At 46.3% G+C, this 141,879-nt stretch overlaps 4 protein-coding genes, 2 long non-coding RNA genes and 1 pseudogene across 13 annotated transcripts; 4 read left to right on the top strand and 3 right to left on the bottom strand.

The window, feature by feature from the left end:
* Positions 1 to 7,438: 7,438 nt before the first annotated feature.
* On the bottom strand, positions 7,439 to 16,425 carry LOC128584882 (uncharacterized). Its single transcript, XR_008379757.1, has 4 exons — positions 16,302 to 16,425; positions 14,902 to 14,977; positions 9,075 to 13,913; positions 7,439 to 8,832 (listed from the first exon to the last, which is right to left on the bottom strand). It is a non-coding gene; the product is annotated as an uncharacterized LOC128584882 (long non-coding RNA).
* On the top strand, positions 15,015 to 26,148 carry NEFH (neurofilament heavy chain). The gene is made up of 4 exons (XM_053590156.1): positions 15,015 to 17,195; positions 19,721 to 19,920; positions 20,888 to 21,012; positions 23,799 to 26,148. The coding sequence occupies exons 1-4, from the start codon at positions 16,313 to 16,315 to the stop codon at positions 25,558 to 25,560; spliced, it is 2,970 nt and encodes a 989-aa protein (XP_053446131.1). The 5' UTR covers positions 15,015 to 16,312; the 3' UTR covers positions 25,561 to 26,148.
* A 9,261-nt stretch (positions 26,149 to 35,409) lies between these two features.
* THOC5 (THO complex subunit 5) lies at positions 35,410 to 108,923 on the bottom strand. 8 transcript variants are annotated; one of them, XR_008379753.1, is made up of 22 exons: positions 108,722 to 108,815; positions 96,514 to 96,645; positions 93,488 to 93,631; positions 91,837 to 91,950; positions 91,598 to 91,695; positions 88,689 to 88,835; positions 77,354 to 77,468; positions 70,673 to 70,805; positions 70,009 to 70,041; positions 69,334 to 69,411; positions 67,695 to 67,735; positions 67,342 to 67,441; positions 65,781 to 65,889; positions 60,554 to 60,655; positions 59,894 to 59,990; positions 59,195 to 59,312; positions 57,790 to 57,893; positions 57,530 to 57,617; positions 51,929 to 52,044; positions 51,064 to 51,254; positions 47,609 to 47,788; positions 35,410 to 35,424 (listed from the first exon to the last, which is right to left on the bottom strand). XR_008379753.1 is itself a non-coding variant. In XM_053590149.1 (22 exons), the coding sequence occupies exons 3-22, from the start codon at positions 96,607 to 96,609 to the stop codon at positions 47,725 to 47,727; spliced, it is 2,088 nt and encodes a 695-aa protein (XP_053446124.1). In that variant the 5' UTR covers positions 96,610 to 96,645; positions 107,598 to 107,782; positions 108,722 to 108,810; the 3' UTR covers positions 47,245 to 47,724. The 8 variants fall into 8 exon arrangements, 6 of the variants coding, with proteins under 6 accessions (XP_053446124.1, XP_053446126.1, XP_053446127.1 ...); XM_053590149.1 differs by lacking the exon at positions 35,410 to 35,424 and adding an exon at positions 107,598 to 107,782 and having other exon boundaries at positions 47,245 to 47,788; positions 108,722 to 108,810; XM_053590151.1 differs by lacking the exon at positions 35,410 to 35,424 and adding an exon at positions 100,385 to 100,493 and having other exon boundaries at positions 47,245 to 47,788; positions 108,722 to 108,775.
* LOC128584879 (60S ribosomal protein L23a-like) lies at positions 80,308 to 80,813 on the top strand. Its single transcript, XM_053590155.1, has one exon. It carries the CDS (start codon positions 80,308 to 80,310, stop codon positions 80,779 to 80,781), a length of 474 nt encoding a protein of 157 aa, XP_053446130.1. The 3' UTR covers positions 80,782 to 80,813.
* LOC128583459 (transmembrane protein 126A-like) lies at positions 82,395 to 83,420 on the top strand (annotated as a pseudogene).
* An 82-nt stretch (positions 108,924 to 109,005) lies between the features above and the next one.
* Positions 109,006 to 120,876, top strand: LOC128584880 (uncharacterized). Its single transcript, XR_008379756.1, has 3 exons — positions 109,006 to 109,144; positions 116,576 to 116,803; positions 118,639 to 120,876. It is a non-coding gene; the product is annotated as an uncharacterized LOC128584880 (long non-coding RNA).
* NIPSNAP1 (nipsnap homolog 1) lies at positions 111,002 to 135,272 on the bottom strand. Its single transcript, XM_053590154.1, has 10 exons — positions 135,146 to 135,272; positions 124,129 to 124,256; positions 123,892 to 123,937; positions 123,554 to 123,648; positions 117,663 to 117,733; positions 117,379 to 117,519; positions 117,039 to 117,070; positions 116,623 to 116,717; positions 114,667 to 114,750; positions 111,002 to 112,160 (listed from the first exon to the last, which is right to left on the bottom strand). The coding sequence occupies exons 1-10, from the start codon at positions 135,235 to 135,237 to the stop codon at positions 112,096 to 112,098; spliced, it is 849 nt and encodes a 282-aa protein (XP_053446129.1). The 5' UTR covers positions 135,238 to 135,272; the 3' UTR covers positions 111,002 to 112,095.
* Positions 135,273 to 141,879: the final 6,607 nt, after the last annotated feature.

Below are 141,879 nucleotides of genomic sequence, written 5' to 3'. Positions count from 1 at the left end.
AAATGAGAAAACTGAGGGTCAGAGAGGTTATGTAATTTGGTTGGGGTCCCTAGCCAGTTAGTGGCAGCTCAGGCCCCTTTCCTACCTCTAGGGAATGGCAGGGATTGGCTGTCAAGAAATAACACCAGTGATAGCTAACATTTAGGGAGCACATAACGTCTCATCAGATTCCCTCAACAGCTTTTCATGTGTTTTGTTTTTGAGATAAGGTCTTGCTCTGTTGTTTGGATAAGAGTGCAGTGGCATCATCATAGCTAACTGCCACCTCCAACTCCTGGGCTCAAGCGATCCTCCTGCCTCAGCCTCTCAAGTAGCTGGGACTATAGGCACTACCACACCCAGCTAATTTTTGGATTTTTTTTATACAGATGTGGTCTCGCTCTGTTGTTCAAGCTGGTCTCAAACTCCTGGCCTCAAGCAATCCTTCCTCAGCCTCCCAAAGGGCTAGGTTTCCAGGCATGAGCCATTGTGCCTGGCCACTTTTTTTTTTTTGTTAACAGCTTTCCTAAGATGTAGTTCACATATAATTCAACGACACAGAGGTGTCCAACTTTTTGGCTTCTCTGCACCACATTGGCAAAAAAGTTGTCTTGGGCTACGTATTAAATACACAAACACTAATGAAAGCTGATGAGCAAAGAAAAGAAGTCCGTGTATAACTTTCATGATATCCACCAACACAGATAAGCAAAATAGTCTTCACGTAATAGTCTTCACCCACAGACTGTGGGTTGGCCACGCCTGAAAGTGTACAATTCCATGTTCATGGAGTTGTGTGATCCTTGCCCCTATCAATTTTGGAACATCTCATCACCCCAGACAGCAACATTGTAACATTGTACCCTTCAGCTATCATTCTTCAATCCCCTCATCCCTTCAGCTCTAGGTAACCACTCATTTATTTTCTGTCTGTATAGATTTGCCTATTCTGGATACTTCATATAAATGGAGTCATATAATATCCAACAAGTTTTTGAATAAGATGTGATTACCATCACCTTTTCCAAGATGGAAGTAATGAGGTTTGGACAGGTGAACCCGTACCTTGGGCTCCTCAATGAAACAATGATTCAAATGGATTTAAACCTAAGCTTTCTGACCCCAGGGGCCCTGCTCTTTGTCATTAACTCCACCCTTTAAGAGCTTGGAACAAAGGGGCAGTTTCCCCCACTCCACTCTTCCCCTCCCTCCTACCTGAGCCCAGGCAGCCCCCTAATTCCTCCGTCATACTCAGAGGTTCTCCTGGAACATTCCAGGCCCAGGGAGCCTGCCATTTCTCTCACGGCACCTGTTCTTAAGTCTTTGGGCCTCAATTACACCACCTTCTTTGGGAAGCTCTCCCTGGTGGCTCACCCTTCTTAGCAGCACCACTGCTCATAGGCTTGTGTCCACAGATCAAGCGGCCCAGCCCCCTCTCTGTGTTGGTGGGAAACTAAGGCCCTCAAAAGGTGTCTGGGGTCTCCTGGCAATGCCAGGAAGAGCCTTGGGGACCAGATAGATCCCTGACTTCCACACCAGGGAAGGCTCTTCCCCTTGGCCTGTTTCAAATGGGAGCCCCTCTGGCTCCAAGGAAGGGGAAGGAGCACTGTGCTGTGGGCCTGGATGGAGTTCTGGACTGAGAGGATCCACAGCTAGCACTCCCTGGGCCAGGTTCCAACAGGCTGTCATCTCCACCCTGAGAAGTGGTGCCATCAGGACCACAGGAATGGGGGGGAGGAGACTGAGGCTTGCTGAGGTTAGTGGTCTGCCTGAGGCCACATGCACTGAGCCAGGACCCTACTGCTGACTCCCAGCTCGCCTGCCACCACATGCTGGGTCAGGTGCCCCAGCACAAGGGACTGAAGAAATATAAAGTTAGAAATGACAGAAAGAAGAGACAAGACACACAGAATTAGAATTTTCAAAAGTGAGAACCCAGGGGACCACCACCCACTTGTAGGGTTCTGATGGGGCAGTTCCTGTCAGCCTTTATTGAAGGCTATTTGCTCATCAGCCCAAAGGGTAAGCTGAGGAAGGGAACAAAGATGCCAGCAGTTTCTCTGAGCAAGGATATCAGCTCCTGTTGTTTCTATAATCATTAACTTTAAGGATCTAAGCAGTCTTGAGAAATCAGAACCTGAGCCTTGTGTGGGGGAAGCCTCCTGTCTGAGGTCACAGACACATGCAGATTCCTAAGGAGGTGTTAAGCTCCACCAGTTCACTGTGGAGTAAAATGCCACTGGCGTCAATCTCCTCTGAAGAATCGGAGGGAGAGAGGAATTTTCCTCTCACCACCACCACAGAGGGTCTTCCTCTGCCATAAGGGATATAAGCCCTTCTACCCCTATTTCAGGGTTTGAGCTGTTCCCCTGATCTCTGCCCCAGGCAAATACAAATCTCCACAATGGGTATTTGCTTTAACTGTTAACTGGGCAGAAAACGGCCTAGTTAATGAAGCTTTCCAAGCCTTGGCACAAGCATCTTCTGTGGCCATTATTTACTTCAGGGTGTCTACAGACCCAGCAGGGATGTTTGTAAGCTATAACCCCAATAGGCCAGAGCTCTAGAAAAAGCAGGAAATTTGCTTAGATAAGAAATTTAGCAGCAGCTGATAAACTAGCTGACTTTCCTTTGTTCCAACAACTTACTCTGCTTTTTTTTTTTTTTTTTTTTTTGTAGAGACAGAGTCTCACTGTACCACCCTCGGGTAGAGTGCCGTGGCGTCACACGGCTCACAGCAACCTCTAACTCTCGGGCTTACGCGATTCTCTTGCCTCAGCCTCCCGAGCAGCTGGGACTACAGGCGCCCGCCACAACGCCCGGCTATTTTTTTGTTGCAGTTTGGCCGGGGCTGGGTCCGAACCCGCCACCCTTGGCATATGGGGCCGGTGCCCTACTCACTGAGCCACAGGCACCGCCCTGCTTTTTAATTTTTCCTCTTTTCTGGGGTTGTTTTCCCTTGCCATGAATGGGGTCTTTGGTCCCCATTCTGCCTGCACCACACCTGTACTTTCTCCTCTGTCAGTTCTTATAAAATTGGCCCCAATCTTGTTGAAGTTCTGGATAAGCAGAGCTGGAAGCTGCTCTTCTTCATGGCTGCATATTCCCAGCACAGAATGGGGCCTGAGTGTTAACTGAGGACAGGAGGGAAGGGCGAGGTGGGGGTGGGGGGGAATGGGGCCTGGATGCCTGTTCTTCTAACTCCTAAATCAAGAACTCTTTTGATATTTTGGGGTCTGTGCCTCTTGAGAATCAGTCACACAATCTTGCACATAGTTTGGGGGTTCCTGAAGGCCCTTTGCCTTCAGGCGTTGCTAAAAACCTATACCACACCATGTTGCAGGGACACAACTGATGTGAATGCACTTGAGAAAAGCCTGAAGCACAGCACACGCTTATCTCACCTCACAGCACAAGGATACGCTGAGCTGTGGTCCATGGCACAAAATGCAGCAGCCCTGACACCATTACACCATTCCTCACCTCCCTTGTCCTCACATGGCCGTTGCCCTTCCCCAGGAGCTGCCACCAGCCAGGGACATGCTAGAATGACTGTTAACATTACCTCAGGCCTGGCAGCCAGCACCAGCAGCCTCAGGAATGGAGGCCGCCTGAGTCTCAAATCTGAATCCTCCACTGACTCAGCAGGACCCTGCCTTTCCTCCCTGCCCCCTAAAATCATCTTGGTCCCAGGGTGCAGAGAGTGAGCAGAGTCCAAGGCTTAGGAACCCTCCCAGAGACCAGAAATGTGCGGACACAAGCTGTTAAGCTGTTTATTGAGGGTTTTCTAGGTCAGAAATGGTGTAAGGGTTCTTGGTTGTGTATGTTTTCTCACTGAATCCCAAAGGAAACTGGTACTATTAGCACCTCATGTTTTTTGCCAGGTTACTTACTTATTTTTTTACAGTTTGGGCTGGGGCTGGGTTTGCACCCGCCACCCCCAATATATGGGGCGGCACCCTACTCCTTGAGCCACAGGCGCTGCCAGCACCTTATTTTTTTTGAGGCAGAGTGCCGTGGTGTCAAAGCTCACAGCAACCTCCAATTCTTGGGCTTAAGTGATTCTCTTGCCTCAGCCTCCCATGCAGCTGGGACTACAGGCGCCCGCCACAACGCCTGGCTATTTTTTTGTTGGCAGTTGTCATAGTTGATTTACCTGGCCTGGGCCAGGTTCAAACCCGCCAGCCTTGGTTTTTGTGGCTGGCACTGTAACCACTGTGCTATGGGTGCCGAGCCAACCACCTCATTTTATACAGACAGAAACTGAGGCACAACAAAGAAAGGTCACTTGCCTGAGGTGCCTCACAGTAAAGGGGGGAGCTGCATCTAACCTTAGGTCCATCTGACCTCACAGGTGGACTCCAAACCCTTTAGGGGAGTGCATCCCCAAGCAGTTACTTCTGACTGCTTGGAGGTAATTGCTCCCCACTTCACCCATGTGGGCTAGGGGGCCAGTGGCTATCCTTGGAAGCCTCATGCAGGGATGTTCTGAGTATGGTAGCTGAGTTCGAGTTCGTTAGAAATTCCCAGAGGAGACAAAGCTTGCTGAAGCTCAGGTTACCTCTCCATCTGCAGTCATAAAATATTCAAGTCACAAAGCACCCTGGTGATTGGGGTTGTCTAGCTTCTACATTTTACTAACAAGAAAAATGAAGCCCAGTCAAGTGCAGTGGCTCACGCCTGTAATCCCAACACTCTGAGAGGCCAAGATGGGTGGATCACTTGAGCTCACTGAATTCCAGACCAGCCTAAGCAAGAATAAGCTATTCAGGAGGCTGAGGCAAGAGAATCTCTTGAGCCCAAAAGTTTGAGTTTACTATGAGATAAAATGCCATGGCACTCTACCCAGAATGACAAGTGAGACTCTGTCTCAGTCCCAGCTACTTGGGAGGCTGAGGCAAGAGAATCGCCTAAGTCCAGGAGTTGGAGGTTGCTGTCAGCTGTGATGCTACAGCACTCTACCGAGGGCAATAAAATGAGACTGTCTCTAAAAAAACCCAAAAAACCCTGGGCTGGGCATGGTGGCTCACACCTGTAATCCTAGCACTCTGGGAGACTGAGGCGGGTGAATTGCTTGAGCTCACAAGTTCGAGACCACTCTGAGTGAGATCCCATCTCTACTAAAAATAGAAAACTGAGGCACTTGAGCCCAAGAGTTGGAGGTTGTGAGCTATCACATCACGGCACTCAACCCAGGGTCACAGCTTAAAAGTCTGTCTCAAAAAAAATAAAATAATCCTGAAGCCCAGAGATGCAGGGGACTTGGCTAAGACATGCCCAAGTCACAGATAACTAGGAATAAATGTAAACTTCAAACCCCAGGTCTCCCAACATTATGTCAATACTCCCTAAAAATCAAAGAGCATCAGCTCAGGAAAGAATATCCAGGGTCTTCTAGTTCAAGCCTCTCATTTCACAGGAGGAGAAACTGGGGCTCAGAAAAGAGTGGGGTATTAAGAGCAACACACAGGCAGACAGAATGCACCTTCGATGAACCCAAAGTTCCTGTGCTTTACTGTGTGTTCTGAGGTGTATGAAGTGGCCTCTCTGAGCTTTGTCTTTGAAATTAAAATAACAAAATATACAGCATAGGGTCACTTTCAGGAGAATAAAGGATGTGTGAAATGCCCTTAGGCCAGCACCCAGCATGTAGTGGGGCCCCAATTCATGTTATATAGTATTAATACTGTGAGGACCTTGTCATATTTCCCCTTCAGCCATTCTGCCTTTTGGATTTTTACATCCTCAGTACAGTCTAGTGGGTAAGACTGGGACTACTGTTTTGGCCACTGGTTAGCAGGGCGACCTTACACTGGTTACTACCCAGCAACTCTGGGCCTCAGCAGTAAACTGAGGACAGCAATAACAGTACCTACCAGAGAGAGCTGTGGTGATATCAAAATAATGCATGTGACTGCCTTCAAGGGCTCAATAAATGCAAATTACTACTGTTACCAGTTACTTTCACAGCCATGTCTCATGTCTGTCACGACGCCACCTAGTTCACCAGGAAGTGTCTGTTCCCCAACTTCTAAGACCTTCCATCTCAGGAGTGCTAACGTGGCAAAGGAAGGTGCTCCCAGCACTTCGACACCAGCTCACTAAATCCAGCTCCAATTTCTTGGGTGTCTGCCTAGAGTGAGGAATTCTGAAAATGCTAGAAAAAAATCCCATTTTCGCATTCATATAAGTATCTTGGAAGAGAACCCACTTTATAGGTGCAAAACCTCAGGTCTGGGTGAGAAGCAGGTTGCTGCCCAGGAACACAGATGCCAGAACACAAGCAATATCCTTGCTACTAGCTTACAGCAAGGTGTCCCAAGGAAGAGCCCCTTCCCTGGCAGCCCACAGGGAGGAAGCACGTTGGCCACATCCTTTCCCAAGCCCACATCCTTCTATAAAAACAAACCCCACCCTCTGAACACCTGCTGTCCAGGCAATCAAGGTCACTGCCACCTTTCAGCAGGCCCCAGGATGCTACTGACTGGATGCTATAGTGACCAAGGCGGCCTGGGAGATTGAGTCCAGGCTGAAGGAGGCATGCCCAGTTTTTCTAACCCTGGGAGTACATTTGGTAATTTTCAGCGGCCAGAGGAAGCCTTCCAGTGTTTCCGCAGTGGAAGGGTGTGCCTGCTGCTGCCAGTGCGATTCTGCCAAGCTGAGAGCCGGCCTAGTACTCAAAAACAGAGGAACGGATTCTACAGTCCCAGCACCTCAGTTTCAAACATCATTTGTTTGATGACAAATCTTTTTTTTTTTTTTTTTTTTTGTAGAGACAGAGTCTCACTGTACCGCCCTCAGGTAGAGTGCCGTGGCGTCACACGGCTCACAGCAACCTCCAACTCCTGGGCCTACGCGATTCTCCTGCCTCAGCCTCCCGAGGATGACAAATCTTTTGAAGTTCCAGTCTAGACAAGTTCGTGACAAAAACCAGAAGATACTAATAAACCAAGTTCCTTAACCTCTCCAAACTTCAGTCTCTTCATTTGTAAATGAGGATAATTGCACCTTCCTTCCCTGTGGATATGCAAATGTGTGGACAAAATGATATAGAGGACCTGGCACCTATAAGCCCCTTATAAAGGGTACTGATTGTGATAATGGGCAATGCGCCCTGCCAAGCCAAAAAATTACGTCTGTCTTGGTTCCTGCCCTTGTGGACCTCCCATCGCATAATCAAGGCAGGGCAAGTCAGACTTGCTGCTGACCTGCTTGGGCTTCAGTTTGATCATCTGTACAACTCATGCTCTCTAAAGCTCTCTGAACCAGGCTTTCTTCAACTCTGCCATGCAGCCCAAGGTGGCTTACAATAAGATGAAAAGGCGGGGCACAGTGACTCCCACCTATAATCCTAGAACTTTGGGAGGCAAGGTGGGAGGATTTCCTGAGCTCAGGAGTTTGAGACCAGCCTGAGCAAGAGAGAGACCCGTCTCTACTAAAAACAGAAAAAAAAAAAAAAAATTAGTATGTTGTTGTGGCAAGTACCTGTAGTTTTAGCTACTCTGGAGGCTGAGGCAAGAGGATTGCTTAAGCCCAAGAGTTTGAGGCTGCTGTGAGCTATGATGCCATGGCACTCTACCCAGGGCACAGAGTGAGACTCTGTCTCTAAAGACAAAAAAAAAAAAAGATGAATAACGTGGAATACGCCATTGAAATTTAGACATTTATTCATTCAACAAACTTTACCAATACTCTGGTACCAAGCCCAGGATACAATACTGCATAAGAGATAGCTCTGGCCCCATGATCATATCAATGTACACAGCTATGATTTAATAAAAAAAAAAAGAGATGGCTCTTGCCCTTAGGGAGCTCACAGTCCAATGAGGACACAAATAAGTAGCCCTTTAGAAGTGTTAGGATTAGAAAGAGGGAAAGGCAGGAGCTACTGGGGGCCCAGAGGAAGCCGTTATCACCACTCTGGGGTTGGAAAAAGATCCCTGAAGGACATGGAATACCTGAAGGATTAGGAGCAGTTACCCAAAGGGTGGACACAATAAATACTGAAATGGAGAAAGGACTTCAGACAGGAAGTTCAGGGTGTAAAAATATGGCAGTAGCTGGACATAGTGGCTCACGCCTGTAATCCTAGCACTCTGGGAGGCTGAGAGAGGTAGACTGCTTGAGCTCACAAGTTTGAGGCCAGCCTGAGCAAGAGTGAGACCCCCATCTCAAAAAAAAAAAAAAAAAGAAAGAAAAAATAGCCAGGCACTGTGGTGGGTGCCTGTAGTCCCAGCTACTTGGAAGGCTAAGGCAAGAGGACCACTTGAACCCAAGAGTTTGAGGTTGCTATGAGCTATGACATCACGGCACTCTACCCAGGGTGACAAAGTGAGACTCTATCTCAAAAAAAAAAAAAAAAAAAAAGAATATGGCAGAATCAAGAACTTCTTGGTGGGCCTACAAGGTAGAAGAGATTCAGGGTGTGGAGGGCACACCAGCCCCATCCTGCCATCAGGGAACATTCTTGTGTGCAGTCCTCAAGTGTTTATGTCCTCAGCATTTGTTTACCCATTGCACACATCATGATCTCTGGGTGCAGCCCGTCCCCATCTCTCATGGTCTAGGACGTGTCAGGAGGCATGGGCACCAGGGACTCCAGCACATGTCAGCACCTAGATTCCAGGACGAGCACTTACATAACGGTCAGGGAACTCAGCATCATGGAGCAAAGGACCTGGAGGATGAGGGAGGAAGGCATTCCCGGGAGAGGGCCAGTCCTGAGGTGGGACAGGGTGGCATTCTAGAGCCAGACTGCAGTTGTGAATCCTGGTTCTGTGCTTGGACAAGTGGCTTAGCCTCTTCAGGCCTCAGTTTGCTCACCAAAGCTTCTTAGAGTGGGTTGTTGTGGAGCTGAAATGAGATTGTAAATGTAAAAGACTTAACAGCAGGAACCTGATCAGTGAGCCTGGGAAGCCTGGTCAAGACTAGATTCAGGTAATTCTCTAGGGAGGGACACTGGCTGAGAATGCACATCCCCAGGCTTCTGTACCAGAGATTATGACTTGGATGATCTAGACAATTCACACTGGTAACCACACTGGAGCAGAATTTTAAAAAATTAAAAATAACAACAATAAAAAGCAGTCACATACCTGTAATCCCAGCACTTTGGGAGGCCAAGGCATTAGCACCACTTGAAGCCAGAAGTTCCAGACCAGCTTGAGCAACATAGGGAGACTCCATCTCTATAGAAAAAGACATTTTTTTTTTTTATTAAAAAGTTCATTATCTCAGCTCAGCGCCTGTAGCTCAGCGGCTAGGGTGCCAGCCACATGCACCAGGGCTGGCACGTTCAAACCCAGCCTGGACCTTCCAAACAACAATGACAACTACAAAAAAAAAAACAGCTGGGTGTTGTTGCAGGCACCTGTAGTCCCAGCTACATGGGAGGCTGAGGCAAGAGAATCACTGAGCCCAAGAGTTTGAGGTTGCTGTGAGCTGTGACGCCTCTCTATCATCTGCCTCCAAAGACACCAAAGAGGCTCAGTGCCCATAGCTCAGTGGTTAGAGTGCCAGCCACATACATCGGGGCTGGCAGGTTCGAACCCAGCCTGCTAAACAACAACAACAACAAAAAATGGTGACAAAGATAGCAAAGACCTCAAGATCCACTTTTCCTCTTCCTTCCTTTACCATTAACCTCCCCAGATGCCAACAGGCAGTTCAGTGGCACCTTCACTGGTATATGGTCCAGGTCCGCTCCTGGCTCCTGCAGTCTTCCGTCCATATCAGGTGTCTAGCTTGGGGCTGAGGCAGAGGTTTCAGAAACTCTCTTGGCACATCTCTCCCAGGTTGGTATCTGCTACCTCGCAGTAACATCAGGCAACCCCTCCCCACCATGTCCTGTAGGTCCCCACACAGCTTGGCTACAGACGGACAGGCCAGGGTGTGGCTGCCTCTGGAGCAGGGCAAGCTTCTCGTTCACCAAGCTTGAGGCAGTGCCCACTTGCAGGGACTTCTGTTAAGGCCCAGTAATACCTTATTTACCAGTCGACACTGATCATCAGGAATGAACTCTCTTATCCAGCTCTTAATTCTCAGGTCCCAACATCTCAATTTAAACACGCTGGCATAGAATCTTTCAAAAATGTACCATGGATCTCTTTCTCCTCCAGAACAAAGAAATGAACCATCACTGAAACCTTTTTTTTTTCTTTTTTTTTATGGACATTGGGAAACACAGCCCCTCCACCATCTTACCCTGTGAGCTCATCTGGTCACTTTCTTTCTCTGACCTCTGTGTCCTACTCTGTGGAGGATGATGACCCTGCACACCTGGCAGAAGTGTCGCAGACACCAGGTACATAGGTAGCTAGAACACAGCAGGCAGGTGCTCACCACATGGAGGATGCTAAAACCACTTTCTTTATTATTCAAGATTTATACCAGGAATATCAATCATTGTTCCAAGACTGCTTTGTATTTCATCTGTCTCCTTAGCTGTAGTCATCCAGAAAGCTGAGCTGGCCATAATTTTAACTTCCTGACTATACTGCTTAGGAAGTCTCCTCCTCCCAAAACAACCCAAGAGAATGTAAGAACCTGGGGGAAAATAAACAAACCAAAGCCAAAGCCAATTCTCAATCCCTTTTGCTCCCACTAAGGTGCCAAAAAGAACCCCTAGAGCAAAGCCCCTGGTCAGCCATGACAGAACCAGGAAAGTGCTGGGTCCAGTTGGGCCATCCTCTGAATGTGTGACTTGATGACAAAGTTCTGTATACCTGCTGTACAGTCTATCAGACCTTGGTTCAAATCCCAGATCCACCATTTATTAACTGTGTAATCTGAGGTCGGTTATCTAACATTTCTGAGCCTTCATTTCCCAAACCACGAAGTGGGGATAAATAATGGTATCTACTTCACAGGGCTGCAGAGATAAGAAGGGCCAGACATAAAAGCATCTTCTCCCTTCCTCAGATGACAGCCTTCATTCCTACCAACACTTAGCCTCTTACTCTAGGTAACAACAGCAGTGACAGCCCCAAAGCACTTACAACTTAGCAAGTCCCACTCAGTTGCCATCAGCAAAGATCAAAGAACAGTCTCATTCTCAGTCTCAGGAACCACCAGCAAAGAATCATTCATTCATAATCACTCACAACAGGAACCAGAACAGGAGAGACAGTGAATCCATGCACCAGCTTCGGGCCTTTGGGGCTGAATTCAGGCTCTCATTCAGTGCAGTACCAGGGTGGCAGATGGCTTGGCTAGTAGGCCTGCTGCAGGGCTTCCTCTGTGGTTAAGACTGGGGCTGGAACTTAGGCAGAAGAGGCTTATGCAAAACCAAACTAGTTCAATTTCACTATTTGCTTCCTAAAGGGAGTAAGAGTGCGGAGGCTGCCTCCCCTTTACTAGAAATCAGATTCAAGCCTGGCAAAAAGAAGACACCTCTAAGGAGGGAGAAGAGGGAGAGTGGAAGAGGAAAAGGGATAAGGAGGACAGAAAGTTGGAGGAAAAAGGAAACAGAAAGTGGAGAAAGGAGGGGCCAAGAGGAAAGACAGAAAATGTGGGACATGATGAACACTCAGGGGGAAGAGGCAAGAAGAAAGAAATGCTTAGCTCTTCACAGATACATAAGAAGAATCGCTGAATTCAAAAAGGAAAAAGTAATACTAGGAGAGGCGTGAGTTTGCAGGTCATGGAGTAGGCAAGGTCTGAGCTTTAGCAAATGTGACAGCTCAGGCTGGGAGGCTTCAGGCCTAAGAGCAGGGGCCCCTTTCAAGCCTTTGTCCTCGGTCATGCTGTAGGTGGCCCCCTTCTGAGAGCAGAGCAGGCTAGGGACTGTCTGGATGTGCCTCGCGCTGAAATGTCCAGGTGGTCAACGGCCTCTCAGACAGAGCCTCACAGTCATTCTACAATTATGTGTTAAGCACCTACTGTGCCAATACACCAAACACTGGGAAAATCAGCAAACAGACAAAAATCCCTGACCTTACGAAGCTTCCATTTTGGTGGGAGGAGACAAGGTAACTAAGACCCATAGTAGCATGTCAGAAAAAGCCAAGTGCAATGGAAAAGCAGCAAGCAGGAAAAGAGAACAAGGAGTTTAGTGAAGTACCCCAGATAGTCACATGATGTTTCCATAGAGGTGCAGGGTATCCAGGCCAGTAAGTGGCCTCTTACAGAAAGGATGTGCTGATGTTGGAACATGGGTCATAGGGACTCTCAGCTGGGTGACCTGTCAGAGGCCAGACCCTAATCAACCCCAGCCCCAGAAAGCTGCGATTCCCTCTGTGGGGACCTCTTATTTCCCTACCATCAGACCATGCGGGCCTCTCTGCACAAAAGAGATAGGTCTTGGGCCTGATGCAGTGGCTCACGCCTGTAATCCTAGCACTGTGGGAGACCGAGGTGGCTGGATTGCCTGAGCTTACAGGTTTGAGACCAGCCTGAGCCAGAGCAAGATTTCATCTCCAAAAACAGCCGGACATTGTGGCAGGTGCATGTTTTCCCAGCTACTTGGGAGGCTGAGGCAAGAGAATCGCTTAAGCCCAAGAGTCTGAGATTGCTGTGAGCTGTGATGCTACAGCACTCTACCGAGGGCAACAAAGTGAGACTCTGTCTTAAAAAAAAAGAGAAAGAGGTCTCCACTCTGTGTGTCCAGTGCCAGTGCAGGCCTTGATGATTTGAGACACTGGGCTCTGCCCTGGCACTGAGTCAACATAGGTATCCCACTTCCTCACTCCTTTTTTACTCTCAGTTTACTTGACTATGAAATAGGGTCAGCAATCCTTGTCTAGTGACTAAGGTTTGAGGAGTTATCAAGGAGAAAGTGGTGGCTGAATTCTCTTGGCTGCATACATGGGGAGGGGTGTTCTCTCTCTTTTTCACTAGGGTCTCATTGTCCTGAATCCCCAGTACTTACCACAGAGTCTAATCCCATAGATGCTACATGAATAGAGTAAGTAATGCTTTGTGGATGTTCACAGACTGAGGTCTAAGGACAGCAGAGGCTGAAGCCCAATTCCAACTGGGTCCTTCCATGTGAACCACTGGAGCCTTGCTCTGGAGATACTTGGGGACAAGAAGGACCTGAGGGCAAGGAATTTTGGACAACTTAGTACACTATACTTCCTTCTGGGAGATTCCCAATGTTCATCACCAACTTTAGGCTCCAGGAAAATATGCTTCAAGAACACTCTTTAACTCCTTTAGCCATGAAACTCCCTCTCTTCCTCTCCTTTTTGGAGAACACCTAACATTATCAATACCTTTCCCAAGCCCATCACCCTTGGGAAATGCTGAGCTCAGATTTGAGAAGGACTTGAGAATCCTTGTCCAGGGAGACAATTTTGGAGGTTTATGGGGTTCTGTACCCTCAGCATTTAGCGTGTGCCTGTGACATAACAAGATACTCATAATCATATGATGGACAGAAGAATGAAGATGTTGTTCTACTCTCTTCCACACTTGATCTTAGCCAAAAGGCTGAGAAGCGATTCTACTCTTTTCCAAATGTTAAGAATCATAAGGAAGAAGGTGAAAGTTATTTGAACCCCAAGGACTCAGGACAGAATCATTCTTAATGACCTCTAGACCCCACGTTGGCTGCAGAACTGATGGAATTTAGTCATCTATTGGTTCATTCACACAGAGTGCTAAGTGCAATGCTAGGTATGAACATGATGGGACACCCAGGAGGGGATGATTTACTAAATTGGGAGTGTAGGAAGCCAGGGATGGCTTCCTGTAGGTGAGCCTGAAGGGCTCTTTGGGGGACTGACCTTGGGGCTCCAGCCCTCATACCATTTTTCCAGCCACAAGAGTCCTACTTGGGGCTTCTTGGAATCCATAGGCAGCTGCATTCTGATGGTTGTGGCCTCTTGGCTTTAATAGATCCATCTTGGGCTCTCCTTTCACCTGAATCCTCTATCATTCCTCCTTGCTTGTGAGCCTTCTTACATCCAGAAAATGCATCAGCGTTCTGTAGACTGAAAAGCCCCACAGGAACAAGGCTCTAATGGCAAAGTTCCAAGCAGAATGACAAATAAATAGGGAGGCATGTGAGAGCAAGGGGGCCTTTCTCAGCAGCCCCCACTCCTGAATGCCTTTCTCAGATGCCTCAGACCAGCCACTCACCTCCATCCTCACAGTACCACCTGCAAACCAGCCCCCCTGTCCTCTGCAAACTGGAGCACAACTGGATCTTTAAATGGGGGAAAAATGCTTCATCATGTTCTGCTGCTTCATGCAAAACCAGAAACTCTCTCCCCTCCTCCCTAGCACACTCTCCTTACAGTAAAATGTGGTTAAAGAGACAGCACCATTACTTTCCCAGCCCTAAGGATCTACTTAGAACCAGGGGGCTGAAAACGAAGCTAAAGGCAGAGAGAGGAACTGTCAGAGGTCTTTACTGGGGGGACTGTCTGTCCCTGTCTTGGAGATTCCACAGAAGGAAAATAAAGGTAAACTGGAAGTACAGTGGGGGGTAATAACTGCCTGAGGTTCTGAGATGGAAAGGGGTCTAAATGACTCCCAAGAGGTCTCAAGGCTCCCAGCATCCCCAAGAGTTCTTTCAGTTCCCAATGGAGGAGGGGACAGCCCAGGGGTGTGTGTGTGTGTGTGGCGGGGGACTTCACAGAAAACAGGGGACTGCACCCCTAGTACAAAGTCCAGGGGGTGGGTCCCTGGCTCACCAGGCAACCCTGCAGTATCATTTGCCCACTCCTCCTGAGTTCCCATCTGCATAGCACAAGGGCCAGGCAAGGGAGAACTGGCATGCCTCCCTCCTCCCACTAAGGTAAAGGCACAAGGTAACCTCTTCCTCTCGGAAAAAGGAGCAGGTCCTGTCCCTGGTGCTGAAGTACCAGCTGCAGCACCACCCCCACTCCCAAAGCATTCAACAAAAGCTCAAACCAAGAAAGAGCCAAGTAACACAGCTGTTGCAGAGCACCCCAAATCCCACAACCCCTATTTTACCTGATCTCCTATAGGGAAGTCTTTGGGGATGAGGAGATAAGGAACTTTGGTGCCCAGAATGCATCCCATCACTTCCCTGGGAGAAAGAAGAGGTGCTGTCTGGGTTGGGGAGGGAGAAGGAGGAAGGTGGATTTCCTAGTTGTAGGAAAGTAGCTGACATACATAGGCAATTTGGGGGTTCCCCTCTCCCAATTCAGCCAGAGACCAACCAAAGTGAAACTTCCTGGGGCAGTTGGGAGTTTGGAAATGCAGTCTGTCCCTGGGACAAGAACTCCTCTTCATACAAATAGGAAAACCAAGGGTGGGAGGACACAGCTTGCCCAAGGTCATTCAGCCAGCAAACTGCAGAGCTGACCCCACTGTGCAAGAACGCAGCTTGGGTGACTTCTAGCACACCCATTAAGTCCTCCCAACCCACACAGGGGTCAGCTCTCCAGCTTCATGCCCAGTCCCTCGCTGCACACACCTGGGTTCTCTACACTTAACCCTCAGCCCAAATTCCTCCTGCCTATACAAGAGACCCTCTGCCTCCTTCAGTGAGGCCCCCGTGGCTGGGTCTGGCAGCAGGATCTCCTGTTTCCTATCCTGGGGGCCACTATACACATTTTGGAGAACAATGTCTCCCAACCCCCATCCAGGGTTCCCTCTCTCCAATCTCTGCTGTAGCTCCCATATCCCCAATTTAGGGTAGTCCCACCGTCCTCCCCAACTCCATGTCCCCCGCTCCTATTTCGCCGCAGGCCGCAGAGTTTCTTGAGCCCTCTCCTGGTGTCTCCTCTAGCGCTATTAGAACACTGTACAGTCAGGAGCCTCCTTATATCCTCTGTTGCATCTATGACCCTATTCAGGTTGCCTGGCTCCCTCCCCTATTCCGGGAGGCTGCGGAGTCTCTGAACCCCCTATCCTGAAAGTCTCTCTAAATACTAGGAAAACGTGTGTCCTCTGTCATGCAGGAATCCCCTTATCCTAACAACAGCAGAGTCTTTCACTACTTCATCCCTAGAGCACCCTTCCCCCATTCCTATTAGTTTTCCTTCTCCTCTCCCTATTCTGGGCCCCTCTCTTATTACATACACACTAGCAGGGGCTTCAGACCCTCACCGGAAGTACCCCCGGTCCACTCCGGTAGTCCTCTACATGCTGCCCCCACCTCGGGGGTCGCTTCTGATGCTGCGGGGGTTCCCCTTCACTCCTTGGTCCCCTGCCCCGCCCCTCTCACTGCGGCGGAGCCGGTCTGCCCCCGGCCGCAGGGGAGGAGGCTGAGAGGGCGGGGCCGTCCTCCCCACCCCCTCACTGCCAAGGGGCTGGACCGGGCCGCAGCAACTATAAAAGGGCCAGCGTCCCGGTGCTGCCGCAGTGTCACCCGCCCCGTCCCAGCCCCGCGCTTCGGCGGCCCGCACCTGCTCCGGCCATGATGAGCTTCGGCGGCGCGGACGCGCTGCTGGGCACCCCGTTCGCGCTGCTTCACGGAGGCGGTGGTCTCCACTATGCGCTGGCCCGCAAGGGCGGCGCGGGCGGGACGCGCTCGGCAGCCGGCTCCTCCAGCGGCTTCCACTCCTGGACGCGGACGTCCGTGAGCTCCGTGTCTGCCTCGCCCAGCCGCTTCCGCGGCGCAGCCGCCACCTCGAGCACCGACTCTCTAGATACGCTGAGCAATGGGCCAGAGGGCTGCGTGGTGGCGGCGGCCGCGGCGCGCAGCGAGAAGGAGCAGCTGCAGGCACTAAACGACCGCTTCGCGGGCTACATCGACAAGGTGCGGCAGCTGGAGGCGCACAACCGCAGCCTGGAGGGCGAGGCAGCGGCGCTGCGGCAGCAGCAGGCGGGCCGCGCCGCCATGAGCGAGCTGTACGAGCGCGAGGTGCGCGAGATGCGCGGGGCAGTGCTGCGCCTGGGCGCCGCGCGCGGCCAGTTGCGCCTGGAGCAGGAGCACCTGCTGGAGGATATCGCGCACGTGCGCCAGCGCCTCGACGACGAGGCCCGGCAGCGGGAGGAGGCTGAGGCCGCAGCGCGCGCACTAGCTCGCTTCGCGCAGGAGGCCGAAGCGGCGCGCGTCGAACTGCAGAAGAAGGCGCAGGCGCTGCAAGAAGAGTGCGGCTACCTGCGGCGCCACCACCAGGAGGAGGTGGGCGAGCTCCTCGGCCAGATCCAGGGCTGCGGTGCCGCGCAGGCGCAAGCGCAGGTCGAAGCGCGTGACGCCCTCAAATGCGATGTGACGTCGGCGCTGCGTGAGATCCGCGCGCAGCTAGAAGGCCACACGGTGCAGAGCACTCTGCAGTCTGAGGAGTGGTTCCGAGGTGCGCAGGCGCGCGGGAAAGGGTGGAGGGGCGCCCCCGGGTAACCCCGCAGTCCGTGTAGGTATGGCGTCACGGGGCGGGCGGGTGGGAATGCAGGATGACTTGGTGTGAAGTGGCTTGGACCCGAGGGCGCGCTGTTCAGTTTCCCTATGTAAAGTGCATGTCCCTAATAGTGTATTTACCCTGGGTCTCCTGTGCAACACCCTCAACCAGGGGCTGTCCTCCAGATTCTTTTTGAGACAGAGTCTCACTATGTCACCCTCATTAGGGTGCTACGGCGTCACAGCTCACAGCAACCTCCAACTCTTGGGCTTAGGTGATTCTCTTATCTCAGCCTCCCAAGTAGCTGGGACTACAGACACCCTCCACACTCCTGGCTATTTTTTGTTGCAGTTGTCATTACTGTTTTAGCTGGCCCGCCAGCCTCCGTGTATGTGGCTGGCGCCGTAACCATTGTGCTATGGGCGCCGAGCCTGTCCTCCAGATTCTTTATGTCTGTATTGCTTCCCTGCTCTCCACCCCAAACTTAGGCGACCCCACTCTGAGGTCGCTCTTCCATCAAGTAGAACAGAGCAAGGCCGGATGCAGTGGCTCATGCCTGTAATCCTGGGAGGATTAGCACTCTGGGAGGCCGAGACGGGTGGATTGCTTGACCTCGGGAGTTCAAGACCAGACCGAGCAAGAGCAAGACCCTGTTTCTACTAAAAATAGAAAAATTAACCAGCAATTGTGGCGGGCGCCTATAGTCCTAGTTGCTTGGGAGGCAGAGGCAAGAAGATCACTTGAGCCCAAGAGCTTGAGGTTGCTGTGAGCTATGATGCCACAGCAGTGTACCCAGGGCTACAAAGAAAGAAAGAAAAAGAAGAGCAGAACAGGTTGGCTATACAGCTCCAGAGTGGTGCCAGCTTCTGGGCCCATGGGGTTGGGAATTCTTCAACATAGTAGTGCCTTTCCTGCCAATACTGCCCATCACCTTTTCCTGCACCCTGCAGGGTATCACCATTCTCTTGACCCCTACCAGGCTCATTTCGCATCCTTTCTTCCCCAGGGGACCGTCACCACAGCCAATTGCTGTCCTTGGCTGATGGGCCCTTTAATGTCTTAAATGTCCCCTTATTCAGGGAAGCTGGGAGCCTCCCAAGTCTGCCCCTGCCCCCAATTCTATGCAGCACTGAGTCAGCTGGACTGCAGCTGCCCTGAAGCTGTGCCCAATACCTGCAGGGTGACCTTGTCCAACATGTGCCCTCTGGCTTTCATTTCTTTTGGTCAACCAGCTGGGCTTTTAGCAGGGAGTTTTGGGATCTCTCCTAAAACTGTAAAACTCTGAATTGTTCTTGGGTGAGAGTACAGAGTCTTCAATGATTTTTCAAATGGGTCTGCAATCCACAGTAGGCGAGAGTCCTCACCCACCACCATGGTTCTTGTGTCTTTGCTGGTACTAGCTAGGAAAGCTAGGATTTGTATGCGTGGCTTTTCCTGTTCCTTTGCTGCCCCTCTGTAATGGCCACAAGGGGGTTCCTTTGCTACCCTTCTGCAGTGGCCTCCCTTATCTCTGCCACAAGGCCCCTCCCAGAGCAGACCTTTCTTGGGTTTGCCCTTCACACAGGCAGACCACACCAGGACTTGATAGCCCTACTCAACTTGGGTGCCACTATCTGGGGATGCAGGATGTTCACTTTCAGGAAAAGTAGACCAAGGCCCCAGGAGGTCTTTTGGGAACTAGGAGCTGGTTGCTGTCAGGGGGCCAGGGTACGGCCACCATTGGCTCAGGAACTCCTGACTCCAAGGAAAAGACAGAGGAGCTGGTGCCCAGGCCTTAGGCTCTGCAGTGACCTTGGACTCTGCACAGAAACCTGCAAGGAAGGGACTTTGGCTACATAGTGACCTGACTATTCACAGCATCCTCATGCTTCCACAGGTCACAGGCTCATTAACTTGTTCAACTACAGGCTTCTAGCCTCTAGTTGAGCTAAACCCATGGGTTTAGCTTCTCACATGTGAAGCGCTAGCACTGTCAGGTCCTTGCTGGGGGGTTGGACCAGGTATTAGGACCAAAAATGAGGCTTCCTCTGCCCTGCAGGATTTACGGGAACCAGGCTGGGGGAGACAGAATCTGATTTTTGGAGCCAGAAATATGAGTTTGGACAATTAAGTTTGTTAACTCATCCTAGAAACAGTGCTATATACCTCACTGCTGAACATCACTACAATCACCTTCAAAGTACTGCCCTTGGCCATCCAGTGACCATAGTGATATTCAGTAGTGAGGTATGTAGGATTTTTTTCTAGGACAAATTCATAAACTTAATTGTCCAACCTTGTATACTAGACTTGAATCCCAGCTCTGCCATTCACTAACTGGGTGGCCCAGGGAAGTAGTCACTTGCCTATCTCTCAGGATAGGTCAAGTTAGGACCAGGATGATGCCTGGCACCCTGTAGGTCATCAACCCATATGTGTCACCTTCTGGATCTAGGCATTGGAACCTAAATCTAGGTATGCTAATCTTGTCCCCTTCTCCTCAGTGAGGCTGGACCGTCTGTCAGAGGCGGCCAAGGTGAACTCAGATGCTATGCGCTCAGCCCAGGAGGAGATAACTGAGTACCGGCACCAGCTGCAGGCCAGGACCACAGAGCTGGAAACGCTGAAAAGCACCAAGGACTCACTGGAGAGGCAGCGCTCTGATATGGAGGACCGTCATCAGGCTGACATTGCATCCTACCAGGTGGGGATGGACAGTGCAGAAAACCAAGCTGCCTCTACTGGGTGGAAGATCCTGGATGAGTTACTGCCCCTCTCTGAGCAGGGTTGTAGAGGTTAATTACATGGGCCTTGGAGTCAGATGAATCAGCTGTGTGACCCTAGGGAAGTTAATCTGCCTCTCTGAATCTGAGTTCCTTCTCTGCAATGAAAAACAAATATACAAAGAGTTTCTGCTTTGCAGAGCTGTAAAGGTTAAAGACATGGACTTTGAGTGAGATGAGTGGGAAAATGCTCAGCCAGGTCTTGGACACAGTGGGCCTTTGGTAAGTAGTATCTAGTCTCTGTGGATAGCCTGGGAGAGGCATTGGCAGAGTCCTCCTATTAAATTAAAGACAACTATGAGAGAAAATATCATTTTCAAAGAACTTAGTGCCCAAAGAATACATGGTAATTGTAGGGAAATTAGAAATAAGAGAAAACAAAAAGGAGAAAATAAAAATTAGCCATAGTATGCATAGTTCAGTTTAAGCAATAGGTATAATGGGCCTGAAGTCACCTTTTATTTAACATGCTTCTGTGTACTGTCTCAGTTGTTAACAACAGAGACTTATCAAGATCTGTTATGAGGCAGGAACTTTGGGACACGGGGGAGCAAAAGCAGACCAGGCCCTGCTGCCCTTGAGCAGGGCTTAAGAGATCTGTAAAAATTCTGTCATCATCCTACCAACCAGACTGGCAGTAACTGCTGTTGACATCTGATGTGTTTCATTCCAGACCTTTTCCCAGGCTGAGATCATATATTTTTTGCTCCAGATTTTCCCATGTTTCCATGTTTAGCTGAGGACCCTACAGCTCTGACAGGGTGGGAGTTGGCCCTAACCAGAATGGCTGGACAGGGCTGCTCTGGGTTTGCATGGCCAGGCCCAGCTTCCCTGGCACTAAGGGCCAGGCACAGCAGGCATGTGATGTATGTGATCTTTCATTCCCAGGAAGCCATTCAGCAGCTAGACGCTGAGCTGAGGAACACTAAGTGGGAGATGGCAGCTCAGCTGCGAGAGTACCAGGACCTGCTCAATGTCAAGATGGCTCTGGATATTGAGATAGCTGCTTACAGGTAAGGTGGGCCAGGGGCCTGGGTAAGGTGGGGAGCCCTTTCTGTTCTTATGAGGTGCTAAACCTCAGGCTTTAGCCCTCTAGTAGGCAGCCTGCATAGGCATCTGGAGGACAGAAGTCTTTTTCTTAAATTGTGGTAAAATATACGTAACATGAAATTTATCCTTTAACAATTTAAAGCATATAGTTCAGAAGTTTAAGTACATTTACACTGTTGTATAGCCACCACTACCATCCATCTCCAGAACTATTTTTTGGGGTTTTTTTTTTTTTTTTTTGGAGACAGAGCCTCAAGCTATAGCCCTGGGTAAAGTGCCATGGCATCACATCTCACAGCAACCTCCAACTCTTGGGCTCAAGCAATTCTCCTGCCTTTGCCTCCCAAGTAGCTGGGACTACAAGCGCCCGCCACAACGCCCGGCTATTTTTTGGTTGCAGCCATCTTTGTTTGGTGGATCAAGGCTGGATTCAAACCCACCAGCTTAGGTGTATGTGGCTGGTGCCTTAGCTGTTTGAGCCATAGGCACTGAGCCACTCCAGAACTGTTTTCATCATCCCAAACTGAAACTCCATACCCATTAAAAAATAATTCCCCATTCTTCCCTTCCTTCAGCCCCTGGCAACCGCCATTCTCTTTTTCTAAGAGAGAAAAATCTTGAGAGTGACTTATTTTCATTTTGACATTGACTTAAGCAGGAGTCCTCAAACTACGGCCCACGGGCCACATGAGGTGGTGTGATTGTATTTGTTCCCGTTTTGTTTTTTTACTTCAAAATAAGACATGTGCAGTGTGCATAGGAATTTGTTCAAAGTTTTTTTTTTTTTTAAAACTATAGTCCGGCCCTCCAACAGTCTGAGGGACAGTGAACTGGCCCCCTGTTTAAAAAGTTTGAGGACCCCTGAAGAGAGTTAAAGCTCCATCCCCTCCCCAAATCCAGCCAGCCAGATGCCTGTTTTGGAGGGGAAAAAAAAGAGTACTTGAGTTATCGGGGGCCTTTACAACTCTGTCCTTTAGAGTTTCTTAGCTCTCTGAGCATTTGTGTTCTGGGGGTGGGGACAGAATGAGATGCTAATAAGAATACCCAGGTCATTAGAGTTGTTAGGAGGATGAGCTAATGCAGGGAGCAGGGCTAAGGAATGAGACTACCCTCATGAAGAGCTGTCCCAGTTGCTGACTAGTGACCCATGGCTTCCCACCTCTTGGCTCTAGCCCGTAATCTTGCTATTCAAAATATGGCACATGAGGGCAGTGCCTGTGGCAGGGTCATATCCAGTCCTGGTCAAAAAAAACAAAACTACAAAGTATGGCACATGAGCCAGCAGAATTAGCATTATCTAAGAGCTTGCAAGAAAAGCAGACTTTCAGACCCTGCCCCAGACCTGCAGGATCAGAATCCGTGTTTTAACAAGATCCCGAGATGATTTGTGTGCTGTTAAATTTGGGAAGCACTCATCTGCAGGGATAACCTCTAACCTCTACCCTGGACAGGTACTCTGCCAAGTTCTTTTTATTCATTATTCCGTTGAAACAACCCTCTGAGGTAGGGACTCTTGTGATCCCTTTTTGCCATCAAGGAAACTGAGGCTTAAAGAACGTTGAGTGGCTTGGCCAGTGTTGCCCATCTAGTGGGTATTAAAGCTAAGAGGTGAAACTGCTGCCACTGCCCTAATCCCAAAACTCAAAGGATGATAATATAACAGGGAACCCATGAAATTCAAATGAGAATGCTGTAAGATCTCTTAAACTCCAATGTATAATTGTGGGAATTTTTTTTTTTTTTGGAGACAGAGTCTCACTATGTCACCCTTAGTAGAGTGCCATGGCATCACAGCTCACAACCTCTAATTCTTGGGCTTGAGCGATTCTTTTGCCTCAGCCTCCCAAGTAGCTGGAACTACAGGCACTCACCACAAAGCCTGGCTATTTTTTTGTTGCAGTTGTCATTATTTATTTTTTTTTTTGTAGAGACAGAGTCTTACTTTATCGCCCTCGGTAGAGTACTGTGGCGTCACAGCTCACAGCAACCTCCAACTCCTGGGCTTAGGTGATTCTCTTGCCTCAGCCTCTTACGTAGCTGGGACTACAGGTGCCTGCCACAATGCCTGGCTACTTTTTTGTTGCAGTTTGGCCGGGGCTGGGTTTGAACTCGCCACCCTTGGTATATGCGGCTGGCGCTCTACCCACTGAGCCACAGGTGCTGCCCACAGTTGTCATTATTATTGTTTAGCAGGCCTGAGTTCAAACCCACCTGCCTTGGTGTATGTAGCTGGCGCCCTAGCCACTGAACTACAGGTGCTGAGCCTAAGGGATCATTTGTTAGGCTTTCTTCTGAATATCATCTTAGTTGAGGGATGACAAATGTGACTTTCGTTAATATAGGAGATCTCTCTTGAAGGCTAGTTTTTGGGGCAGCGCCTGTGGCTCAAGGAGTAGGGCGCTGGTCCCATATGCCGGAGGTGGCGGGTTCAAACCCAGCCCTGGCCAAAAGAAAAAAGAAAAAAAAAAACTATTGAAGGCTGGTTTTCAAGGGGGAAAAGTTGTTTTATTTCAGAAGTTGTAGCCTTAGCTACATTAAACACCAACCCTATTGGGGTGTACATTCTGAGTGGTCACTGGAATGACTTGCTGAATGACTTTCTCCAATCTCATAATACCCACCATTCTCATTCCTTCCTCCAAAATCCAAATCTTTGGATGTCATTGACCTTCAGGATAATCTAGGAAGACACCACACCTACAAATCTGCTCTGAGTAAATAGTAACGTGTTCCATTATCCATTCTGCAGAAAACTTCTGGAGGGTGAAGAATGTCGGATTGGCTTTGGCCCCAGTCCTTTCTCCCTTCCTGAAGGACTGCCCAAAATCCCCTCCACACCCACTCACATAAAGGTCAAAAGCGAAGAGAAGATCAAGGTGGTAGAAAAGTCAGAGAAGGAAACTGTGATTGTGGAGGAACAGACAGAAGAGATCCAGGTGACAGAAGTGACTGAAGATGAAGAGAAAGAGGCCAAAGAGGAGGAGGGCAAGGAGGGAGAAGAGGAGAAAGCAGAAGAGGGAGAAGAAGAAGCAAAATCTCCCCCAGCAGAAGAAGCTGCATCCCCAGAGAAGGAAGCCAAGACCCCTGTGAAGGATGAGGCTAAGTCTCCCGAGAAGGCCAAGTCCCCAGTGAAGGAAGAGGCAAAGTCTCCAGCTGAGGTCAAATCCCCTGAGAAGGCCAAATCACCAGTGAAGGAGGAAGCAAAATCTCCACCTGAGGTCAAGTCCCCCGAGAAGGCCAAGTCTCCAGCTAAGGTCAAGTCCCCTGAGAAGGTCAAGTCCCCAGTAAAAGAAGAGGCCAAGTCCCCTGAGAAGGCCAAATCACCAATAAAGGAGGAAGCAAAATCTCCAGCTGAGGTCAAGTCCCCTGAGAAAGCCAAGTCTCCAGTGAAGGAAGAAGCAAAATCTCCAGCTGAGGTCAAGTCCCCTGAGAAAGCCAAGTCTCCAGTGAAGGAAGAAGCAAAATCTCCAGCTGAGGTCAAGACCCCTGAGAAGGCCAAGTCCCCAGTGAAGGAAGAAGCAAAATCTCCAGCTGAGGTCAAAACCCCTGAGAAGGCCAAGTCCCCAGTGAAGGAAGAAGCCAAATCTGCAGCTGAGATCAAGTCCCCTGAGAAGGCCAAGTCCCCAGTGAAGGAAGAGGCCAAATCTCCAGCTGACGTCAAATTCCCTGAGAAGGCCAAGACTCTTGATGTAAAGTCTGCAGAAGAAGCCAAGACCCCAGTGAAGGAGGAAGCAAGATCCCCAGCAGATGTCAAATCCCCTGAGAAGGCCAAAAGCCCTGCCAAAGAGGAAGTCAAGTCCCCAGAGAAGGTCAAATCTCCTGTGAAGGAGGATGCCAAGGCCCCTGAGAAGGAGATCCCAAAGAAGGAAGAGGTGAAGTCTCCCAGGAAGGAGGAGGAGAAGCCCCAGGAGGCAAAAGCCAAAGAGCCCCCAAAGAAAGTGGAGGAAGAAAAAGCTCCAGTCACGCCCAAGGCTGAGAAGAAGGACAGCAAGAAAGATGAGGGGCCCAAGGCTGAGGAGAAGGAACCTGCTATAGAAAAGCCCAAAGAATCCAAAGGTGAAGCCAAGAAGGAAGAGGCTGAAGATAAGAAAAAAACAATAACCCCAGAGAAGGAGGCTCCTGCCAAGGTAGAAGTAAAGGAAGACGCTAAACCCAAAGAGAAGACTGAGGTGGCCAAGAAGGAACCAGATGATGCCAAGGCCAAAGAACCCAGCAAACCAGCAGAGAAGGAGCCAGAAAAGCCAAAGAAGGAAGAGACAACAGCAGTGCCAGAGAAAAAGGACACCAAGGAGGAGAAGGCTGCAGAGGCCAAGAAGCCTGAGGAGAAACCCAAAATGGAAGCCAAAGCCAAGGAAGAGGACAAGGCCCCCTCCAAAGAGCCCAGCAAGGAGGCTCCCACACCCAGCAAACCCAAGACTGAAAAGGCTGAAAAATCCTCTAGCACAGACCAAAAAGACGGCAGGTCCTCAGAGAAGGCTACAGAAGACAAGGCTGCCAAGGTTGAGAAGTAAGTTCTGGGAGGAAGGAATGTCCAGAACAGCCAAAGAAACTCAGGAAGGTCCTGGAGACTCGTGGGTTGGTGTAACAAATATTCATTTTTTTTCTCTTTACTTTATGTAAGAAGAAACTCTGCTGAGATGATGGGCCCTCCTTCACCAAGCAGGAATTTCCGTTAGCAATATGTTAGCAAGAGACGGCACTCCCAGCCCCCCGCCCCGACATCCCAAACTCTCCCCAGTGATGGACAATTATGATAGCTTCCGTAGCTGAATATGATACATGCAGAATGCTACACGTAAACACTTGACTATAAAAACTGCCCCCCTTCTTTCCAAATAAGTGCATTTATATCCTCTATGTGCAATTGACAGATGATCACAATAATGAATGAGCAGTTAGAAATACATTATGCTTGAGATGTCTTAACCTATTTCCAAATGCCTTGTTTTCAAAAGGAGTGGTCAAGCCCTTGACTGGAGCTCTCAGTTCTGGAAGAGCTAAGTGGATAGGACTGGGCACTGGCCACTGAATCATGCCAGGGCATACAGGGAGTCCACTTTCAATTGCTTCTGTGCAATAAAACCAAGTGCTTATAAAATTAGAATGTTGCTGCTGTTATTTTATTCTCTTACCTTAGGATGATTGGGGCAGGGGCAGGTGCAGGGGAGGTCATGCCCAAGACTACATGGGACTGAGCGAGCATCAGAGTTCTCTTGCAGGTCTGGGGCCAGTTGCGTGGCCTCTCTGGTGCTATTTCCTGGGCACAAACCATGTGCTAGGTAATGTGCTAGAAGCTTTATTTTTATGATCTGTAGACAGCCTGATGTGTGGTTTCGCAGTGTGGTCCACATAGACTTTCACAAGCATCAACTGGGAGCCTTATAAAAATGCAGATTTCTTGATTCTGCCCTAGGCTATTGAGTTGTAATCCAAGAGGCAGGCCTAGGAAAGTGCATGCTTCACCATCTCCTGCTTGATTCTAATGAACACCATTAGAGTCCAGAAAGTTTCAGAATCGGTGAAAGCAGGAGAAGTCTATTTACAGGGCTCTGTATATGTCCTCTTTTGCAAGGACAGGGTGAGCTTCCTGAGTAACGAGCCAGATTAGCTAATTCACCTGTAGTAAAGACTGCAGTCACCACTTTATTGGAGACTTAATGGGCCTCTAAGGGCTTCTCTGGTCATGATTTTTAAAGCTTTGTTCCTGCCCTAGATTTACATAGGGTCTTTACTGTAAAATCCTTATGCAGTTTCTAATTTAGGGTTGTCACAGTGCCTTATTCTGTTTACTTAGCAGCTCTCCTGGAACTACATCTCATGTCCCCACAAGATGGTACTTAGGGGGGCCACCATATTTTCTAATTGCCCTATACCCCTGGTCAGTGATGATTGGTCCAAGGATAGCCACCTGACCCAGTGAGCACCCCTTTCTGGGATTTTAAACTTGGGTGGCAGTGCTCTGGTAGTGGAAGGTGGGAGGATGTGAGAGTCAGGAGCTGTGGACCACTATGTTTGCAGCTCTGTGGAAGAGAAAGTCTGAGAAAGAGTGAGATAGAAGAACAGAGAAGATACCTAGGGAACAAGAGCAGATGTCAGGTCCCTGATTCTGATGTTCCTTTCCATAGCTTGTCTGGCCATTTCTTGAGCCAATAAATACCCCTCTTTGCCGAAGCTCATTTGGGTATGATTCGTCACAGCTCATAGCAACCTCAAACTTTTGGGCTTCAGTGGCCAGTGCCCAGTCCTATCCACTTAGCTCTTCCAGAACTGAGAGCTATACCCATTTACACAGTAACTGAAAGGGATGCTTGTTAGGCTAGAAATCAAATAGCACTCTCTCAGGGAATGAGCCGTCAAAGTTCTCCTAAAAGTCAACTCTTTGCTCCAGGATCCAAATCTCACCTTTGGTAACCATTGTCCACCTTATCACAGGTCTGAATTTTTAAAAGAAAGAGTGCCAAGACAGTTTAAAGTCACATTTAAACAAAATCATGTTTTGTTTTATTTAGATAAGAGTCTTACTTTCAGGGCGGCGCCTGTGGCTCAGTGAGCAGGGCGCCGGCCCCATATGCCGAGGGTGGCGGGTTCAAACCCAGCCCCGGCCAAACTGCAACAAAAAAATAGCTGGGTGTTGTGGCGTGCGCCTGTAGTCCCACCTACTCGGGAGGCTGAGGCAAGAGAATCGCCTAGGCCCAGGAGTTGGAGGTTGCTGTGAGCTGTGTGATGCCACAGCACTCTACCAAGGGCAATAAAGTGAAACTCTTGTCTCTACAAAAAAAAAAAAAGAGTCTTACTTTCATCCTGGGTAGAGTGCTGTGGCGTCACAGCTCACAGCAACCTCAAACTTTTGGGCTCAAGAGATCCTCTTGGGGCGGCGCCTGTGGCTCAAGGAGTAGGGCGCCGGTCCCATATGCTGGAGGTGGTGGGTTCAAACCCAGCCCCGGCCAAAAAAAAAAAAAAAAAAAAGAGATCCTCTTGGTTCCTCCCAAATACTTGGGACTACAGGCACTACCACAATGCCTGGCTAGTTTTTCTATTTATAGTAGAGACAGGGTCTCTCTCTTGCTCAAACTAGTATTGAACTTCTGAGATCAAGCAATCCACCCACCTTGGCCTCCCAGAGTGCTAGGATTACAGGTGTGAGTCACCATACCTCATCCCCAAATGATCTTTAAATATCATTTTAGAAATGGTTTTGAATGGCTCTTCAGCCAAGATATCAAACATGCCCAAGACTCTGCAGAAACCTAAACATTGACTCGGTGCAGTGGCTCATGCTTGTAATCCTAACACTCTGGGAGGCTGAGGCAGAAGGATTGCTTGAGGCCAGGAGTTTGAGGTTGCTGTGAGCTATTATGACACTACTGTACTCTAGGGCAACATAGGAAGACCCTATCAAAAGTAAGAAAGAGGGAGGGAAGAAAGGAAAGGAAAACCTAAGCATTCATTTTTGAGCACCTTAATCCTAGGTTAATTCACAGGTCCTGGTATGTAGCTACAGCATCTGTATATCAAGCTGAAGTCTGAGACCTAGGAAATCCCCATGTGTTTCGTTTGGAAAAGTTACAGTTGGCTAAGAAACCCAAATTATTTATGATAAGTCCCATTTGAAGAGATAACCATATTTTTATGCAAATTCTCTCTAATCCACATGGGTACTGTTCAAGGTAGATATTCTGATGCCTATATATATATATATTTTTTGTAGAGACAGAGTCTCACTGTACCACCCTCGGGTAGAGTGCTGTGGCATCACATGGCTCACAGCAACCTCTAACTCTTGGGCTTACGTGATTCTCTTGCCTCAGCCTCCCGAGCAGCTGGGACTACAGGCGCCCGCCACAACGCCCGGCTATTTTTTTGTTGCAGTTTGGCTGGGGCTGAGTTTGAACCTGCCACCCTCGGCATATGGGGCCGGTGCCCTACTCACTGAGCCACAGGTGTCTGATGCCTATTTTAATGGTGAGAAAACAGGTAAGGTGAGTTGCCCAGATGCACACAACTAGTAAGTGGCACAGCCAGGATTTGAACCCATAATTAAACTCCAGAGTTAGTATGTTTTCTATAGTAGAAACAGAGGCAGAATGCTGAGCAGGATGCTTTGTTGTTTCATTGGTTTAATTTTGGTCGTCAGAATAACTGCTATGTAAGGTGACAATTGTCCCCATATGTCTGGGAGAGAGGAGTTTCCCAGGACATAGGACTTTAGTGCTAAAACCAGGAAATCCCTAGGCAAATGGGGATGAATTGCTCCTCCTAATGTTTTGTCAGCTGCTTTAGCACATTTCGGAATAAAACTTACTGGCTGGATTGAAGGACTGAAATGAAGTAGTCAGTGGGATTTGATCATGTCTTGGCTCTCAGCTCTTTGTTGATGTTAGCTTCTGTGATCAATTTCCTCTAAAGTAGTTCCCCACGACCTCGCCTCCTTATGTTCATCTGAGCCACAGGCACCGCCCCATTCATCAGCTTTTTTTTTTTTTTAGAGAGACAGAATTTCACTTTATCGCTGATGGTAGAGTGCCCCGTAGAGTGCCATGGCATCACACAGCTCACGGCAACCTCCAACTCCTGGGTCTAAGTGATTCCCCTGCCTCAACCTCCCAAGTAGCTGGGACCACAGGTGCCTGCTGCAACACCTGGCTATTTCTTTGCTGCAGTTTGTCCTGGGCCTGGCTCGAACCTGCCATCCTCGGTATATGGGGCCGGCACCCCGCCCACTGAGCCACAGGCATCACCCCATTCATCTGCTTTTGTAATCCCCTCCACTTGAATGTGGGCTTAACCTAGTGACTCACTTCTAATGACTAGAAAATTGCAAAGTGATGGGAGTAGGTTATAAAAGATACTGGCTTCTGGGCGGTGCCTGTGGCTCAAAGGAATAGGGTGCCGGCCCCATATCCCAGAGGTGGCCGGTTCAAACCCGGCCCTGGCCAAAACAAAAAACTGCAAAAAAAAAGATACTGGCTTCTAGGCCAGGTGTGGTGGCTCATTTCTGTAATCCTAGTACTCTGGGAGTCCAAGGCGGGTGGATTGCCTACCAGGGGTCCTCAAACTGCGGCCCGTGGGCCGCATGAGGCGGTGTGATTGTATTTGTTCCCGTTTTGTTTTTTTACTTCAAAATAAGATATGTGCAATGTGCATAGGAATTTGTTCATAGTTTTTGTTTTTTTTAAACTATAGTCCGGCCCTTCAACTGTCTGAGGGACAGTGAATTGGCCCCCTGTTTAAAATGTTTGAGGACGCCTGGAAGCTCATAGGTTCAAGACCAGCCTGAGGGCTAGGCACCTATAGCACAGTGGTTACGATGCCAGCCACATACACCAAGGGTGGTGGGTTCGAACCCAACCTGGCCAACTAAACAACTGTAACAACAACAAAAAAAAAATAGCCGGACATTGTGGTGGGTGCCTATAGTCCCAGCAACTTGGGAGGCTGAGGCAAGAGAATTGTTTAAGCCCGTGAGTTTGAGGTTGCTGTGAGCTGTAACACCACAGCACTCTACCAAGGGCAACATAGGGAAACTGTCTCAAAAAAAAAAAGGGCGGTGCCTGTGGCTCAAGGAGTAGGGCATCAGCCCCATATACCAGAGGTGGCGGGTTCAAACCCAGCCCCAGCCAAAAACTGCAAAAAAAAAATCAAAGGGCAGGTCGCAGTGGCTCACTCTTATCTCAGCACTCTGGGAGGCCAAGGCAGGTGGATTGCTTGAGTTCATGAGTTTGAGACCAGCCTGTGCAAAAGCAAGATCCTGTCTCTACTAAAAATAGAAAAAACTGAAGTAAGAGGATTTGCTTGAGCCCAAGAGTTGGAGGTTGCTGTGAGCTATGATGCCACAGCACTCTATTCAAGGTGACAGCTTGAGACTCTGTCTCAAAAAAAATAAAAAATAAAAAGATAAAGGCTCCGCACCTGTAGTTCAGTGGCTAGGGCACCAGCCACATACATGGAACTGGTGGGCTTGAATCCAGCCCAGGCCTGCCAAACAACAATGACAACTCCAACAAAAAAAACAATAAATAGCTGGGCACTGTGGCAGGCGCCTGTAGTCCCACCCACTTGGGAGGCTGAGGCAAAAGAATTGCCTAAGTCCAAGAGCTTGAGGTTGCTGTGAGCTATGACGCCACAGCACTCTACCCAGGGTGACGTAGTGAGACTCCGTCTCAAGAAAAACATAATAGGGCAGTGCCTGTGGCTCAGTGAGTAGGGTGCTGGCCCCACATATTGAGGGTGGCGAGCCCCGGCCAAACTGCAACAAAAAAATAGCTGGGTGTTGTGCTAGGCGCCTGTAGTCCCAGCTACTCAGGAGGCTGAGGCAAGAGAATTGCCTAAGCCCAAGAGCTGGAGGTTGCTGTGAGCTGTGACGCCACACTCTACTGAGGGCGACAAAGTAAGACCCTGTCTCTAAAAAAACAAAGAACATAATAATAAAAAATAAAAAGATAAAAGGAAAACAAAATGTACATTTAATTAATTTTAAAATCACAGGGAAGACATGATAAATGTCAGAGCTACTAGAACTCTTTTTTTTGGCTGGGGCTGGGTTTGAACCCACCACCTCTGGCATACGGGACCAGCACCCTACTCCTTGAGCCACAGGCGCCACCGCTACTAGAACTCTTATAAAGCATTAACTCGGAGGTGGCGCCTGTGGCTCAGTCTGTAGGGCGCTGACACCACATACCGAGGGTGGTGGGTTCAAACCCGGTCACGGCCAAACTGAAACAAAAAAAAATAGATGAGCATTGTGTTGGGTGCCTGTAGTCCCAGCTATTCGGGAGACTGACGCAAGGGATCACCTAAGCCCAAGAGTTGGAGGTTGCTGTGAGCTGTGACGTCACAGCACTCTACCGAGGGAGACAAAGGGAGACTGTGTCTCAAAAATAAATGAATAAATAAATAAATAAATAAATAAAGCATTAACTCATCTAAAGTCCATAAGAGATGAGAAGGGATTTGTCTGAACTAGAATGTATCAGATCCCTTCGTGGTCGCCACTTGTCAGGTCCCATCTGAGGTGCCACTTGTTAGGCCTGGGACTGGCTGGGTCTCTTGCCTGGCTTATCTGTGGTCCCAATGTGGATAGCTTTGCTATTATCTCACTGGGGAACAATTACCCTTAGATGTCTATTTGCTTTAGCAGAAGGAGGAGAGAGAGAAACAATCTTTGAGGGAGAAAAGCAGTCGGGGGTGACAAAGTGAGACTCTGTCTCAAAAAAGAGAGAGAGAATGAATCTTAACAGTCTTTCCTAGAGAAATGCTGGGCAGACGCCCTGTGGGTAAGTGGGCTGTGAAAGAATGCGCGCTCCCTGACTGCCTTCTCCTGCAACTTGTTATAAATGTGATCTTAGCACCACAGGTGTAGAGACTGCTAATCCCTGATCTTATCTAGAGGGATAAGATCCCCAAACCCTTCCCCATGCTCTTATCACCAAGGTGTTATATTACTAACATGTTACAGATATTTCTTATGACTACTAGTTATAACTATAAGTCTTAAAACTACTAGTGTTCAAGCTTAAGTCTCGCTTCTCCTTTCCATATGATGTATGGTCTACTACAAGAATCCAAGTCATTGGCTTTGGCACTACCACAGTCACTGCTTACTGATCACTTACCAAGCATTTTAAGTCCACAATCTAACAAAAACAAGTGAGGTAAGCACTGTGGAAGCAGCATATCTCAATTAAGAGGACTGAGGCTCAGAGGAGTGGATTTTTCCCAAGATCCCATAGACAGGAAGAAATGAAGCCTGGGGCTTGGCACCCATAGCACAGTGGTTATGGCGCCGGCCACATGCACCAAGAGTACTGAGTTCGAACTGGGCCTGGGCCAGCTAAATAACAATGACAACTGCAACAAAAAAAATAGCTGGATGTTGTGGCAGGCGCCTGTAGTCCCAGCTACTTGGGAGGCTAAGGCAAGAGAATTGCTTAAGCCCAAGAGTTTGAAGTTGCTTTGAGCTGTGACGCCACAGCACTCTACCGAGGACGACATAGTGAGACTCTGTCTCAAAGAAAAAAAAAGTAAATGAAACCTGGATTTAAACTCAGACCTGTCTGACCACTGAGCCCAGGCTCTTCCTTATCCTGCCTTCCTGCCTGTCTTCTCCAGAAACATCTGGCATGCCCAGCCCCAAACCCGATGCTGAAGGTATTTAGAATGCCAGGAACCCCAGGCCCCTTGAGTGAAATCACTGCCATCGGGGCCCCAAGTGGCACAGGCAGGGCAGAAGAGTCTGATCTTCTTTTCTGCCCTAAGTGAACATTATCCAAATGCTGTAGGCAGCATTAGCTGGTCAGGCCAATCAGAACTAACTTTAGCAATCTGTTAAAGCAAACCATCCGCCCTCTGGGAGGATAACAAACCTAAGGAGAAAATCAATAGAGTAAATTTGTTAAGGAATTGCTTGCCAGAAGTCAGAGGCCTGGGGGACACAGATGACATGTGGAAGGGCACTGACTGCTTTAGGAATGCGCCCTCCCTGCTGGCTAGCTGTTGGCTCACAGATCTATCTGGGTTGATGAAAAACATCCTTCATTTCTCTCTCAGGGGAATAGTTTCAGAAAGAACAGGTTAGGATGTTTCTGCAATAATCAATAACTACATCTCAATGGCCTGTATCTTACTCTGTTCATTGTGATCACTCAAGGATCAAGCTAATGGGGGATCCATCTAGACCCAGGCTTCCAAGTTCACTGAGGCAGGGTAGAGGGAAAGTGGCAAACTGGACACAAGTTCTTTTGTTTTGTTTTGTCTCTGAGACAAGAGTCTCACTCTGTCACTCTGGGTAGAGTGCCGTAGTATCATAGCTCACAGCAATCTCAAACTCTTGGGTTTGAGTGATCCTCTTGCCTCAGCCTCCCAAGTAGCTGGGACTAGAGGCCTGAGTCGCAATGCCTGGATAGTTTTTCTATTTTTGTTGAGACGGTGTCTTGCTTTTGCATAGGATGGTCTTAAGAACTCATGAGCTCAAGCAATTCACCTACCTTGGCCTCCCAGAGTGCTAGGATTACGGGCGTGAGCCACTGTGCCCAGCCTTTGGCCACAAGTGTTTTTTTTTTTTTTTTTGAGACAGAGTCTCACTTTGTCACCTTCCATAGACACAATGCCTGACTATTTTTTGTGACAGTTTGGCTGGGGCTGGGTTTGAACCCCCCACCTTTGGTATATGGGGCCCGTGCCCTACTCACTGAGCCACAGGCGCCACCCTGGTCACAGAAGCAAGTGCACTCTGCAATATTTCATGGCCAAAGCAATTCACAGAGTCACACCTAATAGCACAGGGGATGAGCAAAGTAGTCCTGCCAACTGCCTAGAGGGAGGACAGTGAGAACTATTTTAGGGCAGCACTGATAACTCTATAGCATGCCAGAGCATTCTGACCCTGGAACTCCTGGGAGGATGCTATGGAGATTTCCACATTCGTCAGCATTATTTCTTTTTTTTTGGCCGGGGCTGGGTTTGAACCCATCACCTCCGGCATATGGGACCAGCGCCCTACTCCTTGAGCCACAAGCACCGCCTGCATTATTTCTTTTCTTTTTTTTTTTTTTATTATTAAATCATAGCTGTGTACATTAATGCGATCATGGGCACCATACAGTCAGCATTATTTCTATGGCAAGTGATCAAAACAGAATCACAGTAGTGTTTTTTTTTTGTTGAGACAGAGTCTCATTATGTCACCCTCAGTAGAATGCTATAGCGTCACAGCTCACAGCAACCTCAAACTCTTGGGCTTAAGGGATTCTTTGCCTTAGCCTCACAAGTAGCTGGGACTACAGTCGCCCACCACAATGCCCAGCAATTTTTTTGTTGTCTTTGTAGTTGTCATTGTTGTTTAGCAGGCCCAGGCCAGGTTCAAACCCACCAGCCCCGGTGTGTGTGGTCGGCGCCCTAACCACTGAGTGACAGGCACTGAGTCAGAATCAAACTAGTTTAAGCAAAATACTGCAAATGATGATGATATATTAGTTTACATAACCAAGGAGTTCAAGAAGGTTGATTTTTTTATATGTATGGCTTGATCCAGGAGAACTTTCAAATGATGTTGCCCAGTATATTGTCACTCATTTCTCCATCTCTCAGCTGCCTCTTTTTATGTAGGCTTTATTCTCAAGCAGGACATCTCTATGTGGTCTCAGAAGCTTTGGGTTTACATCCCACTAGTTTAACAAACTCAAGGGGAGAAAAAGAACCGTTGTTTAATATTCTGGAAAAATCTAGGACTTGGTTCTCATTGGGTTGGTAGGGTCATATGATCCTGCCTGAACCTGTGGCTGGGCATGCATGTGATACTGATAAGCTAGGCAGGGGTGTCTTGCTCATACCTGGCTGTGCATGCCTGGAGCGAGGAATATGTCAGATCCTTCAACCTGAAATTGAGAGGTAAGCAAGATGAAAATAAGGTTGATGGAAAATAAACATTAGTTTCTGAAAAAAAGAAGAAAAGAAAAAGGAGTGGCTGCCGAGCATCAGCAATGATACATGTCCACCATGGTGTGAGCCCTTGTAGCAGAAGATCCTACAAGGAATGATCATACCTAGTGTTAGTGGGCGTGCAGAGAAACCTGGAATTTTCTGGAACCAATGGTTAGAATGAATACTGACAAAAACATCCAGGAAAGCAATCTAATGAGATCTTAGCTCTTTCTTTCTTTTTCTTTCCCTTCCCTTCCCTCCCCTCCCCTCCCGTGCCCTTCCCTCCCTTCCCCTACCCTCCCCTTCATTATTTTTTGAGACACCTTCGCACTTTGTCGCCCTCAGTAGAGTGCTATGGTGTTATAGCTCATAGCAACCTCAGACTTTTGGGCTCAAGTGGTGGCTCATGCAAGTAATCCTAGCACTGTGGGAGGCTGAGGTGGGTGGATTGCTTGAGCTCAAGAGTTCAAGACCAGGGTGGCGCCTGTGGCTCAAGGAGTAGGGCGCCAGTCCCATATGCAGGAGGTGGCGGGTTCAAACCCAGCCCTGGCCAAAAAACCACAAAAAAAAAAAAAAAAAAAAAGAGTTCAAGACCAGCCTGAGCAAGATCAAAACCATGTCTTTACTAAAAAATAGGAAAAATTAGTGAGAGTGAGGGGGTTGTGGCTGGTGCCTATAATCCCAACTACTTGGGAGTCTGAGGCAACAGGATCTCTCTTTTTTTGTCTTTTGAGACAGAGGCTTACTATGTCACCCTCAGCAGAGTACTATGGCATCACGGCTCACAGCAACCTCAAACTCTTGTGCTTAAGAGATTCTCTTGGGCGGTGCCTGTGGCTCAGTGAGTAGGGCGCTGGCCCCATATGCTGAGGGTGGTGGGTTCAAGCCCAGCCCTGGCCAAACTGCAACAAAAAAAAAAAAGAGATTCTCTTACCTCAGCTTCCCAAGTAGCTATAGGCGCCTGCCACAACACCCTGCTATTATTTTGTTGCAGTTGTCGTTGTTTTAGCTGGCCTGGGTCAGGTTCAAACCTGCCAGCCTTGGTGTATGTGGCCAGCGCCCTACCCACTGAGCTATGGGTGCCACCCATGGAAAAGGATCTCTTAAGCCCAAGAGTTTAAGATTGCTATGAGTTGTGATGCCGTGGCATTCTACCTAGGGTGACAGAGTAACTCTACAAATAATAATAATAATAATTAAGAGAATAAATTTGGGGCAGCGCCTGTGGCTCAAGGAGTAGGGCGCCGGTCCCATATGCAAGAGGTGGCGGTTTCAAACCTAGCCCTGGCCAAAAACCAAAAAAAAAAAAAAAAAAAAGAGAATAAATTTGTGTTGGTTTAAGTTTGCGGTAATTTCTTACAGCACTCATAGGAACTTAATACAGGTCACGTGCAGGCAAGGAGGGACCAGGCCAGGGAGAGCTGGGTTCCCAGTGCCTGAGAACTCTCCAAAAGGGGAATTAAGCAGGAAAGGCCTTTTTCACCACAGAGGCCACTTCTTCAGGCTACAAGCTGGAGGGCAGGGATAAGAATCTCTTCCCTTTGCTGAGCAATATTTGATGCAGACTGAGAAAGTTGATACCTAATTGCCACAACTACCCTGTGAAGGTCTGTTATCTCCAGTTGTGAATTTAGACCCCCACCCACTTTAGGTTTAGGGATCAAGCAACCTGCTCAAGGTCACACAGCTGCTCTGGGTGGAATGAGGACCCAGATGGATCAGTCTGATGCCAAACTGTAACTCTTCTTTTCTTTTAAAGGGATGAGGGTATTGGCTTGGCGCTCATAGCACAGTGGTTATAGCGCCAGCCTGGGTCAGCTAAACAACAATGACAACTGTAACAAAAAATAGCCGGGCATTGTGGTGGTCGCCTGTAGTCCCAGCTACTGAGGCTGAGGCAAGAGAATCACTTCAGTCCAATAGTTTGAGGTTGCTGTGAGCTGTGATGCCATGGCACTCTACCAAGGGTGACAAAGTGAGACTCTGTCTCAAAAATTAGAAAAAAAAAAAGGATGAGGGTCTTTCTATATTACCCAGGTGGACTCAAACTCCTGGGCACAAGTGATCCTGCTGCCACAACGTCTCCAGTCACTGGGAATACAGGTGCACCGCCAGGCCTGGTTTCAAGCTATAACTCTTTTTTTTGGTTGTAGTTGTCATTGTTGTTTGGCAGGCCCAGCCTGGATTTGAACTTGCCAGCTCTGGTGTATGTAGCTGGTGCCTTAACTGCTTGAGCTACAGGCGCCGAGCCCATCAAGCTCTAACTCTTGATCAACATGCTACTCTGGGTGTTCTTGTGTTGCTCAAATGAATAAATGGCCCAGGAATTGTGCCAGCCTGAATCTAAAGCAGCTGGGTAAAGGAAAGCCCTGGAAAAAAGGCAATCTGACCATCACTGAGACATGGGGAGAATCACAGAGTGATACCTGCAGAAGGTACTTAGAAATAAACATTTCTCTTATTAATCTGCCCTAAAACAAAACAAAACAAAAGAAAGACCCCCCCGAAAGAAAAACAGAAGGCCCTGGAGGCAGATAGACCTGTGCCAGGCTGCCCACGTGTGAGCACAGAAAAGTCATTTAGTCCTTAGACCCTCAGTTTCCTCATCTGTAAAAATCAATGTGTTCACTTGGTGGTCTGTTGTAATTAAATAAGACAGGGAATGTAAAATTGTGATTAGCACCAAGGCCTGGCCCAAAATAGGTGCTTAATACCTATACTTATCAGAGACGTTGCTGAACACCATACGGAGTCAAGCTGCACAGACAGGGACAAAGTTCCTTTGGCAATCTGGCAGCTCTGCTCTTTTCCAGCAAAGGGGTTTTTCTTAGCTTTGTTTCACTAAAGTTATCAACAAGAATACTTTTATTTATTTATTTATTTTTTTGTAGAGACAGAATCTCACTTTACCGCCCTCAGTAGAGTGCCATGATGTCACAGGACTCACAGCAACCTCTAGCTCTTGGGCTTCCGTGATTCTCCTGCCTCAGCCTCCCGAGCAGCTGGGACTACAGGCGCCCACCACAACGCGCAGCTATTTTTTTTTTGCAGTTCAGCTGGGGCTGGGTTTGAACCTGCCACCCTCGGTATATGGGGCCAGCGCCCCACTCACTGAGCCATAGGCGCCACCCAGAATACTTTTATTTTTTGAGTCTCACTTGTCATCCTCAGTGGAGTGCTGTATCATCATAGCTCACAGCAACTTCAAACTCCTGGTCTTAAGCAATTCTCTTGCCTTAGTCTCCCAAGTAGCTGGGACTACAGGCACCTGCCACAGTGCCTGACTATGTTTAGGAGCAGAGTCTCGCTTTTGCTCAGGCTGGTCTCGAACCTGTGAGCTCAGGCAATCCACCCACTTTGGCCTCCCAGAGTGCTAGGACTACAGGCCTGAGCCACCACGCCCAGCCTAACAAGAATACTTTTAATTAACCTGGCTTATTGTACCCTCAAAGAATCCCCAACAATAAAAAAAAAGAAAAGAAAAGAAAAGCAGAAATGCAGTATTTGGGTCATAATCTTGTCTAAAGTGGCTACACACGGCCACTTTAGACTGCCAAACTGGTGACCCCTCTGGGCCCCCATTTTCTAATCTATAAAACAGAGGGCATCAAGTTGCAAAGAATATGTGTCATTTCCCATTACTATAAAATAAATGTATAATATGAAAGGGGAAGTTTAAAAAAGGTTAACAAATTATATGTGAAATGTAATTATTCATATATATTAACATATTTATAATATGTCTTCTGTGTTAGTATTTTCGAGGGGAAATTCTAGAAGAATATGTAACAGTGGTTGTCTCTATAGATGGATTGAAGATACTCTTACTTTCTTAATCATAAATTTGCTCATTTGCAATGTGAGTGCTTTTTTTTGATAATCAAGTTAAAATTTTCTAAAAACCAGAAAAAGGGAAACCCACTGTGTCGACCAGAAAGCATTATGAACAGAAAACAAAACTATTAAAATATGGGGAAAAAAAAAAAAAAGAACATCACAAGCACTCCACCCACCTTACAGGTTCTACAAAGAAGAATCATACCCCTGTCCGTCAAGTTTATGTACAATTCCCCAGCCCCCAGAAGTTGTTCCATACAGAGAGAGAAGGAGGGAGGGGGTGAGGAAAAGGAAAGGAAAAAAAAAAGAAAAGCAAATAGTGACTAAGTCTCACATAAATTGGATTTAATTTTGACCAAAGTATATTACTTGAACATTAATTTTTAATTCAACTTGATAATTTGTTGTTTAGGATATTGCATCCTCATTTGTAAGTGAAATATGTTTATAATTTCCCTTTATAATAATGTATATTTTCCAATTTAAATATCAGGTATATCCAGATGAAGTAGAATGATTTTTAAGTATTTCTTCTTTTTCTATTTTCTATAAGACTTGGCATGATGTTTTTTGAAATTATCTTTTATTTTTATTTATAAATATTAGTTGTCTATTTTCTTGAGACTTTGGAGAAAAAATAAGAAGTTAACTGATGACTCCATACTGAACCTCAGAGTCAAAGCATTCTATGATAGACATACTCTTATCTGACAATGTGAATGTTACTTTTTTGCATCATTATTATTATTATTATTGCTCAATATTTCATTGCAGCAATTCTCTGATTTCTTTTCTGAATGTATTTATCTTCATTTGTTCTTTACGAGGTTTTTGTTTCTAGTCCTTGTCTTAAGCATTGTCAGTTATTAAATTTTAAGCCTTTTTAATTTTGTGAAGGCAAAAAGTGGAAACCAAATAAACACATGTATATGTATAGAGAAAATTAAAAAGAAAAATGAATACTTTTATTTATTTTTATTTTTTAGAGATAGAGTCTCATTTTGTCACCCTCGGTAGAGTGCCATGGCATCACAACTCACAGCAACCTCCACCTCTTGGGCTTAGATGAGTCTCTTGCCTCAGCCTCCCGAGTAGCTGGAACCACAGGTGCCCGCCACAACGCCCGGCTATTTTTCTATTGCAATTTGGCCGGGGCTGGGGTTGAACCGGCCACCCTGGGTATGTGGAGCCGGCACCCTATCCACTGAACCACAGGTGTTGCCCACAAGAATACTTTAAGGGCGGCGCCTGTGGCTCAAGGAGTAGGGCGCTGGTCCCATATGCCGGAGGTGGTGGGTTCAAACCCAGCCCTGGCCCAAAAAAAAAAAAAAAGAATAAAAAGGCCAGGAGCGGTGGCTCATGCCTCCCAAAATCCTAGCACTTAGGGAGGCCGAGGTGGGTAGATCACTTGAGCTCAGGAGTCTTAAACCAGCATCAAAAAAAAAAAAGAATACTTTTTGTTGTTGTTGTTAATCAGGGCTGGCATGCTAACTACTATGCTATAGCATCCAGCTAAGAATATATATATATATATATATATATATTTTTTTTTTTGTAGAGACAGAGTCTCACTTTACCACCCTTGGTAGAGTGCCATGATGTCACAGGACTCACAGCAACCTCCAGCTCTTGGGCTTTCGTGATTCTCCTGCCTCAGCCTCCCGAGCAGCTGGGACCACAGGCGCCCGCCACAATGCCCAGCTGTTTTTTGGTTGCAGTTCAGCCGGGGCCGGGTTTGAACCCGCCACCCTCGGTATATGGGGCCGGCGCCCTACTCACTGAGCCACAGGCGCCAACCCCAGCTAAGAATATTTTAAAAAATAAAAAAAGGTCTTGGGATTTATTTGCAGAGAAAACAGTTGGGAAAGGTCAAGCTAGGAAGAAAATAAGGGAGAGACTAGAAGATATCAAGAAAGCAAGAATGTAGATGGCAGCTCTAAAAAGGCAAGGAACACACACACACACACACAAAAGGCAAGGAACATAGGCTGAGTTTCAGGTGCAGGAAGATGACAAAGGGCATGCAGATAGGAATAGGCCCCAAAGTAAATCATGCAGAAAGGCCATAGTCAATTCCAGCTCAGGAGGAAGCTTCTAGGTCCTTCCAACCCAGGCTCTTTCTACCTGATCTGCCCACCCTTGGCAGGAACGGCTCATGTATGTAGCTCAAAGGGTACAGATTGTTCTGGCCTTCTCTCTCCTTTTATTTATTTATTTCTTTTTTTGTAGTTTTTGGCCGGGGTTGGGTTTGAACCCACCACCTCCGGCATATGGAGCCAGCACCCTACTCCGTTGAGCCACAGGCGCTGCCCATGTCCTTCTCTTGTTTCTTTCTTTTTTTTTTAGAGACAGAGTCTCACTTTATCACCCTCAGTAAAGTGCCGTAGCGTCACAGCTCTCAGCAACCTCCAACTCCTGGGCTTAGGCGATTCTCTTGCCTCAGCCTCCTATGTAGCTGGGAATACAGGCGCCTGCTACAACGCCTGGCTATTTTTTTTGTTGCAGTTTGGCCGGAGCTGGGTTCAAACCCACCCTCAGTATATGGGGCCAGCGCCCTACCCACTGAGCCACAGGCACCACCCACCTTCTTTCTTGTTTTAAATCCCTTTTCCTTGGGCGGCGATTGTGATTCAAAGGAGTAGGGTGCCAGCCCCATATGCTGGAGGTGGCGGGTTCAAACCCAGCCCCAGCCAAAAGCTGCAAAAAAATCCCTTTTCCTTGGCTGGACATGGTCACTCATGATTGTTATCCCAGCACTTTGGGATGCTGAGAATCACTTGAGCCCAGGAGTTTGAAACTAGCCTGGGCAATGCAGTGAGACCTTGTTTCTACCAAAAAGAAAAAACATTAGCTAGGCATGGTGCCCTGTGCCTATAGTCACAGCTACTTGGGAAGCTGAACTGGAAGGATCACTTGAGCCTGGGAGTTGGGGATTGCAGTGAGCTATGATGGCACCACTGTATTCCCTTCTGGGCAACAGAGAAACAGTCTGTCTCTGAAACTCAAAGCAAACCCTTCTCCTTAAAGCCAAGGGATTCTTTTGTTCTGCCTGTTCCTTTCAAACAGAAAAATCTCTTCTGGAGGGTGACAAGCTCTGACATCCACTGCCTAGGAGGCAGAGCCTCCTCCTAGCCTTTATAAGCCCTCTTTACAATCTTAGTTCAGCTTCTAGAGGTGAGCTTTAGTCCTAAGTCAATTTGGCCACCTCCCAGCCAAGAAAAGAAGTGAAAGCTGCAATGCAGGGGCCGTTAAAAGAATTATTTTTAGGTCCTATTTCAAACTTATTCAGCACAGGTAGTGAGACACAAAGCCTGAAGGTGGCCAGACCGAGGGGATGCCGGCTTGGACGAAGTCCCAGTTAAGTAGGTCAGGGAAAAGACAAGGAGATCTCACTATGTGGAGATAAAGCAGCACTCAGAAGCTTGTGCCACAGCCCAAGGTGCTTCTGCAAGGCAAAGAGGGGAAGCTGTTCCCAAGAAATCTGGCCTTTTTATACTATTTGAAGAGTCATCAAGAAAAATGAGGCAGCCGGATGCGGTGGCTCACGCTTGTAATCCTAGCACTCTAGGAGGCTGAGGTTGGGTGGATAGCTTGAGCTCTCGGGTTCAAGACCAGCCTGAACAAAAAGTGACCCCCATCTCTACTCAAAATAGAAACAGAGGCAAGAGAATCGCTTGAGCCCAACAGTTGGAGGTTGCTGTGAGCTATGGCACAGGGCACTCTATCCAGGGCCACAGCTTGAGACTCTGTCTAAAAGAAAAAAGAAAAGAAAAAAATAAAAAGAAAAATGAGGCAAGGTAAGGAAAGAAAGTACAGTGCCTTCCATAAAGAGACTAGGGCAACTTGCACCTGGGGAGCGTGTTAAAAATACACTTCCTTGGCCCATCTCAGGTCAACTGAGTCAGGATATTTGCAGTGGGGTTTGGGAATCTGCATTTTAAATAAGATCCTTGGATGGGTAATCTCATACATGTTAAAGTTCTAGGACCTCTGGGCTGGAGAGTACATACCTCTGGAATTCAAGGGAATGATGGAGGCTGAGGGTAGTGGCAGTCATTTAATAGTCACCAGAGGCACCATTCTTTTCTTCTTTCCTAACTAGGTAAAACAAAGGGCTGTGGCAGGGCTAGGAGACTCTTAGCTCTCCCTTAGAAAATTCTTATCTCTGGGCTGCTAAGTGATCAGCTGAGAGGTTTGGAGGAATAACTTTTATATCAGAAGTCTGCCTGGTATCCTAGCACTTTGGGAGGCCGAGGTGGGCAGATCACTTGAGCTCATGAGTTCAAGACCAGCCTGAGATAGAGCAAGACCCCCATCTCTAAAAATACCTGGGCGTTGTGGCAGGTGCCTGTTGTCCCAGCTACTTGGGAGGCTGAGGCAAGAGAATCACTTGAGGCCAAGAGTTTGAGGTTGCTGTGAGTTATGAGGCCAGGGTACTCTACCAGGGGTGACAAAGTGAGACTCTGTCTCAAAAATAAATAAATAAATAATATGTATATATATGTGTACATATATATATATGTAAATCTCAGAAATCTGTGTTCTCAAAGGATAATAAGGAAAAGTCCACTTGGAGTAAATATGCTTACAAGGGGGACTGACATCAGAGAATACTATGGAGGGAAAAAAACATTTTAGGACAATCGTACAAAATAAATTAATCTCAAGGGACTCTAACAAATTCAAATATTGGGACCTGGTTGTTTGTACCTTCACAATACCTGAAATTTAAAAAAAAAATTAATTTTAGGGTGGCGCCTGTGGCTCAGTGAGTAGGGTGCTGGCCCCATATACACAGGGTGGCGGGTTCGAACCCGGCCCCAGCCAAACTGCAACCAAAAAAAAAAAGAAAAAAGAAAAAAATTAATTTCATCCTGGAGTTAGCAAGCTTTAGATTTTATTTGCAACTATGTAATAATTCTTAAATATTATTAAATAATTCTTAAAAATTCTTAAGTATGTTACTTTTTTTAAGACAAAGTCTTATTCTGTCATCCTGGGTAGTGCTGTGGCATTGTAGCTCACAGCACCCTCAAACCCTTGGGCTCCAGTGATCCTCCTGTTTCAGCCTCTAACTGGGAGTACAGGCTCCTACCATAGTGTCCAGCAAGTTTTTTCTATTTTTAGTAGAGACGGGGTCTCACTATTGTTCTCAAATGCCTGAGCTCAAGCAATCTACCCTTCTTGGCCTCCCAGAGTGCTAGGATTACAGGCATGAGCCACCATGCCTGGCTATATCTTTAGATATCTTATTTCTTGAAATGAGGAAAGAATGAGTTGAATACTGATAGTGGGGACCAGATACACTTTTTTTTTGGACAAAATTGTCCAAGAACGCTATCTATGCCATTCTCTTGACTTTTTTTTTTTTTTTGAGACGGTCATATTATGTCACCCTCAGTAAAGTGTCATGACATCACAACTCACAGCAACCTCAAACTCTTGGGCTTAAGTGATTCTCTTGCCTCAACCTCCCAAGTAGCTGGGACTACAGGTGTCTGCCACAACTCCTGGCTATTTTTTTCTTGCAGTTGTTTAGCTGGCCTGGGATGAGTTTGAACCTGTTACCTTTGGTGTATGTGGCTGGTGCAGTAACCCACTGTGCTATGGGGACCAAGCCATCCTCTTGACTTTTTCAGGATTACAAAGAAAGTAATTTTGCAAACATTGTAAAGCATTATCTATTTTCATAGGACTTTTTTTTTTTTTTGAGACGGAGTCTTACTATGTCAACCTTGGTAGAGTGCTGTGGAGTCACAGCAACCTCACTCTTGGGCTTAAGCAATTCTCTTGCCTCAGACTCCCAAGTAGCTGAGACTGCAGGTGCCTGCCACATGCCTGGCTATTTTTTTGTTGCAGTTATCATTGTTGGTTAGTTGGCTTGGGCCGGGCTCAAACCTATGGCTGTGCTATAGGCATCAAGCCGACACAGGACTTTTTTTAATCCATATTTTTTATTTTTATTTATTTATTTTTCCTAGTCTTCAATGTGATTTTTTTTTGAGACAGTTTCACTATGTCACCCTCAGTACAGTGCCATGGTATCATAGCTCACAGCAACCTCAAACTCTTGGGCTTAAGTGATTCTCTTGCCTCAATCTCCCAAGTAGCTGGGACTACAGGCGCCCATCACAACACCTGGCTATTTTCTGCTTTTAGTTGTCACCGTTGTTTGGCAGGCCCAGGCTGAACTTGAAACCCACCAGCTCTGGTGTATGTGGCTGGCACCCTAGCCACTGAGCTATAGGTGCCGAGCCAATTTTTTTTTTTTTTTTTGAGACAGAGTCTATGTTGCCCTCTATAGAGTACTGTAGCGTCATAGCTCACAGCAACCTCAAACTCCTAGGCTTAAGTGATTCTTTCGCCTGAGCGTCCCAAGTAGCTGGGACTATAGGCACCCACCACAACACCTGGCTATTTTTTGTTGCAGTTGTCAATGTTGTTTAGCAGACCTGGGCTGGTTTGAATCTGCCAGCTTCGGTGTATGTGTCTGGCACCAAAACCACTGTGCTATGGGCTCCAAGCTTTAATCCATATTTTTTGAGATACTTTTTCTCCTCAAGTGTCACTTGTTCTCACTCTGCCACCATAGCTCTGGTATGATTATTTGCCTATAGCTCTGGTGTGATTCTCCAACATTACTCTTAGAGACCTCACAAAATCCTGCTGGACTTAGATTACTCTGTGTGATGTACAGTTGACCTTTGGACAACATGGGTTTGAACTGCACAGGTCTATTTATACATGGACTTTCTTCAATATAAGTCACACTGAGTGTGCCTGTCTTTTCCTCTCTCCCTCATCCACCTCTGCCATTTCTGAAACAGCAAGACCAATCCCTTCTCTTCCTCCTCAGCCTACTCAATGTGAAGATGACATGGATCTTCATTTAATAAACATATCTGGTTTATGAAACTAGTGTATGGTGCCCCATGATCACATTAATGTACACAGCTATGATTTAATAAAAAAATAAAATAAAAAAATAAACCTATCATATTTGAAAATAAAAATTAATAAATAAATAAACATATCTTTCTTCCTTATGATTTTTTTTTGAGATAGAGTCTCACTTTTGTTGTCCTCCATAGAGTGTCATGGCATCAAAGCTCACAGCAACCTCAAACTCTTAGGCTTAAGCAATTCTGTTGCCTCAGCCCCCCAAGTAGCTGGGACTACAGGTGCCTGCCACAATGCCCAGCTATTTTTTTGTTGCAGTTGTCTTTGTTGTTTAGTTGGCCTGGGCCAGGTTCAAACCTGCTAGCCTCGGTGCATGTGGCCAGTGCTATGGGCACTGAGCACCTTATGATTTTCTTAATTATGTTTTTCCTCCAGTTTACTATGTTGTAAAAATACAATATATAATACATGTAGCATAGAAAATCTAAGTATAAAATATATACAAAATATGTAATTAACTGTGTTTCTGGTAAAGCTTCTGGTCAACAGTAAGCTCTTAGTAGGTAAGTTTTGGGGGACTTGAAAGTTATAGGTCGGGGCGGCGCCTTTGGCTCAGTCGGTGGGGCGCCAGCCCCATGTACCGTGGGTGGCGGGTTCAAACCCAGCCCTGGCCAAACTGCAACCAAAAAATAGCCAGGCATTGTGGCGGGCGCCTGTAGTCCCAGCTGCTCGGGAGGCTGAGGCAGGAGAATCGCTTAAGCCCAGGAGTTGGAGGTTGCTGTGAGCTGTGTGATGCCACGGCACTCTACCGAGGGCCATAAAGTGAGACTCTGTCTCTACAAAAAAAAAAAAAAAAAGAAAGTTATAGGTCAATGGTACATCACAGAGGTGCATGAGGTGCAGAGGTGCATTTTCGACTGCACATGAGGTTGATTACCTCTAGAACTTGAATCATTCAGAGTTCAACTGTAGGGCGGCGCCTGTGGCTCAAAGGAGTAGGGCACTGGCCCTATTTACCGGAGGTGGTAGGTTAAAAAAAAACAAAGTTTAACTGTATTTATCTTTTATTCACATTGCTCTCCAATGATCAGAGACAATTTGGTTATAAGGGACACTGACAAGACTAGTGAAAATGTCAGTGGAAGGGAGGAAGAAGAACTTTTGTTTTTTGAGCTCTGCTGACTTTTGGCTTCTCCTATGACCTCCCAACAGCAGGGACCTAGGATAATAAACATCATGATAATGAAGATTCCCCCACCATCAAGCAGAAATAACTAAAGGTGTATGTGAACAGGGTAGTATCTCTCTGCAGAATCAGAATCCTTTTGCACTCTGCTTTTCCTGACCACCTAGAAAAAGCCTATCCAAAAATGGTCTTTCATACCTTACTGTGGCTCCTACCTGCTCTTTCACTGCAAAGCCACCCCCAAGAAGCCACAGACAATTAGTCAGGTGACACTTTAATCAGCTGGTATCTTTGGAGAACATAGCAAGCCATATGTGGGCAGGGTAGGCAATTAACGATGGCTGAAGAATCCCTGAGGATGGTTATATTTAAATGGCTTCATCCGGCTGGGACCCCTAGAGAAATAGGAGGAGAGAGAATAGTTAATACCATGCCCTCCAGACGGAGAAAATAAATTATGTTCATTCACACAAGGGAATACTATGTAGCTGTTAGGAACAAAAAAAAAAAAAAAAGAAGTTAGAGTTACATAATGCAGAAGGCTGTGAGAAAAGCATAACAGTATGTAAGGTGTGATACCATTTTTGTAAAAATGTCTTTATGTGCTTGCAAATGTGTGAAAACAAAATTGGAAGGGCCTCACTGACAATGACACTTTTGGGGACACGGCTTGGGAATCCTTACTTTTGAGAGTGTTTCTTATTTATATGTTTAACAACAAACATGTTTTATTTCTGTAATTAAAGAAGAAATAAGCTGGCTGAGATGGCTCATGCCTATAATCCCAGAATTCTGGGAGGCCGAGGCGGGTAGACTGCCTGAGCTCATGAGTTCAAGACCAACCTGAGCCAGAGCAAGACCTCATCTCTAAATATAGCTGGGGGTTGTGGCATGTGCCTATAGTCCCAGCTACTTGGGAGGCTAAGAGAAGAGAATCGCTTAAGGCTCAGCACTTGTAGCTCAGCGGCTAGAGTGCCAGCCACATACACTGGAGCTGGCGGTTCGAATCCAGCCTGGGCCTGCCAAACAACAATGACAACTACAACCAAAAAATAGCTGAGAGTTGTTTCAGGCACTTGTAGTTCCAGCTACTTGGGAGGCTGAGACAAGAGAATCGCTTAAGCCCAAGTGTTTGAGCTTGCTATGAGCTGTGATGCCACGGCACTACCCAGGGAGACATAGTGAGACTCTGTCCTCCCCCCCCAAAAAAACAAAACAGAGAATCGCTTAAGCCCAAGAGTTTGAAGTTGCTGTGAGCTATGATGCCACAGCGCCCTACCAAGGGCAATAAAGTGAGATTCTGTCTCTGAATGAATGAATGAATGAATGAATTAAAAGTCAATGAATGAATGAATAAAGAAACTTAAATGTCCTTCCTGTAGGAAAATTCTCATGTAGGTAGGAATCTGGGAGTGAAAAGAAACTGCTCTGGGAGTGAAAAAGCACAAGAGCCCTGTGTTCTACCCTTACTACCTCTTAGATGCTATTTCTATCATTTTACAGATGAAGACAGAGGCTCAGGGAAGTAAAATGCCTAATACTATATGACCAGCAAGTAGCAGAGTCAAAATTCAAAAATAGATTTGACACCAAAGCCTGTTTGCCATGCAAAAGTTGAGAGTATGACTGGGGTAGGTCAAGACCTTTAGCCTTGCCCACAAACCTGACCTACTTTAGTTGTAATTCTGGGTCCCTCAGCAAAACTTCACAGAGAGGGCTTCTTCCACATAACTCCACAATCAATGCGTGTTACTAACAGGGGCTCCTTCCCTATTTTTGTCTGTTTATGATTGATGTGCAATGGTAACCAGAAGGTAGCTGTGGGTCTGAGGGCTTACTTGGCCTGCAGTATGCTTGGCACTTTCCATGCTCTCTCTCATTTAATGTCATCCTGCCAGCAACACCTGAGGTGGATATGCTATTTTACATATGAGGACACTGAAACTCAGAGGGGCTAAGTACAGAACCTTGTCACATGAGTAGGATCTGGAATTTGAACTTACATTTGGCCCCAAAGCTGTTGCTTCTAACTATGGTGTCAGATGCCTCCCAACACCATAAGGGCACACAGTCATCTGGAAAGTCTAGGCATACTGTTACTGGAGAACCCTGGCCAGTGGCCAGGCCATGCCTCAAGTCTCTTGCTATTCCTGTCAGTACTCTGCATTCCTGCCCAAGAGCACCTTCACAGATTGCTGACAAAGGAGCTCAACCTAGGGGACAAAGTACTTCAGGAAATGGGTCCTCAGGACCATTAGAGAAGAGGAAATAAACATTGGCTGTGTGAGAGCCCCTACCCTGGAAATGTAATACAGCGGCCGGGTAGGTGGGAAAAACTGAAGTCTCATACAGCCCCATTAGGGAATCTTACTGCAGCATTTTGCTGCCAGCTCCTCCTCCCAGTTGCCACTGGGAAACTGGAGCTAGTTATTATGAGACCCACAATGAACCAGACCAGGGGAGGTGCCAGACAAGGCAGGAAAATGCTGGGACTACTTCTAGGGACTGGAACTGGCTGTCTGAGAACAAGTGTGAGGAAGGTAAGGTCATCATTTAGACTAACGGAACATGAGGGAACATCCCAATTAGAAACAGATTATAGCCCTTCATCCTTCCCAACTTGCTCCTCCCCAACCTTGCCCAGAAAGGAAGGGATGCCTGGACAGTGGACTTTGGGGTTGTAAAAGTGATTTTTAAAGAACTAGAACATGAGTTAGGGGACAAACAAGAAAGAAAGGACACAAAATCAAAGAGAAAGGAAAAGTAGCTAGAAATGCCATTAAGTCCAGATACTCTAAGTACCAACCTTTTCTGAGCCCCAGTGTCGTGCCAGGAAGTTTTAAGATGAATTATCTCTGATTCATTATGAGCTAGCAGGTATTACTTCACCACTTGAGCCTTGAGGTAACGTACTCAGAGCTGAGTGAAAGTAGCTCTTCCAGGTGGCACCTGTGGCTCAGTGAGTAGGGCACCGGCCCCATATGCCAAGGGTGGCGGGTTCAAACCCAGCCCCGGCCAAAACTGCAACAAAAAAATATCCGGGCGTTGTGGCGGGCGCCTGTAGTCCCAGCTGCTCGGGAGGCTGAGGCAAGAGAATCGCGTAAGCCCAAGAGTTAGAGGTTGCTGTGAGCCGTGTGACACCATGGCACTCTACCCGAGGGTGGTACAGTGAGACTATGTCTCTACAAAAAAAAAAAAAAAAAAAAAGAAAGTAGCTCTTCCAAGATCTCTAAGCTGGTAAACAGCAGAGACCTGTACTCCTGTCTGTCTTTAGAGACCTGTATTCCATTTCATTCTGTGACATCTGACTGCCTAAAGCTTTGGTTCTCACTGACAGGGCAGCACCCAGAAAGACTACAGCAGACTCCCAGGGAATGGTGAGGATGCACACAGTTTAAAAAGCTTATTTGAACAATAAAAAGCAAACAAACCCAATTGTTTTCCATAGAGAGTGTAGAAAATAACGTTCAACCAAATCCTCTTGGTTCATGGCTTGGTGTTTTTATTTGGTGGCACAGCTTCAGGGCATGTTCATGAAGAACAGATAAATCAGGGTGATGAGAGGTGGGCTGCAGATTAAGCTGCAGAAAGGAGACCAAACTCTCTCTAGGAAATTATCTCTGCCCCTAGTCCCTGTGAGAGATCACCAGAGCTCCAGACCTCCCCTCACCTGAAAAGCCGCAGACACATCTTCTCCTGGGGAAACTCCTTGGGCCCTTCCACACTGTCATCATGGCTCTCAGTCTCCAAGTAGACGTCCAACAACACGCATAGCCGCTGAAGCTGGTTGGTTAAGAGCTGGTGGCTGGGCCGGGGGCCACAAAGCTCCTTGTAGCACACATTCACCTCACTTTCCATGGCCTGTGTAGGTGAGAAGCCAGCAGCTCAGCACCACCTTCCTGTGTGGGGGTGACCACATTGCCCAGGCTTCCATCCCCAGCTGGGACTGAGGGCTGATGGCTCTGCAGAAGCCAGGCCACCAGATCAACGCACACTGGCTTGTCCTGAGGCCTCCTCTCCTTAAGACATTGGGCTCTTCCTAATTCTGACCCTTAATGTTCCCTGTCTCATATACTCACAGTCAGGAGGCGGAGGTGTGTAGAGACCGACTCTCAAGATAAGATCCAAATCAGAATGTGTTGGTTAAATATGTGTTCATGGCCCTAAGGCTGCTACTGAATCAAATTACCATGTATAATGGTATCCAAAAGCTACAATGATCTCATCACTTCCTTCCAGCACTTCTAGAATACTTCTGAGCTTATTTACATATTCACAGGAGCTCAAGACAATACATTTTCAAGGCAAATATTTCTCCACTTTTTATAAATGGGAAAATCTGTGGACCCCAAGGTAGGTAAGTGGGCAAGATGGGGCGAGGCAATTGTGTCTACTATACCATGAGACCAATGTGGCAAGCCTGTCTGTTCTGGGAATTAAGGCAGAGCTCAGGCCCTCAGCTGCAGCAGCTTCTGCTTTCCCTACTTCCCTTAGGGAACTATCTCTGCTCCCTGTCACCCCTAGCAGGGCCTTACCCGAATGTTGTCATCATTGCTGTTGGTTTTCTCCCCTTTCCAGTTCAGAGACAGCCGGAAAATGGGTGGGATGGAGGAGTAACCGGGGTTCAACACCACAGCAGCCTGGAGTTTAGCTAGGAAGAACAGGGAGAGGACAAATTAGTCCTGACTCAGCACCTGTAGCTCAAGTGGCTGAGGCACCAGCCACATACACCAGAGCTGGCGGGTTCAAATCCAGCCCAGGCCTGCCAAACAACAATGACAACTATAACCAAAAAATAGCTGGGCATTATGGCAGGTGCCAGTAGTCCCAGCTACCTGGGAGGCTGAGGCAAGAGAATCGCTTGAGCCCAGGAGATAGAGGTTGCTGTGATGTGACAGCACTCTACCCAGAGCAACAGCTTGAGGCTCTGTCTCAAAAAAAAAAAAAAAAGACAAATTAGTCCTGAAACCCAGCTTGCCAGCCATAGAAGCCTCCCACTGGACCCGAGACCAGCTCAGATGTCTCCATTAATCCAGGTCCTGCAGAGTACACTTTAGTCCTCAATGTCTAGAATCTCTGAAGTGGAATCGACAGGTTGTCGAATGTGAGGACTCATAACTCTGGCCCCTCCAAAGACTTTGATTTATTTACCATGCCACAAAGGTATGGACTTCCCAGAGTTGGGTCCACCTTGGGTTTGTCTACCTTGACAGAAATTTATTTTGTCATATTTTTTTCTTTTAGAATTTTATTTTCTATTTCCTTTTTCTATTTGTTTTGTTTTACTTTTTTGAGACAGAGTCTCACTGTCGCCCATGGTGGAGTGCTGTGCTGTCACAGCTCACAGCAACCTTAAACTCTTGGGCTTAAGCAATTCTGTGGCCTCAGCCTCCCAAGTAGCTGGGACTACAGGCATCCACCACAACACCCGGCTATTTTTTTGTTGTAGTTGTCATTGTTGTTTTAGCTGGCCGGCACCCTACCCACTGAGGTATAGGAGAGTTTATTCTGTTTTCTATTTTTAGTAGAGATGGGGTCTCACTCTTGCTCAGGCAGGTCTGAAACATGTGAGCTCAAGCAATCCACCCACCTCAGCCTCCCAGAGTGCTAGGATTACAGGCATGAGCCACTGTGCACAGTCCCTTTGATTTTTTTATATAGTTTGCTATGTAAAATTCTTTTTGGAGAGGAGGGACAGAGGAGGGAGGAGAGGGATTGGTGTGCTCTCACCTAATGGCATAATGTAAGGGTACATGGCACACTTTCTGGGTAAGCAGCACAACTACAACAGGGACCTTACATAACAAATGCAAACACAGTAACCCTATGGTTTGTACCCTCTTATTAATCTGACAAAAAAAAGCAAACATTGCTCTAAGTGTTTACTATATTCCAGGCACTATGCTAAAAATCCTTTATACACATTTCATCCTACCAATGACTTTATGAGGTAAGTAGTATTATCAAAATTCCCATTTTATGTATGAAGAAACAGGCTCTAATAGGAACTCTTCAATAGCTGCAAAGCAGCAGTGCTGAGTTCAACCAGAACTGTCTGATGTCAAAGTGGTGTTTATAATCATTAAACAAAACCTTTGTATTTTTTAACATATTCATTTTTACTCTGTGACTATTTTCCTTTTTCTTTTTTGTTTATTTATTTTTGCAGTTTTTAGCCAGAGCTGGCATATGGGGCTGGCACCCTACCCGTTTGAGCCATAGGCACTGCCCATTTTTCTTTTTTATTGTTCAGGACTCGCTGAGGATACAAAGAATTAGAATACACTGATTGCATTTGTTAGGTAATGTCCCTCTTCTGTTTTCTTCTTTTTTTTTTGAGACAGAGTTTAAAGCTGTCACCCTGGGTAGAGTACCATAGCATCACAGCTCACAGCAACCTCAAACTCTTGGGCTTAAGCGATTCTCTTGCTTCAGCTTCCCAAATAGCTGGGACTACAGGTGCCCGCCACAATGCCTGGCTATTTTTTTTTGTTGTTGTCGCAGTTGTCCTTGTTGTTTAGCTGGCCCGGGCCGGGTTCAAACCTGCCACCCTTGGTGCAGTGCATGTAGCTGGCACCGAGCCTGTTTTCCTTTTTTTTTGAGACAGAGCCTCAAGCTGTCACCCTGGGTAGAGTGCCATGGCATCAAAGCTTACAGCAACCTACACCTCCTGGGCTTAAGCAATTATCTTGCCTCGGCCTCCTAAGTAGCTAGGACTACAGATGCCCACCAAACGCCTGGCTATTTTTTGTTGATAGTTGTCACTGTTGTTTGGCAGGCCCGGGCTGGATTCGAAACCCACCAGCTCTAGTGTATGTGACTGGTGCCTTAGCCACTTGAGCTCCAAACCCTGTTTTCCTTTTTCTATAGGATGACATTTATCCTCCCCTCCAATGGGCTATGTCATTCCTTTTTGGTTATTTATGGGGGGGAAAATGTTAACTCTCTGATCCAGCAGTCATTCAAACAACAGGGAATGAGAGAGTGCAGGTTAAGGCAAGCCCTTCCTGACAGAACAACATTTATTAAAAAAATGACTCCTTTCTACTTACAAGTTAAACCTCTAAAAAAAAAAAAAAGATTCCTTTCTCTGCTGTTGTATTACTTCTGTGCTAATAGTCTGTATATATTTCTCAATTTATCACTGTTTACCACTTTCTTGTTTTTAATCTAGATAACAGAATTTTTCCAAATTGATCTGTTGTAAAATGATTGGAAGATTGTATGTATTTGCTACTGTTGCCCACTTATTCATCTAAATGTTACTCTTTTCCAAATTTCACGGTGCATCCAATGAAAATTTTAGTTGTCACATTCCATCCATGTATAAATTTAGAATACTTACTATCTTTCCAAAATTCCAGAAAGCAGGAAGGAAGGGCCTCTTCTAATAAGTTCCAAACACTTGGGGCTTTGTTTATTTATTTTTTTGCCACCCTGGGTAGAGTGCCATGGCATCACAGCTCATAGCAACCTAATTATTAGAGAAATGCAAATCAAAACCACCCTGAGATACCATCTAACCCCAGCAAGAATGGCCCACATCACAAAATCTCAAAGCTGCAGATGCTGGCATGGATGTGGAGAGAAGGGAACACTTTTACACTGCTGGTGGGGCTGCAAACTAGTACAACCTTTTTGGAAGGAAGTATGGAGAGCCCTCAAAGAACTCAAGCTAGATGTCCCATTTGATCCTGCAATCCCATTACTGGGCATCTACCCAGAAGGAAAAAAAATCCTTTTATCGTAAGGACACTTGCATTAGACTGTTTATCGAAGCTCAACTTCCAATTGCCAAAATGTGGAAACAGCTTAAATGCCCACCAACCCAGGAATGGATTAACAAGTTGTGGTATTGTACACCGTGGAATACTATTCAGCCATTAAAAAAATGGAGACTTTACATCCTTTGTATTAACCTGGATGGAAGTGGAACACATTTTTTTTTGTTTTGTAGAGACAGAGTCTCACTTTATTGCCCTCGGTAGAGTGCTGTGGTGTCACATAGTTCACAGAAACCTCCAACTACTGGGCTTAGGTGATTCTCTTGCCTCAGCCTCCTGAGTAGCTGGGATTACAGGTGCCCGCCACAATGCCCGATTAATTTTATGGTGCAGTTTGGCTGGGGCCAGGTTTGAACCCGCCACCCTCGGTATATGGGGCTGGCGCCCTACCCACTGAGCCACAGGCACCACCTGGAACACATTATTCTTTTTCTTTTGTTTGTTTTTTTGTAGAGACAGAGTCTCACTTTATCGCCCTTGGTAGAGTGCTGTGGTGTCATACAGCTCACAGCAACCTCCAACTCCTGAGCTTAGGCGATTCTCTTGCCTCAGCCTCCCAAGTAGCTGGGACTACAGGCGCCTGCCACAACTCCCATCTATTTTTTCATTGCAGTTTGGCCAGGGCTGGATTTGAACCTGCCACCCTCAGTATATGGGGCCAGTGCCCTATCAACTGAGACACAGGCACTGCCCTAGAACACATTATTCTTTGTAAAGCAGCACAAGAATGGAGTGACACACCTTTTGGGGGCAAGACACAATTGTAAGAGGGACTTTACCTAACAAATGCAACCAGTATAACCTGGTTCCTTGTAGGCTCAATGAATCCCCAACAATAAAAAAAAAATTAAAACATAAATAAATTAAAAAAAAGAAAGATGGATGGGGGATAGAAAACAAATATACAGGCTCGGCACCTGTGGCTCAAGGGGCTAAGGCACCAGCCACATACACACCTGAGCTGGTGGGTTTGAATCCAGCCCAGGCCTGCCAAACAACAATGATGGCTGCAACCAATCAAAAAAAAAATAGCTGGGCATTGTGGCAGGTGCCTATAGTCCCAGCTACTTGGGAGGTAGAGGCAGGAGAATCGCTTGAACCCAGGAGTTGGAGGTTGCTGTGAGCTGTAATGCCACGGTACTCTACCCAGGGTGACAGCTTGAGGCTCTGTCTCAAAAGAAAAAGAAGAAGGGTGGTGCCTGTGGCTCAAAGGAGTAGGGCGCCAGCCCCATATGCCAGAGGTGGCGTGTTCAAACCCAGCCCCAGCCAAAAAAAACTGCAAAAAGAAAACAAATATACAAAATGCAAATAGTGGTCACCTATTAAGAGGGAGGGAATGAGTAAGATCAGGAGGCCTCAACTGTGTCTGAAATATTCAATGTTTTTCAGAATATTTAAAACAAAAAGGCATGGAGAAAAAAGGGAAAAAAGTAGGGGAGAGAGGAGAGAAACTTTATCAAAGACTTCAACCTTTTTTTACATTTCTTAAACTGTCTTAGCACTACAGATAACTTCCTTGGCATGACACTGAGCTTTGGGGGTTCAGATTCTATGGGTAGTGGCAAGCTTTGGTTGGCCAACAGCACAGCAGCCCAATGCAGCACTTGAGGGGCTCCAGCAGGGAGCCCTGGTAGAACCAGATGCCAGGAAAGGCGTGAGGAGTCAGAACTTTCAATGTCTCTAAAATGAGTGCAGTGACTACAGAAGAGGAAAACAGGCTCTGCAACCCTGACCTTTATAGCCTGAGAGTGGCACCCAGCCCTTCTGTAAACACCAGGAAGAATGGGATATCTGATACCAGAGAGTGGTAAAGCAAAGGAAAAATAGCTCAGGCTCAGAGGTCGGACTGAGTTTGTGACAGGGCCAACATTTCCTCACCTATATAGTGGAAATAATATTACCACCCACAGGACTATTGTGAGGACTGAACAAGATTAAGCATGGGCTCAGCGCCTGTAGCTCAGCGAGGAGGGCGCTGGCCACATGCACCAAGGGTGGTGGGTTCAAGCCTGACCCGGGTCTGCTAAAGAAAAATGACAACTGCAACCATAAAATAACCAGGCGTGATGGCAGGTGCCTATAGTCCCAGCTACTCAGGAGGCTGAGGCAAGAGAATCATTTAAGCCCAAGAGTTTGAGGTTGCTGTGAGCTGTGATGCCACAGAACTACCCAGGGCTACAGAGTGAGACTCTGTCTCAAGAAAAAAAAAAAAAAAAGATTAAGCATGTACACAACTTTGCTAGTTTCCCACAGCAGGATTCCAGGATCTTTCACTTCCTTTAGAACTTCCCTGGGAATGTTTGATTCTTGGTGGCTCCTGCTGCCTAGAACCTCTGTGATCAGAACAAGTACCTGTGCCCCTTTCGATGAGCGCCATGTAGTAGAGATTGGTGTCTCCAGCCAGTCCCGCCTCCACGATGTCTTTGGTAAAATGCAGCTCCTAGAACAGGCACCATGGACAAATGAACTGCTGGCTTCTCTAGCTAAATGTCCTGCCATTCCAGTGGTGGTGGTGGTGGTGGGGAAGGTGGGGGGGGTGGGGTGGAAGCTGAAAGGTGACATGCTCCTGCAATACCCAGGACAGCAAGGGTACCTGTCACTCCTCTACCTACCATGTAATCCTCATGGGGAATCGTCGCCCACTTCACCAGGCGAGAGACAACCTTGGCAGGGAAGAGGTACTGGCAATCACCAGTGACAGGTACAATGCCATGTTCTAAAAGAGACCAGGACAGGTGGTGTCATAGGTAGAAATAATCACAGCTGGTTAACTAGCATCCTCCTGGGGCTTTCTGGAGGTCTCAGATGGCTGTGCCAGGTATCCAGGTACACTTGGTACTCAAGAGGTACATCCAGGTCAACGCAGGCTAGGAATGTAGGTATACCAACCTGACCTTTGCCCAGTGCTATGCACTTGTAGCCAGACCTAGCATCAGCATTTATGGTGCTTTATCCTTAATGTAAATGATGGCCAGCCAAACAAAAAGCCCTAAAGCGAGAACCATTGACAGTGCCTTTGTAGCTGTGACTGTTAATTAGATCAAATAGCCAAAAGGGCTGTTTTCACAGCTGACCTTGATGGAGAAAATGACTGAAGCATTTAGTGTCTGGAGAACTGCTCCAGGGTAAATTTCTGCTGACATTTTAATAGGCAAATAAGCTAACACTTTTAATAGGCAAATAAGCTAACACAGTAAATGCTGTTCAACCCTGCGACAAAATAAACTCAGCCATGCTGACAGGAAGCAAGGCCCAACAGAGAAATAATGCCTCCCTAGAGAGATCAGCATCCACAAGGAGCCAAAGAACTGACCCTTAGGGCTCTCCAGGTAGGTCCTGGTAACTCAATGCCTTTCCTGACAGCGACTTTTTCACATCAGAAATATCTGGACCCTCTTGCTCCCTGCTACAGACACAATCTGCAAGTACCTTAAACATAAGCACTTGAAGTGGCTCATCAGAATCACCTGGGAGCTTAGGAGGAAACATCAGACGTGGGAGGTGGAGGGGTGGTCACTGGGCTCAGCCTTATCCTAGGGACTATGAGTTTTGAGGATGAAGGAATAGACCATAGGACAGTATTCAAATAAGCTGAATGTGAACTGCACAAAAGCAGGGCTCTGCCAACTGTGTTCACTATTCTTCCCTGAGCACTACACTTGGTGCCTAGCATTATTCAGGCTCTTGTTAAATACATGTCAAATGCACATCAAAGTCTGTTATGTGCTGACCTAGAATGAAATGCCCCAACCAATCTGAGAACTTGAGCCATCCGAAGACTGTGGGTCTCCTCTGTGAGGGCCAGGACAGCCCTGATGGCTCTGAAGGAAGCTGAAACCACTGTATGGACAGGCCTGAACTCTTTCCCAGTGGGCCTGCAAACCTCCCTACTCAGCAAAGCCAGGAATCCAGGTCTCTTTGCTTTTTTGTCAGGATTCAAGACTTCTGAGTGAAAAGCTAAGTCATTTTTTTCTTGTTATTGTCTGAGTGACTCTTAAGCCCCCAGCATTAGCTTACCCAAGGATGCAAACTGTTTGTGGAGGGCCAAGCGGGACTGTACCCTGGTCTTCAACAGTTTCATGGTGGTCTCCATGTGGCTGGCGCTCAGCGAGTGGTCAGTGATCACCGTTTGCTGCTACGAATGAAAAAGAGTGGCACACAACTGTGTGCTCCCTTACTTTCCTCCAGGCACCAGTCTCACCAAATATTTGCCTGCCTGCGGCAGCCTGGATTATCCATATCCCAAGGAGAACGCCTTTTAGGAATGGCAATTTATCTGCTCTGACAGGCCAGAAGCTGAGTCTGGCAGGAACACCATAAGCTCCTGGGTTCTTGAGAGGTTCTGGCCAGCTCTGAGGAAAGGCAGGCTTCTGCTAAGGGACCAGGCCTCCTGGAGCTACACTCATGCCTCCTTTGTGGCATCCTTATATATAAGACTGTGGCATGTGGCCATGCTGCACTAAGAACAAGGACCAAGTTACCTTGGTCTAGAAGACTACCAGTCTCACGGAGAGGGCCATAAAGGGCAAAAGGTGCCACAACACTTACAGGCCTTGGACATTTTATTGTCCATAGAGGATGGAAGACAGGCCACACTCTTAAGGGAAAGCATTCTGGCAGTTCAAAGCCAGAAAAGGCCATCAGAGGCCTTCCTGAAGTCTATATAGGGGAGGAGGTAGGGCTCTTCAGCCAAGAAGACTGGATCAGTGTATATACCTGTGGCTGCTCTTTGGGGAAGTGGAGGCCACCCAGCTTCTGTACCCACAAATAGGGGTGACCTAGGTCAAGTACATAGTCTCTCAAAGTCAGGATGCTGCAGAAAAGAAGAAAGAATAAAATTATTTTATCAGTCATTTCTGCTGTGATCCCAGGATACAGCCTTCCTTCCATCCTCCATGTCCTATACAAATAGGCTGGTCCCTCAGGCTCAGCAGTGCTCACAGCCAGACTGCCAGCAAAGCCTCTGAACTTTATCAGTTCCCTAGTGTGAATTTCATCTTTCCCATGTTCACTTTTCCCCTTTTCTCCTTGCAGCCTTCATTTCATAAGCAAATCTCAAATAAAAGGGTAGTGTATTATCTCTTCATCTATCAATTTATAAAATACTTCTTAGAACTTAAACCCTTGGAGAATTAAAACATTAAACACTTTTATTGCATCCTAAGTTCTTATAGTGTTCCTCGAGTTTTGATCCTTCTACCATTTTCCACCCTTCAGGACCTCTCTCCTTGCTTTGTAAACAAGAAAAAGCAAGCATTCCCTTCTGCCCTGCGGTCCTCCCTGTCCTCCGGTGCTAACAGATCTCAGGTGCTGGGCGTGAGCCACCATAGAAACTCCGCAGTGAAGAGGCTGAGAGAGGAAACACTGCTGACTCACCCGACTTTATCAAACTGATACTGATTGGCTGGATTTGGAGTTTTCTTTCCATGATCCCCAGGATACAAGCAGCTCAGGACTGAGTCAGGAGACAGCAAGTCCCTGGAAAAAGGAAAAGAGACTGCAGTGAGAATGCAAACAACATCTTGCCTCAAGGTAGACTTGGTATTTGATGACCAATGCCACCACTTACTGAATGATTCCTGTCAGCCAGACCCGTTATGTGCTTAAGATCACCGGATCTTCACAACACTATGAGGGAAAATTATAATTTCCATTTTACAGAGAAGCCCGAGGCTTTGAAAAATATGGCTTCCCCAAGATCACAATGGTAGTAAGTACCAGAGATGGGTTTGTACTGTATGATCAAAAAGAGTAGTACTCTTAACCACTAATTTTTTTTTTCTTTTTTTGAGACAGAGTCTCAAGCTGTTGCCCTGGGTAGAGTGCTGTAGCATCATAGCTCACAGCAATCTCCAACTCTTGGGCTTAAGCAATTCTCTTGCCTCAGCCTCCCAAGTAGCTGGGACTACAGGCACTCACCAAGGTCAGGCTATTTTTTGGTTGTAGTTGTCATTATTGTTTGGTGGGCCCAGGCTGGATTCAAACCTGGCCAGCTTTGGTGTATGTATGTGGCTGGCGCCCTAGCCACTTGAGCTACAGGCAAAGAGCCAACAACTAATTTTTTAAAAACTTATCTTTTCAAAATGGAATTCAAATGTTGGACAGGGCCTTACCTCAGGGGAGCAAAATCCCCTGACACCAGCAATACAAATCATTATTATTATCTTACAAGCAGAACAGATTCCTTTCTGCTTCAGAAAAATAAGTGTGCAGCTTTGGGGCTATGTCTTACTTTGAGCAAAATCTAATGCTAATCACAGAAAAAGGCCCCCTTTAAGTTCCCAGAAAAAGATATTATTACATATACTGGAGACAAGGTGACCTAGTGCTATAAGCAGAGAGACAGCAACCCTACTGCTACTGATTAGGGCACAGCCTATAATTAAACCTGACAAGCAGAGATGAAATGATATAGGAGAATAATATAGTAATTTTATCACAAAGGATGACAAGGTGGTTCTTTTCCTGAACTACCAGGGGGTTCTCCTTCATCATTCCAGGATAGCATCAGAAGCTACCTAAGCAGAAAATGCTGATCCTGCCTTCTGGCCCCAGCGTGCCTTCAGGAACTTAATGCCAGAACAGTGCAGCTTCTGGCTTATCCCTATTCTCTCCTCTCTGTCTCACTGAGTCTCCCTGCTGACATGAAGAAGTGACTAGAAAATAATTTTTTTTAGTTTTTTAGCCAGTGTTTAGTGACTCTTACCAACAGATTGGATCAACCAAAATAAAACAGAACAGTCAAAACAGCACAATATATGTCAAATGGTATATAAAACCAGTGTATGGTGTCCCATGACTGCATTAATATACACAGCTATGATTTAATAAAAAAAAAAAAAAAGAAAGAAAAAGAAAAGAAAATAGCACAATAAAGGGTTTTAATTGTCAAGACTTGGTAGAATAATCAAACCTTCTTGACAAAATTTATACCTGGAACACCTGGCTCAGACAACTGATTTGGTGCAAACAACAGACATAAAAGGAGAAGATAACCATACCCATAAGAATAATAATATAATACATTCCCCGGAAGAAAACTACGCAATCAGCCAAATCCCTGTTATAAAACTTTATGAAAAAGAAAAGATTTAAAAACTTTAGTGACTGGCTATGATGGCTCAGGCTTGTAATCCTAGCACTTTGGGAGGCCAAAGTGGGAGGACTGGTTGAGGCCAGGAGTTCAAGAACAGCTTGGGCAACGTAGTGAGGTGCTCCTCCACCCCACCCATTTTTACAGTAGAAAAATTAGCTGGGCATGATGGAGTGTGCCTGTAGTCCCAGCTACTTAAGAGACTGAGGTAGGAAGATTCCCCTAAGTGCAGAAGTTTGAGGTTGCAGTGAGCTATGATGCTAATACTGCCTTCTAGCCTGGGCAACAGAGTGACACCTTGTTTCTAAAAAAAAAAAAAAAAAAAGTCTGAAAGAAACTTGAAACTTGCTGCTCCCTCAGCACCCATAGCTCAATGGTTAGGGCACCAGCCACATGCACAAATGGGATGGGTTTGAACCCGGCCTGGGACTGCTAAAACAAAAACAAATAGCTGGGCATTGTGGCAGGCGCCTATGGTTTCAGCCACTTGGGAGGCTGAGGCAAGAGAATTGCTTGAGAACAAGACTGTGAGGTTGCTGTGAGCTGTGGTACTCTACCGAGGGTGACATAATGAGATCTATCAAAAAAGAAAAAGAAAAAAAAACTTGCTGGTTGGGCACGGTGGCTCAGGCCTGTAATCCTAACACTCTGGGAGGCCAAGACATGTGGATCACTTGAGCTCATGAATTTGAGACCAACCTGAGCAAAAGCAAGACCCTGTCTCTAAAAAAAAAAAAAATAGCCAAATGTTGTAGCAGGTGCCTATAGTCCCAGCTACTTGGGAGGTTGAGGCAACAGGATCACTTGAGCCCAAGAGTACGAGGTTGCTGTGAGCTGTGATACCATGGCACTCTACCCAGGGCCCGAAGTGACTCTGTCTCAAACAGGAAAAAAACAAAAACAAAAACAAAAACTGGCTTAGTTACTCAGGAGCTTAAAAAAAAAAAAAACTTAGTAAAATATAAATGGAAAATGATTAAGGATAATTTGGTGGCTTAATGAAAAACTGGTAAATTAAAATGGCCTAATAAAGATCATTCTCTTTGCTTTCTCAGTGAATTTCCAAATCAGAAAATAACTTCTTGAGGAAAATTTGGCAATGTTGGTATAATTAGATTAAGATGTCTGCATCATAAACATTAATGGTCTAATGAATTGACAAATCCAGGCCAGTCATCCATGCTGCTAACATCACAAAAATAGAGACAGCTATGCCTTCTGATGGATATATCTAACAATTACCACACAGCCCTGCCCTCTCCCCCAAAAGAGAATCTGATCAAATCTCTAAATCTAACTCCCTATTTATAGGAAACACAGGGAGGAACAGTAACATAAGAATAACATGTTAAATTGTATCAGGGATGCAATCATCAAAATCCAGACTGGAGGGAATGTACAGGGCAAACAATCCACTTTCTCCAACAAGTGAAAAGATGGTAGGACATACAGATGAAGACACCCGAGAGAAGTTTGCTCATTAGCAGTGAATGTGTGGGTCTCATACGGATTCAGATTTAGAACACAATAAAACAAAACACTAACTCCTAAAAAAATCGATGAGAAATCAGATTTTGAGGCCAGGTACACAGCTTAGCAAGGAGCTGGAATTGAGCTTGTGATAAAGCCAGCCTGCAGCCTAGCATGAAGCTTAGCATTTCTCAGAGTGAATGTGAGAAATGAGTAAGCAGAAGGTACACAACAAGAAGCTTCACGATGATCCTGGGGGCTGTGGAGCTGCTCACTGAATGGAAAGCCCTGGCTGAGCAGGGGGCTCTGAAGAAGTAAGCCCTGGGCTTCCTCTGCTGGGCTCAGGGGAAAACAGGGTCAATTTCACCTACTGTGGCCCTACAGGGTCCAATACCATCAAGCACAGTGATGGAGACAGCTGTGGCCTGAAGGGGACACGGATTCTAAGTACAAGTTCTAAAACCTAGGAGAGGCTTGGCGCCTGTAGCACAGTGGTTATGGTGCCGGCCACATACATCAGGGCTGGCAGGTTCAAACTCAGCCTGGGCCTGCTAAATAACAAAGGCCACTACAACAAAAAAATAGCTGGGCATTGTGGCGGGTGCCTGTAGTCGCAACTACCTGGGAGGCTGAGGCAAGAGAATCATTTAAGCCCAAGAGTTTGAGGTTGCTGTGAGTTGTGACGCCATAGCACTCTACCAAAGGTGACACAGTGAAAGTCTGTCTCAAAAAATAAATAAATAAAACCCAGGAGACCCCCCCCCCCCATAGTTAGGCAGAACAGGAAGGTGTAGGAACAGTCTTGCCCCACCAAACACCAGACCTGTGCCTCCATGAGCCTCCGTAACCTTTCTTTTCTTTTTTTTGTAGAGACATAGTCTCACTTTATGGCCCTTGGTAGAGTGCCGTGGCCTCACACAGCTCACAGCAACCTCCAACTCCTGGGCTTAAGTGATTCTCTTAAGGAGGCTGTAGTGTCAGCCTCCCAAGTAGCTGGGACTACAGGCGCCCGCCACAGCGCCCTGCTATTTTTTGGTTGCAGTTTGGCCGGGGCCGGGTTTGAACCCACCACCCTCGGTATATGGGGCCGGTGCCTTACCGACTGAGCCATAGGCGCCGCCCGAGCCTCAGTAACCTTTCATTTTTTTTGTTTTGAGACCCAGGCTGCAATGGAACTCAAACTCCTAGGCTCAAGCCATCCTCCCACCTCAGCCTTCTGAGCAGCTGGCCACAGGTGTGTACCACTATACCTGGCTCCCCTGGTGACCTTTCTACAGTTGACAGTGGACCATGTCAAGGAAGGGCCAGGAGTGTTGGGCAATGCTTTTTTTTTTTTTTTGAGACAGAGTTTAGTAGGTCTGGGCCGGATTCAAAACCGCCAGCCCGGGTGTATATGGCCAGCGCCCTAAACACTGAGCTACAGGCACCAAGCCTGGGGCAGTGCTCTTTTAAGTAAAGGCCATTTCACCCTGAGGCCCTCTTGGTCCTCCCTTCTTCCCATCTCTAGCTGCTGAACAAGACTGCTACGGTCAGACTTCCTACAGATGCAATGGTTGTCATTACTATATAGTATGCCTCTGGTGATGCTTCTCAAAACTTCCACAGTGATTTACCACAGTCTTCCTCAGACACTTGAGCTGGGCTGGGGAGCAAATCCCAGCACGTTGGGATAGAAAAAGAAAAGAGCAGCCTAAATTCCTTAACCTGATAATTTTGGCCAAATTTCATTTGACATTAATAAGCTTTCCACTGGTTGCAAAAAGCTGGTGTTTTGCCCTACCTATTCAATTTGGAAATGTCCTGTTATCACTTTTGTCACCTGCTGTATATAGTAAGAGGACTTCACAAATTAAGGTCAGAGGGTGTTTTCTAAGTACCAGTGATGTCCTAATGCTTCTAGTCTGTCCAATCCAATAAGAGAAGTCAGCATAGCCATGAACTTCTTCAGAGCCAGAGGGAGGAACCCAGAGCAGCCCTGCACTAAGCTCTCATCACCTGTCCCCAACACACACTCCATTCCCCATGGTGCCTGCCCAATACCCTGCACTGATGGGGGTGATCAACTCGGCAGCAGTTGTCACTTTAGCTTTTACTGTCATGATGTTGAGGTTCATGAGGTAGTAGAAAGTCAGATGTAGCACACTGTCATCTGGAAAGGAAGGGAGAAAAGAAAAGATATTTATGAGTCAGACATTCAGCAGAGTCAGTAGCATCATAGAAGTAGTATCACAGAAAGGAAACAGAGGCTTTAATAATCTTTTACTAAAAAAATGAAAACTCAATGACAATATAATGTTGACCAATAAAAGCGGAGAGAGAATCTACAAATCCTTTCCTATTCTTCCCTCCAAGAGCTGGGGCATAACCTCCCTGCCTTTGAGCTGGACTTAGTGACTCAGTTCTAACAAATACAATATGGAAGAGGAGCCAAGTGATCATGGTCAACCTCACCCATAATAAGATACAGTGGTGTCATGTACCCCTGATGTGACGTGATGATGACCACCGTATTTCCACTACTCTTCCCCCACGTCTATAACCTCAGTCTAATCAAGGTCAAGAAAGACAAGGAAAGACTGAGGAACTGCCGTTTCCTGGAGGAGACTCAGGAGCATGACAACTAAATGTAATGTGAGATCCTGACTTGGATCCTAAAACGAGAAAAGGGCAAACCAGGGAACTCTGAATAAATTCCATAGTTAATAGTACTGAACCAATGAAAATTGAGTTTAATAACTGTACTGCAGTTAATTAAGATGCAACTTTGGGGGATGCTGGGAACTCATATTATCTTTGCAAATCCTCTGTAAAGTCTAAAATTTTCTCAAAACAAATTTTTCTTAAGAAAAGGCAAAGAGAGAACCAATGTGTAGATCCTGTTTCCATCCATGTAAAAAATAAAGGAGGAATGAGATAAATAGAAATTTGTATGAAAGCTTCTAGAAGTGTAGGATATTTCCAGGAAATATATAAGAAGCCAGGTACAGTGGCTCACATCTATAGTCCCAACTACTTAGCAGGTGAGGTGGGAAGATCACTAACTCAGGATTTGAGTACAGTCTCTGTAACATAGTGGAATTCTCATCTCTAAAAAAAAAAAAAAAAAAAAAATATATATATATATATATATATATGAGAAATTTGGGCCAGGCACGGTGGCTCACGCCTGTAACCCTAGCACTCTGAGAGGATGAGGCGGGTGGATGCCTGAGCTCACGAGTTCCAGACCAGCCTGAGCTAAAGCGAGACCTGGTCTCCACTAAAAATAGAAAAACTGAGGCAACAGGATCACTTGAGCCCAAGAGGTGGAGATTGCTGTGAGCTATGATGCCATAGCATTCTACCCAAGGCAACAGCTTGAGACTCTGTCTCAAATAAATAAATAAATAAAAAGTGAGACCCCATCTCTATTAAAAATAGAAAAATTAGCTGGGTATTGTGGTGGGTGCCTGTAGTCCAGCTACTCATGAGGCTGTGGCAAGAGGATCACTTCAGCCAGAGAGTTTAAGGTTGCTGTGAGCTATGATCCCATGCTACTCTAGCCTGGGGCAATGGAATGAAACTCTTGTCTCAAAAAAAAAAGAGGTGAGAGCAGCCAGACCTTTGCACTTTAGGTCGAGCATGACAGACAGTGGGTGCCTCTTCAGCATCTCCTTACGCTTATCGTCCAACTGAACCCCCAGTGTGGGTCGTCGGCGTTTCTGGACAAAGGAAAGAGCCAAGTCAATGAGTGTTGGTCACACAAATCTTACCCTTCCCTCTCCCTGCTGGCTAAGGCCTCAGCACTACTGCCAGGGGCCCACTGCTTCTGCTAGCCAGGGTGCCTGGCTCCCCTCCCAGCAGCCTTTTCTCTCCTATCTCTCAAACCCGTTTCTTCTGCTTCTAGGGAGGACAGCACCTGCAAACAAGCAGGCCTCAGACCACCCAACCCCAAGTAGAAGAAAGGGCTCTTACTGTGGTCTGCTCCTCCTCAGCATCTGAGTCACTCTCATCATCTGCAGCCATACAGAGAAGAAAGCTGAAGGTCACAGGGCTCCAAATGCTCCCTAAGGCACCTCAACGCCCCAGGGGATAAAGGGCCTCAGACTGTCTTTTGTAAAAGGGTCTCTTCAAAATAAATGATAAATTAATTTGCTACTTCTTATTCTATACAGAAAACATGAAGATGAAAAAAAGAAGAAAAGAGGCTCGACACCCGTAGCACAGTAGTTACAGCGTCAGCCACATACACCAAGGCTGAGGTTTGAACCCAGCCCGGGCCTGCTACAATGGCAACTGCAACCAAAAAAATTAGTTGGGCGTTGTGGTGGGCACCTGTAGTCCCAGCTACTGGGAGTTTGAGGCAAGAGAATCACTGAAGCCCAAGAGTTTGAGGTTGCTGTGAGCTGTGACGCCACAGCACTCTACCAAGGGCAATAAAGTGAGACTCTGTCTCAAAAAAAAAAAAAAAAAACAGAAAAGAAGAAAAGAATCACTTATAACCTTACCAACCCTGTTTTTCTAAAGAGCTTTTTTTTTTTTTTTTTTTTGAGACAAAGTCTCACTATATTGCCCTGGGTAGAGTACCATGGTGTCACAGCTCACAGCAACCTCAAACTTTTGGGCTTAAGCAATCCTCTTGCCTCAGCCTTCTAAGTAGCTGGGACTACAGGCACCCACCGTAACGTCCAGCTATTTTTTGTTGCAGTTGTCATTGCTAGTTAGCTGGCCCTAGCTGGGTTCGAACCCACCACCTTTGGGGTATATGGCTGGCAGAGTAACCACTGTGCTATGGGTGCTGAGCCTCTAAAGAGCTTTTTAATGTCATTTCGATGGAACACAAGCCCCATCTGGTGATGACGGTGGTGATAGTAGTAATAATAGTAACATAGGCTCAGCACCTGTAGCTCAAGCAGCTAAGGCGCTAGCCACACACCAGAGTTGGAGGGTTCAAATCCAGCCAGGGCCTGCCAAAACAACAATGACAACCACAGCAAAAAAAATAGCCAGGCGTTGTGGCGGGTGCCTATAGTCCCAGCTATACGGGAGGCTGAGGCAAGAGAATTGCTTAAGCCCAGGAGTTGGAGGTTGTTGCTGTGATGCCACGGCGCACTAGCCAGAGTGACAGCTTGAGGCTCTGTCTCAAAAAAACAAACAAAAAAAAAAAATTGAAAAAAATAATAGTAACATAAACATCAATGGCAGCTTGCATAATGTGAAGGATTGCTATGTGCTAAGAACAATGCTAAGGGCATCCTTATCTAATCCATATAATCCTTGATTGTTTAAGAGCATCCTTATTTAATCCACATAAATCCCATCCCTGTGGGCAAAACCTTATATAATCTACATAATAATTCTACATGCAGTGTTACTATTTTTCACAGATGAGTAAACCAAAGTTCAGAAATATTAAATACACTTTCACAGGGTTAGTGAACTAGTTAATGGGAGAGCTAAAATTCTCAGGCAGCACTCTGACTCCAGAAACTGAGTTCTCCCTTGTCCATCCCAGGGCGCTTAAGAGATTAAAGTCAAGTTTCCTGCTATACAGAGCCAGTCCAGCTCATTCCCAAACTTGGTGTCCGTGAGGGAAGCACCCCAACCACATTACCTTGGGAGTCTTCAGGAGGCTTGAAAAGAGCCTTGGCTTCATCCACACTGCCTTCAATTGCCACAGACAACGTCTTATCTGGGGGTAAGAAAAAGCTTTCCTTATCTGGGGGTAAGGAAAGCCGTGAAGGGAAGACACTAGTGACATAGGCAGGTCAGCTATGGAGCTGCATTTCCTTTGCTCCTGCCCCAGCTCCTTACTGACAAGGGGTGGGAGGGTAAAAGCCCTTCCTCCTCATACAGAAGAAGAAGGTAGGCAATGTAAGTCCTTTTTCTATCATTAAAAGTACAGTTTCCAAGCCTACCATCACCTAAGACTAGTGGTAACTGCCTCTCTTTTCAGGTATATTATCAAGGCACAGAAATATAAACTGAGAGCTTGAAGCCCCATGGAACTCCTCTGCCAATTGTCTTAAAACATTCTCACCCAGAAGCCCATCCATACTTGCCAAGAACCACCTGCTTCTAAGATGACATGACAAACTCCAAACATGGCTAATCACTGCCTTATCTCCAGCAACCCCGTTTCAACCATCATCCCCCAACCCAAACAAGCTGGTTGCCCCCTAGCAAATGCTAGACTATTTTTTTCAGTCATTTAATCTTAGAATTCTAATGAAAAATGGGAATGGAAACCAGCTGGATTTTAAACACAAAAGAAAGTAAAATTACTCACCCTGTCTAGGGGGCTGGGAGGATTTCATATGAGCTGATGATGGAAACAGGAGGGAGAACAAGTGGAGGGAGAAGACCAGAGAAAGGACCAGGACAACACAAGAAGAGAGACAGTAATGTGTTGGTGCTCGTGGCTGGGAGGAGACAGGCAAGCACTGATACAATACGGTCTGTCTGATGCGGTGGGGTGGGGGTGGGAAAGAAAATTAGGTGCTGGTTGAAAGCTGCGTTGCAGTAAGAGGCAGGGTCTCCTAAAATTTCTCAAAACCTTAGCAGAGTCAGAGGCTTCCCTTAAGCTTAAGGAGGACATATAGTTTAACCTGGTCCCCCCACCACCACCCTGAAGCAGAGCAAGAGGCGCCAATCCACCTGCCAAGCACGCCTTGATGAAGTGAGCACCTGCGAGCCCAGACAGGCTGCCTGGGCACTGTACCCAACAGCTATTCAGCCAGGCTCAAGAACAATTCGAAGCCATCCATTCTGAAATATCTATCAGGTTAGTCTAGCTGCAGCTGGGCAGGGCAGCCATGCTGGGCAGTGCAGAGGGGAGGCAGCGTCTGTCACCTGAGAGCTTCTGGGCAAGGCTGGCAGTGCTTCCAAATGACTCAATCAGCCACAGCTGCTGTTCCCACAGCCCCTCTTCCTCAACCAGCCCCCATACTCACCACAGGCCTGCCCATATGCAGTTGCCTGGACAAAGAGAACGTAGAGGGGAGGCGGCAGGTGCCTAGCTGTCTCATACTGCTTATGAGCCTGGTCAAACGGCATGAACAGGTACTCTTGCACTGGAAGGGAAGCCTAAATGCAATAAAAGAAGGAGTTTTTTTTCTTTTTTGGTCAGTCCACATAGGAACATGCAGCTGCTTAGTGACTACATGTAGTTTTTTATTTGCAAAAGAGACATAACCAGGTAGGGTGGTTCACACCTCTAATCCCAGCGCTTTGGAAGGCTGAGGCAGGAGGACTGCTTAAAGCTAGATGTTTGAGACCAGCCTGAACAACATCGCGAGATCATAGCTCTATAAAACAAACAAGCAAACAAAAAAGACCCAGAAAAAATTAGCCAGGCGTGGTGGCATGTGCTTGTACTCCCAGCTACTTGGGAGGATGAGGTAAGATGATCCTGTGAGCCCAGGAGTTTCAGGTTTCAGTAAGCTGTGATGATACCACAGCATTCTAGTGAGAGTCTATCTCCAAAAAAAAAAAAAATAATAAACTGCCTGGTGTGGTGGCTCACACTTGTAATAGCCTTGGCTCCTGTAGCTTAGTGGCTAGGCCACCAGCCATATACACCAGCGCTGGGTTCAAACCCAGCCCAGGCCTGCCAAACAACTATGACAACTACATAGTGAGAGCTTGGCGCCTGTGGCTCAAGCAGCTAAGGCGCCAGCCATATACACCTGAGCTGGTGGGTTCGAATTCAGCCCGGGCCCACCAAACAACAATGATGGTAGTAACCAAACAATAGCAAGGCCATTGTGGTGGGTGCCTGTAGTCCCAGCTACTTGGGAGGTGGAGGCAGAAGAATCACTTGAGCCCAGGAGGTTGCTATGAGCTGTGATGCCATGGCACTCTACCCAGGGTGACAACTTGAAGGCTCTGTCTCAATAAATAAATAAATAAATAAATAAAATAAAATAAATAGGCTTGGCGCCTATAGCTGAGCGGCTAGGCCACCAGCCACCTACACCAGAACTGTCGGGTTTAAACCCAGCCCAGGCCTGCCAAACAATGACTACAACCAAAAAAATAGCTGGATGTTGTGGCGAGTGCCTGTAGTCTCAACTACTTGGGAGGCTGAGGCAAAAGAATCGCTTAAGCCCAAGAGTTTGAGCTGTGACACCATGGCACTCTACCGAGAACAACATAGTAAGACTGTCTCAAAAAAAAAAAAAAAAAAAAAAAAAATTTAATTAATTAATTAATTTAAAAAGTAGAAAAAGTAACAGCAAGTTGAGGCATGTACTTGCAGTCCCAGCTACTCAGGAGGCTGAAGCAGAGGGATTATTTGAACCTAAGTGTTTAAGGTTGCTGTGAACTAGGCTGACGCCATGGCAATCTAACTTAGGTGAAAGAGTAGGACTCTGCCTCCAAAAAAAAAAGTCAATTATATAACCTTATACCAAAAACAGACAGTAAGACAATGAAATTATAAAAACATACCAATTTCCTATAGCATCAAAAGAAACCAAATACCCAAGAATAAATCAATGAAAGGTGTGTAAGCCTCTACACAAAGACCTGAGAAATGAAATATCTAAATAAATGGAGGTTATGAATGTCAATGACCTGGAAGACTCAATATTGTCTAGATGTCAATTTCCCCAAAAGTGATCTATAGATTCAACATAATCCCAATCCAAATCTAGCCCATGAAAATAAACAAGTTGATTCTAAAATTTATATGTAAATGCAAAAGGCCAAGAATAACCAAAAAGTCCAGAAGAATTAGGTTGGAGCACCTATACAGCTGCACATTGAGACTTCTGATAAAGCTACAAGAAATAAGACAGTACAATATTGGTGTGAGGATAGACATACAGATCACACACAAACCCACACAAATACAGACAACTAATTTCTTTTTCTTTCTTTGAGACAGAGTCTCACTATGTCGCCCTCGGTGGAGTTCTGTTGTGTCATAGCTCACAGCAACCTCCAACTGTTGGGCTTTAGCGATTCTCCTGCCTCAGCCTCCCAAGTAGCTGGGACTACAGGTGCCCGCCACAACACCCTGCTATTTTTTTTGTTGTTGTTGTAATTGTTTTATTTGTTTGTTTTTTTGGGGTTTTTTTTTGCTGTTTTTGGCCAGGGCTGGGTTTGTACCCACCACCTCCAGCATATGGGGCCAGCGCCCTACTCCTTGAGCCACAGGCGCCACCCCGTTGTTGTAATTGTTATTGTTGTTAGTAGGCCTGGGCCAGGTTTGAACCCATCAGCCCTGGTGTATGTGGCTGGCGCCCTAACACTGAGCAAAGGCACTGAGCCTAAATGACCGATTTCTAACAAAAGTGACAGTGCACTGAGGAAAGAATGTCGTTTCAATACATGGGTTACCTGGCTTGGCGCCTGCAGCTCAGTGGCTAGGGCCCAGGCCACATACACCAAGGCTAGCAGGTTTGAACCCCGCCCGGGGTGCCAAACAACAACTACAACAATATCAACCAAAATAGCAGTGTGGTAGGCATCTGTAGTTCCAGCTACTTGGACAACTGAGGCAAAAGAATCGCTTAAGCCCAAGAGTTTGAGATTGCTGTGAGCTGTGATGCCATAGCACTCTACTGAGGGCTACATAGTTAGACTCTGTCTCAAAAGAATAAATAATAAATAAATAAATGGGTTACCTGAACACTTAGATCAGTGGTTCTCAACCTTCCTAATGCCATGACCTTTTTTTTTTAGAGACAGAGTTTCAGTTTATCACCCTCCATAGAGTGCCCCTGGCATCACACAGATCACAAGAACCTCCAACTCCTGATTCTCTTTACTCAGCCTCCCAAGCAGCTGGGATTACAGGCCCCCGCAACAACGCCTGGCTATTTTTTTTTGAGGTTGAAGTTTGGCTGGGGCCAGGTTTGAACCCGCCACCATGGGTATATGGGGCTGGCGCCCTACCCACTGAGCAACAGGCGCTGTCCTCCGTGACTCTTTAATATAGTTCCTCACGTTGTAGTGACCCCCAACCATAAAATTATTTTCCTTGCTACTTCATAACTATAATTTTGCTACTGTTATGAATTGTAATGTAAATATCTGATAGGCAGGATGTATTTTCATTGTTACAAAGGGGTCGCAACCCACAGGTTGAGAACCGTTAACTTAGATGGAAAGAAAAAAATAAATCTTCACCTTTACCTCACACTATACACAAAATTCACTTCTAGAATTACACATAGAAATGTAAAAGGTAGGCCAAGTGCGATGGTTCACATCTATAATCTCAGCACTCTGAGAAGCCAAAGCAGGTGGATTACCTGAGCTCACAAGTTCGAGACAAGCCTGAGCCAGAGGGAGCCCTCACCTCTAAAAATAGTCAGGCATGTGGCGGGTGCCTATATCCCAGGTACTTGGGAGGCTGAGGCAAGAGAATTGTTTAAGCTCAAGAGTTCGAGGTTGCTATGAGCTATGAAGCCACAGCAACAAAATGCAACTCTGTCTCAAAAAAAAAGAAGAAATGTGAAAGGTAAACAATATCACTTCTAAAAGAAAATATAGGAGAATATCTCCGTGACCTTGAAAATGGAAGGCATGTGGCAGGTGCCTATAGTCCCAGGTACTTGGGAGGTTGAGTCGAGAGAATTGCCTAAGCCCAAGAGCTGAAGGTTGCTGTGAGCTGTGACACCACAGAACTCTACCAAGAGCGACAAAGTGAGACTCTGTCTCTAAAAAAAAAAAAATAATAGAACTACCCATAAAGAAAAAGATTACTGGTGACACCTGTGGCTCAAAGGAGTAGGGCGCTGGCCCCATATGCCGGAGGTGGCGGGTTCAAACCCAGCCCCGGCCAAAAACTGCCAAAAAAAAGAAAAAGATTACTAATTAGAGCATAGTAAAATTAAGAACACCTCGGTTGGCACCTGTGGCTCAAACAGCTAAGGTGCCAGCCACATACACCTGAGCTGAGGTTCGAATCCAGCCCTGGCCTGCCAAACAACGACGGCTGTAACCAAAAAGTAGCAGGACGTGGCAAGCACCTGTAATCCCAGCTATTTGGGAGGCGGAGGCAGGAGAACGGCTTGAGCCTTAAGAGTTGGAGGTTGCTGTGAGCTGTAATGACACGGCACTCTACCCAGGGCAACAGCTTGAGGCTCTGTCTCAAAAAAAAAAAAAAAAATTAAGAACACCTGCACATTAAAAGCTATCACTTTAGGCTCGGCGCCTGTGGCTAAGGCACCAGCCACATACACCTGAACTGGTGGGTTCGAATCCAGCCCGGGCCAGCCAAACAACAATGACAGCTGCAACCAAAAAGTAGCTGGGCGTTGTGGCAGGTGCCTGTAGTCCCAGCTACTTGGGAAGTGGAGGCAGGAGAATCACTTGAGCCCAGGAATTGGAGGTTGCTGTGAGCTGTGATACCACAGCACTCTACCCAGGGTGACAGCTTGAGGCTCTGTCTCAAAAAAAAATAAATAAATAAAATAAAAATAAAAGCTATCACTTTAAGAGTGAAAACATAGGCTGGGGGTGGTGGCTCACTCCTGTAATGCTAGCATTCTGGGAGGCTGAGGCAGGTGGATTGCTCCAGCTCAGGAGTTTGTGACCAGCCTGAACAAGTAAGACCCCCGTCTCTTAAAAATATATATATATCTGGGTGTTGTAGTGGGCACCTGTAGTCCCAGCTACTCAGGAGCCTGAGGCAAGAGATATGCTTGAGCCCAGAGTATGAGGTTACTGTGAGCTATGACGCCACGACACTCCACCCAGGGTCACAGAGTGAGACTCTGTTTCCAAAACAAAAACTAGAGTAAAAAGGTAAATAACAGAATGGGAAAGATATGCAAAAGATTCAGCTCCAGAAAATAGGAACAACTCCAGGAAACCTAACAGAAAAATGGGCAAAAGACTGGCATAGGCCCTTCACAAAAGAGATTGTCTAAAAGCCAAAAAGCATATAAAAGGTGTCATGCTTGATGTCTAGGGAAATGAAAAGAAAAAAAAAATAACATAGGCGGTGCCTGTGCTTCAGTGAGTAGGACGCCGTCCCCATATATTGAGGGTGGCGGGTTCAAACCCAGACCGGGCCAAACTGCAACAAAAATAATAGCCGGGTGTTGTGATGGGCATATGTAGTCCCAGTTACTCATGAGGCTGAGGCAAGAGAATCGCCTAAACCCAAGAACTGGAGGTTGCTGTGAGCTGTGATGCCACGTCATTCTACCGAGGGCGACAAAGTGAGACTATCTCTAAAGAAAGAAAATAAAAAAGCTCATTGCGGCATTATTCATAATAGCCTCAAACTGGAAATAACCAAAATCAAACACTAAACATCAATGAAAGTAAACAAATTCCTGGTACTCACAATAATATAGCTGATTCTCCCAAACATGCTGTTAAGCAAAAGCAGCCAGACAATAAACAGTATAGATTAGGTTTTTCTTTGCATAAAGCTTAAAAATAGGCAAAACTGCACTCTGAGAGGCCGAGGCGGGTGGATTGCTTGAGCTCAGGAGTTCAAGACCAGCCTGAGCCAGAGCGAAGCCCTGTCTCTACAAAAAATACAGACACTAGCTGGGCATGGTGGCACATCCCTATAGTCCCAGCTATTCAGGAAGCTGAGGCAAGAGGATTGTTCCAGCCTAAGAATTTGAGGCTGCTGTGAGCTTTGATGCCATATCACTCTAAGCAGGATAACAGAGTAAGACTCTGTCTCAAAAAAACTCTCAAATTATAAGCCTACAGGGGAAGGAAGAAAATGAAGAGCTTGCCAAAGTCTAGAAAAGCAAATTTACAATTTATCTAGGGTCTTTTTAAAAAGTTCTTCCGCATTTGCCGTCTACTCTGCTTCATAAAACTATAAGGATATAGACAAGAGCTGGCTTCACAAAGCTAACAAAAAAATGGGTCAGCTATACAGAAATACATTAAATTTTACAAGTAAAGTATTGACTTCTCCTCCCAAGGTACCTAATACTTTTCTTTTCTTTTTTTTTTTTTTTTTAGAGCCAGAGTCTTACTTTATCGCTCTTGGTAGAGTGCCGGGGCATCACACACAGCTCACAGCAACCTCCAACTCCTGGGCTTAGGCAATTCTCTTGCCTCAGCCTCCCAAGTAGCTGGGACTACAGGCGCCTGCCACAATTCCCGGCTATTGTTGTTGTAGTTGTTGTTGCAATTTGACGGGGGCCAGGTTTGAACCCGCCACCCTAGGTATATGGGGCCGGCGCCCTACTCACTGAGCCACAGGCACCGCCCAATACTTTTCAAATAAGTAAAAATTTTTTCAAAGTGAGTTGATCTGTCAATCTGCTGAGCAGTCTACCCCTGAGGTACACTTAGAAGGAACTAACAGACATCCATAGACAGTACATTTTAATGCCTGGAGACTGTACAGCTAATGGGGACCACCCAGGGGGTAAACTAAACTTAAGAGTCTGAGAAAGCACATTACCCAAAGGAGATTCTAGATAAAACAAAATGCCTGGTAAATGTGTGTTTATGTTTCTAAGCCCAGATGGTCAGTACTTCTTCCCCTCCCCCAGATGCAACATTTTTGTATTACCTGGGTAAGACTGCAGGTAAGGCCACTGCACTGTATTCCAATTATTGTAACAGATCTGGCAAAGCCCAAAGGTTGATGTACCTTTTGGTCACTGGTGAAGGCAAAGCAAAAGCCTGGTAGGGCTCACCTGCATGATGCTGTTGAGACGGGGCTGGAGGCTGCTCAGATACTCCTTCTTCACCTCAATCTCCTTGAGGATTTTCTCCTTGTTGGACAGGCACTCTCTGTACTTCTCTGCCAGCCTGTTGGGGGAGGACAGAGCACTGTCACCCAATGTCCCCCAAGGATACCCTAACACCCCTGTTCACTATCATATTCCGTCTAGTAAGAACAGCCATGATTAACTGCTAATGTTTATCCAGCACTTACTGTGTGTCAGGTCCTTTGGTAAGCTCTTTAAGCATTACTGCATTCAATCTTTATAAAAACTGTGGAAAGGCCTGGGCAAGGTGGCAAGGATTAAATGCCTGTAATCCTACCATTCTGGGAGGCCGAGGTGGGTGGATTGCCCTGAGCTCACAAGTTTGAGACCAGCCTGAGTAAGAGCAAGACCCCATCTCTAAAAGTAGCCAGGCACTGTGGTGTGCCTATAATCCCATCTACTAGGGAGGCCGAGGCAAGAGAATCACTTAAGCCAAGAGTTTGAGGTTGTTGTGAGCTATGACGCCATAGCACTCTGTGGAGGGTGACAAAGTGAGACTGTCTCGAAAAAAAAAAAAAAAAAGAAAAGAAAGAAAAGGCTTGGTGCCCGTAGCACAGTGGTTATAGCGCCAGGCTGGCGGGTTCGAGGGTTCGGACACGGCCCAGGCCAGCTAAACAACAATGACAACTACAACAAAAAACAGTCAGGCGTTGTGGTGGGTGGCTGTAGTCCCAGCTACTTAGAAGGCTGAGGCAAGATTATCGCTTAAGCCCAAGAGTTTGAGGTTGCTGTGAGCTTTGATGCCATGACACTCCACCAAGGGCAACACAGTGAGACTGTCTCAAAAAAAAAAGAAAAAAAAGAAAGAAAACTGTGGAAAGCCCGAGTACAGTTGCTCTTATCTATAATCCTAGCACTCTGAGAGGCAAAGGCAGGAGGAATGCTTGAGGCCAGGAGGTCAAAACCAGCCTAAACAAAAGCAAAACCTCCTATCTACAAAAAAATAAAAAAATTAGCCAGGCATGGTAGCACTTGCCTATAGCTCCAGCTACTTGGGAGGCCGAGGCAGGAGGATCCCTTGAGCCCAGGAGTATGAGGTTGCTGTGAGCTATGATCACTGTACTCTAGCCTCAGCAACAGAGTGAGACTGTGTCAAAAACAAAAAAATTTCCAACTCTGGATGATTGTGACTTTTCTTCACCCCAAAAGAAGAAAATAAGACTTAGGGAAGTAGGTAACTTCCCCAAGTTCATCCAGCTAAGAGTAAACACTGAGCTGCTCTTTGAATCCATACCTATCTCTCCAGAGGCTCTACCTGTGACTGCTAGGGAATACCCAGGCCATATTCTGCTCCATTTCTTGCCTGAAGGGCTAAACCTAAAACTTTCACAAACATGTGGACCTGGCATTATTATAAATATATGAATAATACATAAGACCCATAGATTGGCCTGACTGGGACAGAGTAGAAACAGATTCAGGATTACTGCCACAGGAATGCAGCACTCACAGCTCAGCCTGTGCCCAGGGCAACCAGTGCACTGTACAGGGGGGGCGGTGACAGGCCAGTCCATTTGCTGAAGCATGGACACAAATTCCCTAAGAACCAGACTTATGGCTTATTAAATTCATAGCATTGACCAAAGGTACAGAATACATTCTTTTTTTTTTTTTTTGTAGCGACAGAGTTTCACTTTATTGCCCTTGGTAGAGTGCTGTGGTGTCACACAGCTCACAGCAACCTCCAATTCCTGGGCTTAGGCAATTCTCTTGCCTCAGCCTCCTGAGTAGCTGGAACTATAGGCGCCCGCCACAATGCCTGGCTATTTTTTGTTGCAGTTTGGCCAGGGCTGGGTTTGAACCTGCCACCCTCAGTATATGGGGCCAGTGCCACAGGCACCACCCTACAGAATACATTCTTTAACAGAAAAAGGCAAATAAACAAACAGCTGCTTCTTCAATGAAAAACAGAACACATGATCACACATACGGTGCATCTTACAAGGGTATATGTGAAACTTACTAAATGTAGAATATAAATGTCTTAACACAGTAACTAAGAAAATGCCAGGAAGGCTATGTTAACCAGTGTGATGAAAATGTGTCAAACGATCTATAAAACCAGTGTATGGTGCCCCATGATCGCATTAAAGTACACAGCTATGATTTAATAATAAAAAAATAGGGCGGCGCCTGTGGCTCAGTGAGTAGGGCGCCGGCCCCATATGCCGAGGGTGGCGGGTTCAAAACCCGGCCCCGGCCAAACTGCAACAACAACAAAAAAAAATAGCCAGGCGTTGTGGCGGGCGCCTGTAGTCCCAGCTGCTCGGGAGGCTGAGGCAAGAGAATCGCGTAAGCCCGAGAGTTAGAGGTTGCTGTGAGCCGTGTGACGCCACGGCACTCTACCAAGGGCGGTACAGTGAGACTCTGTCTCTACAAAAAAATAAATAAATAAATAAATAAAAAATAAAAAAAAAAAGAAAAGAAAAACAGAACACAAAAGCCCCTGGAATTCTTGAACAAATATCAAAAGGCAAAAAGTCACTATGAATGTATGGGATGCAACCACAAAAAGTCCAACATAAAAAACACTATATATTTAAAATAACATTAAATTACATACTACAGACATTCCTTTTATGGTTAATAAATAAAAGCTCCTCAAAACCACCCCAAACCCAGCAGAAGAAAAGAAATAACCAACATCAGAACAGATGAAAACAATGACAAAAAAATTAAATAAAAGATTAATGAAATAAAATGTTGGCTCTTCAAAATGATAAACAAAATTAACAGGCCTTTTGCTGGATTAACCAGAAATAGAACAGACTCTAAGAAGCTCAATCAGAAATGAAAAGGAGAAATCACAACTGATAGCAGGCAAATACAAAATATTATCCCTAAATACTATAAAAATCTCTATGCACGCTTTTCACAAGATGGCGCCGAAAGCGAAGAAGGAAGCTCCTGCCCCTCCCAAAGCTTCGGAAGCCAAAGCAAAGGCATTGAAGGCCAAGAAGGCAGTGCTAAAAGGCATCCACAGCCACAAAAAAAAGAAGATCTGTACATCACCCACCTTCCAGCAGCCAAAGACTCTGAGACTCCGGAGGCAGCCCAAATATCCTCAGAAGAGCGCCCCCAGGAGAAACAAGCTTGACCACTATGCTATCATCAAGTTCCCCCTGACCACGGAGTCTGCCATGAAGAAGATAGAAGACAACAACACACTTGTGTTCATTGTGGATGTCAAAGCCAACAAGCGCCAGATCAAAGAGGCTGTGAAGAAGCTTTATGACACTGATGTGGCCAAGGTCAACACCCTGATCAGGCCTGATGGTGAGAAGAAGGCATATGTTCGACTGGCTCCTGATTATGATGCTTTGGATGTTGCCAACAAAATTGGGATCATCTAAACCAAGTCCAGCTGGCCAATTCTAAATATATAACTTTTTACCATAAAAAAAAAAATTTCTATGCACATAAAATTTGAAAACGTGGAGGAAATGGACAAATTCTTAGAAATACATAGCCTCTCTAGGCTCCGTCAGGAAGAAACAGAATTCCTAAACAGACCAATATCAAGTACCAAAATTGAAGAAGCAATTTAAAAAATCTTCCAACAAAAGGAAGTCACAAACCAGATGGTTTCACACCTGAATTTTACCGGACCTATGAAGGAAAGCTAGTACCTATACTGCAGAAATGATTCCATAGCATCAAGAAGGAAGGAATCCTCCCCAACATGTTTTACAAAGCAAATAAACATCACTTTGATACCAGCCAGGTAAGGACACAGCAAAAAAAGAAAACTACAGATCAGTATCTCTTATGAATACAGATGCAAAAATTCTCAATAAATCCTAGCAAACAGAATGTAGCTGTACATCAAAAAAACAATCTACCATGACTAAGTAGGCTTCATCCCAGAAATACAAGGATGGTTCAACATACACAAATCTATAAATGTAATTCACCACATAAATAAAAACAATAACAAAGACCATATGATACTTTCAATAGACACAGAAAAAGCATTTGGCAAAATTCAGCACCTTTTTATAAGAACTTAACAAAATAAGCATAAATCAGACTTACCTCAAAATTATAAAAGCCACATATGACAAACCCACAGCCAACATCATACCGAATGAGGAAAAATTAAAAGCACTTTCACTTAGAACTGGAACCAGACAAGATTGCCCACTGTTACCACTTCTATTGAACATAGTGCTAGAACCCCTGAACAGAGCAAACAAGAGAAGAAAATCAAGTCTATCCAAATGGGGGCAGAACAGGTCAAACTATCACTTTGTGCTGACGATGTGATCTTATATCTAGAAAGACCCACAGATTCTGCTAAGAGACTCCTGGAACTGAATAAATTCAGCAAAGTCTCAGGTTACAAGATCAATGTACACAAATCAGTAGCATTTGTATACACCAATAATAGTCAAGCTGAGAATCAAAGACTCAATACCTTTCACAATAGCAACAAAGAAAAGAAAATACTTAGGAATACATTTAACTAAGGAAGTAGACAGGGCGCAGTGGCTCTTGCCTATAATCCTAGCACTCTGGGAGGCCGAGGCAGATGGACTGCTTGAGCTCACGAGTTTGACACCAGCCTGAGCAAGCACAAGACCCTGTCTCTACTAAAATGAAAAACTGAGGTGGGTGGGTTCAAACCCAACCATGGCCAGCTAACCAACTGCAACAACAACAACAACAAATAGCTGGGCATTGTGGTGGGCGCATTTAGTCCCAGCTACTTGGGAGGCTGAGGCAAGAGAATCTCTTAAGCCCAAGAGTTTAAGGTTGCTGCGAGCTGTGTCTCCATAGCACTCTACCGAGAGTGACATAATGAGACTCTGTCTCAAGAAATAAAAACATAAAAATAGATCGAGTCACGTGTCAGCCAAAGATGGCTGCGCCCAGGAGAGTTGAACAAAGGTTGCAGTGAACCCAGGGTGTTACCAAGGAAAACTGGAGGCAGCAGTGCCTCCTGAGAAGGAAAACACAAGGCTCGATGGAAAATCATAAACCAGATGATACTAAGGAAAACCAAACACATTTCATTAACATAACCAGAAAAATTAACCAGTTTCCAGAAACAGAAAGGAATTTACTTGAACATGGATCAGTGTATATATATATATATATATGTGTGTGTGTGTGTGTGTGTGTATTGGACTTAATGCTGTTCTCTGTGGCCTAATATCAAACAGTCTTTTTTGATGCATGTTGAACGAAGCTTGTGCTGCCGGTGGCTTACCAATGGCAGGGCTTCCGTTTCTGACAATAGAGATAGCTTACAGAAGTTTTGTAACCTTACCTTTGACTATAGGCGAACTGAACTGTGAAACCTGTACTGTAACACAGAGTGGACTGACTGGTCTTGTTTTTGGTGGTCTGTATCCTGTTTTCTTGGCTATACCAGTGAATGTTGGCTTAGCAGCTAGGTTCGGTCAGCTCTGCTACCAGAGAAAGGAAACATCTTAACATACTGGATTAGAATTTTTCTTTCTTTCTTTTTTTTTTGAGACAAAGTGTCAAGCTATTGCCCTGGGCAGAGTGCCATGGCATCACAGCTCATGGCAACCTCCAACTCCTGGGCTTAAGCGATTCTCTGCCTCAGCCTCCTGCGTAGCTGGGAGTACAGGCTCCCGCCATAGCACCTGGCTATTTTTTTTTTTTTTTTTTGCAGTTTTTGGCCAGGGTGGGTTTGAATCTGCCATATCCAGTATATGGGGCCAGCGCCCTACTCCTTTGAGCCACAGGCGCCGCCCCACCCCGGCTATTTTTTGGTTATAGTTGTCACTGTTTGGCAGGCCCGGGCCAGATTCGAACCCGACAGCTCTGGTATATGTGGCTGGTGCCTTAGCCATTTGAGCTACAGGCGCCATACTGGATTAGAATTTCTAAGTCTGTCTTTAGAAAGATGTTACATCCCATTTTGCTTCAGACTATGTTTATAGCATACCTTGGATCTAGACAATATAAACTACTTATAAAGACCCTTCAATTACCTGAACCTGGCCTAGAAATTCAATAATTTTAAGCGTGTACACACAAAAAAATAAAATGATAAAAAAAAAAAAAAACTGAGGCAAGAAAATCACTTAAGCCCACGAGTTGAGGTTGCTCTTATGACACTATGGTACAATGGGGACAAAGTGAGACTCTGTCTCAAAAAAAGGACAAAAAGGCTCAGTGCCTATAGCTCAGCAGCTAGGGCGCCAACCCACATACACTAAGGCTGGTGGTTTCAAACCCAGCTGGGGCCTGCCAAACAACAATGACGACTACAAAAAAAAAATAGCTGGGCATTGTGGTAGGCACCTGTAGTCCCAGCTACTTGGAAGGTTGAGGCAAGAGAATCCCTTAAGCCTAGGAGTTTGAGGTTGCTGTGAGCTGTGACGCCACGGCACTCTACCAAGGGCAACATAATGAGACTCCGTCTCAAAAAAAAAAAAGAACAGAAAAGAAAAGGGAAGTCAAAGACCTCTACGGGGAGAACCTCGAAACTGAGGAAGAAAATGGCAGAGATATAAAGAGATGGAAAAACATCATACTCATGGAGGGGCAGAATCAACACTGTTAAAATGTCTATACTACCCAAAGTCATTTTTTGCAGACCTAGGAAAGACTTCTTTAGTTCATATGGAACCAGAAAAGATCCCGAATAGCCAAAGCAACCTTAAGCAAAAAGAAAAATGTGGAGGCATCACTTCACCAGACTTCAGCTATACTACAAAGCTATAGTAACCAAAGCAGCATGGCAATGGCACAAGACACAGACGTATGGATCAGATCAGAGAACCCAGATATAAAACCATCCTCATATTGCCATCTGATTTTTAACAAAGCAGACAAAAACATACACTAGGGAAAGAATCTCTATTTAATAAATGGTGCTGGGAAAATCAGATAGCCACATGTAGAAGACTGAAATACTATCCGCACCTCTCAACACTCACAAAACTCATGATGGATATCAGACTTAAACCCTAAAACATGAAACTGTAAGAATTTTAGAAGAAAATGTTGGAAAACTTTTATAGATATTGGTCCAGGCAAGGAATTTATGAAGACTCCAAAGACAATCACACCATTAATAAAAATAAACAAATGGAACTTGATTAAATTTAAAAGCGTCCACACAGCCAAGGAAACAATCAATAGAGTGAACAGACAACCTACAGAATGGAGAAAATATGTGTATGCTATATATCCAATAAAGGGATGATAACAAGAATCTATAAAGAACTCAAACATGGCGGCGCCTGTGGCTCAGTGAGTAGGGCACCAGCCCCATAAACTGAGGGTGGCGGGTTCAAACCGGCCCCAGTCAAACTGCAACAAAAAATAACTGGGTGTTGTGGCGGGCGCCTGTAGTCCCAGCTACTCGGGAGGCTGAGGCAAGAAAATCGCCTAAGCCCAAGAGCTGGAGGTTGCTATGAACTGTGATGTCACGGCACCCTACTGAGGGTGACAAACAGAGACTCTGTCTCTAAAAAAAAAAAACAGAACTCAAACAAATCAGCAAGAAAAAAAAAATGAAACAACCCCATAAAGAAGTGGGCAAAAGATATCTCTAATTATCTGGGAAATACAAATCAAAACAACAATATCACCTAACTTCAAAAAGAATGGTATTTACCAAAAAGTCCCAAACAGCATGGGACAAAGTCTTTGAAAAATGCTGGCATGAGGGTTTTCACATGAAAGCTATAACCCAGTTACAACCTAAGAATAGGGGGAAGAGGGAAAGGGAGGGGAGGGAGGGGGGAGATGGGTAGAGGGAAGGGGATTGGTGGGATTACACCAGCGGTGCATCTTTTTTTTTTTTTTGTAGAGACAGAGTCTTACTTTCTGGCCTCGGTAGAGTGCCGTGGCCTCACACAGCTCACAGCAACCTCCAACTCCTGGGCTTAAGCGATTCTCTTGCCTCAGCCTCCCGAGTAGCTGGGACTACAGGCACCCGCCACAATGCCCAGCTATTTTTTTTTTTTGGTTACAGTTTGGCTGGGGCCAGGTTTGAACCTGCCACCCTCGGTATATGGGGCCGGCGCCTTACCGACTGAGCCACAGGCACCGCCCACCAGTGGTGCATCTTACAAGGGTATATGTGAAACTTGGTAAACGGTCTGTGAAGCTAGTGAATGATGCCCCATGATCATATCAATGTACACAGCTATGATTTAATAAAAAAAAAAAGAAAAAAAATGCTGGCATGGATGCAGAGAGAAAGGAACACTTATACACTGCTGGTGGGACCGCAAACTAGTACAACCTCTGTAGAAAACAGTATGGAGATACCTCACAGAACTAGAAGTACACCTACCATTTGATCTAGAAATCCCACCATTGGGTATTTACCCAAAGGAAAAAGTCTTTTTATCAAAAAAGACATGCACTCGAATGTTTAATGCAGCACAATTCACAACTGCAAAGATCTGGAATCAACCCAAGTGCCCATCGATACATGAGTGGATTAATAAAATATGGTACACATAGGCTCGGTGCCCGTAGCACAGTGGTTACGGTGCCAGCCACATAGACCGAGGGTGGCAGGTTCGAACCCGGCCCAGGCCAGCTAAACAAATGCAACAACAACAAAAAATAGCCAGGCATTGTAGCGGGTGCCTGTAGTCACAGCTACTCAGCAGGCTGAGGCAAGAGAATCTCTTAAGCCCAAGAGTTTGAGGTTGCTGAGAGCTGTGACACCACAGTACTCTACCAAGGACAACATAGTAAGACTCTGTTTCAAAAAAAAAAAAAAATATATGGTACATATGTGTATGTATCCCAAGGAATACCACTAAGCCATAAAAAAAATGGTGAGGCTTGGTGCCTGTGGCTCAAGGGGCTAATGCGCCAGCCACATTACACCTGAGCTGGTGGGTTCAAATCCAGCCCAGGCCTGCCAAACAACGACTGCAACCAAAAAAAGCCGGCGTTGTGGCAGGTGCCTCTAGTCCCAGCTACTTGGGAGGCAGAGGCAGGAGAATGGTTTGAACCCAGCAGTTGGAGGTTGCTGAGGGCCATTATGCCACAGCACTCTACCCAGGGCGACAGCTTGAGGCTCTGTCTCAAAAAAAAAAAAAGGTGAACTTACACCTTTGTAACAACCTGGATGGAACTGGAGACCATTCTTCCAAGCAAAGTTTCACAAAAAAGGAAAAACAAACACTACATGTATTCACTATTAAATTTGAACTAATCGAGTAATCCCCATGTGCACATATGGTAGTAAAACTCAGCAGAAACCAAGCAGGTGGGAAAGGAATTTTACACCTAACAGGTAAATTTACACATAACAAATACAATGCACACTATCTTGGTGATCAGATCCATGTAACCAAACATGTGTACCCCCAAACATTTTGAAATAGAAAAAAAGTTAAATAAATAAATTAAAGCTCTGTATTAGTAAAGTCTACATGTAAAGATGTGACTCAAAGCATGATCTATGATAGCAAAGAATGGAAACAGTTTAAAAGTCCAATAGACTAATTTTGTAAGTTACAATTTTTCTAGAAATGATGTATAACCTTACAAAATAATGTTTACAAAGCTTTCTAGTGGTGCCCATAGCTCAGTAGGTAGGGTGCTAGCCACATACACAAAGGCTGGTAGGTTCAAACCTGGCCCAGGGCCAGCTTAAACAACCACAGCTTCAACAACAACAACATTATTGCCAGGCATTGTGGCAGGGACCTGTAGTCCTAGCTACTTGGGAGGCTGAGGCAACTGCAACAACAACAACAAATAGCTGGGCATTGTGGTGGGCGCCTATAGTCCCAGCTACTTGGGAGGCTGAGGCAAGAGAATCACTTAAGCCCAGGAGTTGGAGGTTGCTGTGAGCTATGACACTACGGCACTCTACTGAGGGCAACAGCTTGAGACTCTGCCTCAAAAAAAAAAGGCTTACTATCATAGGCATATGCTCATAGATATGGGTAAAGGCAAAATATACATTAAATTTATGATATAAAAGATATTTAGGGGCGGCTCCTGTGGCTCAGTGGGTAGGGCACCAGCCCCATATACCAAAGGTGGCGGGTTCAAACCGGGCCCCGGCCGAACTGCAACAACAAAATAGCCGGGCATTGTGGCAGGCACCTTTAGTCCCAGCTAACTCGGGAGGCTGAGGCAAGAGGATCGCCTAAGCCTAGGAGTTAGAGGTTGCTGTGAGCTGTGATGCCACAGCACTCTACCAAGGGCAATAAAGTGAGACTCTGTCTTTACAAAAACAAAAAAGATATTTAGACCTCAGGCATTAAACCTTTTTTTTTGAGACAGAGCCTCAAGCTGTCACCCTGGGTAGAGTGCCATGGCATCACAGCTCACAGCAACCTCCAACTCCTAGGCTCAAGCAATTTTCCTGCCTCCACCTCCCAAGTACCTGGGACTACAGGCACCCACCACAACACCCGGCTATATTTTGGTTGCAGCAGTCATTGTCGTTTGGCGGGCCCAGGCTGGATTTGAACCTGCCAGCTCAGGTGTATGTGGCTGGCGCCTTAGCCGTTTGAGCCACTGGCACCGAGCCTAAACTTTTAAAGGAAAAAAAATGTATTCCAAATTTCTGTTAATAGCCTTAAGCAATTACAGCTCCAAACATGTTGAGGTTGGTCCAGTTTTAAATATCCAATGTGAATTAATCACAAAATGGGATTTGTTCTTAGAAACTATTTCTGCTGGTTCCACAGTGCTTTTTGCTACATGATCCTGGGTCATGACAAAGCACTGTCACTCTCTGGTTAACAAGGTTAGGAAGAGCCAGGCTTGGTGGCTCACACCTGTAATCCTAGCACTCTACAAGGCCGGGGTGAGAGGATCGTCTGAACTCACAAGTTCAAGACCAGTCTGCGCAAAAGTGAGACACTGTCTCTGTTAAAAAGCAACAATAGGGGAGTGCCTGTGGCTCAAAGGAGTAAGGCGCTGGCCCCATATGCCAGAGGTGGCAGGTTCATACCCAGCCCGGGCCAAAAAAAAAAAAAAAAAAAAAAGACAACAGTGGTTATGGCACCAGCCACATACACAGAAGCTGGCGGATTCGAACCTGGCCTGATCCAGCTAAACAGTAATGACAACTGCAACAAAAAATAGCCAGGCATTGTGGTGGACACCTGTAGTCCCAGCTACTTGGGAGGCTGAGGCAAGAGAATCACTTAAGCCCAAAAGTTTGAGGTTGCTGTGAGCTGTGACGCCACAGCTCTCTACCGAGGGCAATATAGTGAGACTCTGTCTCAAAAAGAACAACAACAACAAAAAAAAAAAAAAAAAAACAAGGTTAGGAAGGACGAAATACTACCTTTTTCGCTGCTCCAGCTCCCAGTCCAGACGTGCCAGAGTTTGCTGGTGAGGATCTCCCATAGTGACTTCGGCCTTGCTGATATCTGGTGGAGCCTCCTTATAAAACTCCTCTAAACTGACCAGATCAATTTCTTCATGCTTTGACCTACAGGCAAAAAATAGACGTCAAGCTGCCATTCTCAGGAACTGTAACTTGAGCAGGTTCAAAGCGCCCCCCCATCTAAGCCCACTTAAGTCTACCACTACTCAGTATCATAGAATCTAGTATTCTCAGTAAACACTCAGTAGATGTTTCAGTGTGAACAGAGGTAGTTGGTGACATGCCATACGATCTTTACCATGCAATCTAACTTTTTCATTCACGAATTAGCTAAAAAGCTAGAAGTGGGGCTGGACATGGTGGCTCATGCCTGTAATCCTAGCACTCTGGGAGGCCAAGGCAGGTGGATTGCCTGAACTCACAGGTTCAAGACCAGCCTGAGCCAGAGTGAGACCCTGTCTGTAAAAATAGCGAGGCATTATGGTAGGTGCTTGTAGTCCCAGCTACTTGGGAGGCTAAGGCAAGAGAATCACTTGAGTCCAAGAGTTCAAGGTTGGGGCGGCACCTATGGCTCAGGAGTAGGGTGCCGGCCCAATATACCAGAGGTGATGGGTTCAAACCCAGCCCTGGCCATAAACTGCAACAACAACAAAAAAAGAGTTCAAGGTTGCTGTGAGCTCTGATGATGCCACAGCCCTTAATCCAGGAAGACAGAGTAAGACTGTCTGAAAAAAAAAAAAAAAAGCTAGGCTCGGCACCTGTGGCTCAAGCAGGTAAGGGGCCAGCCACATACACTTGAGCTGGAGGGTTCGAATTCAACAATGACGGCTGCAACCAAAAAATAGCCAGGCATTGTGGTGGCTGCCTGTAGTCCCAGCTACTTGGGATGCAGAGGCAAGAGATTCACTTGAGCCCAGGAGTTGGAGGTTTCTGTGAGCTGTGATGCCACGGCACTCTACCCAGGGCAACAGCTTGAGGCTCTGTCTCAAAAAAAAAACAACAAAGCTAGACCTAATGTCTAATACACACTCATGCTAAGTTTGTTACAAAAAAAATCACCATCTTCTTTCAATTTGTACAAGTCTCACCAAGTAAGAACGTGTCCCATTTTTTTCCCTGTTCACTTCTTCCTCTCTTTTTCTCTCAGCTTGGTTTTGCCAAGAGTATCACATCTGAAGGACAACCCTGACAAACTGTAGTCCGTTCACCTGAAGGTAGCTAAGCAGCAAGTTCAGGTTCTAAATAATAAAATCCATTTGCAAGGCTCAGCACCTATAGCTCAAGAGGCTAGGGCACCAGCCACATGGACCGGAGCTGGTGGGCTCAAATCCAGCCTGGGCTTGCCAAACAACAATGACACTAAAACCCCAAAATAGCTGAGTGTTGTGGCAGGTGCCTGTAGTCCCAGCTACTTGGGGGGCTGAGGCAGGAGAATCGCTTAAGGCCAGGAGTTTGAGGTTGCTGTGAACTGTGATGCCACAGCACTCTACTGAGGGCGACAGCTTAAGACTCTGTCTCAAAAAAAAAAAAAAAAAATCCATCTGCAAAAATGAACTGCTAGGGGCCACTTCAGGACTATGAAGAGTCCCCACCAACAACCAGATACAGCCCCTCCACCTTGGAATTGTCAGCCTCCGTGGTGAGGACAGTCAGGATCAAGACAATCTGTCCTTTAAGATTCACCTACAAGTGGAAACAGTCACAGAATATAATCTGCATTTGAGAGCCCTCAGAGGCCTTTTTATTCAGGCAGAAGATGGAGACAGAGAAGAAATGGAGAAAGTACATTAGCTTCATAACCATTCCAGAGAAGAAGTAACATAAACGACTTCTGCTGACACAGATCTCATTCATGAGTTCTTAGCAAGTCTTTCCTGGGCCAAGCCTACAAGGAGCACCCAATACCTCTGATCACATTTAATTGTTGAAATCAGTCACATAGTAATGCCTATCCTCAAAGAATGCTGAAAAATAACTCTTCCAGTATCTCAAAAGGGGGGGGGAGGGCGAGAAAATGAAGTTTAATAAAAATCTCTGTAACAGGGCGGCGCCTGTGGCTCAGTGAGTAGGGTGCCAGCCCCATATGCCGAGGGTGGCGGGTTCAAACCCAGCCCCAGCCAAACTGCAACAACAGCAACAAAAAAAATAGCCGGGCATTGTGGTGGGCGCCTGTAGTCCCAGCTGCTCGGGAGGCTGAGGCAAGAGAATCGCGTAAGCCCAAGAGTTAGAGGTTGCTGTGAGCCGTGTGACGCCACAGCACTCTACCAAGGGCGGTACAGTGAGACTCTGTCTCTACAAAAAAAAAAAAAATCTCTGTAACAGAATAAAATGTAAAAGTTAAAAAAAAAAAAAAGACTAGGTGGGTGCAGTGGCACACTCCAGGATTGTAATCCAAGCTACTTAGAAGGCTGAGGGAGGAGGATCGCTTGAGTCCAGAGTTGGAGACCCATATAGGTAATATGGCAAAACCTCCCCATCTCAAAAATAAAAATAAAATTGTAAAAAAAAAAAGAACCGCTAGCTCTTAAGAGGGGAAAACTGGCCAAAAGGTTAGAAGGATATAACTGGAAGTGAACTCACTCCCATATAATGTTCTCAGGAATCAAACTGGGAATGTAAAGGCCCCTTTTTTACCAAGTGCAGAGCTCAAAACTCAAAAGGATCAGAGAGAGAGACTTCCGAGGTTCTTTGTGCAGCATGAAACTCTGCTTGCAATTCTCCCACTCAAAGTCATCTATTCAACCTTCTTCCAGATCCTGCAGTCTTCCAAGCTCATCAGATTTCTTTTTTAAAGAGACTGACTCAGTGAACTACATAGGAGTTACCAACAGACCATCTGTGCCATCCCCTTGTACTCTCAAACTCACTTAAACTCCAGGCACTTGGTGATCTCCTTCTGTAGGTGCATCACTTCATATAACAGGTTCTGGAGCTGGAGGTGATAGGCATCTACTTTCTGCTTAGCCTGGAAAGAGGACAAGGTGTCAGAGGTGAGCAAGGCAAATTGGGGTGGGGCACAGCAGAGGGTGAGTAAATAGAGAAGGGATGAAGGAGATAGAGGAGATGGAGAGGAGGAAGGAGGAGGGTTAAACATCTCAACTCCCACCTCATGGGTCTGATCTCTTCCTTTCTTCAGTCTGATGTGGGCTAATCGATTAAGCTTCTTCAGAGTCATGAAATGCACACAGCTCTGGATCCTGCGTTCTTCAATTTCAATTGCCTATAGGCAAAAAAAATGATAAAGACTGTAGACATCAGGTGCTGGCTCAGCTTCCTTTAGTCCCTCACTGCTGACCCATCCTTATCAGGGACCAAAATCAGACTAGGAAGGAAGCTAGGAACTATGTCGTAATGATCAGAAATGTCATGAAGAGGCTTGGCATCTGTGGCTTAAGCAGCTAAGGCGCCAGCCACATACACCTGAGCTGGTGGGTTCGAATCCAGCCCAGGTCCGCCAAACAAAAAATAGCCAGGTGTTATGGTGGGCGCCTGGAGGCAGGAGAATCACTTGAGCCCAGGAGTTGGAGGTTGCTGTGAGCTGTGATGCCACAGCACTCGACCCAGGGTGACAGCTTGAGGCGAAAGAAAGACAGACAGACAGACAGAAAGAAAGAAAGAAAGGTCATGAGAGGGCGGCGCCTATGGCTCAAAGGGGTAGAGCGTGGGTCCCATATGCCAAAGGTGGCGGGTTCAAAACCCAGCCCCGGTCAAAAAAAAAAAGAAAGGTCATGAGAAAAATGGAAGGATGATTATTTTTTCCTAGGGAAGAAAGCAATTTCTGCTTGGACTAGACCAGAGTAAAAAGGAACTCAATATGGAGCCAGTATAGCCAATACACAGTTAACATCTGTCCCTGTAGATCCCACACAGAATCACAGTAATAGCAACATCTTACCATAAAACTTAAACTCTATAAGATCGGTGCCCGTAGCTCAGTGGGTAAGGCGCTGGCTACATACACCAGGGCTGCCGGGTTTGAACCTGGCCCTGGGCCTGTTAAACAACAATGACAACTGCAACAAAAAAAAAATAGCTGGGCATTGTGGCAGGCGCCTATAGTCCCAACTACTTGGGGGCTGAGGCTACAGAATTGCTTAAGCCCAAGAGTTTGAGGTTGCTGTGAGCTGTGACTGCCACAACACTCTACCAAGGGCAACATAGTGAGACTCTGTTTCACATAAACAACAACAACAACAACAAAAAAAAAAACTTGACCTCTATAAATAACATTGCAAAATAACCTAAATGCAAATAATAGAATCATAGCCATAAAGCTTGACTATAATAAAATAGACTGGCTGTAATAATCTTTACAGTATCAGCCAGCATAAGCACAGATAAGTGAGATTCCTGGGAAAAAATGGATTTTTGAACTAGTTTTTAGTCACACTATTTAGTTTCTCTACTCGAAGCCTGATTTTTTCATTTAATATTAATCATAATTTCACTTCTGGTCAGTATGATTTATTTCTCAACACCTACCAAAATATATACCACTCAACGAATATTAATTGGATGAATGATCAAATTAGTTATGGAAAAAATTAATTATCTTCTACTTTCATTACCTAATTGGTGATTGGGTAGTGATGAAAAGTTCCAATAATTAATAGGCAGGTCTCAGTAGCTCCCAGGCTCTAGATACCAGATCATGACTAAGGCAGAAGATCAAAACCAGAAAAACCCCCAGTAGGTGCAAAAATAGCCCTATCTATGCAGAACCACCAGGTTCATGACCACCTGGTCCCACTCCTTACCACATCCTTGCCACCCCTGCTCTTCAGGTCCTGGATCTCAGCCATCAGCCTCTGCAGCTCCTGGCACGTGTATTTGTATAGCTCATAGTCTCTGCCAGGGTCCCGCAGATCCACCTCGGCTTCCTCACTGTAGTATTTACCTTCCTATGGAGGCAAGGATAGAGGGCCTGGGTAGGGAGGTAAAAGTCTCCCTATTGGTATTAGTGACACTTTGCTGAGATCTCTTTTATAATCATAACACTAACAATGAAGCCTCAATTAGGTCTCCAAGGGATCTAGTGCTCAAATGTTTTTCTTCTTTCAAAATAGAAACCACTTTTCTGAATAACAACATAATGTGTACTTAGGAAAAAGCATTTTCTTTTTTTTTTGTTTTTTTTTTTTGTAGAGACAGAATCTCACTTTATGGCCCTCGGTAGAGTGCCGTGGCCTCACACAGTTCACAGCAACCTCCAACTTCTGGGCTTGCGTGATTCTCTTGCCTCAGCCTCCCGAGTAGCTGGGACTACAGGCGCCCGCCACAACGCCCGGCTATTTTTTGGTTGCAGTTTGGCCGGGGCCGGGTTTGAACCCATCACCCTCGGTATATGGGGCCGGCGCCTTACCGACTGAGCCACAGACGCCGCCCAAAAAAGCATTTTCTTTATCAAAAAGAAAATGAAAAGTTACCTGTAATTTCACCTCTATGTCTGAAATCACACCACTGTAAACACTGTGGATATATATACTTTATTTTTTATACATTCTATCTTTAGAAACAAAATAGGTCTGTGCTGTTTAGTACAAGTTGCCATCCCAATAAATGGCTGCATGGTAGTCTACTAGAGATCAACCAGAATTCACATAACTAAATTCCTAGGCTGGGCACCCGTAGCTCAGTGGGTAGGGCACCAGCCACATACATTGAGGCTGGTGTGTTCGAACCTGGTCTGGGCTTGCCAACAACAAAGACAACTACAACAAAAAAAAACCTAGGCATTGTGGTGGGCACCTGTAGACCCAGGTACTTGGAAGGCTGAAGCAAGAGAATAGCTTAAGCCCAAAAGTTTGAGGTTGCTGTTAGTTGTGACACCACAGCACTCTACCGAGGGTGACATAACGAGACTCTCTCAAAATAAATAAATAAAATAATTAATTAATTAAATTCTAACTGATGGGTATTAAGATAATTAAATCAAGCTTTGGTTGAGACTAAAATATAATTGATCTTACAGGCTTTATAGTAAACAGGAATTATGAGATTTGAGAGAGACAGAAAAGACTCTTCATTAATCTTATATTCCTAAATCTGAGAAAAAAAGAGGTTTATTAATTTAAATTTAAGCTGGTATGTTTCCCTATTCTAGTTTTAAAAAAACAAACAAAAACAACCAATCAAAACAGCTAAGTCGGGCGGTGCCTGTGGCTCAGTGATTAGGGTGCTGGCCCCATGTACTGAGGGTGGCGGGTTTGAACCTGCCCTGGGCAAACTGCAACAAAAACTAGCCCGGGTGTTGTGGCAGGCGCCTGTAGTCGGAGCTACTCAGGAGGCTGAGGCAAGAGAATCACCTGGGCCCAAGAGCTGGAGGTTGCTGTGAGCTGTGATGGCACTCTACCAAGGGCGACAAAATGAGACTTTGTCTCTAAAAAAAAGCAAAAACAAACAAAAAAAAAACCCAGCTAAGTCATAAATTATCTTGACAGATTCATGGACAGAGAAACAGACCAAGGGTTGGTGTGGATGCAGAGAGAAGGGAACACTTCTATACTGCTGGTAGGAATGCAAGCTAATATAACCTTTTTGGAAAGAAGTTTGAAAAATACTCAAGAACTAAAAGTAGTTCTTGGCGCCTTTGGCTCAAAGGAGGAGGGCACCGGCCCCATATCGGGAGGTGGTGGGTTCAAACCCGGCCCCTGCCAAAAACTGTAAAAGTAGACCTACCATTCAATCCTGCAATTCCTCTACTAGGTATACACCCAGATGATCAAAAATCATTTTACAACAAAGACATTTGCACCAGAATGTTTAAAGAAGCCCAATTCATAATTGCCAAGATAGGGAAACAGCCCAAGTGCCCATCGACCCATGAATGGATTAACAAATTGTGGTGGGTGGCCCCTGTGGCTCAATGAGTAAGGCACTGGCCCCATATGCCAGAGGTGGCGGGTTCAAACCCAGCCCTGGCCAAAAACCAAAAAAAAGATGGAGACTTCACATCTTTTATGTTTACCTGGATGGAGTTGGAACATATTCTTCTTAGTAAAGTATCTCAAGAATGGAAAAAAAGTATCCAATGTACTCAATACTACTATGAAATCAATATATAGTCACCCATTCATACGAATGGTAAAAACTTCCAGAAAGTAGAAGGGAAGAGGAGAAAAAGGAGAGGGGGTAGGAGGGAGGAGGAAGAATATTTGGGGGGACTTCACCTAATGTGCATGATGCAATTGTACATTTCAAAACTATTAAGGAAAGAGTATAATTGTGGATGTGCTAATCAGTGCAATGTAAGCATTTCACATTGTATATCAAATCAGTACACTGAACCTCATAAAGCATCAATGTACACAGTTATGATTTAATAAAAACAGACAAAAAAAATCAAAAAGAAACAGACCAAGGAAAGAAAAGAATCTGCTAACCACATGAGCTCTAAGACCACAAAGGAGCATGTAGTTCTGGTACTGTCTCAGCAGCACACCCAGGGATGTAACATCTCTGAAGCTCCAGTGCCATGCTACAGATGGACTGCTGCCTTCTGACCATCAGGAAAACTGGAGACACACATCAGACTAGAATATATTTTCTGTGCAGGTACTAATCATGTGGTGATATGGGGTGGTTGGTTTGTCGGATGATGCAGCATCCTGATATGGACACACAGGTTTAGTAAAGCCATGAGAATTCCAGTCACCTGGTCAGATGGAACCCACCAGGAGCCTGTGTGTGGCATATGTGACCCAGAGCTGCTATAAACTCACAGTCGGATCCAAAGCCACGGGGCACAATTTCTTAGCAGCATGGCAACCCTGGGTGATTTTACCTGCTCGGTGTCAGATCGATTCCGTTTTCCTTCAGTTGGAGTTCCATCACTCCGGATCACTTTGGGTTTCCGTTTTTTGCTTGATTCTGATGACATGGTTGTTACTCGAGGTCAGGAGGAAACAGGAGAGAACTGTTAAGAGGAAAAAGATTTTGAAGTTTTCCTCTGGAGGCTAGATGTGGTGGCTTATGCCTATAATCCTAGCACTCTGGGAAGCTGAGACAGGAGGATCCCTTGAGCTCAGGAATTCAAGACAAGCCTAAGCAAGAGCAAGATCACCTCTATTCAAAAAATACAAAAACTGGGCGGTGCCTGTGGCTCTGTGGGTAGGGAGCAGGCCCCATATACAGAGGGTGGCGGGTTCAAACCTGGCCCCAGCCAAATGGCAAGAAAAAAATAGCCGGGCTTTATGGCAGGCGCCTGTAGTCCCAGATCCTTGGGAGGCTGAGGCAAAAGAATTGCCTAAGCCCAGAAGCTGGAGATTGCTGTGAGCCTTGTGACGCCATGGCACTCTACTGAGGGCGATAAAGTAAAACTCTGTCTCTACAAAATAAATAAATAAATATATGTATATATATAAAATATAAAAATTAGCTGGATATCATGGCGGACACCCAGCTACTTGGGAGGCTAAGGCAGAAGGATAGCTTAACCCAGGAGTTTGAAGTTGCTGTGAGGTAGGCTGACACCATGGTACTTTAGCCTGAGCAGGAGTGAGACTGAAAAAAAAAAAAAGAAAAGAAATTTTCCTCAAAAATCAGAATACTGAAGTCTAACTAGCAGGTCTAGCTACTTACAGACTTGATAATTCGGGAAAACTCGCTTAACCCTCCAATGTCTCAGTTTAACCCTCTGTAAACAGGGAATCATCCTTCAGCCCATCTAAAGTGAATTCCACCTCCTTTTTTTTTTTTTTTTTTTTGTAGAGACAGAGTCTCACTTTATGGCCCTCGGTAGGGTGCCGTGGCATCACACAGCTCACAGCAACCTCCAACTCCTGGGCTTAAGCGATTCTCTTGCCTCAGCCTCCCGAGTAGCTGGGACTACAGGCGCCCGCCACAATGCCCTGCTATTTTTTGGTTGCAGTATGGCCGGGGCCAGGTTTGAACCCGCCACCCTCGGTATATGGGGCCGGCGCCTTACCGACTGAGCCACAGGCGCCACCCTCCACCTCCTTTTTATAAAAGCGATCACAGCTGGGCACAGTGGCTGATGCATGCAGCACTCTGAGAAGCTACTTGAGGCCAAGAGTTTAAGACCAGCCTGGCCAACATTGGGAGATCTATCTCTACAAAAATATACATATATTAGCCCAACTTGGTGGCATACACTTGTAGGACCAGCTACTCAGAAGGCTGGAGTGGCAGGATCACTTGAGGCCAGTTATTTTAAGATTGCAGTAAGCTGGCTTGGCGCCTGTAGCTCAAGTGGCTAATGTGCTAGCCACATACAACAGAGTTGGTGGGTTCAAATCCAGCCTGGGACTGCCAAACAACAATGACAACTACAACCAAAAAATAGCTGGGCATTGTGGCGGGCACCTGTAGTCCCAGCTACTTGGGAGACTAAGGCAAGAGAATGGCTTAAGCCCAGGAGTTGGAGGTTTTTGTGAGGTGTGATGCCACAACACTCTACCCAGGGCGACAGCTTGAGGCTCTGTCTCAAAAACAAACAAACATTGGGCAGCACCTGTGGCTCAAAGGACTAGGGCGCTGGCCCCATATGCTGGAGGTGGCGGGTTCAAACTCAGCCCCGGCCAAAACTGCCAAAAAAAACAAACAAACAAACAAACAAAAAAATGACTACAGTGAGCTATGATCATGCCACTGCCTTCTAGTCCAGGAAACAGAGGAAGACACTGTTTTAAAAATAAATAACAGAGGCCAAGGCAGGTGATTGCTTAAGCTCAGGAGTTTGAGACCAGCCTGAGCAAGAGCCCAGTCTCTACTAAAAATAGAAAAACTAGCTGGGCATTGTGGCAGATGCCTATAGTCCCAGCTACTCGGAAGGCTGAGGCAAGAGGATTGCTTGTGCCCAAGAGTTTGAGGTTGCTATGAGCTATGACGCCATGGTACTCTACCAAGGGTGACAAAGTGAGACACTGTCTCAAAAATAAATAAATAAAATTTTAAAAGTATATAAATAAAGGCTCTGCACCTGTGGCTCAAGCAGCTAAGGTGCCAGCCACATACACCTGAGCTGGTGGGTTTGAATCCAGCCCGGGCCTTCCAAACAACAACAGATGCAACTAAAAGAACAGCCAGGTGTTGGGGCAGGCACATGTAATCCCAGCTACTTGTAAGGCGGAGGTAGAATCGCTTGAACCCAGAAGTTTGAGGTTGCTGTGAGTTGTGATGCCACAGCACTCTACCCAGGGTGACAGCTTGAGGCTCTGTCTCAAAAAAACAAAAAAAGCTAGGTGTTGTGATGGGCGCCTGTAGTCCCAGCTACTTGGAAGACTGAGGCAAGAGAATCGTTTAAACCCAGCAGTTGGAGGTTACTGAGAACTGTGATGCCACAGCACTCCACCCAGGGTGACAGCTTGAGGCTCTGTCTCAAAAAAAAAAAGTGTATCTATCTATCTATATATATAGATATATATATATATAGATAGATAGATATAGATATAGATATATATAAAATAAATAAAAAAGCAGGCGGTGCCTGTGGCTCAGTGAGTAGGGTGCCGGCCCCATATACCGAGGGTGGCAGGTTCAAACCTGGCCCAGGCAAAACTGCAAAAACAACAATAACAACAAAAAAATAGCTGGGTGTTGTGGTGGGCGCCTGTGGTCCCAGCTACTCGGGAGGCTGAGGCAAGAGAATCACCTAAGCCCAGGAGTTAAAGGTTGCTCTGAGTTATGACCCAACAGCACTCTAAAAAAAAAAGCTATCACACCTGAGCTGGCGGGTTCGAATCCAGCCCAGGCCAGCCAAACAACCATGACGGCTGCAACCAAAAAAAAAAAAAAAAAAAAATAGCCAGCCATTGTAGTGGGTGCCTGTAGGCCTGTAGTCCCATTACAGGGACTGGGAGGTGGAGGCAGGAGATCACTTGAGCTCAGGAGTTGGAAGTTGCTATAAGCTGTGATGCCACAGCACTTGACCAAGGGCAACAGCTTGAGGCTCTGTCTCAAAAACAAAACAAAACAAAAAAACTGCAAGACTAAGCAATACTATTCTATTCTCAGGTCTCCCCAAGGCACTCCTTTGGATATACTATCCTATTTCCCCAAAAATAAGACAGTGTCTTACTTTAAGGTATGCTCCCAAAGATGCGCTAGGTCTTATTTTCAGGGGACGTCTTATCTTTCCTGTAAGTAGGTCTTATTTTCGGAGAATGTCTTATTTTCGGGGAAACGGGGTATTAGGAAATTTATCTCTTTGAACCATTTCCCACTTAGGCTGTGAGCTCTTCCCTCTTTCCCATGAGGCTGGCAAAGTGCTCCATAAATCAGCATCCAAACTCTCAGTCTGGCATATAAGCCCATTCCCAATACTACTGATTGATCACTATGTGCTAGGCCTTGATCTAATAACTTTATAGATATGTTCTCATTTGATTCTTATAATAAACTTTTCAGATAAGAACTACTACCATGGGAGGAGCAAGAGGGAGGCCGAGTAACAGCTTCCTTGCAACTGGGCACGGTGAGTCTGGGGAGACAAGACTCCAGGCATCTCTGGCTGGTGGGATCTGCCTATAATCATCCCTTTGAGGACACAGGGAATCAGGAAGAGACTTCTGGACCCCAAGAGAAAGACAAAAGCAGTGGAAAACTGGCAAGTGGTTGCATGTGTTTGTTCATTCTAATCTCACTGGCAGCTGTAAGTACAGCAGCAGTGAAATTGCAAACTGGAAAGGTCTTACCTGTAAGCTGTTTTGGTGTTGTTGGACTTCGAACTCAGTTGAACTGCCTTGGGAGAGCTTGGGCAGGAGTGCGGAGAACTGTGGGTATTGTCTAGGGCCCCAGACTGAGCTGCTGAGCCAGACGGAGTTAATAGTGTTGGGCTGTGGGCCGTGCAGAGCCATTGTGAGAGAACTGCCCTGGCAAGGTCCACCCTCAGGGTTGCAGAGCAAGAATTGGGCGGGAGCTAGTAATCTAGTGACTGAGCCCCTTTACAGCCTTAGCCCTCAGGGTCAGAGTGAGACCGGTTTTGGCACACTGGGTAAGAGGACAGCCACTTCAGCAGTGATCCCAGAGACAAGCGCTTTCCTGGGAAAGTTTTTGCTTAGCCAAGTTTGGAAGTTATTAAAGTGTCTTTTAAGAGGGCTGAGGAGAGATTTAGGCTCTCCACTTTGCAGGGTTTGAGAAATCAGAAGAGGCCTCCAGTCGTATCAGCATTGTGATTAACATCTCATACCCCAGAAGATCACCTATTGCCCAGACAATACTCAGCAAGATACTTATACTGCTTTGTTTTTGGTTTTGTTTTTTTGTTGTTGTTGTTTTGTTTTTTAATTTCACCATTTCCCTATAGATTTTTCATTTCTTTTTTCTTTCTCCATTTTTCTAGTTTAAATATAGTTTCCCATTGTTGCCTTTTTCAATAATTAGAACTTCATTTTTGCTAGTGTTTCTATCCCTATTATTTGGTTTTCCCCCCGATTTTATCCCATAAAGTTTTCTGCTCGCTTGTTTTGGTTTGATTTATAGCATTTTTGTCTTTCCTCTCTAATTGGTGGAGGTGGGGTACTGTGTCCGAACAGGCTAGCAAAGAGCTGCTGATCTCAAAGGAACCACCCAAACCAGCACCCCATGAGGTTGGGGGGTTTTTAAGGTTGGGTCAAAGTACCCTACTGTACACCTATATTACTCTGTCTCCCTCTTTCCATGCCACTCGTCTTTTTGTCAATATTCCCTTTTACCTACCCCCTCTCCTTTCCCTTTTTTCTTTTCTTCCTTCCTTTCTTTTTCTTTCTTTTATCCCTTCTTGCTCTTCACCCTTCTCATCCTTCTGGTCCTGTACCAAAAGGACTCATGGAAACCCTAGTCCACAGGCACGGCAACTTAAAGAGCAAGAGGAAATGAAAGGAAACTTAGGGCAAGGAAACAGAGAAAAGAAATCACTCATGAGGAAGGATCAGCAGAAAACTCCAGGCAACAGGAAGAACCAGTCCAGAGCAACCCCTCCAAGGGACCATGAGGTAGCTACTGCAGAGGATTCCACCTATAAACAAATGTTAGGAATGACAGAAAGGGAATTTAGAATACACGTTATGAAAACAAGGAAGTAAATGATAGAAACAATGAAGGAAACTGCTGATAAAGTGGAAAATAACCAAAAGGAAATCCAAAAACAGAATCAAATAAGAGATGAATGATATGAAGAATATACAAAGAATATTGCAGAGCTGAAGGAACTGAAGCAGTCAATTAGGGAACTTAAAGATGCAATATAAAGTATCGGCAACAGATTAGATCATGCAGAAGAAAGAATTTTGGAGGTAGAAGACAAAGTTCTTGAGATAATTCAGATAGTTAAAGAGGCAGAAAAGAAGGGCGAGAAAGCAGAACGTTCACTGACAGAATTACGGGACTTTATGAAGCATTCAAACATACGAGTTATAGGAATCCCAGAAGGGGAAGAAGATTGCCCCAGAGGAATGGAAGCCATTCTAGAGAATATTATAAAAGAAAATTTCCCAAGTATCACCAAAGATTCTGACACACTGCTTTCAGAGGGATATCGGACCCCAGGTCACCTCAACTCTAACCAAGTTTCTCCAAGACACATTTGTGATGAACCTGTCCAAAGTCAAAACAAAAGAAAAGATTCTGCAAACTGCCAGGAGTAAGCGCCAGTTAACTTATAGGGGCAAATCCATCAGGGTGACTACAGACTTCTCTTATGAAACTTTCCAGGCAAGAAGACAATGGTCATCTACTTGTAATCTACTTAAACAGAACAATTTCCAGCCCAGAATTCTATATCCTGCTAAGCTAAGCTTTAAAATTGATGGAGAAATCAAATCATTTACTGATATGCAAACATTGAGGAAATTCGCCACAAGACCAGCTCTACAGGAAATACTTCAACCTGTTCTGCACACTGACCACCACAATGGATCAGCAGCAAAGTAAGAACTCAGAAATTGGGCGGCGCCTGTGGCTCAAGGAGTAGGGCGCCAGCCCCATATGCCGGAGGTGGCGGGTTCAAACCCAGCCCCGGCCAAAAAAAAAAAAAAGAACTCAGAAATTAAAGGACAGAACCTAACCTCCACACTGATGCAAAAGATATAACTAAGCAATGGACTCTCACAAAATAAGACGAATAGAATACTACCACAATGGGTGGCGCCTGTGGCTCAGTGAGTAGGGCACCGCTCCCACGTACCAAGGGTGGCGGGTTCAAACCCAGCCCTGGCCAAACTGCAACAACAACAAAAAATAAATAAATAAACAATTGAAAAAAAAAAAGAAAAGAATACTACCACACTTATCAATTATCTCAATAAATGTCAATGGCTTGAATTCCGCACTGAAGAGGCATAGATTGGCTGACTGGATTAAAAAACACAAGCCATCCATTTGCTGTCTGCAGGAAATACACCTGGCTTCAAAAGACAAATTAAAGCTCCGAGTCAAGGGTTGGAAGACAATTTTTCAGGCGAATGGAATTCAGAAGAAAAGAGGAGTTGCAATCTTATTTTCAGATTACATGTGGATTTAAAGCAACTGAAGTCAAAAAAGACAAAGATGGTCACTTTATATTGGTCAAGGGAAAAATACAACAAGAAGATGTTCCAATTCTAAATATTTATGCACCCAATTTAAATGTTCCCAGATTCTTGGAACAGACCCTACTCAGTCTGAGCAATATGATATCCGATAAACCATAATAACAGGGGACTTTAACACTCCTCTTACAGAGCTGGACAGATCCTCTAAACAGAAATTAAACAAAGAGATTTAAATGAGACCCTAGAACAACTGTGCTTGATAGACGCATATATAACACTCCAACCTAAAGATAAAGAATATATATTCTTCTCATCACCCCATGGAATTTAACACTCCTCTTACAGAGCTGGACAGATCCTCTAAACAGAAATTAAACAAAGATATAAGAGATTTAAACAAGACCCTAAAATAACTGTGCTTGATAGACGCATATAGAACACTCCATCCCAAAGATAAAGAATATACATTCTTCTCATCATCCCATGGAACATTCTCCAAAATTGAGCATGTCCTAGGCCACAAAACAAACCTCAACAGAATCAAAAGAACTGAAATTTTACCTTGTATCTTCTCAGACCATAAGGCACTAAAGGTGGAACTCAACTCTAACAAAAACGTTCAACCCTACACAAAGGCATGGAAATTAAACAACCTTCTGTTGAATGACAGTTGGGTGCAGGAATAAATAAAACAGGAAGTCATTAGCTTCCTTAAGCATAACAACAATGAAGACACAAACTACCAAAACCTGTGGGATACTGCAAAAGCAGTTTTGAGAGGAAAATTTACTGCTTTAGATGCCTACATTCGAAAAACAGAAAGAGAGTACATCAACAAACCCACAAGCCATCTTATGCAATTGGAAAAAGAAGAACAATCTCTAAACCTAAACCCAGCATCAGAAAAGAAATATCCAAAATCAAATCAGAGATCAATGAAATTGAAAAGAAAAGAATCATTCAGAAAATTAATGAAACAAGGAGTTGGTTTTTTAAAAAAAATAAATAAAATAGATAAACCTTTGGCCAGAATAACTAGAAATAGAAAAATAAAATCTCTAGTAACTTCAATCAGAAATGATAAAGGCAGGGGTCCTCAAACTTTTTAAACAGGGGGCCAGTTCACTGTCCCTCAGACCATTGGAGGGCTGGACTACAGTTAAAAAAATATATATATATATGAACAAATTCCTATGCACACTGCACATATCTTATTTTGAGGTAAAAAAACAAAACGGGAACAAATACAATCACACCACCTCATGTGGCCCACAGGCCATAGTTTGAGGACCCCTGGATAAAGGGGAAATAACAACTGATCCCATAGAGATACAAGAGATCATCTACCAGAAACTCTGTGCCCAGAAATTTGACAATGTGAAGGAAATGGATCAATATTTGGAATCACACCCTCTCCCTAGACTTAGCCAGGAAGAAATAGAGCTCCTGAACAGACCAATTTTAAGCACTGAGATTAAAGATACAATAAAAAACCTTCCAACAAAAAAATGCCATGGTCGAGATGGCTTCACACCAGAATTCTATCAAACCTTCAAGGAAGAGCTTATTCCCGTACTGCAGAAATTATTCCAAAAAATTGAGGAGGAAGGAATCTTCCCCAACACGTTCTATGAGGCAAACATGACCCTGATACCAAAACAAGGAAAAGATCCAACTAAAAATGAGAATTTCAGACCAATTTCACTCATGAATATAGATGCAAAAATTCTCAACAAAATCCTAGCCAATAGATTACAGCTTATCATCAAAAAAGTCATACATCATGATCAAGTTGGTTGCATCCCAGGGACGCAAGACTGGTTTAACATATACGCAAGTCCATAAACGTTATTCACTACATCAACAGAAGCAAAAACAAAGACCATATGATCCCCTCAATAGATGCAGAAAGCATTCGATAAAATCCAGCATCATTTTCTAATTAGAACACTGAAGACTATAGGCATAATTTCTGAAACTGATTGAAGCTATCTATGACAAACCCATAGCTAATATTTTACTTAATGGAATAAAGCTGAAAGCTTTTCCTCCTAGAACTGGAACCAGACAAGGTTGTCCTCTGTCACCTTTACTATTCAACATAGTGCTGGAAGTTCTAGCCAATACAATTAGGCAAGACAAGGAAATAAAGGGAATCCAAATGGGAGCAGAGGAGGTCAAACTCTCCCTCTCTGCTGACACGATCTTATACATAGAGAATCCCAAAAGACTCAACCACAAGATTCCTGGAAGTCATCAAAAAATACAGTAATGTCTCAGGATATAAAATCAATGTCCACAAGTCAGTAGCCTCTGTATACGCCAATAACAGTCAAGATGAGAAGCTAATTAAGGACACAACTCCCTTCACCATAGTTTCAAAGAAAATAAAATACCTAGGAAAATACCTAACAAAGGAGGTGAAGGACCTCTATAAAGAAAATTATGAAATCCTCAGAAAGGAAATAGCAGAGGATATTAACAAATGGAAGAACATACCATGCTCATGGATGGGAAGAATCAACATTGTTAAAATGTCTATACTTCCCAAAGCAATCTACCTAGTCAATGCCATTCCTATTAAAATACCATCATCATACTTTCAAGATTTGGAAAAAATGATTCTGTGTTTTGTATGGAACCAGAAAAAAAACCATATAGCAAAGGCAGTTCGTAGTTATAAAAATAAAGCTGGAGGCATCACCATACCAGATTTTAGGCTGTACTACAAAGCCATAGTGGTCAAGACAGCATGGTATTGGCACAAAAACAGAGACATAGACACTTGGAATGGAATAGAAAACCAGGAAATGAAACTAACATCTTACAACCACTTAATCTTTGATAAACCAAACAAGAACAGACCTTGGGGGAAAGACTCCCTATTCAATAAACGGTGTTGGGAGAACTGGATATCCACATGTAGAAGACTGAAACTGGACCCACACCTTTCCCCACTCACAAAAATTGATTCAAGATGGATAAAGGACTTAAATTTAAGGCATGAAACAATAAAAGTCCTCCAAGAAAGCATAGGAAAAACACTGGAAGATATTGGCCTGGTGAAAGACTTCATGAAGAAGACTGCCATGGCAATTGCAACAACAACAAAAATAAACAAATGGGACTTAATTAAACTGAAAAGCTTCTGTACAGCTAAGGAGACAACAAACAAAGCAAACAGACAACCTACACCAATGGGAAAAGATATTTGCATGTTTTGAATCAGACAAAAGCTTGATAACTAGGATCTATAGAGAACTCAAATTAATCCACATGAAAAAAGCCAACAATCCCATATATCAATGGGCAAGAGACATGAATAGAACCTTCTCTAAAGACAGACGAATGGCTAACAAACATGAAAAAATGTTCATCACCCTTATCTATTAGAGAAATGCAAATCAAAACCACCCTGAGATACCACCTAACCCCAGTGAGAATGGCCCACATCACAAAATCTCAAAACTGCAGATGATGTCGTGGATGTGGAGAGAAGGGAACACTTTTACACTGCTGGTAGGACTGAAAACTAGTACAACCTTTTTGGAATGGAGAAACCTCAAAGAACTCAAGCTAGACCTCCCATTTGATCCTGCAATCCCATTACTGGGCATCTACCCAGAAGGAAAAAAATCCTTTTATCATAAGGACACTTGCACTAGACTGTTTATTGCAGCTCAATTTACAATCGCCAAAATGTGGAAATAGCCTAAATGCCCACCAACCCAGGAATGGATTAACAAGCTGTGATACATGTACACCATGGAATACTATTCAGCTATTAAAAAAATGGAGACTTTACATCCTTTGTATTAACCTGGATGGAAGTGGAACACATTCTTCTTAGTAAAGCATCACAAGAATAGAGAAACATGAATCCTATGTACTCAATTTTCATATAAGGACAATTAATGACACGGTGAGAGTGGGGGAAGGGGAGAACAGAGAGACAAGGAAGGAGGGAGGGGTGGGGAAAGGAAGAGCAGAGAGAGGGAAGGAGGGGGGCGGGGCCTTGGTGCGTGCCACACCTTTTGGGGGCAAGACACGATTACAAGAGGGACTTTGCCTAACAAATGCAATCAGTGTAACCTGGTCTATTGTACCCTCAATGAATCCCCAACAATAAAAAAAAAAAAAGAACTACTACCATTTTACAGATGACAAAACTGAGGCTCAGAAAGGTAAATGATTTCCCAAGATCACCCCGCTAATATGCTGAAACTTGGGTCCATCAGTTGCCCTATCAGTACTCTAGACAATTACACTGTTATGCCTCCTAGTCTTGCCAGCATCTCATCTGGGAATGAAATAAACTGGTTGATCACACAATTTAAAGAACAAAACCTACATTTCATGGGGCTCTAGGGTCACAAAACATCTTCCCTTGCCACCTTACCACAGCCTCTGAGGGAGGTGACCGCTGTCACCTTAACCCCAATCAATCTGTCACCAATACTTCAGGGAGCCAAAAGTTTGTTATGGTTGAAGTCAAAAAGAGTCCTGGGCGGCGCCTGTGGCTCAGTCAGTAAGGCGCTGGCTCCATATACGGAGGGTGGTGGGTTCAAACCCAGCCCCGCCGAACTGCAACCAAAAAAAGAGTCCTAAATTGTAATCTCCACTCTACTGCAATTTTATGGCTATAAATACTGGAACAGTCACTTCACTTGCCTCCAAGTCTTTTTCGTCACCAATCAAAGGAGAATAACAGTCCCTACCTCAGGGACTGCTGTAAGCATTAACATGGGAGGCATTCCACTGGGGAAGGTATTGAAGATGACCTGACACTGGTGCTTTACATATTGCAAAGAGGATCTTAAATAATGCTGAACACCTAAGGAGAAAGTTAATCCCTTTTCAATCCTCTTTTAAAACTCCTGATTGCTTCAAGGAGAACATCTCAGCTCCCTAGTTTGTCTTTAACATCTATGAATGCCAATGTTCCTTTATAACAAAAGAACTCCGTCTCAGAGACTTAGCCTAAATCTAAATAATTTGTTAATAATCTGTTTTCATTATATTAACTACGTTAACCTCTATCTTTATTATATTAAATATACTAATTTTTATCATTTCCTTCTGCATAAGACATATGAAAGCAGTTTTCTATTCATGGTGGGGAAACTTAAAAAAGTTTTCTTTCAAAGTAAATTTAAGTTTAAAAGTGACAGGATTAAAAACCTTTAGTGAACAGTAAGGTGGTACACTTAAGGTGGTAAGGTGATTTGGCAAAACCCCCAGAAGTGGGATCCGAAAAGCCTAGTGTGGGAAATCCTGACTTTAGCAAAACAATAGAGTGCCTAGGATACAGAAGCGCAAAATAACTGTAAGCTGTTATCACCACTACCGCGGTCATCAATAGCTACAATACACCACCACCATCAACAAGAGCTACCACATGGGGCCTGAGGATGCTGCAGCAAACCTTTCTCAGAAGAGTTAACAGCACAGAGCAGAGCCGAGCAGAGCGGCCGGGACCCTGAGGGCGGAGAAGCCACCTCGGACCCCAGTCTAGGGACGCACCTTGAGAGCGCTTCGGTCGCTGATCACCCAGCCCCACCGGGCCGCCCTGCGGACCCGGGACCTCCTCACTCGACTCACCCCACAGCTCCCAGAACCCTACGCTGTCCACATGTCACTTCCGGCGGCTGAGGCATTGCCGCCCGCGCAGCATAGAGAAGCGGGAAAAAGGAAGGAGCGGCCGGCCACAAGCAGCGGAGGCCCGTGCACCATAGAGAAGCGGGAAAAAGGAAAGAGCGACCGGTCGGAAGCAAGGTCCGGAGTCCGGAAATGACTGCTGAGCTCCACGCCTTCACCCCACCCCGCCAGCGGCTGCTGTCGCGAGAACTGCGCTGCGGTGTGTGGCTCAGTGGATGGCGAGTCCTAACCAACAAACTCCTCTGACGCTACTCTGCTTTTTAAAACCGGGAAATTGAAGCTGTGAGGGTAAAGTTTCCTATGTGCCCCTTTTACTTTACCTAGCGCCTAACTAAAGCAGTACCCAGCAACTAGTTGGCGCACTGATAAGTAGTTTTGGAATGTTTATGGTATCTTATAACGCTAGCTCTAACATTTGGATCCTAGTGGATTTACCTCCATAACCTGGATTTTTTTTTTTTTTGGAGGCAGAATCTCACTTTGTCGCTCTCGGTAGAGTCCTGGACTTAGGCGATTCTCTTGCCTCAGCCTCCCAAGTAGCTGGGACTACAGGCGCCCACCACAATGCCCGGCTTTTTTTGTTGTTGCTGTATTAGCTGGCCTGGGCCGGGTTCGAACCTGCCACCCTCAGTATATGGGGCCGGCGCTCTACCCACTAAGCCACAGGCCCTGCCCAATGCCTACCTATTTTTTGTTGCAGTTATCGTTGTTTAGCTGGCCCGGGCCGGGTTCAAACCCGTCAGCCTGGGTGTATGTGGCTGGCGCCATAACCACTGTACTACGAGCGCTGGGCGGCACCTGTGGCTCAAAGAGGTAGGGCGCTGGCCCCATATGACAGAGGTGGTGGGTTCAAACCCAGCCCTGGCCAAAACTGCATACAAAAAAAAAAAAAATTAGTGTACTACGATCGCCAAGCCTTTTTCTTTTTTGAGACCGAGTCTCACTTTGTCACCCTTGGTAATGTGCCCTGTGATCATCACAGCAACTTCAAACTCTTGCCTCAGCCTCCCAAGTAGCCACAATGCCTGGCTATTTTTAGAGACAGGGCCTTGCTCTTCATCTGGCTGGTCTTGAACCCTTGAGCTCAGGCAATCCACCCGCCTTGGCCTCCCAGAGTGCTAGTATTACAGGTGTGAGCCACGTTGCCGGGCCATAATCTGGCTTCTTAACTATCCTATTCGCCATAATTATTCTACACCAACAAAGGCAGCATGTTTGGGACGGCATTAACCCCATTTTACATTTTTTTTTTTTTTTTTGAGACAGTCCCGGCTGCGTCCATGGCTCAGTCCGCAAGGGCACCAGCCACATACACCTTGGGTGGTGGGTTCAAGCCCGGCCCAGGTCTGCTAAGCAACAATGACAACTGCAACCAAAAAATATCTGGGCCTTGTGGCAGGCGACTATAGTCCCAGCTACCTGGGAGGCTGAGACAAGAGAATCGCTCAAGCTCAAGAGTTTGAGGTTGCTGTGTCTCATGGCACTCTAGCCAGGGTGACAGCTTGAGACTCTGTCTCAAAAAAAAAAAAAAAAAAACCAGTCTCACTATGTCACTCTCAGCAGAGTGCTGTGGCATCGCAGCTCATAGCAACCTCAAACTCTTGGGCTTAAGCGATTCTCTGGCCTTAGTCTCCCAAGTAGCTGGGACTATAGGCATCCACCACAATGCCCAGCTATTTTTGTTGTTGTTGTTGTTGTTGTAGTTGTCATTGTTGTTTAGCTGGCCTGAGCCAGGTTCAAACCTGCCAGCCTCTGTGCATGTGGCTGGCACCGAGCCTTTATGCTTGTTTTTTGAGAGGTGCATTTTTCCATGTTAGGCCCAAGACAGAGTCACAACTCTTAATTCAGTATTTGAAAGCTTGAAGTCTTTCCCACTCTTGGCATGAATTGCACAAACGGGGTCCAGGATTTTTCATGTAAGTTCTCCTGGTAACACCTATGTCCTGAATTCCTGGTATACAGGGCCAGTTTCTTCTGCCCTGGGGTAAGAACGAAGATGCCCTCCCTGACCCCTGAGAATAGCTCAGGAACACAATACCCTGGAGGGGTTGGGGGGTGTTGTGTATCTGCCTTGTGGGACTAACAAGCCCACCAGCTCTGTTCTGCCCTGTCTTGGCCACCTTCTTCCAGATGAAGACAAGATACTGGTTTACAGTAAATATTTAATTAATTCCTTCAGCAATTCCAGCACAAGTTTTCTTGGAAGGGAGGCAGAATCAAGCTACCCGAAGTTTCCTGAGGTATGGGGTTTACCAAGGAGATCCCAAGAGTCACTGACCCCACTCCACACACCTGGTGGCCCTGTAGAATGAGGGACTTGACAAAATGTCAAGTGGGAGAGAAGGAATGTGGACTATGGGGAGGACAGGAGAGACTCCCTGCATAGAAGGACTAGAAGTACACATTCAAGTTCTCAACTGCTATATGTAGGGAGAAACGGACAAGCCACTCTCCATCTATTTAGTTTTAGGAAACCTTCCAAAGTGGTATTCTGTCACCTGTGTTCTATCTTCCCAATTCTGTGTTCCATATCCTAAATTCTGTAGTTCAAACCAAAGTCCTAAATTCTGAGTTCTACCTTCTGGCTTCCTGTCTGCCTCCTGCCCCTAAATCTTTCCTGGCTCCCATTCCTCTTCCCAGCTTCTCTGGTGGAATGTCCAGACTTCCTCTGGACCTTGTTAATTTGAGGGGCTTCTGTGGCAGTTCCAGGCTTTTCAGCAGCATCACTGCAGAGGTAAGATCTTCAAGGGTATCATAATCCAAGCCTCCATGTATCGCAGGAGGCTCAGACTGTCCAGGTGGGTGGTCCAGTGGAAACCAGGGAAATCCCAAGGGCCTAGCGTGACCTCCTCTCTTCCCAGCCCACCTCTAATCACTGGACATGCTACCTTTTGTGCAGCTAAGTGAAATTAAAGATTTCTGTGTTGATTATTGGTTACTTGTCGCCTGGAGATGAGGAATCTTAGAAGAGTAAGAAGACCTAAAAGATTACTATTCTTCATACAGGGATAATAGAAATTACTCTCAGCAGGAGGAAGGAGGTAGGTGGGGAAGCCAGGAAAAGTCTGGGCAGAGGTGTATATCCTCAGAACCTTGCGGTCCTTCAGTTCCCCCTTATCTGAGCTGAGCACTGCCTCCTAGTCCTCCCACGAGCCTAAAGTAAACTAAGACAGCAGGACCAAGACCTGTCTGGGGTTTCCCTGAAGGAGAAGTGGAAAAAGGGGGAGATTTCAGCAGCATCACTGCAGAGGCGAGATCTTCAAGGGGATCATGATCCGAGACTCCATGTGTCGTACCAGAGGGACTGTGGAGAGAAACAGAGGGGGCTAAAACAAGCCAACAATCTCCCCCACCCCCACACACTGGCCTTTGCAGGAGGAGACCCCAAATTCTTGAGACAGGAAAGCCCTTTTGGAAGGGCCTGTTTAGACCATCAGATTTCCCAAATCATGGGATAAGATGGAACTCAGAAGATAAGGAAATTTTCTTAAATTTTATTTTTTTGTTTTTTGAGACAGAGTCTCAAGCTGTCATCCTGGGTAGAGTGCTATGGTGTCATAGCTCACAGCAACTTCAAACTCTTGGGCTTAAGCGATTCTCTTGGCTCAGCCTCCCAAGTAGCTGGGACTATAGGCACCTGCCACAACGCCCAGCTATTTTTTGGTTATAGTTGTTTGGCAGACTAGGGCTGGATTCGAACCCGCCAGTTCCGGTTTATGTGGCTGGCACCCTAGCCACTTGAGCTACAGGCGCCGAGCTGATTTTCTTAAATTTTAATGATTATAAATGTATTTTACAGTGTATTGTGCAAAAGAAAACTAGCATAATAAAAAATGACTTCATAGCCGGGTACAGTAGGCTTAGACCTATAATCTCAGCACTTTGGGAGGCCAAGGTGGGTGGATTGCCTGAGCTCATGGGTTCAAGACCAGCCCAAGCAAGAGCAAGACCCTACCTCTAAAAAATAGCTGGGTGTTGTGGAGGGCACCTGTAGTCCCAGTGACTTGGGAGGGTGAGGCAAGAGAATCATTTAAGCCCAAGGGTTGGCTCGGTGCCTGTGACTCAAGCAGCTAAGGCGCCAGCCACATACACCTGAGCTGGCGGGTTCAAATCCAGCCTGGGCCCGCCAAACAACGATGGCTGCAACCAAAAAATAGCTGGGCATTGTGGCAGTTGCCTGTAGTCCCAGCTACTTGGGAGGCGGAGGCAGGAGAATCGCTTGAGCCAGGGAGTTGGAGGTTGCTGCGAGCTGTGATGCACTCTACCCACGGCAACAGCTTGAGACTTTGTCTCAAAAAAAAAAAAAAAAAAATTTAAGCCCAAGGGTTTAAGGTTCCTGTGAACTGTCACACCATGGCACTCTATGAGGGCAACAAAGTGAGACTCTATCTCAAAAAAAAAGAAAAAAACAAAAAGACTTCATAGATATTATTGCAAAGGACAAAGGCTAAAACCAAAGTCGGGATTTAAAGAAAAATATCAAGACAATATTTGTAGTGGTAGTATACTGCTTGGGTGAAAGCTGTGAGGAAGTCCTCAAGGGGCTGAGATTTGAAAAACACTGATGTCAGGTGGCGCCTGTGGCTCAGTGGGTAGAGTGCTGGCCCCATATACCGAGGGTAGCAGGTTGGAACCCGGCCCCAGCCAGCTAAAACAGCAGTGGTAACAAAAAATATCCGAGCTTTGTAGCAGACACCTGTAGTCCCAGCTAATCAGGAGGCTGAGGCAAGAGAATCGCTTAAGCCCAAGAGTTTGAGGTTGCTGTGAGCTGTGATGCTACAGCACTCTACCGAGGGTGACATAATAAGACTCTGTCTCAAAAAAAAAAAAAAAGAAAAAAATTAGCTGGGCATGATGGTACATGCCTGTGGTCCCAGCTACGCTAGGAGGCTGAGGTAGGAGAATCTCTTGAGCCCAGGAATTTGAGGCTGTGGTGAACTATGATGACACTACTATACTTTTGCCTGAATGATTAAGCAAGATCTTGTCTCAAAAAAAAGGGGGGGGGGTGGCGCCTGTGGCTAAAAGGAGTAGGGCGCCAGCCCCATATGCCAGAGGTGGCAGGTTCAAACCCAGTCCTGGCCAAAAACTGCAAAAAAAAAAAAAAAGTTCAGAAACAATTGCCATGTGCTTACTTTGTGCCAAGAGTCTGAAGGAAGTACTTTTCAAAAATTGGTTTGTGTAATTCCCCCCTACACCTCTTTGAAGGAGGCTCTATCACCGTCTGACAGAAGTGGGAACGGCCTCAGTAAGGTAAAGAACCACTTTGCCAAGGTCACAAGGAACAACAACCCCTCTATATCTCCTAGGCAGGGATATAGGCCTGGCCATATTATCATGCCCTAGAGTACTCATTGCTGACCCCCTTATATCCTGTGGAATATGCCTCCAGGACAAAACCACTAACATACTTTTTTTTTTTGAGACAGTCTCACTTTGTCACTCTGGGTAGAGTGCTATGGCATAGTTCACAGCAACCTCAAACTCTTAGGCTCAAACGATTCTCTTACCTCAGCTTCCCAAGTAGCTGGGACTCCAGGTACCCACCACAATGCCCAGCTATTTTTAGAGATGGGGTCTTGCTCTGGCTCAGGCTGGTCTCAAACCTGTGAACTCAGGCAATCCATCTTCCTCGGCCTCCCAAGTGCTAGGATTATAGGCGTGAGCCACTGCACCCAGCCCCAATCTCACTGTTTTAAAAGTGAGTTCCCTCTCACTGGAGGTTATCAGGTGAGGCTAGAAACCTTTCAGACAGGGCTCCCAGTAAATGACCTCCAAAGGCCCCACTGGCTCCCAGAGGAGGCACTTACCTGTATAGTAGACATTTTCATCCCAGCCTCTCTTCCTCCAGGCAGCATTTCGAGTCTCCTCCCGAGATTGCAGGTCTTTATAGGCTGTGGGAAAGATATAGGCTCCTTTCTCATGCATGAAGAATCTGATGCTTCCCTAGCACAGGGCTCTCTTCCCACTGCCCCAAACCCTGCCCTCCTGTCTCTTCCTCCCCAGATACCTCCCTTGGACTACTAGCAAACACTGTCCATCTAAACAGTAGATATGGTGACAGCTCCTACATTTATACTTCCAGACCCACACACTCTGGAGGGTTCCAGACTCACATATCCAGTGCCCACTTGACATCTGTAAGTGGATGTATCAGGATCTTAAATGTAACACTTAGGTCGGGGGCTGTAACACAGTGGTTACGGCACCAGCCACATGCATCAGGCTGGTGGGTTTGAACCCAGCAGGGCCAGCTAAAAAAACAATGACAACTGCAACAAAAAATAGCCAGGCGTTGTGGCTGGAGCCTGTAGTCCCAGCTACTTGGAAGGCTGAAGCAAGAGAATTGCTTAAGCCCAATAGTTTGAGGTTGCTGTGAGCTGTGACGCCACAGCACTCTACCCAGGGCGACAGCTTGAGATTCTGTCTCAAAAAAAAAAAAAGTTAACAACTTGTGAAGGCCAAAATTACACTCCTGACTCTGCCAACCTACTCCTTCCCTACACCTCCGAGACTCAGTAAATGACACACAGGGTGAAGCAGGAGCCTGGGAGTTCTAGAATCCTTTTTTCCCTTTCTCACCCCATACAGGCAATGTGTCCACAAGTTCCATTGGTTCCACCTCTGGCCTCAAGTGAGCCTCCTGCCTAGTGACTGTGGGGACTTCTCAGCACCCCACTGCCACTACCTCAGGCCAGGCCTCATCCTCTTCTGCCTGAATGTGTGTTATTGTTTTCTGATGCCCTGATCCCTCTCCTGCTCCTACACCAACCACCCTTGGCAAAGCACACAGCAGGTACAGGAATCATACTAGAACGTAAATCAGGTCATGTTGCTGTTGCTCGAAGCAAACACTGAGGCAGCCTCTCGCTGCATTTACAATAAACCCCAGCTCATCCCCAGCCTGATCTGGCCACTGGCCCCCTCTCCTATCTCCACACACTTCCCCACTCCACACTGATCTTGCTATGCCACAAAACCCAAAAGATCTCCCCCTTTGCACATACTGTTTTGTCCCCCTGGAATGTTTTTCCCCAGCAATTCACAGTTGGCTACTTCTCATCCTTTAGCTCTCAGCTTATAGTTTTACCACCTCAGATAGGCTTTCTTTATCTACCCAAGCCAATGTAGATCCCTCATATTTTTCTCCATCATCTCTCCCTATCTTTTTTTCTACAAATATCATTTGGGTATTTTGTTTTGTTTTATTCCCACATCCTTTATGTGAAATTTTAGAGGCAAGATCTGGTCTTACTGTGTCACCCAGGCTAGAGTATTGTGATCTTAGCTCACCGTAACCTCAAAATCCTGGGCTCAAGTGATCCTCCCGCCTCAGCCTTCTGAGTAGCTGGGACTATAGGCTTGTGCCACCATACCTGGCTAATTTTTTGCAGGGTGGGGAGGCGGGGAGGGATGGAATTGGTAGAGATAGGGTCTTGCTAGGTCACAACTCCTGGCCTCAAATGACCCTCCTGCCTCAACCTCCCAAAGGGGCTGGTCTTAACTCCTGGCTGATCTCAACTTCTGGTCTCAAGTAGCCTTCCTGCCTTGGCTTCCCAAGTGCTGTAGGCTGGGCATGAGCCATTGTGCCTGGCCTCCAAATATTGTTTGTAATAACCTGAAATTAATCCTTTTTTTGTACTTGCTGTCAGACATAGTATTTCCTTCAGCTAGAACCTAAGTTTCATGAGGACACTAATGAATCCCCATTGTTTACAGAGAGTGACAGTGGAAGAGGGAGACTGACAGAAGAAGTTCCCACCTACCCCAGAGATGGTGCACAATGTAGAGCTCTCCTATCTGTGAGAAGAAGCCGCCCACTGCCTCCTGGTTCTCCTGCCGGTACTTGATGGCCCGAGCCCTGGAGAAGAGTATGAGGCAGAAGCCAGAAGAGGTGCAAAGGGCCCCCTAAGGTGAACCAAGGCTGAATCCCAGGAGGGGCCTGAGGTAAGGCCAATGGCTCTCTGAGACGACAAGAGGAAATAGTGATGGAGATGGAGTGTTCTACAAAGGAGACCTTAGAATCCTCTAAGAGATCTCACCTCCTAGTTGGATATTTCTCCCAGAACCACAAAGGGTAGGGGATGCTGGGTTCCCTGTGATCTGGCTGTGGGAAAGGTGGTCTACTGTGGGACAGGTGAGCAGAGTTCCCCTCACCTCCAGCCCTGGTGTTGTCACTTACCAGTTGTTCCCCCACTCGATCATAGTTCCTGGCTGAAAGAGAACCACAGGGAGGATACGAGTGAGCCCCCTCCTTGGATTCCTGGCATCACAGCTGGGCAGGGATGGGAAATTGTCCTGTCATCCCAGCTCCGGAGCTGCTTAGCCTCATTCACAGGCCCTGACTCACACATAGTCTGCATGTATACACCTGTGCATACACACTCTACTTAGAGCCCACAGGGAGGGAGAGGCCAGAAGCCTCAGGCTACATGCTGAGGCACATCCACCTTGGGCCCCTGCAAAGCAGCACTGTAGCCAGGAAGCTGGAAGGCAGGCGGGGATGCATCAGAGGGAGGCACCTTGAGCTTGTATGTCCTCAGTTCATAAATGTTGGGACCTGCTCTGGGCTCTGGCTCATTCCAGAAGCTGAACTCAAGAAGCAACTGGTTTCTCCTGGATAGCAGCATTTGGCTCCGCTCCTTTCGGAACTCCAGGTACTCCTATGGGCATGGTGGTATGGACACGCCATCAGAAACCACACCCCACCCTGACAGTGTGTCCCATGGGGTAAGGGGGAGCCCCCAGCATAGGGTTGAGTTGGAAATGACATCCAAAGAGGTTTGCCAAGGGGATGCAGACATACCTTGTTGTTTTTGAGCTTGTTCATACAGTCCATGAGAGCTGGGTATCCTCCTGAGAATCGCCACAGGTGCACTATAGCGGGTAAAAGGTGCAGGTTAGGGGGCTGGAGGTCACTGCTCTGTTTATACCAAGGCTGATGATAAGCATGGTGTTGTGGAGTGGTCCCCAGTTCTTCAGTTCCCTGTAGCACCAGGACTCTCTTTGCCTCAATGGGTAGGGGAGGGGCAACAGTGCTGGGGAGGGGATGACCCGAGACACAAGTCCAGGAGACCTAGCTTTAAGCTTCAGCTGTTCCAGGTGATTTCTGGCTGATGCCTCTAGGCCTCAATGACTTCATCTTGGAAATGGAAATAATGTTTCCACCCAACCTTCCTTAAATAGCAATAAGATCAGATTTGTCCCACACCCTGAGAATAGCAGCATGACCACCAGTCCTTTGAGAGACAGGCTGGACAAAAGGTGGGGTAGGCCTGACGGGTGGATATGTCTTAGTTCCAAGACAATGAACTAAAAAAAAGAACCTTGTATAGTACACTAGCACATGTGTTAAGGGGTGGGGAGGATGTATCCAGAAATGCCAATTTATGCATCATCTCTTCACTGAGACCTTCAAAGAGACTGTAACAGTAGATGCCCCTGGGACAGAGAATTGAGGCCTGGGGACTCAGGCAGGAGGGAAGCTTACTTTTCACTGAAAACTCTTTTGGTAGGATTTTTAAAAAAAATCATATTCTCTGTACTGGGTTGCATAGTGTCCCCTCAAAATTCATGCCCATCCAGAACCTCAGAATGTGACCTAATTTGGAAATAGTCTTTGGCAAGCAACCACGTTGAGGGCAGTTTGGAAGCTCAACCTCTGTTCCTTCCCATCCCCCACCCGCCCCTCAACTGCTTTTTTATTCTATCTGTGCTTTGATTTTCCCATCTGCAAAATGCCCTGACCCCATGGTGTAAAGGCCTCTTTTCCTCTTTTCCAGGGGAATTAACAAAAGTACCATATGTATGGAAATTGACCAAAACAAGAATCGCCAATCTGTGGAAAAGGGATTAACCTAATACTGGAGGATCAGCGGAGAAAAGCTACAAGAATGCATCACAGGCAAAGAAGAAAAGAATTACCTTTTTTTTGAGACAGAGTCTCACTTTGCCGCCCTCCATAGAGCGCAGCTCACAGCAACCTCTAAATCTTGAGCTCAAGCAAGATTGCCTCAGCCTCCCAAGTAGCTGGGACTTCAGGTGCCCTGGCTATTTTTAGAGGCAGGGTCTCATTCTGGCTCAGTCTAGTCTTGAACCTGTGAGCTCAGACAATCCATCCACCTTGGCCTCCCAAAGTGCTGGGATTACAGGTGCAGGGATTGAGCTACCCTGCCCAGACAGAAGAAAGAATTTTTTTTTTTTTTGTAGAGACAGAGTTTTACTTTATGGCCCTCGGTAGAGTGCTGTGGCCTCACACAGCTCACAGCAACCTCCAACTCCTGGGCTTAAGCGATTCTCTTGCCTCAGCCTCCCGAGTAGCTGGGACTACAGGTGCCCACCACAACGCCCGGCTATTTTTTGGTTGCAGTTTGTCCGGGGCTGGGTTTGAACCCGTCACCCTCAGTATATGGGGCCGGCGCCTTACCGACTGAGCCACAGGCGCCGCCCAGAAGAAAGAATTTTCTAATAATTATAGTGGTTCCTATAGAACAGCAGTTCTCAACCTGTGGGTCACGACCCCTTTTTAACAATGAAAATATACTGTGGCATTAGGAAGGTTGAGAACCACTGCTATGGAAGATGGACCAATGGTTCTTATAAGTTTATTAAAATGTAGAGTCTGGCTGGGCACAGTGGCTCACACCTGTAATCCCAGAATTCTGGGAGATGGAGGCAGAATTACTTGAACTCAAAAGTTTGAGAGCAACCTGAGCAAGAGTGAGACCCTATCATCAACAAAAAATAGAAAAATTAGTCAGGTGTGGTGGCACCCATCTATGGTCTCAGCTACTTAGGAGGCTAAGGCAGGAGGATCTCTTAAGCCCAGGAGTGTGAGGTTGCGGTAAACTATGATGATGCCACTGCACTCTACCCAGGGTGACAGACCAAGACTCTATCTCAAAAAAAAAAAAAAAAAAGAATAGTACGGGCTGGATGTGGCGGCTCACGCCTATAATCCCAGCACTCTGGGAAGCCAAGGTGGGTAGATCACCTGAGCTCATGACTTTGAGACCAACCTGACCCAGAGGGAGACCCTGTCTCTAAAACTAGCCAGGCGTTGTGGCAGGCACCTGTAGTCCCAGCTACTTGGGAGTCTTGAGGCAAGTGAATCACTTGAGCCCCAGAGTTTGAGGTTGTTGTGAGCTACAATGCTAAGGCACTCTACTGAGAGTGACAAAGTGAGACTCTGTCTCAAAAAAAAAATAAAAAAAATAGGGCGGCACCTGTGGCTCAGCGGAGTAAGGCGCCAGCCCCATATGCTGGAGGTGGTGGGTTCAAGCCCAGCCCCGGCCAAAAACTGCAAAAAAAAAATAATAATAAATAAATAAATAAAAACGAGATTCCTGAGCTCTACCCCTAGGCTATGGCTGAATCTACACAGAGGACTAAACAGCAATATATTCAAAATGAAAATGTATGCCATGCTTTAAAAGTCAGGATCCCATTCCTCAAAGTCCATTTCACCACTAGCAAACAGTTAAGAGAATCTATGGACCACTACTAGAGCTGATCAAGCTTAAAATGAGAAAACTGTAGTGGCTGAAACTGAAGGCAATTTGTTTTTCTCTTCTCTCCTTATCAACATGTCAATGTCTGTTACTAAAACAGAATAAATGATTAAGGAGATCTATGTAGGGCACCGGCCACATACACTCAAGCTGGCAGGTCCGAACCGGGCCCAGGCCAGTTAAAACAACAATGACAACTGCAACAACAAAAAAAATAGCCAGGCATTGTGGTGGATGCTTGTAGTCTCAGCTACTTGGGAAGCTGAGGCAAGAGAATCACTTAAGCCCAAGAGTTTGAGGTTGCTGTGAGCTGTGACGCCATAGCACTCTACCCAGGGTGACAGCTTGAGACTCTGTCTCAAAAAAATATAAATAAATAAAATAAAAAATAAAATGGCTCTGTGCCCGTAGCACAGAGGTTACAGCATCAGCCACATACATTGAGGCTGGTGGGTTTGAACCCAGCCCGGGCCAGCTAAATAACAATGACAATTGCAACAAAAAATAGCTGGGCGTGGGCAGCGCCTGTGGCTCAAAGGGCTAGGGCGCTGGTCCCATATGCCAGAGGTGGTGGGTTCAAACCCAGCCCTGGCCAAAAAAACCACAAAAAAAAAAAAAAAAATAGCCGGGCGTTGTGACAGGTGCCTGTAGTCCCAGCTACTTGGGAGGCTGAGGCAAGAGAATCACTTAAGCCTAAGAGTTTGAGGTTGCTGTGAGCTGTGATGCCATAGCATTCTATCGAGGACAACATAGTGAAACTCTGTCTCAAAAAAAAAAAAAAGGAGATCACACATTTTTTTCAGAGACACAATTATCAGAGCTGTCAATAAAATAGATTGGCATATGAGGTCGTCAGCTCTCCATTGCTGGGAATATTCAGGGAAAGTGTAGAGAACCATTTGTCAGGGCTGTGCTATGTGAATAGTCCAAACCAGCTCTTCCCAAAAGGACTTTCTGTTATAGTGTAAATGTTCTACAGCTTTGCTCTCCAAGACAGTAGCCATGGCGGCACCTGTGGCTCAGTTAATAGGGTGCCGGCGCCATATACTGAAGGTGGTGAGTTTGAACCCCAGCCAAACTGCAACAACAACAACAAAAAGTAAATAAGTCTTAAAAATAAAATAAAAATAATAACCAAGGCAGTAGCCACCAGCCACATATGTCTCTTAGTGAGCACTTGAAATGTTGCTAGTGTGACAAGAAACTGAATCTTTGGCCAGGCACAGTGGCTCAAGCCTATAATCCTAACGCTCTGGGAGGCCAAGGCAGGTGGATTGCTGGAGCTCAAAGGTTCAAGACCAGCCTGACCTAGAGCAAGACCCTGTCTTTACATTAAAAATACAAAAAACCGGGCGGCGCCTGTGGCTCAGTCGGTAAGGCGCCGGCCCCATATACCGAGGGTGGCGGGTTCAAACCCGGCCCCAGCCAAACTGCAACCAAAAAATAGCTGGGCATTGTGGCGGGTGCCTGTAGTCCCAGCTACTTGGGAGGCTGAGGCAAGGGAATCGCTTAAGCCCAGAAGTTGGAAGTTGCTGTGAGCTGTGTGAGGCCACGGCACTCTACCAAGGGCCAGAAAGTGAGACTCTGCCTCTCCAAAAAAAAAAAAATATATATATACAAAAAACTGGGCAGTGCCTGTGGCTCAGAGGAGTAGGGCACCGGCCCCATATGCCAAAGGTTGCGGGTTCAAACCCAGCCCTGGCCAAAAACTGCAAAAAAATAAAAGGAAGCAGCCACAAGTTAAGTAACATTAAAAAAATAATAATACAAAAAACTGAGGCAAGAGGATTGCTTCAGTCCAAGAGTTGTAGGTTGCTGTGAGCTATGATGTCGCCATGGCACTCTACCCAGGGTGACAGCTTGAGACTCTGTCTCAAAACAAAACAAGAAAAAAGAAACTGAATCTTTAGCTGCTCGGGAGGCTGAGGCAAGAGAATCGCGTAAGCCCAAGAGTTAGAGGTTGCTGTGAGCCGTGTGACGCCACGGCACTCTACCCGAGGGCGGTTCAGTGAGACTCTGTCTCTACAAAAAGAAAAAAAAAAAGGAAACTGAATCTTTAATCTAAATTTAAATAGCTACATGTGGTTAGTGGGTATCCTCTTAGACACCTTAGATCTCAATGGTAAGGCCCCATTAAGTGGCTCAGATACTGTAAGTCAACCAAATTTGTGTGTAGGTCCTAGTGGCTGGTGCCAACTTTGGTGGGTATGCTGGGGTGGAATGGGGCATGCTGGGGATGGCCCTGGAAAGCTGTAAGAAACCAGCTCAGACAACAGCTCCCATTTATTTTAGATAAATAAATGTGCCGCAAACTAAGAATTCAGTGATGAAGACAGGCATAGGTCTGCCCCCCAGAACTCATCACCTATGTGTCACCTATGTGACAGGTAAGCACACAGGCAAGTACAGGGGTGCATAATCAGAGCATAGAGAAGCAAGTACTGGGGACCAGGGAGCCAGAGGAGGTGCCTGATGCAGCCTGGATGGGGGAAATCCAGGGAGCCTTCTAGTAGAAGGTGGTATCTATGCCAAAATAAAAGACTGAATAAATGACAGGTGATCCGGGTAAAGCAGGCAAGGGAAGATGATTGTTTTAGAAAGAGCATGAGCAGCAGCCTAGCACAAGAAAGCAAAACTGTTGATATGAGAAACTGAAATCGTGGGTGGATTGTGCACAGTGAGCAAGGAAGATGTGGTGAGATGAAGCTGGAGGCTGGACAGGGAAGGACACACAGGCCTCATGGGCCACACAAGAGCAGAGGGGAGCCAGGACAGGTGCATGAGTAAGGGAGTGAGGGCCTTGAGGTTTGTATTTAGAAAGACCTCCCAGATGCTGCTGTGGAGAGGAAGTTGAAGGCAATCAGGTGTGAAAAGTTCTGGCAGTGTGGGCAGCACCTGTGGCTCAGTGAGTAAGGCTCCGGCCCCATATACCAAGGGTGGTGAGTCCAAACCCGGCCCCTGCCAAACTCCAACAAAAAAATAGCCGGGCGTTGTGGTGGACACGTGTAGTCCCAGCTATTCAGGAGGCTGAGGCAAGATAATCACCTAAGCCCAAGAGCTGGAGGTTGCTGTGAGCTGTGACGCCTTGGCACCGTACTGAGGGTGATAAAATGAGACTCTGTCTCTAAAAAGAAACAGAAGGAAAGTGCTGGCAGTGGCAGTGGCACTGGGAAGGTAAGCACCTCACCTGCCTGGTCCTGTTCCCCGTACCATGTGTTCCAGTTGCCCACGAGTGAGCAGGGGTAGTCCTCATCTAGGTGCAGCTTGGGCAGCACAGCCTCCCTGTAGGAGGAACATAGAGAAGGGGAAGGGCTCATACCAGCCACCAGGGCCCCTGAGATGACGGTTCCAACTCAGGCCCCCCAGGGCTGGGCTTCAGTTTCCCCATCTCTAAGATGCAGAGGTGGGATAAGATATCTGGATTTGTGCCAAGAGAATAAAGCAGAGGATATTCTGAAGATTTGCTGGGATAGGGTCCCCCTCAGAGCAGGAGCGGGAGGATGGGGGACGGAGGAGGATGCTTACGTCAGGCTGTTGTAGGCATCCAGACACTCAGGCTTCACGTTGTGGACTGCAACAGAAGACAGAGAGCAGGGAGTGGACCACAGTGTTATGGGAAAGGGTAGTGGGAGGGGGGTGGCCATTAAGGCCAGGACTCCCAGGATAGCTCTGGATGTACTAGACCCTCTCAATCTCCATGCTAAAGCCTCCAGCCCAGAGGCCCTCAGAGGCCAGGGGTCGGCTAGCTCAGTAGCCACTCACACTGGATCTTGTAGAGGTTGCTGGTCTCTTTCTTGGATAGTAGGGTGGAGTGGGCATCTTTCCGAGGATCCACCTTGTGGACAAAGAGGGAGCGAAACCAGCTGCCTTCATTGTCCTTGGAATAGAAACTGCAGGACAGAAGAGTTCAGGGGGATACACAGAGGTGAAAGGAGCCCCAGCAATTCCATCTGCTCAGATGTTCTGCTTCCCCAAACTGGTGACCCACCTTTCTGGGAACAGGGCCATGGAATCCCACGGCAGTAAGTGTGAAATGCCATTGAAACCACCTGAACGGGCGGCGCCTGTGGCTCAGTCGGTAAGGCGCCGGCCCCATATACCGAGGGTGGTGGGTTCAAACCTGGCCCCGGCCAAACTGCAACACAAAAATAGCTGGGCATTGTGGCGAGTGCCTGTAGTCCCAGCTGCTGGGGAGGCTGAGGCAGGAGAATCGCTTAAGCCCAGGAGTTGGAGGTTGCTGTGAGCTGTGTGAGGCCATGGCACTCTACCAAGGGCCATAAAGTGAGACTGTCTCTACAAAAAAAAAAAAAAAAAAGAAACCACCTGAACATATCTGGTCCTTTCTACAGATTCTGGCTGCCCAGATGGCTTCTTGAAGCTTTCCAGAAGATCAGGAGAGGTAGCCCTATCTTCTACCTCTTTCTCCAGCCTCCCCTTTACCTCCTTCCAAGGGGTCCTCCCCTTGGGTCATACAACTGCAACCTCTTGCCAAGAGGATCGATTTCACCTTGCCTGATGACTGAAGTCCTTGACAACCCAACCTATCTTGTCAGCCTCCCCTCCTGTCCCCTCACTTGTATACCCATTCTTCCCTTAACACACAAAGGCTTTTCCTTTGTGCTCTGTTTAAATTCTGTCCCTAGGCAGCGTCCATAGCTCAGTGGGAAGGGCGTTGGCCACATACACCAAGGCTGGCAGGTTCAAACCCAGCCCGGGTTAGCTAAACTCAACAAAAACAACTGCAACAACAACAACAAAAAAATAGCTCAGTGTTGTGGCAGGTGACTGTAGTCCCAGGTACTTGTGAGGCTGAGACTAGAGAATCGCTTAAGCCCAAGAGTTTGAGGTTGCTATGAGCTGTAATGCCACGGCACTCTACCAAGGACAACATAGTTAGACTCTGTCTCAAAAAAAAAAAAAAAAAAACAGGACGGCACCTGTGGCTCAGTGGGTAGGGCGCTGGCTGCATATACCGAGGGTGGCGGGTTGTTGTTGCGAGCTAAAACAGCAACAACAACAAAAAAAAGCCGGGCGTTGTGGTGGGCGCCTGTAGTCCCAGCTGCTGTGGAGGCTGAGGCAAGAGAATCACTTAAGCCCAAGAGTTGGAGGTTGCTGTGACGCCATGGCACTCTACCGAGGGCAACAAAGTGAGACTCGGTCTCAAAACAAAACAAAAAACAAATTCTGTCCCTAACGTTTAACTTTGCCTCTGGCAGCCTGGGCAGGTTCTCCAGAGAAAGATGTGAGCTGGCCAGTCCCTAGGGTAGATTTGGTAGACAGAGGCAGAAAGGGGGTTAAAAGGCATTGCAAGGGAAGATGCATTCATTCATTCATCCAGCTAATACCTGTCCTGCCTGCCTCCATAGGGGGTTGTGAGAATGCATGAATCAATGAATAAATCAATGAATGTGATTATGTGCTTCACCAAAGAGGACTGTGGTTCAGAGCTGGGGGTCTTGCTGCCAGGTCCTGCCAGATCAGAACTGCACCTTCTCCCCCAAAACACCGACACAAGGTACCGGCAGGGGCAAGGCTTATTTTGAGGTCTCCAAAGGCTACCAATCTTCTTACCCCACAGTCTTGGTGCAGCTTGTAGGCAGGCTGAAAAACAAGTGTCCTGCTGAAGAGGTGTTTCCTAGCCAGGGAGCCTGGCAAAAGGGTCCCTGAGTGGCAGTAAGCCTTTTCTTTCTTTTTTTTTTTTTTCTTTTTTTTTTGTAGAGACAGAGTTTCACTTTACCGCCCTCGGTAGAGTGCCATGGCGTCACACAGCTCACAGCAACCTCCAACTCCTGGGTCTAGGCGATTCTCCTGCCTCAGCCTCCCAAGCAGCTGGGACTACAGGTGCCCTCCACAACGCCCGGCTATTTTTTTGTTGCAGTTTGGCCGGGGCCGGGTTTGAACCCGCCACCCTCAGTATATGGGGCTGGCGCCCTGCTCACTGAGCCACAGGCACCGCCCAGCCTTTTCTTTTTCTTTACTTTCTTAACATATGTGTATATACACACAAATGTATTCATACAAAATAAGAAGGAAACACTCATGACAACTGCAGTCCTCCTTTTGGTACTGACCATGTGGGATCGTGACTCTTTGTATCTGCCTTAGCAAGCCTTTTCTATAACAAGATTACATTCCTTGAAATAAAAACATTACTTCCTCCCCAAAATATGGAACAGCTATTGGGACTGATGAAATTAAATCATCATCTTAAAGTACCGATACACTTGTATGAGCATAGAAAAAGATATGAAATAGGGCGGCGCCTGTGGCTCAGTCGGTAAGGCGCCGGCCCCATATACCGAGGGTGGCGGGTTCAAACCCGGCCCCGGCCGAACTGCAATAACAAAAAAATAGCCGGGTGTTGTGGCGGGCACCTGTAGTCCCAGCTACTCGGGAGGCTGAGGCAAGAGAATTGCTTAAGCCCAGGAGTTGGAGGTTGCTGTGAGCTGTGTGACGCCACGGCACTCTACCGAGGGCCATAAAGTGAGACTCTGTCTCTACAAAAAAAAAAAAAAAAAAAAAAAGATATGAAATAATTTGTCCCAAATTGTGAAGACTGCTTATCTGGGAGAAGGTATTGGGAGATGGTTAAATTTTACTTTATGGCTCAGCGCCTGTGGCTCAAGCAGCTAAGGCACCAGCCACATACACCTGAGCTGGCAGGTTTGAATCCAGTCTGGACCCACCAAACAACAATGATGGCTGCAACCAAAAAAAAAAAAAAAAATAGCCAGGCGTTGTGGCAGGCACCTGTAGTTCCGGCTACTTGGGAGGTGGGCAGGAGAATCGCTTGAGCCCAGGGGTTGGAGGTTGCTGTGAGCTGTGAAGCCACAGCACTCTACCCAGGGCAACATCTTGAGGCTCTGTCTCAAAAAAAAAAAAAAAAAATTTTTTTTTACTTTATTCATAATTTTTTGTATAGCTAAAAAAAAATTATTTTAGGGCGGCGCCTATGGCTCAGTGAGTAGGGCGCCGGCCCCATATGCAGTCGAGGGTGGCGGGTTCAAACCCAGCCCCGGCCAAACTGCAACAAAAAAATAGCCGGGCGTTGTGGCGGGTGCCTGTAGTCCCAGCTGCTTGGGAGACTGAGGCAAGAGAATCGTGTAAGCCCAAGAGTTAGAGGTTGCTGTGAGCCGTGTGATGCCTCAGCACTCTACCGAGGGCGGTACAGTAAGACTCTGTCTCTACAAAAAAAAAAAAAAAAGAGGATAAAATAAAAAGGAGCTCAGAGAGTTCAAGGAACTTGCCTAAGGTCACATAGCAAATCAAGGGGCAGAGTCAAGGCAAGAACCAACCCAGAGTTCTTTCCTCTAAAGCCAACATTCACCTGGGTCTGGCCCTGAGGGACTTGAACTTTGGTTTGAGTATAGAGGGGCTGCTTCTCCGGGGGATTGGCGGGGGTGGCAGAGAGGAGAACGGCTCCTACTATTTGTCAACCAAGACCTTTGCTCCAGAACTAGACTTCCAGTAATTTATTAACGTCAACACTGACCAAGATAAACAGCCAAGTGTCATCCCTGAAGATAGAGCCTGGGCACTGGAATGCAGTGGGGGAGAAAGGAGTTCAGTCTTCCCACTATTCTTTAATCCTTCCTGCCTATTGGGCCTCAGTTTCCCCATCTGTTAAACAAGCAAGACAGGATAGCCCATCTCTAAAGATTTTTTTTACAGGTAAAATCCAAGAAGGGACTTGTCATAGATCTCACTCCAGTGTCTTGAGGACAAAACAGAAAGCAGCTCCCCAAGTTTTAAGGAACTTGCCCAAGGTCACACAGCAAATCAGGGGGCAGAAATGAGGCAAGAACCAACCCAGAGTTTCTTCCTCTAAAACCAGCCCCAATATCCCATGAAGCCAGATCTTCAAGTGCATATTTGCAAGAGTTCAGATTTCCCTAGCACTCTGGGAGACCAAGGTGGGTGGTTCATTGGTTCTAGACCAGCCTGAACAAAAAGCAAGACCCTCCCCCACCCCTGTCTCTACTAAAAACAGAAAAACTGAGGCAAGAGAATTGCTTGAGCCCAAGAGTTGGAGGTTGCTGTGAGCTATGAGGCCATGGCATTCTACCCAGGGTGACAGCTTGAGACTGTCTCAAAAAAAAAAAAAAAAAAAGAGTTCAGATTTCACTTTCTCAGTGAAATGGAAATGTCTCCTACCTTGACCTCCCCAACCCTACACCCTGCTCTCTACTTTGTTCAGAAGCACCATCTAAAACACTGTATCATTTTTTTCACTTATTAGGTGCCTTGTCTATTGTCTGTCTCCCCGCTAGAAGCAGCCCCACTCAGCCCCACAAGCAGGGACTGTGTATCTCTGCTGCATGCCCAGTGCCCGGAACAGTGCTGGGCAGGCAGCATGTGCTTAATCTGTGTTTGGGAAATGAATGAAGATGTGATGGGTGGAGGGGCCAAGACACAGTTGCGTGAGAACGATGAAAGCAGGAAGGTAAGAAAGGAAAGAAAGGCCTATAAGGCAGGTAGATAGCCTGAGTTCAGGAGTTTAAGACCAACGTAAGCAAGAAAAAGACCTCATCTTGACTAAAAATAAAAAAAGCTGGGCGGCGCCTGTGGCTCAAAGGGGTAGGGCGCTGGCCCCATATGCCGGAGGTGGTGGGTTCAAACCTAGCCTGGGCCAAAAACTGCAAAAATAAATAAATAATTAATTAAAAAATAAATAAAAGTAAAAAAATAAAAAAAGCTAAGCTGGGCATTGAAGTGGGTGCCCATAGTCCCAGCTACTTGGCAACAGAGTGAGACTCTGTCTAAAAAAAAAAAAAAAAAGTGCAGCATCTATGGCTAAGTGGTTAGGGCGCTGGCCCATATACCAAGGGTGGTGGGTTCAAACCCAGCCCCAGCCAAACTGCAACAACAACAAAAAAAATAGCTGGCAGTTGTGACAGGCACCTGTGGTCCCAGCTGCTCGGGAGGCTGAGGCAGGAGAGTCAACTAGGCCCAGGAGTTGGAGGTTGCTGTGAGCTGTGTGATGCCATGGCACTCTACTGAGGGTGATGACATGAGACTCTGTCTCTACAACAAAAAAGGAAAAAAAGAAAGGGCAGACCTTGACCAAAAGTATATACTCAGGGCCGGGGGGCACTTTCCAACAGCAGCAGAGTTAGTGCTTAAGAGCACAGAATCTGGACAAACCCTGATTCTAATACCAGCTCAGCTTCATCTTTCTGAACCTCATTCTCATCATCTATAAAATAGGGGACACAGGACAGGCCTTTCAGAGAAAGAGCCTGACAATATCACTGCTGTGTTCCTACCTAACTTCCTAATTCATCTCCCCTTTCCCACTTTTCCTAATCTGCCCATCAATCTTTGTAAAGGACCATTTTTTTGTGATGCCACTCCTCTGCTAAAACTGTAATCCTAGCACTCTGGGAGGCTGAAGCAATGGATTACGAGTTGGAGACCAGCCTGCAAGAGACCCCCTCGTCTCTAAAAATGTCCGGGCATTCTGGCAGGTGCCTGTAGTCCTAGCTACTCGAGAGGCTGAGGCAAGAGAATTGCTTAAGCACAAGAGTTTGAGGTTGTGCTGTGATGACATAGCACTCTACCAAGGGTGACAAAGTGAGACTATGTCTCTTTTTTTTTTTATCACCCTCACTTTATCACCCTTGGTAGAGTGCCATGGCATCACAGCTCATAGCAACCTCCAGTTCTTGGGCTTAGGCAATTCTCTTGCCTCAGCCTCCCAAGTAGCTAGGACTACAGGCGCCCACCACAACACCTGGCTATTTTTTGTTGCGTTTGGCAGGGGCTGGGTTTGAATCCTCCACCCTTAGTATATGGGGCCGGCGCTCTACTCACTGAGCCACAGGCGCCACAAGAGACTGTCTCAAAAAAAATAAATAAATAAAAAATTCTATGGCTCCCTACTACCTACAAAAAAAGGCCAAATGTCTCTGCTTGGGATTCTAGCTCTAATATACTTTGCTGGGCTTTCCAGAGTCAACACTCTTTTAAATTTGGCAACCACAGAGCCAGGATTCCATACTAAAGTGGGTCTCAAGATTACCAGTATCTGGCGCAGTGCCTGTAGCACAGTAGTTACGGTGCCAGCCACATACACTAAGGCTGGCAGGTTCAAACCCAGCCCAGGCCAGCTAAACAACAATGACAACTGCAACAAAAAATAGCCAGGTGTTCGAGTTCAAACCCGGCCCCGGCCAAACTGCAACCAAAAAATAGCCGGGCATTGTGGCAGGCGCCTGTAGTCCCAGCTATTCGGGAGGCTGAGGCAAGAGAATCGCTTAAGCCCAGGAGTTGGAGGTTGCTGTGAGCTGTGTGATGCCACGGCACTCTACCGAGGGCCATAAAGTGAGACTCTGTCTCTACAAAAAAAAAAAAATAGTCAGGTGTTATGGCAGGTGCCTGTAGTCCCAGCTACTTGGGAGGCTGAGGCAAGAGAATCGTTTAAGCCCAAGAGTTTGAGGTTGCTGTGAGCTGCAATGCCATAGCACTCTACCCAGGACAACAGCTTAAGACCCTGTCTCAAAAAAAAAAGATGACCAGTATCTATGTCACCTAGCAAATAGTGAGACATGCTCAGGCTCCACCCAAGACCTATTGTAACAGTCTAGAGGTAGATCTAGGGTTTTTTTGGTTTTTTTTAGACTAAGTCTCACTTTGTCGCCCCTGATAGAGTGCTACAGCATCATAGCTCACAGCAAACGCAGACACTTGGGCTCAAGTGATTCTCTTGCCTCAGCCTCCCAGCTAGTTGGAACTATAGGCGCCCACCACAACGTCCAGCTATTTTTAGAGACAGGGTGTAGATTTTTAGAGATGGGCATAGTTTTTCGTCTTTTTGTCATGTAATCTCAGCAAATCATCCCCCAATGGCCAAAGACGCTGGTATCTAAACTATTAAAGAATGCCTCCTAGGCCCAGAAAAACACAATATAGTTTTGTCCAAGCTGTGGAGTCTGCCTCAGTTGGACCCATCCATCCTCTTCCCACAAAAGCATCTCTGATGTTTCTCCTTCAACCCTACCGTCACTCTCATACAAATCTGTCTTGTTTCCCAAGCCATACCAAAGGCTACTAGATTCCAAGTGCTAGCAGAAAGCATCTAGCACAGTGCTTTTGGATGGGAGTTGCTCAAAAAATATTCGTCCCCCATGAGAACTTTCCTTTTTTCTTTGAGACAGAGTTTCACTCTACTGCCCTCGGTAGAGTGCCGTGGCATCACAGCTCACAGCAACCTCCAGCTCTTGGGCTTAGGCAATTCTCTTGCCTCAGCCTCTCAAGTAGCTAGGACTACAGGCACCCGCCACAATGCATGGCTTTTTTTTTTTTTTTTTGCAGTTTCTGGCCAGGGCTGGGTTTGAACCCGCCACCTCCAGCATATGGGGCCAGCGCCCTACTCCTTGGAGCCACAGGCGCCGTCCATGCCTGGCTATTTTTTGTTGCAGTTTGGCTGAGGTCAGGTTAGAACCCGCCACCCTTGGTATATGGGGCCAGTGCCCTACTCACAGAGCCACAGGCGTGGCCCAACATTTTTTTTTTCTTTTCTTTTTTTTTTTTTTTTTTTTGGCCGGGGCTGGGTTTGAACCCGCCACCTCCGGCATGTGGGACCGGCGCCCTACCCGCTGAGCCACAGGCGCCGCCCCTTTTTTTTTCTTTTTTGAAAGAGTCTCAAGCTGTCACCCTTGGTAAAGTGCCATGATGTCACAGCTCACAGCAACCTCAAACTCTTAGACTTACGCGATTCTCTTGCCTTAGCCTCATAAGTAGCTAAGACTACAAGCTCCTACCACAACACCTGGCTATTTTTGTTGTTGTTGTTACAGTTGTCATTGTTGTTTTAGCTGGCCTAGGCCGGGTTTGAACCTGCTGGCCTCGGTGTATGTGGCCCTACCCACTAAGCTATGGGCTACCACATGAGAACTTTTCCATGGCCATGGCACTCTACCGAGGGCACTGAGCTATGGGCTACCACATGAGAACTTTTCCATCTCTCTTTAGGAAAAGTTACTGTAGGTGATATCTTTTTTTTTTTTTTGTAGAGACAGAGTCTCACTTTATAGCCCTCGGTAGAGTGCCGTGGCCTCACACAGCTCACAGCAACCTCCAACTCCTGGGCTTAAGCGATTCTCTTGCCTCAGCCTCCCGAGTAGCTGGGACTACAAGCGCCCGCCACAACGCCCGGCTATTTTTTGGTTGCAGTTTGGCCGGGGCTGGGTTTGAACCCGCCACCCTCGGTATATGGGGCCGGCGCCTTACCGACTGAGCCACAGGCGCCGCCCTGTAGGTGATATCTTACAAGGCCATAAAGTTCGTGTTTAATTTACCATGTTAAACTATTTTATTTTATTTATTTATTTACTTATTTTTTATTTATTTATTTTTTTTTTTTGTAGAGACAGAGTCTCACTGTACCGCCCTCAGGTAGAGTGCCGTGGCGTCACACGGCTCACAGCAACCTCTAACTCCTGGGCTTCCGCGATTCTCTTGCCTCAGCCTCCCGAGTAGCTGGAACTACAGGCGCCCGCCACAGCGCCCGGCTATTTTTTTTGTTGTTGCAGTTTGACCGGGGCTGGGTTTGAACCCACCACCCTCGGCATATGGGGCCGGCGCCCTACTCGCTGAGCCACAGGCGCTGCCCTATTTACTTATTTTTTGAGACAAAAAATAAGGCCCTTGGTAGAGTGCCGTGACATCACAGCCCTTAGCAACCTCAAACATGAGCCACCATGCCCAGCCCCACGGTATATCTTTAGCTAGAAGAACTAAAGTTCTGTTAACAACAAAATTACTGGTGCAACAGTAACAATAACTGCTGTTTACTGAGCATTTACTCTGTGCTAAGACCTAACCCTCACAATGTGTTTTTGAGAAAAATAAGGCTCAGAGATGATTCACGTCTTATTCAAGAATGGTTAATCAAAAGGATCTCAATCCAGGTCCACCTGATTTCAAAGACTACACTGTTCCTATCCCAGCACCCTCCTTGCTCCCAAACCTCAGAGGCCAGAAGTTCTGTAACTAATCACACAAGTGACTCCAGAGAGGTATGGGGCAGGCTGTGAGCAGCAGGAGGGAATGTTCCTGGTATCCAACATAGAAGTAAGGCATAAGTAACTGCAAAGCAATCCTGAAGAACTTGGTAATTATTAACCCAAGAGCCTCCACAGAAATCCTGCGAAAAACACCAAGCAGGGATCACCATCCTCACTCTGCAGAGAAGGAAACCAAGGCTGACAGAGCTTCAGTAACTCATCTGGGGTTACCCAGTAAATGAGGAGCAGCAGTTTGCCTGTAAGTCTGCTCCTTTTGTAGCCTCTGGTTATTTGCCACACAAACGTTGTTCTTCTACTGCCTGGACTTCTTCACCTAGAAAACAAAGGGCTCAAAAAAAAAAAAATCTCCCCAGGGTCCTTTCAACCCTGAGAGTATGTGGGTCTCATGAAGAAATTGCTGGAGAAGACAAAGTCTTGGGCAAGAGGCAACACTTCTTAGTGTTGGGCAGGGCAGAAGGAGGGTTTGCCTTACTTAGTGTTTACCAAGTGCTAGACACTTCATAACCTTAGCCTCTCTGATTCTCAATAACCCTAGAGATATATTCTGTTTTATTACCCTCATTTTACAGATAAGGGACCTGAGGCTTGAAGAGGCCAGATGACTTGTCCAAGGTTACTCTCAGAAGGGTGAGTTAGATTTGTTGGTGTCAGGCAAACTCCAGGCTTTTTCCCACAATGTCAACTTTGCCCTTAATTATTGGCAATCCAAGTGGGAGAGGAACATGCCTATCTATTCCTCTTTCCTAGCTGCCAAAAGCCCCACTGCATAGTGTTCTATCATTTCATGCTAAGCTCTAACAGAATTTGCAGCCTCACTCCTGGGCTGCAGGGCAAGAGGGCACCTGCTTCTTTTCCACAGGTGGATTCAGTTCTTTGTACATACATTGTCCTTAGCCCTGTGGGGGCTTGGAGATTGAGGAAACAGAGAAAGGAGATCACAATCTAGTGAGAGAAATAGATAAGCAACAGGCCATAAATGTACAGGGTGATAAGCATCTAGATAGGGTAAGTACAGGGTGCTAAAGACAGAGGAGAAAAGGGTCGTCCAGGGCCAATCAGGAAGGCCAAGCCCTGCCTGGGTCCCAGCCCAAAGCAGGACCCAAACAAAAGCCTAGGTTGAGCACAGCTGGCCTTGCCAGCCTTTCCCTCCCAGAAGGCCACCAGTTGTGGTGCGAAGTGCATGGTCGGTCAGGACACCTGGGTCCCAGATCCAGTCCTGTCACTGCACAGCAGGGAGAGTGACCTTGGACAATTCCCACTCCCCTTAGGGCTCCACTGAATCATCTGTACAGGTTAGGATGGGGTGCAGCCATGGTCCTTGGGGATTCCCCCACTGCTCCCCTGACTTCATCTCCAGAGAGGTCAGAAATTCCCCACAGAATTTTCCAAGGTTGAGCTTTCTCTCTCAGAGAAGTCCCCAGTGGGTGTTAAGTGACAGGCAAAGACCTGGTAGGGGGGCCATTCCTCCTGTCCTCTGCCCCCTACCACTCTGCAGGGCCCAGCTCTCACCATCTTTCATTCTCTGCCCAGACCCAGGTCCCCACGAAAACAAAGACCCTTCCCATACCTTTCTCACCTCCCCCATTCTCTGTCCAGACCCCTGCCTAGGCCTGGATCTTGGCTCCGCCTCTGGCCCCTAGCTTCCGAGCGAGGAGTCTCGGTCAGCCCCACCCCCCTCCCCGGACCCATGCCCCGGCCTCCGCCCCCGCCCCACCGTGTGTGCATCTGACGCAGCCAGGCCAGGCTCTCACCGCGCCGCAGCAGCCAGGTCCCCGGCGCAGGGACCCGAACTCCCTAGCCACCGCCGCGCCGCCGCAGAGATGCTGCACAGCCGCGGAGCCATGTTGGAGCAGCGAAGTTGCAGGAAAGCCCCGCCCAAACCGATGGCGGAGGCGGAGCATATGTAAACCCCGCCCTCTTCGATTTACTGGTCTCCCTCTACACCTAGACAGGTGGGCGTCCCCCAACTCCGCAGGTGCTGGAGAGAAGTCGGGGTCCTTGTCCTTTGAGCTCCTGCAGCTTTGCTGCTGACTAGCTCTGTAACTTTAAGCAAGCCCTTTGCATACTCTGTACCTCAGTGTCCACCACGGTAAAATGGGAGCGTTGAACAGTAACTCCAGGGGTTCTTACCAAGCTTTCCAGGATAAGCCACAGAGGGTCAGTAAGCCTCCTGAAATTTTATACAAGGTTGTGTGCACCTGTGCGTTTATCGGAGGAAAGGCGTCCACAGGCAGGGTTTGTCACACTATCAAAGGAACAAACTCAATGTCAGGTGAAGACAGGTGGGCAAGGCTGGTCCCAGGGACGCTTTGTCTCCACCATCTTTTTCCCTTTCCATTTCCCTTTCCTCTGTTTTCTCTGCCTGATCCTTGTGGGGCCTCAAATCCTCCTTCTGCCCTGCCCAACTCTTTTGCTGGCCTCCAAACTAATCTCTTTTCAGCCCCCAGATCACAGACATCAGCAGGGGTGAAGAGCCTGCAGTCCCCACAGTGGCCTCGTCACTTCCAAAGGGGCAGGGACATATGTTTTCCAAAAGAATGTGCACACTTGGGACGGGCCCTGGTGGCTCACACCTCCTAGCACTCTGGGAGGCCCAGGCGGGTGGATTGCTTGAGCACAGGAATTCAAGACCAGCCTGAGCAAAAAGGAGACCTGACTCTACAAAAATAGAAAAATTAGCTGGGCATTGTGGTGGGCATCTGTAGTCCCAGCTACTCAGGAGGCTGAGTCAAGAGGATCACCAGCCCAAAAGATTGAGATTGCTGGTAGCTACAATGACAACATGTCATTCTATCCAGGACGACAGACTGAGACTCTGTCTCCAAAAATGAAAAAAAAGGGCAGCGCCTGTGACTCAGTGAGTAGGGTGCTGGCCCCATATACCGACGACGCTGGCAGGTTTGAACCCAGCCCCGGCCAAACTGCAACCAAAAAATAGCTGGGTGTTGTGGCAGGTGCCTGTAGTCCTAGCTACTCAGAAGGCTGAGGCAAGACAATTGCCTAAGACCAAGAGCTGGAGGTTGCAGTGAACTGTGACACCATGGCACTGCAACGAGGACGACAAAGTGAGACTCTGTCTCTAAAAAAAAAAAAAAAAGAATGTGAGGCTGGGCACAGTGGCTCACACCTGTATTCCTAGCACTCTGGGAGGCTCAGGTGGGCGGATTGCTTGAGCTCAGGAGTTTGAGATCAACCTGAGCAAGACAGACCCTGTCTCTTAAAATAGCCGGGCATTATGACAGTTGCCTGTAGTCCCAGCTACTGCAGAGGCTGAGGCAAGAGAATCACTTGAGCCCAAGAGTTAGAGGTTGCCGTGAGCTACGACGCCAGAGCACTCTACCAAGAGCGTCAAAGTGAGACTCTGTCTCAAAAAAAATAAATAGGGGCGGTGGCTGTGGGTAGGGCCCTGGCCCCATATACCGAGGGTGGCGGGTTCGAATCCAGCCCTGGCCAAACTGCAACAAAAACATAGCCAAGCGTTCTGGCTGGCGCCTGTAGTCCCAGCTACTCGGGAGGTTGGGGCAAGAGAATCCCCTAAGCCCAGGAGTTGGAGGTTGCTGTGAGCTATGATGCTGCAGCACTCTACCGAGGGCGATAAAATGAGACTCTGTCTCTAAAACAAACAAATAAATAGGCTCGGCACCTGTAGCACAGTGATTATGACACTGGCCACATGCACCAAGGCTGGCAGGTTTGAACCTGGCCCAGGGCCAGTTCAATGAGGGTACAAGAAACCAGGTTACACTGATTGAGGGTATAGATCAGTGTAACCTGGTTTCTTGCACCCTCAATGAACGTAAGTGACAATGACAACTGCAACAACAGTAACAACAACAACAACAAAAAATAGCCAGGCATTGTGGCAGGCACCTGTAGTCCCAGCTACTTGGGAGGCTGAGGCAAAAGAATCGTTTAAACCCAAGAATTTGAGGTTGCTGTGAGCTGTGACACTACAGCACTCTACCCAGGATGACAGCTTGAGACTCTGTCTCAAAAAAAAGGAACCTGAAAACCACAATTAATTGTCATAAACAGGCAGAACCATCAAAATAAATGCAACCTCCAACTTCTGGCCTCAAGAGATCCTCTTGCTGTGGGAAAGGATATTTGCATATTTTGAATCAGACAAAACCTTAATAGCTAGGATCTATACAGAACTCAAATTAATCCACATGAAAAAGGCCAAGAATCCCATATATCAATGGGCAAGAGACATGAATAGAACCTTCTCTAAAGAAGACAGACAAATGGCTAACAAACATGTGAAAAAATGCTCACGATCCCTAATTATTAGAGAAATGCAAATCAAAACCACCCTGAGAAAGAAGAAAGAAAGAAAGAAGGAAAGAAAGATAGATAGATAGATAGAAAGCTGAGATACCATCTAACCCCAGCGAGAATGGCCCACATCACAAAATCTCAAAAACTGCTGAGATGTGGATGTGGAGAGAAGGGAACACTTTTACACTGCTGGTGAGACTGCACGCTAATACAACCTTTTTGGAAGGAAGTATGGAGAAACCTCAAAGCATTCAAGCTAGACCTCCCATTTAATCCTGCAGTCCCATTACTGGGCATCTACCCAGAAAGAAAAAAATCCTTTTATCACAAGGACACTTGCACTAGACTGTTTATCGAAGTTCAATTTACAATCGCCAAAATGTGGAAACAGCCTAAATGCTCACCAACCCAGGAATGGATTAACAAGCTGTGGTGTATGTACACCATGGAATACTATTCAGACATTAAAAAAAAATGGAGGGCGGTGCCTGTGGCTCAGTGAGTAGGGTGCCGGCCCCATATGCCGAGGATGGCAGGTTCAAACCCAGCCCCGGCCAAACTGCAACAAATAAATAGCCGGGCGTTGTGGCGGGCGCCTGTAGTCCCAGCTGCTCGGGAGGCTGAGGCAAGAGAATCACGTAAGACCAAGAGTTGGGGGTTGCTGTGAGCCATGTGATGCCACGGCACTCCACCCGAGGGCAGTACAGTGAGACTCTGTCTCTATAAAAAAAAAATTAAAACTGAGTGGTGCCTGTGGCTCAGTGAGTAGGGCGCCGGCCCCATATACCGAGGGTGGCGGGTTCAAACCCAGCCCCGGCTGAACTGCAACCAAAAAATAGCCAGGCGTTGTGGCGGGCACCTGTAATCCCAGCTGCTCGAGAGGCTGAGGCAGGAGAATCGCAGAAGTCCAAGAGCTAGAGGTTGCTGTGAGTCCTGTAACATCATGGCACTCTACTGAAGGCGGTAAAGTGAGACTCTGTCTCTACAAAAAAAAAAATAATAATAAAAATAAAAATAAAACAATATTCCATCTAGGTGCACATATTGCTGTGAAAAATACTTTTATAAGAGGCAAAGAAATGCTAAGCACAATATTTAAGAAAGTGGTTCTTTTTAAAATTTTTAGTTTTTTATTTTTTCTGTAGTATTTCTAGCCTGCTGTTATAAAATGAAGGAAAGTAAATATTTCTTGGGAGGAGATAGCAGGTTGGAAAGGAGAAAATACACCAGGGATTGGTTGTAAGTTACTGGTAATATTCTGGTCTGAGTTGAGGCAGTGGTTGTGAAGTGCTAATTACACTACTTAGTGTAAATACATTAAAAAAAGAAAAAAAAAAAAGAGAGAGATCCTCTTGCTTCAGCCTCCCAAGTAGCTGGGACTACAGGGTCCCCTCACAATGCCTGGCTACTTCTTCTATTTTTTTTTCCTATTTTAATTTTTTCAATTTTTTTTGAGACCAAGTCTTATCTGTCACCTTTGGTAGAGTGCCATGGCATCATTATAGCTCACAGCAACCTCAAAGTCCTGGGCTCAAGAAATCCTCTTGCCTCAGTTTTTTTCTATTTTTAGTAGAGACAGGGTCTCATTCTTGCTCAGGCTGTTCTCCAACTCCTGACCTCAAGCAATACACCCGCCTCAGCTTCCCAGAATGCTAGGATATAGGCTGACCCACTGCACCCAGCTAGGAATAATTTTCTTTTCTTTTCTTTTTTTTTTTTTTGAGACAGTCTCAAGCTGTCACCCTGGGTAGAGTGCTTTGGTATTGTAGCTCACAGCAACCTCCAACCTCCAACTCGGGCTCAAGCCATCCTCTTGCCTCAGTTTTTCTATTTTTAGTAGAGACGGGGTCTCACTTTTGCTTAGGCTGGTCTCAGACTCATGAGCTCAAGACATCCACCGGCCTTGGCCTCCCAGAGTGCTAGGATTACAGGCGTGAGCCACCACACCAGGCCAGGAATAGTTTTCTAACAAAACTATTGGACCATCTGGGTGGCCTGTCACTGAATTATGCCAACAGAGACTACATGGCAGCACATTGACCTTGTGGTAGAGGGCATTTGTCAATCAAGTCACAGGAAGCCAGACCTATGGACAGGGAAGGGCTGGCCCTGCTAGTCTAAGGTGAGAGAGTCTCACCAAAGCCTTGGTTTTCTTTTTTTTTTTTTTTTTTGGTAGAGACAGAGTCTCACTTTACTGCCCTCAGTAGGGTGCTGTGGCATCACATGGCTCACAGCAACCTCCAGCTCTTGGGCTTATGTGATTCTCTTGCCTCAGCCTCCTGAGCAGCTGGGACTACAGGCGCCCGCCACAACACCCGGCTATTTTTTTGTTGCAGTTTGGCTGGGGCTGGGTTTGAACCCACCACCCTCGGCATATGTGGCTGGCGCCCCACTCACTGAGCCACAGGTGCGGCCCCAGCCTTGGTTTTCTTTTTTCTTTTTTTTTTTTGGCCAGGGCTAGGTTTTGAACCGACCACCTCCGGCATATGGGACCGGCGCCCTACTCCTTGAGCCACAGGCGCCGCCCAGCCTTGGTTTTCTGGATGCCTCACCTTCCTTCTGAGGTTGAGAGAGTGAGGGAGGCCTGGCTTGCAGCCTCTCCTGTAGGTCTTAGTATTTCCAAGAAGGGAGAGATGGGTCATAGGGCTCCCTCCCCATCTCAAATGAACCATAGTATGGTAAATGCCTGGAAGAGCAGCTTCAAGGTCCCCACCCCTTCCCCTGGCCAGAGAATGGAGAGGTTCAAGCCAGGTTTAATTTTTTAAGAAAAGGACAAAGGCTGGGCGAAGTGGCTCATGCCTGTAATGCTAGCACTTTGGGAGGCCAAGGTGGGTAGATTGCCTGAGCTCAGGAGTTTGAGACCAGCTGGAGCAAGAGTGAGACCCCATTTCTAAAAATAGCCAGGCATTGTGGCAGGCACCTGTAGTCCCAGCTGAGGAAAGAGGAATGCTTGATCCCAAGAATTTGAGGTTGCTGTGAGCTATGATGCCAAGGCACTCTACTGAGGGCAACAAAGTGAGACTGTCTCAAAAAAAAAGAAGAAGAAGAAAAAAAAAGAGAAAGGGACTTGGGGCCTGTGGCTCAAGCGGCTAAAGCGCCAGCCACATACACCTGAGCTGGCAAGTTCAAATCCAGATCAGGCCTGCCAAACAATGATGGCTGCAACCAAAAAATAACCCGGCATTGTGGCAGGAGCCTGTAGTAGGCAGAGGCAGGAGACTTGCTTGAGCCCAGGAGTTTGAGGTTGCTGTGAGCTGTGATGCCATAGCTCTCTACCCAGGGGGACAGCTTGAGGCTCTGTCTCAAAAAAAAAAAAAAAAAAAAAAGGACAGAGACCTGCCTGGGCAGGGCAAAGATGACTCCTGCAAAAAAGGCAGCTGGAGGCTTCTTTTAATATGGTGCTATTGGGGCTGGATAGATTCTGCTGCTTTTTGGACAATTCTGGTAGGCTAGGTAGGGTCTTTTGGCATGAGTTTTGGAGGGGGCTAGCTAGGCTCTTCGTGGTCTTTTGTTCCAGGAGGGAAGGAGGGGGGAAGGGTACATGTAGGGCCTCATTAGGCCCCCAACACCCAGCTAGGATGAACAACTTATCCCAGTTTACCCTGGACTTTCTCAGCTTAAGCTCTAAATGTCCTTCGGCACAGGAAATCCTTCAATTCCTCAGTCCTACAGAAACCGGAAGGTTTGGCACCCCAATTTCAGCGCTAGTTCTTTCCTCAGGACACATATCCACTCCATCTTAGCATCTTTCCCTTGCCTAATTAAATCTACTTGCCCTGCTTGCAGTGAGGAGTAGGGGTGGACCTGGGCTCTCTTTGTGGCATTCAGTGACATAAAATGCTGAGCTGAGCACATGGTACAAAACCTGTTCCTGCCCCATGAACTCTGCATTTTGGGCAGCAAATCAATTGGATAAAAATTCCACAAATTAGTCTCTGCACCAATAGTTCAGTGGTTAGGGCGCCAGCCACATGCACCAGGGCTGGTGGGTTCAAACCCAGCTACTAGGAAGCTGAGGCGAGAGAATCGCTTAAGCCGGACAGTTTGAGGTTGCTGTGAGCTGTGATGCCACGGTACTCTACCTAGGGCAACATAGTAAGACTCTGTCTCAAAAAAAATAAAAAAATTCCTTGGGCAGCACCTGTGGCTCAGTGAGTAGGGCGCTGGCCCCATATACTGAGGGTGGTGGGTTCAAACCCAGCCC

The sequence above is a fragment of the Nycticebus coucang genome, chromosome 4, assembly GCF_027406575.1.
Source record: "Nycticebus coucang isolate mNycCou1 chromosome 4, mNycCou1.pri, whole genome shotgun sequence".
Classification (NCBI taxonomy): domain Eukaryota; kingdom Metazoa; phylum Chordata; class Mammalia; order Primates; family Lorisidae; genus Nycticebus; species Nycticebus coucang.
The sequence above is the reverse complement of the archived record's forward strand: the minus strand, read 5'-3'. Positions and strand labels throughout refer to the sequence as shown.

Coding starts and splice junctions, on each gene's coding strand:
- NEFH (XM_053590156.1), top strand. CDS start 16,313: ATGATGAGCTTCGGCGGCGCGGACGCGCTGCTGGGCACCCCGTTCGCG. Junction 17,196..19,720: donor GTCTGAGGAGTGGTTCCGAG/GTGCGCAGGCGC, acceptor CCTTCTCCTCAG/TGAGGCTGGACCGTCTGTCA. Junction 19,921..20,887: donor CTGACATTGCATCCTACCAG/GTGGGGATGGAC, acceptor TTTCATTCCCAG/GAAGCCATTCAGCAGCTAGA.
- LOC128584879 (XM_053590155.1), top strand. CDS start 80,308: ATGGCGCCGAAAGCGAAGAAGGAAGCTCCTGCCCCTCCCAAAGCTTCG.
- THOC5 (XM_053590152.1), bottom strand. CDS start 96,609: ATGTCATCAGAATCAAGCAAAAAACGGAAACCCAAAGTGATCCGGAGT. Junction 67,736..69,333: donor GCCTCCTGAAGACTCCCAAG/GTAATGTGGTTG, acceptor GTATGGCTGCAG/ATGATGAGAGTGACTCAGAT. Junction 57,894..59,194: donor CAAACAGTTTGCATCCTTGG/GTAAGCTAATGC, acceptor GGTCTCTTTTAG/AACATGGCATTGTACCTGTC.
- NIPSNAP1 (XM_053590154.1), bottom strand. CDS start 135,237: ATGGCTCCGCGGCTGTGCAGCATCTCTGCGGCGGCGCGGCGGTGGCTA. Junction 116,718..117,038: donor ATCGAGTGGGGGAACAACTG/GTAAGTGACAAC, acceptor ACTCTTCTCCAG/GGCTCGGGCCATCAAGTACC. Junction 112,161..114,666: donor TGAAAATGTCTACTATACAG/GTAAGTGCCTCC, acceptor TTCTCTCCACAG/TCCCTCTGGTACGACACATG.